This window comes from Mustelus asterias, chromosome 4 (genome assembly GCF_964213995.1).
Source record: "Mustelus asterias chromosome 4, sMusAst1.hap1.1, whole genome shotgun sequence".
Classification (NCBI taxonomy): Eukaryota; Metazoa; Chordata; class Chondrichthyes; order Carcharhiniformes; family Triakidae; genus Mustelus; species Mustelus asterias.
Window position 1 is genome coordinate 3790171 of NC_135804.1, and position 112426 is coordinate 3902596.

Here is a 112426-nt window from a genome sequence, read left to right on the forward strand (position 1 = left end):
AATTTTCTTTGTTTTTTATATTCGTTCATGGGATGTGGGTGTTGCTGGCTTGGTGAGCATTTATTGCCCATCCCTAATTGCTCTTCAGCTGAGGGCATTTAAAGGTTAAGCATCATTGCTGTCGGTCTGGAGTCACATGTAGGCCAGACCAAGTAAGGATAGCAGATTTCCTTCCATAAAGGACATTAGTGAACCAGATGAGTTTTTACAACAATTGACAATAGTTTCAGTCATCAGTAGACATTTAATTCCAGATTTTTATTGAATTCAAATTTCACCGTCAGCTGTGGTGGGATTCGAACCCGGGTCCCCAGAACATTACCCTGGGTCTCCGGATTACTAGTCCAGATTGTCAAGTCTCCATTGGTACAGAGTCCAGTTGGTCAATAGCCCAGCCTCAGCCCCATCCCCCACAGCCAACTCTCTATCCCAATGACGTCATTGACATCCATCATGGCGTCCTGACCAATCCACTCCTGCCCACACAGCTGCCTGACAAATAAAACAACATTTGGAAATGGAAACAAACATCCCACCTAGAAATCAAACAGAGTAACTCATTAAATAACAACAACAATATTATAATGGCAGCAACTGCAAACTGGCAACGCTGCCGTCATGTCAATGACATCATTGGAGCGTCACGTGACCACCACCTCCATAGGGCTGTCCCCAAAGTTGCCTGAATAACGTGGTCTTTTAAAAAATAATTCTGAATCGGGAAGCGGCAACTTGGTGGGTTTGGGCTATTATAACTATGGTGGTTTCGGAAGCGCTGATTTAAGATCGGGTTTTGCAGTCAGGAGCCGCGGTCACCGTTCCCCCTCCCCGGGGTCCTGCGGCTGCAGGGGCGCGGTGACGTCATTGATCCGGCTCCTGCGTCAGTGCGCGGTGACGTCATTGATCCGGGTGCCGCGTTGGTGCGCGGTGACGTCATTGGTCCGGGTGCCGCGTCGGTGCGCGGTGACGTCATTGATCCGGGTCCTGCGCCGGGCGCGGTGAGGAAGATGGCGCCCGTGGGGGAGAGGAAGGTTCAGGGCGGAGCGGCGGACGGGCAGGAGGCGGTGGAGGAGGATGAGGGACACAATCTGTGGTAGGTTAGCCGGGCCGGCAGCGGGACCTCCACCCCCTTCTCCTGCACATGGAGCTGCTGCCGGGGGCTGTGGCGGTGCGGGCGGGCCCTCTCTCCCGGCTGTGTGGGTGCGCGGGCGGGCCGGTTTGTTTTTATCATGTTTGCACAAACAGCAACTTATGTAAGTTACAGTTATATCCATTGGTGTGATAGAAGTGCCTTTAATCTAATTAAACATCCCCTCACACTTCCCCCTCAGAGCGTTTGCCAAACTGAATAAAACGCTGAGCCACATAGGGAGGTAGTGATTTATTATTGTCACATGTATCGGGATGCAGTGAAAGGTATCGCTTCATACCGTTCATAGAGAAGGAAAGGAGAGGGTGCAGAATGTAGTGTTACAGTCATAGCTAGGGTGTAGAGAAAGATCAACTTCATATAAGGTAGGTCCATTCAAAAATCTGATGGCAACAGGGAAGAAGCTGTTGTTGAGTTGGTTGGTATGATGTTAGGATGTCCCAAAAGCTTGCTCACAACGTTATATTTTAAGAAGTGTCTTAAAGGGGAGAGAAAGAGAAGCTTGGCCATGAAGGCATTTAAGGAGGGGGTTACAGAGTCAGGCCCAAAGTGGGCAGTGGTTGTAATTGGGAATGCTGGTAACCAGAATTCAATTATTTGTTTCCCTCCCCTCCCTTCTCCACTGTCTCTGCAGGACCTCCATCCTGAGTGAAGTCTCCACCCGCTCTCGATCCAAACTACCCACCGGGAAAAATATCCTTGTGTTAGGTAAGCATGAGATTGATGGATTAATGTAAAATTAATAAACACCAAAGCTTTTTGTCTTAAAGTCTGACAATACTTTGTGCAGATAATGCAAATCAGTTGTCTTACCTATTCCTGTATTTGATAGAAATGAATGTTTACAGTTAGCAAGGAAAAATATGAAATAATGGGTGAATGTTTCAGAAAATTATAGATTTTATGTCATGTAAGCATGTCTTTTAATAATTTTTGAAATATAAATGAGTGTTTTTTGTATTGGTCAAATATATTTACTTTTGCTCTTTCTCCAATTTTGTTTATTACTTCTCTCATCCAGTTATTTGCTTCATTGTTGGTAACCACTGATCAATACTGACTTCTCTTCGTAGGTGAGGATGGCTCGGGCAAGACCACACTCATGGCCAAGCTCCAAGGTGCAGAACACAACAAGAAAGGGAGGGGACTGGAATATTTGTACCTAAATATACATGATGAAGACAGAGATGGTTAGTGAGTCATCTGTGAAAACAGCATGGTGACTGTGTGTGTGTGTGTGTGTGTGTGTGTGTGTGTATCAAATGCTTACTGCAATATGTGAGGGGTTGGGTTAGAAATACAGTGCAGCAGAATTTGTTCTGGTATGTCGTGTCTTCTCTACCATGTCTTCATTTGTTTCCCTGTGGGTTTTTTAATTCTAGTTCAGTGCAGTGAGTCTTCTGTGCTGGGAGGTGTTGGGATGATCTGATGGTTACAAGGGATTGTGTTTTGTTTTCTGTAGTTGCAAGTTGTTCCGTTGACAAACTGCAATTAAAATGGTTTTTGTGTGTGTTATAAAATGTGCTTTCTCCAAATTAAGCAGGGTGTGTGCAGGTTAATGTTTTTGGCAGGTGGTTAGGTTTGGGGTGTGCACTAAACATGGATAACCAATGTAAGGCTCACTTTGATGTCTGCTGTTTGTTTTCTGAGAGCTTTTACTTACTACTTTTTGAGGCAATTTGGTTTTGACTCTGCTCCTATACCAAAGGCAAGTGTTTTGTTTGTGTTGCCACTTATTCTGAAGGATGGGATTATTTGCCATTGTTGAGTTGGACAATTTCAGTTTTGTCAGAGCTGTGGAAGGTGAATTGTTCTCACTAAATCTCCCAACAGAATGATGAATCTCTCACTGTCCACTGCACAAAGCCATGCGGCTGAAAAGGTCCAAGGTTTAATTCCTGCTTGGGTTAATTTGAGTAGCCTCAGTGTGTCTAGGTTAGAGAATGTTCCTACTGTTGATTTTCTATTCTTGTATAAAATCTGGTGAGGTCAAGCTTGGCTTTATTTATTCCCAAATCAGTTGTATCCTGACAGTTGATTTAAGAGTCTGGAAACTATTGCTGATTGTGGAACAGGACGCTGGTAAGAATCTGCTTCTTAGAGTGGGCAAGAAAACATTCAGAATATAATATATATGGTTCAGTGGTGTGTTTTAAATGTTTAAAGAAATGTTCGTAAAGTAATGCCATGTCCCTCAATATATTCACATTTGTTCAGATAATGGAGTTAGCGTCACTAATAATTCATGTTAACTTGCTGTGGGAGATGATACACTCGTTGTGGATTTGTTTATTGTCTTTTTCCTGTGCCATTTAAAGTTTTGATTTGATTTATTATTGTCACATGTATTAACATACAGTGAAAAGTATTGTTTCTTGCGCGCTATACAGACAAAGCGTACCGTTCATAGAGAAGGAAACGAGAGAGTGCAGAATGTAGTGTTACAGTCATAGCTAGGGTGTAGAGAAAGATCAGCTTAATGCGAGGTAGGCCCTTTCAAAAGTCTGATGACAGCAGGGAAGAAGCTGTTCTTGAGTCAGTTGGTAGGTGACCTCAGACTTTTGTATCTTTTTCCCGACGGAAGAAGGTGGGAAAGAGAATGTATGGGGTGCGTGGGGTCCTTAATTATGCTGGCTGCTTTGCTGAGGCAGCGGGAAGTGTAGACAGCGTCAATGGATGCGATGCTGGTTTGCATGATGGATTGGGCTACATTCATGACCTTTTGTAGTTTCTTGCGGTCTTGGGCAGAGCAGGAGCCATACCAAGTTCTTTGCAGAATTTTATTTCCGTACAGTTACATTTCAGTTCAGCCTTGATTCCAAAATGACTTTGATATCAAGGAGCTAGAGGGAAACTGGAACAGATTTGAGTTTGGATTCATACAAAAAATTATACATTCTTGTATAAAATCTGGTGAGGTCAAGCTTGGCTTTATTTATTCCCAAATCAGTTGTATCCTGACAGTTGATTTAAGAGTCTGGAAACTATTGCTGATTGTGGAACAGGACGCTGGTGAGTAACAAGCTTAGATAATCAAAAGTTTGAGTGGTTAATATATGGAATGGATCAGATTTGTGTATCCAAGTCCCACTCCGGGAGTTCAGTCAATGATTTAGTTGATTGTGTAGTACTGACGGAGTGCTGCTTTGCAAGATTCTGCCTTCTGGGTGAGATTGAGGAATTGTCCGTTTGTGGTTCAGGTGGACAAGAAAGATTCCAAGTTAGAGAGTAGGGCCAATGTTTCGAGTCAGAGTTTCATCAGAGCTCTGATGAAGCATCATCCTGTCTCAAAACATTGGCTCTATTCTCTCCCCACAGAAGCTATCAGACCTGCTGAGATTTTCCAGCATCTGCAGTATTTTACTTTTATCGTAGGATTCTGAGAGTGGATAGTTTTCCTCCTGGTGTCCTGGGCAATGCTCTGCCACACACCTCCCCATAAAACTGAATTTTGAACCCTGTACCCTCCATCAGAAAGACAGCCTGTGGCTATTTTCCTATGATGTGGAGATGCCGGTGTTGGACTGGGGTAAGCATAGTAAGAAGTCTCTCAACACCAGGTTAAAGTCCAATAGGTTTATTTGGTAGCACAAACTTTCGGAGTGTCACTCCTTCAGGTGATGGACTGGGCTACATCACCCAGTCCATCACCTGAAGAAGGCGTGACACTCCGAAAGCTTGTGCTACCAAATAAACCTATTGGACTTTAACCTGGTGTTGTGAGACTTCTTACTGTGCTATTTTCCTAAATGTTGTACATGTCTATGCTCCTACCTCGAGGCTTTTGCAGCTGAAACTTTCAACCATTCCTTAGTCAGCTGCACTTTGAGCTATTTCAGTGTTGTCCCTCATCCAGCACACTCTGTAACTGGAGTATTGCTGTAAAAAAGAGCTACTTTTTGTCAAAGTCTTGTGCTCATCGGGACATTTGCAAGATTAGAGTGTGAAGGAAATCAACAACTTTATACTGTCTGAGAAGAGAGTGCTGAATGGTAGAAGCGTTGCCATTGGGAATGCATCCGTTGATGGTGACTGACACCTCGTAAATAGGGCCTGCGCCATTTGCTCACCATGCAAGCTTGATGCTGAAATAGGGCACATCAAAGACATCCTGCAGGCAAATGCTACAGTGATCAGATCATTTCATGCTGTATGCTGCAAGCTCATGAAAGTCACTTTCAATATTGAGAAGTGCCCTAATTACCTTGGAAGGGCAAGATATCTCAAAAATATGAATGACAGATGAAGCTCTCCGTTTCACCCTGTTACTGTGTTGTAGCATTCGCCATTAACAGGACACTACCATCAAGCCAAAATATGTTCTGGCAATCACACAAATGAATAATGTGGTGTATGAGTTTCACTGCCAATGTGATGCTGGATATGGACATCTCACCGACGAGTGGATCGCTTCAAACAGCTTTTCCCTTCCGCTGTTCACAGCAGGCAAGGTACACACCATATCCAACCAACCCATGCTTGCAAAACTAAAAACTGTCCAACATTAGATGTGATTCTGCAATTGGACAACATTTCTAAATAATACTCAGTGTGCTAAAAACTATGCTGACAGCCGATTTAAGCTTGTCAGTCAGCCTCGTAGTGTGACGCATGCATGTGCGCTGGAAGCTTCATATATTAATACACAGATCTCTGTTCTTTGCAGACAGAACATGTGCACACATTGCACCCGTTTCTGTTAAACAAAATGTGACAGCCACTCGCTGATTCATTCCTCGGGGCACTGCCTTGACCAATATGAGTCAAGCTGTCTGGTTTAAATTTCAAACAATGCTTGGCAGTTAACTGTCAGTCACCACCAACCGATGCATTCTCCATGGCAATGCCTCTACCAGATTCCACTTTGTCAATCAATCAGCACTCTTCTTCCACAATATAAAATTGTTGATTTACTTTGCATTGTTTTCTTGTAAGTATCCTGATGAGTGTAAGGTGAAAAACCTTAAACAAAAGATGTTTCTTTTTTCAGCAATGGTCATGTTCTGTACGACCAGATGACCATTTACACACTGTAACCATCAGCTCCTCTGACACTCTGCTCCCTCCTAAGTCCTGATTATCTGCTGCATGAGTCCTCACCAATCCAGATTGGTTCCTGATCTCTCTGTATCTCCAATTTAAGATTCTCTTGCGCTTAGATCCCTTCAGCTGTTTGAATCTGTAACGTCCTGCACCCGAATAAATTCCAATCCACCCCATCTTTCTTTTTCTTCTTTCATGGGATGAGGACATCACTGGGAAGGCAGCATTTTGTCCATCCCTAATTGCCTTTGAACTGAATGGTTTGCTAGGCCATTTCAGAGGGCAGTTAAGGGTCAACCACATTGCTGTGGCTCTGGAGTCACATGAAGGCCAGACCGGGTAAGGACGGCAGATTTCCTTCCCTAAAGGACATTAGTGAAGCAGAAGGGTTTTTACAACAATTTATAGTTTCACGGTCGCTATTACCAAGACTAGCTGTTAATTCCAGATATATTAGTTGGACTTAAATTCCAGCAGCTGCTTGGGTTACTGTTCCAGTGATATTCCCATGATGCCACCATCTAAACCCACCATAGCGATCTTCCCACTCTGGTTTGTGCCTCCAGCTGCCTGCTGTCACACTCGCACATTTCCTATCTGAACCCATCCATCTCTTCTCTCTCATCCTCCAGCACCTTCCTTAGCCTACAGTCACTCCTCCTGGTACCTCTTCCTTTGGTTTGGTCTTGTTGCATTTCTGATTGTGCCTCTGAAGCACCTTTGCATCTTTTTCAGTGTTAAAGTTGCAGTTCCTAGTTATTTTAATTCACTTTTTGGCAGGCTAATTGCTACCTTCAAAGCTTTGTATACATCCACCCCCAACTGTGTCTGTTCCTGCACCCCCTTTAAAATTGTACTCTTACTTGATCTGGAACTTGTATTTATCCAGTGTCATACCAGTTCCTCATCCCTCATCCCTAAAGTTCTTTCAAACCTGTTCAAAAGAAAATATTGACATGAGGAATGGATTACAAAAGTAAGAAGGTTATAATACCCTTCATGTACCTCAGCTTGAATATTGTGAACTGTTCGGCGGAGAGCTGTAAGGAGGTTGGAAAAGAGATTTACTTGAATGGTACCAGGTTATTTGAAGAAACTCTAGTAGTGTTCTTCCCCTGAGAGCAGAGAAAGTTGAGGAGAGATTGATAGAGGTGTTAAAAATCTGGAAGAGTTTGAATGGAGTAAATAAGGAAAAATAGTTTTGAGGACCTAGAACATTACAGCGCAGTACAGGCCCTTCGGCCCTCGATGTTGCGCCGACCTGTGAAACCAATCTAAAACCCATCGAACCTACACTATTCCAATATCATCCATATGTTTATCCAACGACCATTTAAATGCCCTTAATGTTGGCGAGTCCACTACTGCTGCAGGCAGGGCATTCCACGCCCTTACTACTCTCTGAGTGAAGAACCTACCTCTGACATCTGTCCTATATCTATCACCCCTCAATTTAAAGCTATGTCCCCTCATGCTAGCTATCACCATCCGAGGAAAAAGGCTCTCACTATCCACCCTATCTAATCCTCTGATCATCTTGTATGCCTCTATTAAGTCAGCTCTTAACCTTCTTCTCTCTAACGAAAACAACCTCAAGTCTCTCAGCCTTTCCTCGTAAGACCTTCCCACCATACCAGGCAACATCCCAGTAAATCTCCTCTGCACCTGTTCCAACGCTTCCACATCCTTCCTATAATGCAGTGACCAGAACTGTACGCAATACTCCAAGTGCGGTCGCACCAGAGTTTTGTACAGCTGCAACATGACCTCCTGGCTCCGAAACTCAATCCCTCTACCAATAAAAGCTAACACACCGTACGCCTTCTTAACAACCCTATCAACCTGGGTGCCAACTTTCAGGGATCTATGCACATGGACACCCAGATCCCTCTGTTCATCCACACTACCAAGTATCGTACCATTAGCCCAGTACTCTGTAATCCTGTTACTCCTTCCAAAGTGAATCACCTCACACTTTTCCGCATTGAACTCCATTTGCCACCTCTCAGCCCAGCACTGCAGCTTATCTATGTCCTTCTGTAACCTGCAACAACCTTCCGCACTGTCCACAACTCCACCGACTTTAGTGTCATCCGCAAATTTACTAACCCATCCTTCTACGCCCTCATCCAGGTCATTTATAAAAATGACAATCAGCAGTGGCCCCAAAACAGATCCTTGCGGTACACCACGAGTAACTGGACTCCAGGATGAACATTTCCCATCAACCACCACCCTCTGTCTTCTTGCAGCTAACCAATTCCTGATCCAAACCGCTAAATCACCCTCAATCCCATGTCTCCGTATCTTCTGCAATAGCTTACCGTGGGGAACCTTATCAAACGCTTTACTGAAATCCATATACACCACATCAACTGCTTTACCCTCATCCACCTCTTTGGTCACCTTCTCAAAGAATTCAATAAGGTTTGTGAGGCACGACCTACCCTTCACAAAACCGTGTTGACTATCCCTAATCAAATTATTCCTTTCTAGATTATTATAAATCCTATCTCTTATAATCCTTTCCAAAACATTGCCCACAACAGAAGTAAGGCTCACCGGTCTATAATTACCAGGGTTGTCTCTACTCCCCTTCTTGAACAAAGGGACAACCATTTGCTATCCTCCAGTCTTCTGGCACTATTCCTGTAGACAATGACGAAATAAAGATCAAAGCCAAAGGCTCTGCAATCTCCTCCCTAGCCTCCCAGAGAATCCTAGGATAAATCCCATCCGGCCCAGGGGACTTATCTATTTTCACATTCCAGAATTGCTAACACCTCCTCCTTATTGACCTCAATCCCGTCTAGTCCAATAGCCTGTATCTCAGTATTTTCCTCGACAACATTGTATTTTTCCTGCGTGAATACTGACGAAAAATATTCATTTAGCGCCTCTCCTATATCTTCAGGCTCCACGCACAACTTCCCACTACTGTCCTTGACTGGCCCTAACCTTACCCTAGTCATTCTTTTATTCCTGACATACCAATAGAAGGCTTTTAGGGTTTTGCTTGATCCTACCTGCCAAAGACTTCTCATGTCCCCTCCTGGCTCTTCTTAACTCTCTCTTTAGGTCCTCCCTGGCTAACTTGTAACTCTCAAGCGCCCTAACTGAGCCTTCACGTCTCATCTTTACATAAGTCTCCTCCTTCCTCTTCACAAGAGATTCAGCTTCTTTAGTAAACCACAGTTCCCTCACTCGACCACTTCCTCCCTGCCTGACAGGTACATAGTTATCAAGGACACCCAGTAGCTGTTCCTTGAACAAGCTCCACATTTCAATTGTGCCCATCCCCTGCAGTTTCTTTCCCCAACCTATGCATCCTAAATCTCGCCTAATCGCATCATAATTTCCTTTCCCCCAGCTATAACTCTTGCCCTTCGGTATATACCTATTCCTTTCCATCGCTAAAGTAAACGTAACCGAATTGTGGTCACTATCACCAAAGTGCTCCCCTATCTCCAAATCTAACACCTGGTCTGGATCATTACCCAGTACCAAATCCAATGTGGCCTCGCCTCTTGTTGGCCTATCTACATACTGTGTCAGGAAACCCTCCTGCACACATTGGACAAAAACTGACCCATCTAAAGTACTCGAACTATAGCTTTTCCAGTCAATATTTGGAAAGTTGAAGTCCCCCATAACAACTACCCTGTTACTTTCGCTCCTATCCAGAATCATCTTTGCAATCCTTTCCTCTACATCTCTGGAACTTTTCGGAGGCCTATAGAAAACTCCCAACAGGGTGACCTCTCCTTTCCTGTTTCTAACCTCAGCCCATACTACCTCAGTAGACGAGTCCTCATCAATCGTCCTTTCTGCCACCGTAATACTGTCCTTGACTAACAATGCCACACCTCCACCTCTTTTACCACCTTCCCTGCACTTACTGAAACATCTAAACCCTGGAACCTGCAACAACCATTCCTGTCCCTGCTCTATCCATGTCTCCGAGATGGCCACAACATCGAAGTCCCAGGTACCAACCCATGCTGCAAGTTCACCCACCTTATTCCGGATGCTCCTGAGATTGAAGTATACACACTTCAAACCACCTTCCTGCCTGCCAGTACACTCCTGCGACACTGAAACCTTATCCATGACCTCGCTACTGTCAACCTCCAGTACGCTGGATCTACATTTCAAGTTCCCATCCCCCTGCTGAATTAGTTTAAACCCTCCCAAAGAGCATTAGCAAATTTCCCCCCCGGGATATTGGTACCCCTCTGGTTCAGGTGTAGACCATCCCGTTTGTAGAGGTCCAACCTACCCCAGAATGAGCCCCACTTGTCCAGGTATCTGAATCCCTCCCTCCTGCACCATCCCAGTAGCTCTCTCCCTATTCCTCTCCTCACTATCACGTGGCACGGGTAACAAACCAGAGATAACAACTCTGTTTGTTCTAGCCCTAAGCTTCCACCCTAACTCCCTGAATTTCTGCCTTACATCCTCATCCCTTTTCCTACCTATGTCTTGGGTGCCTATGTGAACCACGACTTGGGGCTGGTCCCCCTCCCCCTTAAGGATCCCCATTTAGAGCAGATGAACCAAATGGCCTTCTGTACTGTACTCTTCGATGTTCTTATGGAGAATGTTAGAGGCTGATTTACGTGTACAATAGTGGACACCTGGACTTGGACTTTTGAACTGAAAGAGGAAAGGCCCTGCTTTTCATGTTTCTTAACCGGAATATGATTATTGTCCAAGTTGTCAGCTCCTGTGCATAGTTTCAGCATCTTAATGTGGATAATTGTCATTGATTATTTATAATTAATGGTGCCCCGCCCTAACTCCCACCAAGTCGTACTTGCCCACCACCCCTGCCTGTCACTATCCGATATTGGTTTCCAGTCTGACAACTCTTGGATTTTAAAATGTGCATTGTTTTTAAAACGCTCCACGGCCTTGCCTGCCCTCTGCCCCTCCCTGTCTCTGTAATCTCCCCCAGCCCATCAACTTTCCCAGACCCCATGCTTCTCCATTTCTGATTTTCGTTGCTCCACCATTGGCGACCAGATGCTGAGATGCCAGATGCTGTGGAATTGTTACCTTTCCTGCCCCGACATCGATCTTTCTGCCTCTCTACCCTTATCCAGAAAGATGCTCCTCAAAACCTTGCCCTTTGACCAAGCTTTCGGTCTCCTGTTCCAATATCTGCTGATGAGGATCATTGTCAGATTTGGTTTGATAATTGTTCCTGTGAAGCATTTTGGGAAGTTTCACTCATGGGATGTTAGATAAATGGAAGTTTGGTGTGGTATTTGTTAGAATTAACTAAGGGTTTAAAGTGAGAGAGTCTGATCTGGACCGTTACTGAATGAACAGAGCATTTCTCCAGCGAAATGTTGGGAAGACCAAAGCCATTGTCTTTGATTCCTGGCATAAATTCTGTTCCCTTGGCCCATGATTCCAACCCTTTGTCTCTCTACCCTCCTGTCTCCAGTGAACCAGCCTGCTCACAACCTTGATGTCATATTTGCGATGACCTTCTGACCACTTATTTTCTGCTTTCATTAAGGCTGCTTATTTCTATTTCGCCTGACTTTGCCCCTGCCTCGTGTTATTTGCCTCAAATCCTCAGCCATGCTTTGTTACCTCAAGACGTCACTCTTCCCACCAGCCTCCCATGTTCTGTCCTCTGCAAATTTGAGGTAATCCAAAACTTTGCCCATGTCCTAACTTGGTCCAGTTCATAGAAACGTAGAAAATTTAAGGTGTTGGATGGAGGCCATTTGGCCCATCCAGCCAAATTCCAGTTCTTGGTCTGTGGTGCTATAGGCTCCAGTGCTTCAAGTATGAACCAGCTATTTCTTGAGTACAGTTCCGGACCCTAGAACTCCTCTATTCCTTCTGAGACTTTTTGAGGAATTTCTTCAGCCAGAGAGTGGTGAATCTGTGGAACTCTGCTGCACAAGGCTGTGGTGGCCAGGCGATTGAGTGTCTTTAAGACAGAGATAGGTACGTTCTTGATTAATAAGGGGATCAGGGGTTATGGGGAAAAGGCAGAAGAATGGGGATGAGAAAAATATCAGCCATGATTAAATGGCAGAGCAGACTTGATGGACTGAGTGGCTTAATTCTGCACCTATGTCTTATGGTCTTTCAATCTATGTCCGTTGTTTAAGGACCTCTCTGCTAAGGGAAGTATTCACTTCTATTTGGGCCCCTCATAATTTTATGAGCCACTGTTAAATCTCCTCAGTCTTTTATGTTTCATCCCTGCAAAAACCCCACCCATCAAATCTTTCTCAGAGCTAAAATTCTCCAATAGTCTTTCAAAGAAAATGCCTAGAAACTACCCAAACAAATCTCCATCCCTGTATGTGGAATCATACAGCACAGAAGGAGGCCATTTAGCCCATTGTGTCTGTGCTAGCTTTTTGAAAGTGGTATCCAACTTTGGGGTCCACAGGGATGGAAAACATCAATAACGTGCTTTGTGGTGGATATGTTCTCTGTCCTCTGACTAAAGCTAAAGTGCTTTGGGACCTGACACGACACGTAAGGCACTATATAAATGTGATTGTTGAAATGTTGAGTGACTTTCACATGCCCTTCAGGAGAGAAATGAATATTGATAAGATGGGTTCTAATAAATTTGAATCTCCAAACTGGATACTCTTCCTTTCATCTTTCTGTTAATGTGTATAGCTGTTTCTTCAATAACTTTCTTCAATGACAATACACATCTTTTTAGCCTGTCTTGATGCTCTCTCCACTCACGTTGTTTTGTTTCTTAAAGACTTGATTAGTTGTAAGTATTCGCATTCCAACCATTATTCATGTAAATTGAGTTTGTGTCCTTATATGCCCTGTTTGTGAACAGAATTCCCACTCACATGAAGAAGGGGCTTGGAGCTCCAAAAGCTTGTGTGGCTTTTGCTACCAAATAAACCTGTTGGACTTTAACCTGGTGTTGTTAAACTTCTTACTGTGTTTACCCCAGTCCAACGCCGGCATCTCCACATCTTCAATAACTCCCAGGGCACTTTCCCTTTCACACCTTGCACCTCTGCCGCCTTGTCATTTTGTATTTTAAATATTTTCTGTCTGAAGTGAATTGAGTATTTAGGTGCAGTGTTCCAGTAATGTGGTTGGTTTTCCCCCTTATGCAGGAAAGTAAAGCATTTTAAGATTATGAGTAGTAGGGAGGGGGTGTGCAATAATAACCAGGAGTCAAACTGTATCGCTATTCAGCCCTTGTTTAAATTGGTTTCTAGGTAATTTGTAACTTCTCCCAGTTTTTGACTATAACCTCCATGCATAGAGTGACTATGACATGTTACCATGTCCATATGCAAACAAGACTTTCTCTTTTTTAATGTGAACTCCCTATTACTTTTGTGTTTTGACACCAATACACTATGAAATACAGTATCTGTTGACTGTTGTATTAATATCCAATAGTAAGTTGAATATCAGAATTTATTTTAGTATCTTAGTTTGAGGCAAGTGTTGCCAAGATAGCAGGAGAACTTGCTGCGTTCTACCTTAATAGTGACATTCACTCGGTCAGGCAGGTAGGAGCTTTCTTGCCTGAAGGGCAGCATCTCCATCAGGATCAACACTCCCTCGCTACTGTCTCGAGATCTTGATTATACAGATTGTACCATGCCTTCTGTGGTCACAATTTAAATCAAGCTCTCAATAATTGTACTTGTATCTAAAGCTATGGGTACAAGTTTGGCCTTTTGATTGAGGATTTATCTAGTACTGAGGCAGTGGTGATGAAGGCAGCTCTTTTCAAACCAGCAGACCGGAATGTTATAGAATAGAAATCCCTATGGTGCAGAAAGAGGCCATTTGGTCCATCGAGTCTGCACCGACTCTGACGGAGCATCTTACCCAGGCCCTCTCCCCCGCCCTATTCCTGTAACCCCACACATTTAGCATGGCCAATCCACCTAACCTACACATCTTGGGACACTAAAGAGGCAATTTAGCATGGCCAATGCACCTAACCAGCACGTCTTTCGGACTGTGGGAGGAAACTGGAGCACCCGGAGGAAACCCACGCAGACACAAGGAAAATGTGCAGACTCCACACAGACAGTGACCCAAGGCCAAAATTGAACCGGGTCCCTGGTGCTGATGCAGCAGTGCTGACCATTGTGTCACCGAGCCGCTGTGCCACCGTGCTGTGTTAACCTGGAGGAAGCAAGAATTTGGAAATAAGCAATGGCTTTTGAAGGCACTTTGCCAGATTGATGTTGTGGCGATGTCCCGGTGCAGATCATACAATGGTTGGTCATACTCTGGGATAGCTGCTCTCTAGACTCTTGAGACTTTGTTCACAAACGGTGCTTTGCCTGAAGTAAATATCTATAAATCACACTCTCATTTTTTATCTTTTGGACTGTTCAAGAGTTTCACTGTCTCATAATGGGCTCAATGCTGTGATATCAGTTGCTGACATATCAACAGCCGGGTCTGGTTTCTAGACTTCACAACATGGGAGAACTGCACCAAAAATAGTCCATTTTTTTGTAAGGCGCCCACTTCCTGGTGTAGATTGTTGAACCTGTGTGGATCGGATTCTTTCTTATGATGAAAGAAAGAAAGAAAGAAACCCTACAGTACAGAAAGAGGCCATTCGGCCCATCGAGTCTGCACCGACCACAATCCCACCCAGGCCCTACCCCCACATCCCTACATATTTACCCACTAATCCCTCTAACCTACGCATCACTCCCCAGAACGACTGTATTAACAGATGTTGCTATTGAAGTTTGTCAAATTACAAACAATATTCCACTTTAGTAATGAATGATGTGCATCTGGTAGCACATAGACTTAAAAATGAAAGACTAATGGCATTGCCTACATGCTGAATGGCATTGCCTAAATGCTCTCTAGATCCAAACAGCAAATGCTGGAAATAGTTCTCAGTGTAGTAATACCTTGAACCATTTTATTTGTTGTTTATATTTTTGAAGTTTCGTCCTGCTGCACTTGCATCGGGGAAACAGTAGTTTGTTAATTAAGCAGTAGAATTCCTGCCATCTGCCACTATCAACCTGTTGCTGCTTATAGCTTGAAATAGATGAGGGTAGAATATTTTAATTCGCTGGCATTTAGTCATGAAGAGTGTTCTAACTAAATATTCACCTGCTGCCTCCTCTGGTCAAATATTTGGTCCCACATGGCAGTTGCGTGTTTATGAATGGCTTGTAGTGATGCTGGGATGATTTGGTCCACCCACCCTGCATGGTCTTCGGTGTGGGTTGCATGGTGCTGGGTGAGTGCCGAGTGATGGTTTGACGTTGTTTGCAATGGAGAGGTTGGAGAAGTTAGCTGTAACCAGGAGGTTGTTGCAGATTTCTTGCTGACTGACTCACTCTTATACAGATGGCACCTAACTGGCCCCAACTTGTTTGCAGGAGCGTCAGTCTAGAGAAACCAAAATTGGAGAACAAGTATTAAATTAATATTCGGGGATAAGTTTTTCGATCTTCTAAATCTTGATACCTTGAATGTAGGCTAAAATGTCTAAATTTCTCTGGTTTATTTTCTTCTAGCTCATCTCTATTGCTAGAGATTATCTTGTTGCTCTTTGCAGGTTATATGCGATTCCAGAATTTTTACTGGTGCTTTGGGAATTGCATTCTTCCATTTGTCCATGAAAACTGCAATGCAACATCCATGTCGACCTAATTTTATTGGGTCTAAGGCAAACTTCAGATGCTGTGGTGTCATCCAGCTTGTAAACTCAAATCACGTCAAGTATTTGAATGCCAGTAGCTATCAATGCATGATGCCAGCTCCAGTCAATTCCTGCATCGTAATCTGCTTTTAACATTGTGGTGCCCTTGTTATTTTCTGAAACCATAACTTCTTGCCCAGGCATTTTTGTGGTGGTAGGCCTGTTTTATTCAGGTGACTGCTAATGTTTTTTGATTTGATTTATTATTGTCACATGTATTAGTATACAGTGAAAAGTATTGTTTCTTGCGCGCCATACAGACAAAGCATGCCATTCATAGAGAAGGAAAGGAGAGGGTGCAAAATGTAGTGTTACAGTCATAGCTAGGGTGCAGAGAAAGATGAACTAAATATGAGGTAGGTCCATACAAAAGTCTGATGACAGCAGGGAAGGAGCTGTCCTTGAGTTGGTTGGTACGTGTCCTCAGACTTTTGTATTTTTTTCCTGACGGAGGAAGGCAGAAGAGAGTGTGTCCAGGATGCGTGGGGTCCTTGATTATGCTGGCTGCTTTTCTGAGGCAGCGGGAAGTGTAGATAGAGTCAATGGATGGGTTGCTGGTTTGAGTGATGGTCTGGGCTTTGTTCACAGCCCTTGAAGTTTATTGTGGTCTCGGACAGAACAGGAGCCATACCAAGCTGTGATACAACCAGAAAGAATGCTTTCTATGGTGCATCTGTAAAAGTTGATGAGGGTCGTAACAGACATGCCAAATTTTCTTAGTCTCCTGAGAAAGTAGAGGCGTCGATGGTCTTAACTATAGCATCAGCATGGAGGGACCGGGACAGGTTGATGATGACCTGGACACCTAGAAACCTTGAAGCTCTCGACAATTTCTACTTCGTCCCCATTGATGAAGACTAGGGCATGTCCTCCACTACTCTTCCTGAAGTCGATGACAGTCTCCTTCGTTCTGTTGACATTGAGGGAGAGATTATTGTCGTCGCATCAGTTCACCAGATTCTCTACATCTTTCCTGTACTCTGTCTCATCATTGTTTGAGATCCGACCTACTACAGTGGTGTCATCAGCAAATTTGAAAATTGAGCTGGAGGGGAATTTGGCCACACAGTCTGACTGTTTCAAAGGTGCTATATAAATGCTAAATTGATTTGATTTATTATTGTCACGTATTGATATACAGTGAAATGTGTAAACCTATACAACAACTAGCATTTATGTGGCATTTTTGAGACAGTCAGGCAACTCATGGCACTTCATGTGGCACAAAATCTGACATGGAGCCACATCAAGATACTGAAACAGGTGACAAAAGTTCGATCAAAAAGGTAGGTTTTAAGGTTTAGGAATTCGGAGCTTGGAACATGGACAGCTGAAGCTACAGCTACTTGTCATGGGCAAAGGAAATTGGGAACACACACGAGGCCAGAATTGAGAATTTTAGAGAGCTGGAGGAGGTTACAGTGTGTGTTTTGAATGCTTTTTGATTGGGACCATTATGGTTCAGCCAGATGTCTCTATGCATGTACGTATCCGGGGGAAGTTATCAGATTTGCATTACGGCGTGGGAAGCTGGGCTGCCGTTTCCAGTCATCAGCTAGTTCACTTCAGACAGGAGCTGGCATCTATTCAATGCTACAGTATGCAGTGCTTTTTAAAAAAAGTTTATTTATTAGTGTCACAGTAGGCTTACATTAACACTGCAATGAAGTTACTGTGAAAATCCCCTGGTCGCCACACTCTGGCGCCTGTTCGGGTACACTGAGGGAGAATTTAGCATGACCCAATCCACCTAACCAGCACGTCTTTCGGACTGTGGGAGGAAACCGGAGCACCCGGAGGAAACCCACACATACACGGGGAGAACATGCAAACTCTGCACAGATAGTGACCCATGCCTAGAATTGAACCCAGGTCCCTGGCGCTGTGAGGCAACAGTGCTAACCACTGTGCCACCCAATGTACTCTGCCTTCAATGATAATGATCTACCTAATTCAGCCATTTGATGCTAACAATTTTATTTTTTTTTAAATCTCGTCTCTAGATGCTTAACTAGAGTCCAACCCTGGCCAGAGGCATGTGGGATGCATCTATAGAGAAAGATGAGACAGATTCTTAGTGAGAAATCCCAGAGTGAATGAAGTATAAAGTGAGAACAATTTCACATTAAACTATGATTTCAGGATGAGAGAATGTGGGTGTAGATTGGTAAAAGCCAAATTGAGGAATAATATTGAGCAACAGTTTAATTGACACATGCAATGGCCAGTTTCTCAACTCTTATTGAAATGGTCTTGTGGAAGGATAATGAAGGCACAAACCTTGGTGGTAGCTGACAGATGCTTTGATTTGAGTGGGGGTGGGAGAGAGGGGAGAAAACTTTAGATTTCATTACTTTGTGAGTTTGTGTTTGTTGGTGTACACTGATTCTATTTCAGTCTGTGTTTATCTGAGATGAATTTCATCTCTCCAGCATGTAGTCTGTCTGTATTCCAAAACTGCCACTGCAATCTATCAAATTACTCTTCCCACACTTGTGTTATGGTATGCAGCAGGATAGAAATCTTGTCACCAAGCTGGTGAATGATAGGAAGTTGAAACATTCCTTCATGTCTGACTGCTTAGTAACCCTCCAGACTGCAGATGTGGCAACGGGGAAACGCATTAATGTAATGCATAAGCCTCCTCGAGTGTTTGTGTTTATTTCCAGAATTATTGGTAGAAGAAAAAATGTATTTTCCCACTTTTGTACTTTTGACTGCATATTCGAGCGATGCAAGAGCTTTATCGCATGAAGCTTATTGTGTAGCAAGGTTGGTATTTTTGAAGAGCGCAAGGTCGCCAGTATGTTTGCAGATTTATCTCCCAGAAGTAGCTGGTAGATTTTTATATTTTGATTCTTCATTGACTTGTCAGGCTAAATGCTGGTTTCTGTGCTGTACCGACTCTGCAAGACATTTAAATATTGGTGGGCTTTGGAATGCTGGATGGTAGGCTTCTGTCTGTCTTTGTTTGGTGAGGCAGGTGGACGAATGCATTGAAACAAGATTTTACAAATAATAAAATTCTTTCCGCCAAACACCTCCCACCCATCCAATTGTGTAAAATGTTATTTTAATAGGATTGACTTGACTTGAGCTTGTTTTGTACTCATTGTTGGTGCTGCCTAGTGGTGGTGTCATCAAGACTTCCCATAGTAATAGTCCACTATAGTCACATCACCTGATTCTGTTCTGTTTCAGCTTAATGTACAATAGGAGCATAATCATATTAAATTTGACACTGGGCTAGATGAGGTTCCAGGATAGGTGAGCAACAGTTTATTCGAAGAACTAAAGTTTTAAGGAGAGTCAAAGGAAGATAGATGGTGGGGTTTAGGGAGGGCATTCTGGAGGTTAGGCTTTGACAGCTGAAGACATGATTGCTAATGGTGGAGCATTGAAAATCAGGGACTCGCGACCTCCTGGCTAGTAATAAGCCAATTCATTGAAATTAAATTCAGTTCAGTGCTTATTCAAAGTTCCCACTGTTGAGTGATTCCCATCACTGTAAAATGATTACCTGGCACAATTGTGATAGCTTCCACAATGGAACTGATGCTCTCCGCCCAAGCTCGAGTGATGAGTTGACACTTGGGTGCCTATGGCATTGTTATTTTTGTCAAATTCAAAATGCCTCAGAATTGGATCGAATGTAGTTACACCATTAGATGTGATTTTTCAATATTTGTCCAGTGCAGACCTTGTTTTCATATTATTGCCGACTGATGTATTGAAACCTGCTGAGTTCTGCTTGTAAAGGTGAGAATTCAGCAGTTTGAACCTCTGCTTCATTGTGTTAATCTTAGATTTGCTGCACTCAGCAACTCTGAACATTAACAACACAAATTCAAGCATGAAGACTTTAGCAACTCCCATATCCAACCTGTTTTGCCTCCCTCGTTACGGTGCCTCCCTCCTTATCCTTAGGCTACTATATCAGTTGGTAGTTGCTGTTTGTGATGAAATTTGAATAATTGATTTCCTGTGTATATACTTTCCCCTCAAGGCTGGGATGCACTCCACCTGAGAATATAATTTGCATAGCTGTTGGCTGTCCCCTGAGAGTCCATAAGAGTATCCTCCATAGCAAAGCCTTTTCTAAGGCACATATTCTGTCACCCGGTGTTTTCCATCTAGAGTGCCAATTTTCCCCAGTGTCTCTGGGAATTAATCGCCCGACCATCCTGTGAGCAAACCAGTGACTGCATGGCAAGGTAGGGAGCTAGCTCAAGAAGATTAAGGTTTGGCAGGAATAGATTGCATTGTCCCTGGAGTCTGCTCAAGATGGTGGCTTATATTTAACGTTAAACTCCACTTTGCTCTTCCATCCCCATTTCACTTAATTCTCTTAGCTTGGAGTAAGGAGTTTTGAATATGGATGAATTGCCCCCAATGCTATGTGTGTATGGACATCCCTGATTATTGTTTATTCACCATTGCTATCTAATGTGGAAATTTTGGTTGATACACAGGAACTAAAGGAGGTTTTCATTCCCCTTGAGCCTCTTCCAGCATTCAGTTAGATCATAGATCATGGTAGAAATAATGTAGGGAGGAGCTATACGATAAATGGTAGAATACGATAAAGGGTGTAGATACGCAGAGGGACCTGGGTGTGCAAGCCCACAGATCCTTGAAGGTGACGTCACAGGTGGAGAAGGTGGTGAAGAAGGCATATGGCATGTTTGCCTTTAGAGGACGGGGCATAGAGTATAAAAGTTGGGGTCTGATGTTGGAGGTGTATAGAACGTTGGTTCAGCCGCATTTGGAATGCTGCGTCCAGTTCTGGTCACCACACTACCAGAAGGACGTGGAGGCTTTGGAGAGAGTACAGAGGAGGTTTACCAGGATGTTGCCTGGTATGGAGGGGCTTAGTTATGAGGAGAGATTGGGTAAACTGGGGTTGTTCTCCCTGGAAAGACGGAGGATGAGGGGAGACTTAATAGAGGTGTATAAAATTATGAAAGGCATGGATAGGGTGAACAGTGGGAAGCTTTTCCCCAGGTCGGTGGTGACATTCACGAGGGGTCATAGGTTCAAGGTGAAGGGGGGAGGTTTAACACAGATATCAGAAGGACGTATTTTACACAGAGGGTGGTGGGGGCCTGGAATGCGCTGCCAGGCAAGGTGGTGGAGGCGGACACACTGGGAACGTTTAAGACTTACCTAGATAGCGATATGAACGGAGTGGGAATGGAGGGATACAAAAGAATGGTCTAGTTTGGACCAGGGAGCGGCACGGGCTTGGAGGGCCGAAGGGCCTGTTCCTGTGCTGTATTGTTCTTTGTTCTTTGTTCATATCCGATCGGTGTCTTAACTTCATTTAGCCTCATATTTTGATTACCCTAATGTCCTTGCTTAACAAGTATCTATCAATCTCAGTTTAGAATTTTTTATTTGAGCTCTCCTAACTGTACCCCCCAAAAGCCCCCAGCCTCAGCAGCTTTGTGGGAAAGTGTCCAGATTTACAACACTGAAGGAGTACTTCCTGCTATTATCCCTAAATTGCTTGGTTTTGATTTTAAGATTATTAGTGGGGACATGGTGGCACAGTGACAATGTCATTGAACGAACAATGCAAAGGCCCTAGCTAATACTGTGGGGACCCAGGTTCAAATCCCACCATGTCAGCCAGTGGAAAATAAATTTGTTTAATAACATCTGGACTATAAAGCTACTCTCAGTAACGGTGGCCATGAAATTATTATAGATTTGCCATAAAAACCCATCTGATTTGTTATTGTCTTTTAGGGAAGGAAATCTTACCTCTGGTCTCCATGTGACTCCAGATTCACAGCAATGTGGTTGATCCATAACTGCCTCGCAAGCCACTCCGTTCAAGAGCAATTAGGGATGGGTTAAAAAAAGAGCTGGTTATGGTTATGACCCCTTCTGGACTTTCCCAAAAGAGGAATAAAGATCCTCCCCCGTCCTTTCTTCCTTCTTAAAAATCTGTACAATGTTTGTGTAGAAATTATGGTTGATTCATAGGAATGGGACAGTTTGCCATTGAGCCCTTCAAGCCTGTTGCACCACTCATTATTTGCTGGGAACAGTAAGATGGTGGTTATGTTACTGGAGAAGTAATTCAGAGGCATGATGATCTGGAGGCTCAAGCTCAAATTGCACCATGACGACTGAGGAAATAAAGCTGGAATAAAAACCCAGCGTTAATGACTATGTAACTATTGAATTGTTGTAAAAACCCAACTGATTCTCTAATGTCTTTAATGTGTGGTGAAATATTTCTGTGCTGGTGCACCATCATTTCTGCACTAGCAGTCCGCTTTTATTTGCCAGTGTGGTCTAAAGGCTGGGCTTTCTAGGCTGACTAGTGACTGTGTTTAATCCGAGTGAGTGATTAATCCCATGTTTCTCCACAGATCACACACGATGTAATGTATGGATTCTAGACGGTGAGCTGTACCACAAAGGCCTTCTTAAGTTTGCGGTTTCTGGGGACAACTTGAAGAACACACTGGCAGTCTTTGTGGCGGACATGGCCAGGCCTTGGACTATCATGGATTCTTTGCAGAAATGGGCTAGTGTTTTGCGGGAGCACGTTGACAAACTGAAGATCCCACCTGAGGAAATGAGGGAGATGGAGCAGGAATGTGAGTATAGTATCGAATTTTATAATGTGGAATGATGAGAAGTTCTATTCTCTTTTCTCCCTGTGGTTTATTTTGATGAGTTGGATTGTATTGGATGCAGTGGTGAGATATTTGGTATTACTGCTGTCTCCTGTAAGCACGGTATTAAAAAGCCACGTGGCACCGAGTGTTGATTTTAGAACTGTTCTATTGACTTGGTCTTTAACTACTGCCTGTAGTGGAGTTCACCCTTCAGCTTTGCTATCTCACCTGCAGTGATAGGGTTTGTTGGATTCGGTACTTTTGATATTCTGAACTAGAGTCTCAAAAGATCAAAAAGTCTTGTTTTGGATGATGAATTTTTGATTTGGATTTTCTTTGTCATGCTGCACAAAAAGGAGTGAGATTGCCTGAATTGATGAATTGAAGTAATTGTTTTCAATACTAGAATGCCTTGTTCCTACATGTATGATGTCCAGTGGTGCAGCTGGAGTTAGAACTGTCATAGGGTTGGGGTCAGCCTGATAGTTATGGATCTGAACTCAACCCAGAGGTGGTGAGTTCAGATCCTACCATTGCAAGTTCTGAAATTAAATTCCGGAAGAGCTTCTGGGCTCACATTCTCAAGAAATGCAAATAAGAGAGATCATATATTTCATCTCTCCGTGGTAACCTACAATCAACCCTGGTTCTGACCTTGCTTGGCGTTCATAAGGAGCTATAGGAGCAGAAGCTATCCAATAATTCCCCCACCACTCCCCTGCCTGAGATCAACACATTGTGAAAATGGAAATAAGACCTGGGACGCTGCTTTTACCAGCTGAGTCTCTGAGTAACTGTAGTGCATATTAGTTTTATGTTTTGGGGTTGATTGATGCAATGGGCCTTTCCTTTCTGGCATCTGGGCCAGAACCAAATGTCACCTTTGCTGGCTGGCTGTAAAGTTCCCGCATCCTCGTTGTGGGAAACATAACTGCAGCACAAAAAGAAATAACCAGCAGTGTTTTTCCTGCCTTCCTGGCTTCACCCTCGGGTACAATGGTTCCACACTTTGAACTGATGATATCACAGAATGACAATGCGACATGCTGCAGTCACATGGGGAATGGCCTCAGGGGAGTAACCATGAGAACCGAGTCTCCATCATTCTGTTGATGGCCCTCTCCAGATCTGAAATGGGAAGTATTTTCGTTCCCAGTATGAATTGGAAAATCTCTGTTTAACAAGTGAAGTTTGCAGGAGAAGTGAATCTTGCACAGAGAGAGAATCACTGACCCTGTTGTTTCAACAGCTGACTGGGGGAAGTTGAACGGTGCAGCTCCAGCAGTAGATGCTTTTATATTGATGCTGTTTGTGAAGGGTACCACTGCACTCTACTGCTACAAAGTGGTTTTCAAGGTTGATCTGTCTGTTCATCGCTTTTCCCCTCCATGCCCCAAGAATGACCCACGGCTCCTTCCTATTGCCTCTTTAGGAGTTGTTATAGGAGGTGCTGTTAAATGTTATACAGGACTTGGTCATTCTCTTGACATTGTAGGCCTTCACTTAACCACGGCTGAATGAACCAACGGAATGGAGATTCTTGTTGGCCACTAGAGAATGGAGATCAGTGATCTATATCCAGATGCAAATTTAAAACAAAACCTAATTATAAATTACTACTGATAACATTTTATACACTTCAACAGAAACCTAGATTTCTAATTATTCTAGTATGTATTTACATCTGTGTGCGCGCAGATCTATGACTATGCATGACTATGTATGTATGCATGACTATGTATGTATGCATGACTATGTATGTATGCATGACTATGTATGCATGCATGACTATGTATGCATGCATGGCTATGTATGCATGCATGGCTATGTATGCATGCATGGCTATGTATGCATGCATGGCTATGTATGCATGCCTGACTATGTATGCATGCCTGACTATGTATGCATGCCTGACTATGTATGCATGCCTGACTGTATGTATGCATGCCTGACTGTATGTATGCATGCCTGACTGTATGTATGCATGCCTGACTGTATGTATGCATGCCTGACTGTATGTATGCATGCCTGACTGTATGTATGCATGCCTGACTGTATGTATGCATGCATGATCATTGCACTAGTGGCTGGAATTTGAATGAAATCAGCCAAATTACTGAAGGATGGTTAACAGCTTCTTCCTCAGTCGTACAGACACTGTGCTGTTTGTTCCATTCTTTACGTTAGTGTTGGGAAGTTTTGTCTTTGGCTTCATTGGCTATTTTTATTTCGAATGGGCGGTACTTGCAGAAGTCGTCCCCATTTATTCCAGACCATTATGTTTTCCCAGGCCAGTGTTATCCAGTTGAAATCACCAAATAGCCATTGGTGTGGCTGCAGTGAATCCGTTTTAGCCACATGCTCTCATTTTACTAGAAAGCACCTGCCACATTCCAAGTGACTTCACTGTGTACATTTACTTAATCATTGATCATTCAGTAAACAAGGAAATCAAACACTTAAGGATCAAAAATCTCCTCCTTTTCATTTTAACATTTTACCAACAACACCCAAAACATTTGAAGTTCACAAATCTTTGGCATATTGTGTAATGATATAATGAATGCCGATTATTTGTATATTTTTAACTTAATCAGATATGCAGTTATCCACATCTGGATTCCCAAGTAGCCATTACACCATAAATAAGAATAGGAGTAGGCTGTTCGGTCCCTCGAGCTTGTTCTCCATTCAATCGGATCGTGGCTGGCCAGTGTGTGGCACGTGTGGCTTGGGGGGAATGATCGTATTGGACAATATGGTTCCAGGTTGTGCATCTTTTTGTACCCACAATGTATGGGAGGGTGATCTCATACCATAGGCCTCTGACAATGCTCTGCAGTACAAGTTTTTAGGTGTCCAATCACCAACAACCTGTCCTGGTCCCTCCACGCCGACGCTATTGTTAAGAAAGCCCACCAATGCCTCTAATTTCTCAGAAGGCAAAGGAAATTTGGCACGTCAGCTACGAGTCTCACCAACTTTTACAGATGCACCACAGAAGACATTCTTTCTGGTTGTATCACAGCTTGGTATGGCTTCTGCTCTGCCCAAGACCGTAAGAAACTACAAAGGGTCATGAATGAAGCCCAGTCCATCGCTCAAACCAGCCTCCCACCCATTGACACTGTCTACACTTCCCGCTGCCTCGGAAAAGCAGCCATTGAGGACCCCACACACGCTGGACTTACTCTTTTCCACTGTCCTCCATCAGAAAAAGATACAAAAGTCTGAGGTCGCATACCAATTGACTCGAACAGTTTCTCCCCTGTTGCCATCAGACTTTTGAATGGACTTACCTTGCATTAAGTTGATTTTTCTCTACACCCTAGCAATGACTAACACTCCATTCTGCACTCTCTCCTTTCCTTCTCTATGTATGGTATGTTTTGTCTGCGCGCAAGAAACAATACTTTTCACTGTATACTAATACATGTGACAAATCAAATCAAATATGGTACCAGCCCAACCCTTGTGTCAATTATTTGACTTTGCTGACTTCACACAGCACCTACATTTCATTAGTTATAAAGTGCTTTGAAAGTGCCCAATATTATGAAAAGCACTACAGATTATTTTTGTCTTTTCCCTTACGGTCACTCAGTTGAGGTCTGGTGTGTCCCTACAGTGGTGGAGCAACTAGTCACTGGTCTTGCAACCTTTCCTGTGTTTCTGAATATGTGGTGGTGCTTTACTCGTTAGTGATACTAGTCAGTACTTCCAGCTTTGTGTAGCCAGTTGTAGGACTTCTATTTATATGGTATGGTGGCTCTGTCAGATATAATTGAAATTTTAAGTATAGTGTTGTCATGTAGTTAGTTATATGCTTTTTGGCACAACATTGGGATCATGTTTGATTGAGGGAGAAACTTTAGCAACAAGACCAAGAGAACTCCACTGTCTTCAAATAATGCTGTGAAATTGATAAAAGCTACGTGAGCTGTATGAACTGGAGTGTTCGCTATATCTTAGGGATAGAATTTATTGTTAGATGAGATGCTTGTGGTTTTGGCCCACTCGAGATTTAAACACATAATTCAGACTTGCACTCGAAGATTTGAGATGTACCCTACCATACAAGACAATTGAGCTGGATTATGACTGTGCAACCCATATCCACCTGGAAATACTATAGGATCCTGGCAACGTAATAGTTTGAAAATGCAATTTACTTTGGCTGTCTAGTGAGGTTTCTTGCTGCTTTTCCAACTATGGCACATCATTTCTTCACTTGGCTTTTTTTTTTACCATTGCTTTAGTCATTTGGCTAGTTGTTTTAAACTTGAAGCTATTTGAAAAGTTTGCTTGAAATGGGAAGTAGGCAGGCAATAACTTTAAGACTGTATCTCTGGCTTGCCATTCTCTAATCCCACTGAGCACTTCCCACTAGCTGGTTACTCCCATGACACCAAAGCACTCTGGGGAAATGAGCTCATCACTTTGGGGAAATTACTGGAACTCATCCAGAGCTCAACAACAAAAGATCGCGCAGTATTTGATGAAGCGATTAAAGCATTGGTGGGAAAAATCTATGGATGTTGTTTATGTGGACTTGAGAAAGCATTTGATAAAATCTCTCGTAGCAACTGTTAGCTTAAGGAATTGAAGGCAAATTATTGACCTGGTTAGGGAAGTGGCTGAGGGGCAGGAGAGTCAGTAGGGATTATGTGCAGGGATTCTCATTGGCTGGATTTGATTCGTTTGTCCTTCAAGGATTGGTGTTGGGACCTCAACCTTTCACTGTTAATGATTTTTTGATAGTCATTGATCAAAATTTGCCAATAACATTTAGCGTTGTAAGCAGTGTGGAAGGAAGCATAAAATTACTTTGGACCTGAAAAGGATAGAACCAGGGTATATACTTAATGGTGGAAAGCTCGAAACAGTGGAGGTCCAAAATGATTTGTGGAGCTGGGCTTTATAGCTGGAGACGAGAATACAAGAGGGTCGAAGTCATGCTCCAGTTATACGAAACCCTGGTTAGACCACACCTGGAATATTGTGAGCAGCTCTGGGCATCACATCTGAGGAAATATGTTAGCTTTAGAGGGATTGATGTGGAGATGCCGGCATTGGACTGGGGTGGGCACAATAAGAAGTCTCACAACATTAGGTTAAAGTCCAACAGGTTTATTTGGAATCACGAGCTTTCAGAGCGCTGTTCCTTCATCAGGTGAGTGGAGAGGTAGGTTTCACAAGCACAGCATATATAGACAAAGGCACAGTTGCAAGATAATGGTTGGAATGCGAGTCCTGAGGACTCACAACTATCTTGCAACTGTGTTTTTGTCTATATATGCTGTGCTTGTGAAACCTACCTTTCCATTCACCTGATGAAGGAACAGTGCTCTGAAAGCTTGTGATTCCAAATAAACCTATTGGACTTTAACCTGGTGTTGTGAGACTTCTTAGAGGGAGTGAGCATAGCTTTACCAGAATGGTACCTGGACTCCAAGAGTTAAATTGAGGAGAGATTACAGAGACTAGAGTTGTATCCCCTGGAATTTAGTAAGTTAAGTGATGGCTTGATCAAATCTTCTGAGATATTTACGGGAAACAGATAGGGTAGATGGAAAGAAACTGAGCTGGCTGGTTGGGCTTTGAAGTATCGATGCTGGGTGGGGGAGGAGGGGGTCGGGCATAGTCTTAAAAATTAGAGCTAGACAGAAATAAGGAAACGCTTCTTCATGAAAAGGTTGGTAAAATTTTGGAATTCTCTTCCCCACATGGTAATGCTAGGCCAATTGTAAATTTTGATTTGAAATTGATAAATTTTTGTTCCCCAAATGCATTAGTGGATGTGGAGCAAAGGTGTAGGTGTATGGCATTAGGCCACAGATCAACCAAATACAAATTGAATGGCCTCCTCCTGCTCTTAGACTTGTATTTTGTTTTCAGGGTGGCACTAGTAATGAATCCTGTTGAAGAATTGACGAACCAGTGTTTCAGCTTTCATTAGTTCTTTTGTGCTGGCTGCAGGAGGATACTGGTCAGGCAGGCTCGACACCTCTCTCTTTGCACTGTATGTACATACCGCCTCATCTGTCTTACAAGGGTCCCTGTCTGCAGTCTCTGTTCTCTGCACTCATTGAAACATTGGGACTGGGAGTTTGCTCTCTCTTCCTACATTGTTCATCAAAGGTGACTTTTGAATGGGCTTGATAGTCATACTCATTGAAGTAGTCATGCCATGTAAACCCTGCCCATTGGGACCAATGCCAACAGTGACATAGGGGTAGGAATGATCAGATCAACCTTTCAAACTGGTCTTAATGACCATTACACTTTTTAATGACCATTACACTTTTTTGTTTCTCTTATGTTACCTGAAATGATAAATAAATATAACTCAGAAAATTAGGTCCATTAAATTTCTACGTTATCCAGTTTAGAGATGTTAGCCACCTATACTCTTTATTTAAAGCCAAAGTTTCACCATTCTCTTCGATTGCAGCTGATGATTTAACCCTGACTTAAAAATCTATTGATTCAGTCTTGAAACTTCCAATGAATCGCAAGAACACACATTCATTTTGGCGATGGGGAACTGAGAGGCTGAATGCAGATTTCCACTCCACACTAATTCCCAATTCCATTCAATAGCTTGACTTCAATTTCCAGATTATATCCCCTTGTTTTGGATTTGCCACAAGAGGGAAAAACTTCCTCTACCTACCCCATCAAATTCCTTCATCAATTTAACAACTTCTGATCAGGTGGCCCTCAAATTTTGAAATTCAAGTGAATACAAGCTGGTTTATGCAACCCATTCTCATAATTTAACCATTTAAAGGCTAGCGTTCAAGATTAGTGTCTTTCCTGATTTTTGATGCCAGACTGGGTGCCGAACACCTGATGGAGCAGTGGAACAAAAATAATTTGGAGCGTGGACTGTGATAAAAGGACTGGCCCATTCGCCCCTTGAGCGTGTTTCACCATTCAATTAGATCATGGCTGACTTTCATCTTCATGTGCCCAATAGGAAGGATATCAGAGGTAGGTTCTTTACGCAGAGAGTGGTTGGGGTGTGGAATGGACTGCCTGCAGTGATAGTGGAGTCAGACACTTTAGAAACATTTAAGCGGTTATTGGATAGGCACATGGAGCACACCGGGATGATAGGGAGTGGGATAGCTTGATCTTGGTTTCAGATAAAGCTCGGCACAACATCGTGGGCCGAAGGGCCTGTTCTGTGCTGTACTGTTCTATTACCTTGAATACTCTTTCTTACCTCACAAAGTCTGGTTCATCTCAGTTTTGGATTTGTCACTTGGAAGCCCCCAGTCTCAACATGCTGCCTTGCTGTTATGGGCAGTCACTCTCACCTCTCGAGTTCAACTCTTTTATCAGTGTTTGGTTCAAGGCTGTAATGAGTTAAAGAGCTGAGTGGTCCTGCCAGGGGCTGCACAGTGGTTAGTACTGCTGCCTCAGTCAGAGACTGAGGTTTAATTCCAGCTTTGGGTGACTGTGTGGAGTTTGTATGTTCGCCCCGTATCTGCGTGGGTTTCCTCCGGGTGCTCCGGTTTCTTCCTCCAGATGTGTAGGTTAGGTGGATTAGCGTGTTAATTGTGCGGATTACAGGAGTAGGACTGAGTTAGCCCTGAGTCGGATGCACTTTTGAAGAGTGGGTGCAGACTCAATGGGCTACGTGTCCTCCTTCTGCACTGTAAAGGTTCTTTGGTTCTGAGCACCCAAACCGAGAATAGTGAGCAGGCTATTGTTAAACAAGTGCTGCTTGGAAATGCTGTCAATACTTGATTACATGATTACTTTGGTGATTGAGAGTACACTGATGCCAGTGTTTTAGCTGTATTGGGGCAGCTTGGCTAAACAGTTCAGGAGCACAAGTCTTCAGTACAGCTACTATTGTCTATCCTAAAGTTCTGGACTTCCCACTAGAGGAAATAGTTGCTCGCTATCTGTTCTTTGGCTCCTTCCATCATCTTTGACGTCTGTTAACATGGTGGCTTATCCTGGGGAGTTTCTTTTTTGCTGGGTAATGCTGCATAAATAGTGTAGCTTCTGTGGCAGACAAAAATAACAAGGAGACATCCAGTGAGTTTGGTTCTATTATAGGATCACTTCACTGGCAAGCTGTGTGTGAAGCGGACACGGTGCTTTCTGGCTGCCGGGGGCAATTGCTGTCTGCAACTCTGATGACATTCTTTCTGCGTAACTCTTCCCTTGGACAGTGCTGGTCCTGGGAAGTGAAGTGCTGGTGGAAGCGCCATCTGTGCAAGAACTTTACCGTGTTTAGTTCACTTCAGCTGAGCTTGAGACAATCCAGTAAAGAATGTGAGCGTTTGGGCATCATTTAGGACATGTTTTGGTTGTCGGTGATTTGTTGCAGATAGTTGCTCAGGTTTTTCTGAGGGCTGATGCTGCCTTCAGCTTTTGTTCATGACTGTAGAATTTTAATGTGTCCCCTGTCCTGCCACCCAGCTGTTCCTTACGATCATTGTGTTAGATTCTGATTATCATCAGACTGTTTGGTATTTTCAATTCAGTTATGTTACATAGTGTTGTGGTAAAAGTTCTGTTTCCCTCACCCTGGGTGCTTCTTTGTTGGATTTTCTTCTTCCTTTGCTTTGCCAAGAGGACAAACATGTGATCTTTTCTCAACTGCTCCTTTAGCTATTTAAAAATTATATAATTTTGCTAATGTTCCCCTCCAGGAGTGCCAGTTACCCCTGATGTCCAGACCAATCTTCAGATTACTCCAGGCAACTCGCTCTTGTCTTTTGAATATCAAGGGCTTCCCAACCAAGTACATTCAAATGTATGCCTTATATCCAAGCATCACTGGACAGCTTTCCAGATGTCAGGACATGGTTTTGGCCCCGTCAATTCCTTGCATCCCAAATACCCCACATTACAGCTACTGAGGCCAAGTCGGAGCACTCCAGCTGCTGTTCCAGTAGAACCTGGTTTACTTGTCACAGAGAATTGAATCCAGGAAGGTTATGGTCTGCACCTTGGCTGCTACAATCCAGGGAAATTGTCCTTGTGTTTGACCATAATGATAGAAAACAACCTCTGATATTATGTCTTTCTCCCCACTCTCCCGAGGAAGTCTGTCACCTATCATAGAATCCCTATAGTGCAGATGGCAGTTTGGCCCGTTGAATCTGCACCAATTCTCCGACAGAGCATCCCATCTCTGTCCCATTCCTATAACCTCATGCATTTACCCCACTAATCCCCCTAACCTGCACATTCTGGGATACCAAGGGGCAATTTAGCCTAACTTGCACATTTTTGGGTTGTGGGAGGAAACCACCAAGCTATGTTTTGGAGTCTTCCTCTAGATGGCGCTGGGTTGAGACTCTCTTCCTGCCTTGTTCTCAGTGACTGCTACGCTGGCAACTTTTACAGTTCTTGGCAGCAGACGCAAGCTATTGACTAAATCCAGAAAATCATTGGTAACATACACAAGGCTGTGCAGATTTTCCCAAGAATTCTGTGAAAGATTTCACAGAGTCGCGGGGTCAGCACAGTTTCCCAACTCCCTGGGATGATTGTTTTATTTTGGGGGGTAGGTACGCACTCAGACTTACTCCCTGAAAGATGAGCTCATGCAGCGAACACAAAGCTCGCATTCTTGAATGCAGAGTGCTGGCTGCCAATGAGATGACATCATAGGCAGTCCTTGCTACTGAGTGTCTAATCCTCTATGAATAGATTACCATCAGAATGAAAGCTAGAAGCTGATTTACATTTTTCTTTGTCAAAATGAGACGTGCATGTGTAGCGCAGCATGTTCGTGTTGGTCAGTGACACAAAGTGGTGCGAGATATTCTTTTTTTTCTCCTTTGAATTTTTCCTCTGTCTAAAAGCTTTGGCTCCTTGATGGGGGTGGGGATCTGCTATAGTCACCTTCTACTACATCGTTTAAATAATGTGAATCTCGGCATTTTCTTCAGGTGGATTTTCTAATGTGCACCTGAACAAGCGGACAACATTGTTCCTCCAACTGCGACCTCTCCACATCTGCCCTTTGCCCCGTCATCGATGGCTGTGCCTTCAGCCGTCTATGCCTGAAGTTCTGGAATCCCCTTCATAAACCCCTCCACCTCTCGCTCCTTAAGACACAACTCTTTGATAAATTGTCCTTGTATTTCCTCCTTTGACTCAGTTTCTGGTTACATTGTTCTTAACATTCTCCTATGTGATGTAGAAATGCAAGTTTTTCTCTTGCTAACTTCTTTCTCATCTTCCTGTCCTTCCCTCTCTTCCCCCATGATGTGGAAGCTGCTGGACAATGGTCGAGTGAGAACCCATCCCGATTTTCTCTGCCTCCCCCCAGAAGTCCAAGCTGCAAAGGCCCTAGCTCTGTTGTCTATTGTTGGCCTGTTTGAGCTCAGTGCAGTTGGAACAGACCAAGGATTGAATGTGGAATCATAGAATACCTACAGTGCAGAAGAGGCCATTTGCCCCATCGAGTCTACACCGACTCTGTGACAGAGCATCTTGCGTAACCTACACCCGTAACCCACACATTTCCATGGCTACTCCATCTAATCAACACGTGTGGCCAAATTACCCTCCAGTTCGATTTTCAAGTTTGCTGACAGCACCACCATAGTGGGTTGGATCTCAAACAATGACGAGACAGAGGTACAGGAATGAGATAGAGAATCTGGTGAACTGGTGTGCAAACGATAATCTCTCCCTCAACTTCAACAAAATGAAGGAGATTGTCATCGATTTCAGGAAACATAAAGGCGAACATGTCCCTGTCTACATCAATGGGGACGAAATAGAAAGGGTCGAGAGCTTCAAGTCAAGCTAGATAGTCAATATCCTTTCCCAAAGGTAGGGGAGTCTAAAACTAGAGGGCATAGGCTTAAAGTGAGAGGGGCGAGATACAAAAGTGTCCAGAGGGGCAATTTTTTCACACAGAGGGTGGTGAGTGTCTGGAACAAGCTGCCAGAGGTAGTAGTAGAGGCGGGTACAATTTTGTCTTTTAAAAAGCGTTTAGACAATTACATGGGTAAGATGGGTATAGAAGGATATGGGCCAAATGCGGGCAATTGGGACTAGTTTTGGGGTTTTACAAAAAAAAGGCGGCATGGACAAGTTGGGCCGAGTTGTTTCCACGCTGTGAACCTTCTATGACTCAGTGTTTAGGTGTCCAGATCACCAACAACATGTCCTGGTTCTCTCTCTCTCTCTCTCTCTCTCTCTCTCTCTCTCTCTCTCTCTCTCTCTCCCCCCCCTCCCCCCCTCCCCCAATGCAGACACTATAGTTAAAGCCCACCAGTGCCTCTATTTTCTCAGAAGACTAAGGAAATTTGGCATGTCAGCTACGACTCTGACCAACCTTTACAGATGCACCACAGAAAGCATTCTTTCTGGTTATATCACAGCTTGGTATGGCTCCTGCTCTGCCCAAGACCGCAAGGAACTACAAAAGGTGGTGAATGTAGCCCAGTCCATCACGCAAACCAGCCTCCCATCCATTGACTTTGTCTACACTTCCTGCTGCCTTGGCAAAGCAGTCAGCATAATTAAGGACCCCACACACCCCGGACATTCTCTCTTTCATCTTCTTCCATCGGGAAAAAGATACAAAAATCTGAGGTCATGTACCAACCGACTCAAGAACAGCTTCTTCCCTGCTGCTGTCAGACTTTTGAATGGACTTAGCTCGCATTAAGCTGATCTTTTTCTACACCCTAGCAATGACTAACACTACAAACTGCACTCTCTCCTTTCCTTCTCTATGAACGGTATGCTTTGTCTGTATAGCGCGCAAGAGACAATACTTTTCACTGTATGCTAATGTGACAAATCAAATCAAAACTTTAGATGGCACAGGAAAAAGACAATAAACAAATCCACAATGAGTGTATCATCTCCCACAGCAAGTTAACATGAATTAATAAATCAAATCAAATCTTGGGACACTGGGGGAGAATTTAGAATAGGCAATCCACCTAAACTGCACATCTTTGGACTGTGGGAGAAAATTGGAACCCTCGGAGGAAACCCACTCAGACATGGGGAGAACATGCAGTCACATGCAGGGTGGAATTGAACCCGGCTCCTTGGAGCTGCGAGGCAGCAGTGCTAACCACTGTGTCACCGTGCCACCCGTGAACTTGTTGATCAGAAACAGTTTACCAACTGAGCTATTGTCGCAGCAACAACATCCACATGCACCTAGAATAGAGGACTGAACCGACTGACACTGCCATGGCGTGGGCTGGAGGGATCTTGGCTTCTGAGATGCATCTCAGATGTGATAAGGAGCACACAAATATATAAACTTCCATTTAAAAACATCTCACTACATCCTCCTTAACACATTGCTTTAGGCTGTCCAAGCACACACACTGACACACGGCGTGTGCTAGTTTCTTGTATATTTCATGGGGATTGCCGAATGGGATCTGGGGTAATTATGCTACACATCAAAATTGCTTTCAATATTTGTTCCTTCTCTGTCTCAAAACAGCATAAATTCCCGCAGTTGTCCAGTACTTTAAGGATTAAGCAGCCCCAGTGAGTCATTGAGTACTCCCACATCTGAATGGCACCTAGCCAGTTTCCAAGTTACAAAATGGAGCAGATACATCATCAAGTCGTTGAAACTTTAATACTTGCTCCATTTGTCTTGCTGTTGTCACAGAGACTGGATCTTTCAAATGATGTCCTGCCGGGAAAACAGCGTAAACTCCCAGATTTTAGAACCTGTTTTCTATTTATCCTGGCAGGAGTTAAATAAAGCCAGTCACCCAGCTGCCATTTAACAGTTAGGTGACAATAAGCAAGCAACTTAAAATTATTCAGAGGAATAACAAGCCGTTTAATTGATACCAGCCTAGGTTCGGTGCACTTTTGAAAACTACAAACTTCCAGCCAAGACTCTCAGCAGTTCAATGGGTAGTGCGTTGTTGTGAAATTTAATAAAATAATTTTTCATGAAGAGAGTAATTTGCTGGTCTCAGCTCTGCCGTGGCAAAGCTATACTGCCCTCTCATTACAGCGTTTAATGGTCCCTTAAACAATTTCCTGACACCTGCTGGTCCACTGCCCATGTTTTCCATGCCACATTCCAGATAAATGCCTGATATCAGTCTGAGATTTATCAATTTGAACCCATAGCCAATCCTTCTGTTGAGTTCAATTCAGGAGAAACTGCCAAACATTGTGGATTTCCATAGCAGTCCCTCAAGATTGCACTGCAATGCCAACCTAGATGAATTGCTCAAGTCAGTGTGTGGATTTTAACCTGTGGCCTTCTGTGACAGACAGGGTGCCGACTGAGCCAATTTGACTCAAGTTGTGGCTGAAGTAAGTCTCCAGCGATTGTTAGCTGTGTTGCAACTCCCCTTACAGGTTGATATGCCCTTCATATTTTCAACTCCATCTTTCTTCTATATAATATTTCAGTCACACAACAGACCAAGAGTCTGTGAAATGGGAAGTAACAGATATAACTTTAGAGAGATGTGGAGGATGTGACTTAATGTGCTGGAGTAGCAGTTTGGTTTGCGAACATAATGTGTCTGTTTCCTCTGTCTCTTTGGATGAAGAAACCCGCGAACTCCACCCATTGGGAGCTATGAGAGTTACGCAATTACCCAGTTTTAGTTTGAAGAATATTTGAAAAATGCTTGTATTTTCACATCACCACATGGCAATCTGTGAAAGCACTTCATGCAGTGAATTACTTTGGAATAAAGTGACGGCCATCTCGGCAAATGCAGCAAAAAATGAGATGAATGAAGTTAACAAAAACAAATGAAAGAAAATGGAAATTGATGCAAATAAGGAGTGAGAGTTTCCACAGTAACAGCTGTGACAATGCAAGGCTTGTGGGAATGCTGCACTTGGATCCCTGATCAGGGTGCGCACAATGTAAACCGTGCTCATTACTTAGGCATAGGCGTGCAGGACAATTAGAAAAATTTCCAATTTTACCATTTGTTCCACAGCTAGTTGCTAGCCAAGCTATTAAAGTGCAGCTACAGCATTGGCATCTCTCTACCTGATGATGTGGAAAATTGCCCAGCTAAGTCCTGTCCTCAAAAGGACCACAAATCTGACCATCAGTTACACCACTCCATCAATCTACTTTCAATTATAAGCCAAATGATAGGAGGTATCATCAGCAGAGCTATCTTGTTGCAGTTAGTCCTAACTTGCTTATCAATGCTCAGGGTTGGGTTCTGCCAACGCCACTTAGCTCAAGACTCAATGCAGCCTTGATTCAAACAGGGATTTTTTTAAAAGCTGGATTCCAGTGGTGAGCGTGACTACCCTTGACATCAGGATTGCGTTTGACTGAGTGTGCCATCAAGGGGCCCCAGCAAAATGTGAAGTCCATGGGGATCGGAGAAATAACTATCATTTTTTGGACTCCTACAAGGTTGAGTTTTTAAACCCCGCCCCAACAGCACTGTGGGTGTACCTACATCTGCAGCGGTTCGAGAAGGCATCTTACCACCACAGGCAATTGGGGATGGGCAATAAATCTGGCGTGGCCAGTGACACCCACATCCTGTAAATGAATGTAAAGGAAAATTCTACAGTTCTTAATAATCCCTGATAACACGCATTCTGATAATCACTTTGAGATGTGATTTATTTAGGCAATCCCTTTGTTTTGGAATCCTTCGCCAGAAAAATAGTTTATCTATCCTACACTATTCATTCCATCTTGGACAATTCAATTAGATTACACTTTAACTTGAAAATAACTGGTTTTATCTTTGTGACATTTTGCCAGAAGTTGACCTGTTTAGCCTTGGGTATCAGTGTTGTCAATTTGTTCTTTGAAGTTCCATTTCTAACGATATTTCAGATACACTTTGAATAAGGCTCTCTACAACTGAAGCATTATTTCCCTACTTTTGCATACAAATCCCTTTATATAGAAAAACAATATTGTCTTTTTGATTATGTGCACTATCTTTGTGATGTGTTCTTCCACCGATAGCTAAATCTCTGCTCCTGTACAGCTCCTATTTTCTTGGAGTAGCCTTTTGGGTGCAAGTTGTTTTACTGCCAGGTAATGGCGACTGGCTTGCTCTCTGTTGCCATTGTTAAATTCTATATGACACATCCTCTCTCCTCCTCCCACCCATGACTGGCCAAATTGGTATCTGTAAATTTAAACTAATCCAAAACCCATGTCCTATCTTGCGACATCCCACTTTCCTCTCCCCTGTTTTCATTGACCTGTGTTGATTTCCAAGCCCCCAGTGCCTCAATTAAAACTTCCTTCCCTTGTTGTTAAATCCTTCCATTTCTCATCATCCCTTTCTGCAACCATCTTCAGTCTAACAATTGGACTCTCTCCAGTTTTGTCCCTCTGATTCCAGGCTCCCCTCTGACTGCATCATTGACGGCTGTGCCTTCAGTTACATAGAGCCCACAATCTGGGATTCTCTTCCTAAGCATCCCTTCTTCTCCCCCAATTCCCCACTCATCCACTGCTTTCTGCTCTCTTGTTTTCTTTAAAATCCAACTACTGGAGCAGGATTTCGGTCACAACTCCGAATCTCTCTCAAATTTGCTTACACCAAGTACTGTGGGATGTTTGTAACGTGCTAAAGACCCGATATAAATGCTAGACACTTGTTTCCGTCTGTGCACACCTAGGATTTACACAGCTGAAGTTGGTTTAAAATTGGAGTTATGCAACAGTGGAGCTAATTTGTATTTGCAGTACGATATCTATTTGCATAGTTCAAGTCTTTGGGTGGAAGGAGAGAGAGATAATGTGTAATTGATCTTATCTTCTCTCCACCCTGGATAGATGACCATGGATACATTTATCACAGTCAATTTTACTGCATTGTTTGCTTTGAGAGGGCGGTGCACTGCACTGAAAACCCGGATAGCTCGGTCTGCTATGTTTATAGAGTCATAAAGGTTTGCAGCATAGAAACAGGTCCTTTGGCCCAACTTGTCCACGCCGTCCAGTTTTTAACCATTAAGCCAGTCCCAATTGTGCGCGTTTAAACAGTTTGCTGCTGTCTCTTCAGTGCTGCAATTGATGCTTAGACTTCTGCACAAAATAAATGTAATTGTTTTCTGAAAGAATTTCTGTTTAAGCCATGAGATATTCTGTCATTAGCATGGATAGGATTTGATTTCGTTTATGATTGTGACATGTATTGGTCTGCAGTGAAAAGTATTTTTTACCACATGGGAGTTACAGTGGAGGTCCCAGAGGATTGGAGAATAGCCAATGTTGTTCCTTTATTTAAGAAGGGTAGCAAGAATAGTCCAGGTAATTACAGGCCGGTGAGCCTTACATCAGTGGTAGGGAAATTATTGGAGAGGATTCTTCGAGACAGGATTTAATCCCACTTAGAAATAAGTGGAAGTATTAGTGAGAGGCAACATGGTTTTGTGGAGGGGAGGTCGTGCCTCACGAACCTGATCGAGTTTTTCGAGGAAGTGACGAAGATGATTGATGAGGGTAGGGCAGTGGATGTTGTCTACATGGACTTCAGTAAGGCCTTTGACAAGGTCCCTCATGGCAGACTGGTGCAGAAGGTGAAGTCGCATGGGATCAGAGGTGAGCTAGCAAGGTGGATACAAAACTGGCTCGGTCAAAGAAGACAGAGGGTAGCAGTGGAAGGGTGTGTTTCTGAATGGAGGGCTGTGACAAGTGGTGTTCCTCAGGGATCAGTGCTGGGACCTTTGCTGTTTGTAATATATATAAATGATTTGGAAAATGTAACTGGATTGATTAGCAAGTTTGCGGATGACACAAAAGTTGGTGGATTTGCGGATAGCGATGAGGACCATCAGAGGATACAGCAGGATATAGATCAGTCGGAGACTTGGGCGGAGAGATGGCAGATGGAGTTTAATCAGGACAAATGTGAGGTAATGCATTTTGGAAGGTCGAATAGAGATAGGAAATATACAGTAAATGGCAGAACCCTTCAGAGTATTGATAGGCAAAGGGATCTGGGTGTACAGGTACACAGGTGGCTGAAAGTGGCAATGCAGGTGGAGAAGGTAGTCAAGAAGGCATATGGCATGCTTGCCTTCATCGGCCGGGGTATTGAGTTTAAAAATTGGCAAGTCATGTTGCAGCTTCATAGAACCTTAGTTAGGCCGCACTTAGAATATAGTGTTCAATTCTGGTTGCCACACTACTAGAAGGATGCGGAGGCTTTGGAGAGGGTACAGAAAAGATTTACCAGGATGTTGCTTGGTAGGGAGGGCATTAACTATGAGGAGAGGTTGGAGAAACTTGGTTTGTTCTCACTGGAGCGACGGAGGTTGAGGGGAGACCTGATAGAAGTCTACAAGATTATGAGAGGCATGGACAGAGTGGATAGTCAGAAGCTTTTTCCCAGGGTGGAAGAGTCAATTACTAGGGGGCATAGGTTTAAGATGCGAGGGGCGAGGTTTAAAGGAGATGTATGCGGCAGATTTTTTACACAGAGTAGTGGGTGCCTGGAACTTGTTGCCGGGGGAGGTAGTGGAAGTGGATACGGTAGTGACTTTTAAGGGGCGTCTTGACAAGTACATGAATGGGCTGGGAATAGAGGGATATGGTCCCCGGAAGGGTAGGGGGTTTTAGTTCAGTCGGGCAGCATGGTCGGTGCAGGCTTGGAGGGCCGAAGGGCCTGTTCCTGTGCTGTAATTTTCTTTGTTCTTTGTTCTATTGTTTCCTGCGCACTATACAGACAAAGCATACCATTCATAGAGAAGGAAAGAAGAGAGTGCAGAATCTAGTGTTACACTTATTGCTAGGGTGCAGAGAAAGACCAACTTAATATAAGGTAAATCCATTCAAAAGTCTAATGGCAGCAGGGAAGAAGCTGTTCTTTAGTTGGCTGGTATGTGGCCTCAGACTTTTGTATCTTTTTCCTGGATGGAAGAAGGTGGAAGAGAGAATGTCTGGGGTGCGTGGGGTCCTTAATTATGCTGGCTGCTTTGCCGAGGCAGCAGAAAGTGTAGACAAAGTCTACACTTGGCCTATCCAATTTCACTTTCGCCTTTTGATTTGGAGGGCTATTGGGTCTTTTGTCTTCTCCCACAGTCTAATATTGTTGATGGTATTTGGCCAGTGTATCCTCAGGATCCTTCCGAGGCATCTGGTGGTGAAGGTTGGATTTTCATTAGCATTGTTGGTGGTCTTCCATGTTTCGGAGCCATAAAGCAGACCAGACTATATGTTGGAGCTGAAGATCTTTAGCTTTGTGGACTTGGTGATTAATTTAGGGCATTTTATATTATAGGATGTCTTTGGCTTTATTTATAAACTGTGCGTGTGCGCGCGTGCGCGCGTGTGTTGCGCTCTGCACTGGCAGCAGAGACGGACAACATGTCCCCAGGTTGTTGACGTCGAGTGTTATGTTGCACTATACGCAGACAATGTTCCATTCCAGAAAGCTAAGTGGAGCAGGGTCTGCATCTTGAAGAACCAGCAGCAGCCACTGAGAACACAATAACTATTGCAGTGCTATATGAGCAGTTTCTAGAATACCATGTGATTGCTGGATTATTCAGCAGCAGCTGGATGATGCCTCTTTTCAGTGTCTCTGAGGCAGAACATGTTAGATTACTGGGCGTTCAGTGATGGCTGGAGTGCGTCAGCAGGAAATTAACTACTGCTATTCAAGAGTTTGCATTGTATTGTAAAATGTTTAGCAAAGTAGCATTGCTACTTTCAGCATTATGGTGGAGATAGTTTCAAGGTGTTTATCAGTGGCATTGAGTAGTTCAGATTGCAGGAGAGCAGTGCTGGTGTACGATCCCCAGCTTCCCCTTAAAAGTAAACCAACAATCCGTACATAATTTCAGAATTGCCACGGCGCAAAAAGGGGCCATTTGGTCAGTCATGTCTGCACCAGCTCTCTGAGCATTATGACTTTGTTCCATTCTCCTGCCTTTTCCCCGTACCCCTGGACATTTTCTATTCAAGTAATCATCTAATTCTTTCTTGAATGCCTTGATTTACAGCACATTCCCAGAACTCGCTGTGTGAAAAAGCTGTTTCTCACATCACATTTGCTTCTTTGGTAAATCACTTCAAATCTGTGTCCCCCTCATTCTTGATCCTTATACGATCCTTCAACTCTGCCTGGCCTCTCTAATCCCTCCTTTATAACTGAAGTTTTTCATCCCTGGAATCATTCTTGCAAACTTCTGCACTCTCTCCAATGTGTTCAAATCCTTCCTGTCGTGTGGTGTCCAGAACTGTGCATACTATTCCAGCTGAGGTCTAACTAGTGCCTTGTATAACCATCTTGCTCTATGCCCCTGTTAATATAGCCCAGAATAATATATGATTTATTAACTGCTCTCTCCAAGTATCCTGCCACCTTCAATGATCTATGCATATATACACCTAGGTCTCTCTGCCCCTGCACTCTCTAAAGAATTGTACCCTCTTATTTCGTATTGTCTCTCCATGTTTCTCCTACCTTGCACTTCATCTGCCATCTGTCTGTCCACTCCAACTTGTTTACATCCTTTTGAAGTTCTACACTGTTGTCTTCACAATTTACGATACCTCCAAGTTTTGGGTCACCTGCAAACTTTAAAATTGTCCTCTGCACAACAAGATTTTTAAAGTTCTTTCATGGGACATGGATGTCACTGGTTGGGCCAGCATTTATTGCCCATCCCTAGTTGCCCTTGAGAAGATGGTGATGAGCTGCCTTCTTGAAACGATGCAGTCCCTGAGATGTAGGTACATCCACTGCTGTTAGGGAGGGAGTTCCAGAATTTTGATCAAGTGACTGTGAAGGAATAGCCAATATATTTCCAAGTCAGAATGGTGAGTGGCCTGGAGGGGAACTTGTAGGTGGTAGTGTTCCCATGTATCTGCTGTCCTTGTCTTTCTAGATGGAAGTGGTTGTGGGTTTGGAAGGTGCTGTCTAAGGATCTTTGGTAAATTGCAAGAAGATCTAGGTCATTAATATATATTGGGAAAGGCACAGTAAGTAGTCTCACAACACCAGGTTAAAGTCCAACAGGCTTATTTGGTAGCACGAGCTTTCGGAGCGCTGCTCCTTCATCAGGTGAGCGGCGCTCTGAAAGCTCGTGCTACCAAATACACCTGTTGGACTTTAACCTGGTGTTGTGAGACTACTTACTGTGCCTACCCCAGTCCAAGCCGGCAACTCTGCATCATATATTGGGAAAAGCGAGTGTCCCAATATTCACCCCTGGGGAACACCACTACAAACCTCCCTCTAGCCTAAAAATTACCCATCAACATTCCTCTCCCTTTCCTATTATTCAGCCAGTTTTATAGCCATGTTGCTACTGTCTCTCTTATTGCATCAGTAAGAGCTGGTCTCCCGTGTGCCAGTCCAGCCCCAGTGTGAAAATATTCAATTTAGGTACTCTTATCTTTCTTCAGTGGTTCTCGTTTCACTAGTTGTGCTACATTTTTACTGTTGGTTTGTTCTGGCGTCTGTGTGAAATGGAACAGGTGTGGACACTGCTCCAAGCATGTCCAGTTCCCATCTGCTGAGTGTGGGACACTTGATCCTCTGCACAGTTGAGTGTTTGTGTGTGAAAATCAGCAGCCAAATTTGTTTAAATCTGTCTGCTGTGACTAGCTTTACCACATGCCTGTAGATTTCAAATTTCAACCAGTAAACTTGCTGGAGGCTGTGAATTTTGTAAATGGCTCACACAGCAAGATATTACAAAATTCACAGCCTCAAGCAAGACATGAGGTTAGAAAGAATGGGTTTTTCCCAAAAGCCAGTAAATTGTGAAATAGAGTACTGGTGCAAGTAACTAATTATGGTTTAGTTGATGCCTGTTTGCAAAAGAACTGGCTTTTTAGCCATTGCAGATGGATCTGTTTGAGGGAGTTCAGAAGAGAGAAAGGAGATTTTGGATTGGGAGGTGAGGAGAGAAAGCTGCCTTCTGATTTGCAGTGGACTGTGGGAACAGTGGGATTAATTCAGTGTCTTGTGTTGCTCCTAATTCTATGTCACTTTCTTCATCTCTGCTCCTAGTGGTGAAGGAATTCCAGGAGTACGTGGAGCCTGAAGAAGGATCTCAGGGGTCCCCACAGAGGAGAGCCCCGGTACCTGGACAGGAAGACGAGGAGGTGGTTTTGCCGCTGGGCGAGAATGTACTAACGCACAATTTGGGCATTCCAGTACTGGTCGTCTGCACAAAGGTAGGATTGTCATTCTGTGAGATGTGGCATTGCAAAAAATCAAGCTGTGGATGTCCAGTTTATAGAATGAATTGGGTTGAAATTTGTCAATGTTTTTTAGCAGGTATCTGCTCCATGAAAGCTGGTCTCCAGTAAAATCACTGGTTAATACAGGAGTCATTGCTAATTATCTATTTTAAGGGTGTGGTTGATAAATTCATGTTTAAAGCAGCAAAATCCCTGGTTTATATTTGGTTAGTCAATCTTTGGACAAGCAGTGGGTACGGTACAATTGGGCTCAGGCTCACTGGACCTCTACTGGAGAGAGAAAGAGTGCATGTGTGAGTGTGTGCGTGTGCGCCCGTCTTGTTTAGCCCCTCTGTTGTTTATATTCACACATGAGCAATGATCAGCTTGAGTGAGATGCTAGCTGTTTGCCATTGTTCATGAAGCACTATCCTAGCGAGCGTCTGTGTCTCAAGGGGAGAAGGTACCATTTCATTTGGCAATGGTTATAGTGCCTTAAAGTTGGTGTTCCTCTCCTGGGAGGAAAGGGTGCAAGCAGCAGTCATCTCCTAAATGTTGTATAGTAAAGGGATGAGAAAGAGCATTGCTGTTGAATATTGAAAGGTTATTAAGTCTGCCCTTAAATTCCATTATGCCCAAGTTCTGTCTCAAGTTGTGCATTGTTCTTCATTGCCACGCATAATCCAAGAATTTCCTATCTAACAACGTTGTTGGGGCGCATCACCATGTGGACTGCAGCAGTTCAGTAAGACCCATCATCATTAATTTTGGGCAATTGGAAATGGCAATAGTGAGACCACATCTTCAGGGAGGCATGAATGCATTCAAGAAGTGTTTGATTGAATTTAAGAATGAGTGTGGGAGTGGTGCATCATGATTGTAGCGTCCTTTAGGAATGTGTCTTGGAGCAGTGTTGTGATTGGTTTTAGGAATGCGTGCATGTGTTGGAGTGGTGTTTCTTGTTAACGAATAGTTGGTTGCTTGGTTTGAAGGTGCTCTGCAGTTTTCCTGGAATTGGGGTCACAATACAAAATACACAGAGCTGGAAAATGTACGGGGCAATGTTTTCAAAATCCCAAGCAAATGCTCAGTGTCTTCTGCTCTTGAACCTCTCTCTTGAATTGGTCATCACTGTCCTTAGGTAGCCTGTCCTGAATATTATTTGTTGCTTGTGTCAAACTTTCCTTTGGCTCAGATTTTCTCTCTCTCTCTCTCTCTCTCTCTTCCCCCCCCCCCCCCCCCCCCCCCCCTCTGAGTTAAGTCACGTCATAGAAGACCCCCCCCCCTCTGAGTTAAGTCACGTCATAGAATATTAATCAGGAGAGAAACCCCTAACTTCAGTTCTTTATTCCCAGTCCTAATCCGGGGCACTGATCAATTGCCCCAGCTGAGGCTAGCTTGACCCAAACCCAAGTCCTACCTGATCTGTACCTCTGTTTCACACCTGACCTTTTATTTCATTCATTCAATGAACCACAGTGAGAGTAAGAGGAGCTGGTGATTAGTGATGAGCTGAAAGAAGTAATTCAATCGAGGCTGCTGATGTTTCAGAGATACTCCATCCAGCATTGCTGCTGCTCGCCGTGTCATCACAACAGCTTGATTCAATTACTTGCATTTAGCTCACTGTTGGATGTCATAAACCTCTGCTATATTTAAACGGCTGGCGTGGCCTTACAGCTGAGTCACAGCCTGCATCTCATTCACTGAATCAGGCCATGATCGTGCTTCGCAAAAATCTGTTTTTAAAGGGGCATTGCAGAGGATGTGATTCCCCCCCCCCCACCCCCTTCAATTTTAGTATTCCTTAATTTTTATTGGCTTCAGGAAGTATGACCTCACATTTCATCAAGGCTTTGAATGGGTATAGTATAATGTATATGTAGGTAACTCCATTGCAGTGTTAATGTAAACCTACTTGTGACACTAATAAATAAATTTTAACTTTAAACGTTATATATTGTATAGGTTTGCATTAGTGAAGTCATTGTACTGCAGTTACATAGGAGAGGCTGGCTGGAGCAGAGCATCTTTTCCTGCCTGTTATTATTTGTCTTCAGCTGAATAAGCAGATCTTGAGGTCACTGTAATTCACATTTGCATATTATATTTTGCTGTGCAGTTCTTGTTCGAGGGAAATATTCAGGTTTGTCGGTCTGATTGCCTGCACTGAGAAATGGGAGTTTGAGGCAGCTCCTTTGGTTTTAAATTCCAGATCTTCCAGTATTATTAATTTTTTGCGTAACAATGTTAACTAGGGGAACCAGTGTATTTAACTGTGGTTGGTGCTGTGAATTATTTAACTGGATGCAGAGCGTTGACTGGCATTTCACTTGTACATTATAAATAGACACAAACTAAAACAGGTATTTTTATCCAGTTTATTTGCCAAGTGCCAGTCTGTATCTTGTTTTCATGCTCCTGCTTTCAGCCAGAGTTGTTCATTATTCTGCCATGAACACTCACTCTGGGCCAATGTTTTGTTTCATTACTGCTAAATTTACCTCTTGTCTTTTGTTCCATCGTATCTTTATTATTTTATCTGTCCACCCTCTACCCTATCTCAGACCTACCCTTTATTCCTCCTCCTCCCTCACTCCTCTTACCTCCCCCCTCCCCTCCCCATGTGCGCACACACACACACACACACACACTTAGACGTCAACAGCATAAAAGCCACAGTAACTCGTATCTCCCTTCAGTTACAAAGAAGTCCTATTCTGCTTGAAAAGTTAACTGGGTGGCACGGTAGCACAGTGGTTAGCACTGCTGCTTCACAGCGCCAGGGACCCGGGTTCAATTCCCGGCTTGGGTCACTGTCTGTGCGGAGTCTGCACATTCTCCCTGTGTCTGTGTGTGTTTCCTCTGGGTGCTCCAGTTTCCTCCCACAGTCAGAAGGGCATGCTGGTTAGGGTGCATTGACCTGAACAGGTGCCTGAGTGTGGCGACTAGGGGGTGCAACTTCATTGCAACTTCATTGCAGCATTAATGTAAGCCTACTTGTGACTAATAAATTTTCTTTAACTTAACTTTTTCTCTCTCCACACATGCTGCCAGACCTGCTGAGTATTTCCAGCACTTTCTGCTTTTATTTCAGATTTCTAGTACCCGCAGTATTTTGCTTTGATTTTTGTCTCCTGTCACTGAAACTGTGGCGGTTGAGTTTGGCGTGTATGCTTGTGATGCATAAATATAAATAAATGATTGAAAGTGTGTAAAGGATTGGCTTCACTTTTCGCTGTCATCAGCCGCCTGTTTGGAATATCATAGGCGTTACTTCCCTCTCATCAATAGCAGCATTTTCCAGCAGGAACTCCTGAAGCAGTAATCAGGAGTCTGAATCACTGATTTTCCACCCTCCAGTTGTGCCCCCCCACCCTTAACCCTAAGGTACAGAGACTGTTCATAGCGCCTTGTGTGGCGCTGCAGCTGCAATCCTATTACAAAGTGATGCTGGAACCTTCCAAGTATCTGCACTCAGGCCTGTGAAAAGATTGGCAGTGTGGTTGCAGTCAGTGGGCATGCGTGCAGACACAGCCCAATCCCTGCTATTGTTATATTCCCAAGAGTTAGTGTAAAAGTGACATCTTCTGGCTAGAATCAGCTACTGCAAAGAATGTTGCATTGAAATGGGGCACAGTAAGAGGAGAGTCATGGGGTTGGGGGGGAGGGGGGGTGGAAACAGTGGTCCTAATCCCCCCTGATTGCCCTATTTCCAATACCCTTTATTCCTCTTCCAACCGTGCCAACCCTGTTTTGAAATGCTAACATGGTCTCTCTTTCCACTGCCCTCTGCTATTCCAATCTCAGCACCCTCGGTGTTTAAAAAAGGTTCCCATGTGTGTGCGGTCTTGCTCGCGCGCGCACTCTCGCATTTAGTTATCATACCTGTCCCTTGTACTTCAATCATTGGAAATAACCTAAATATTGGGATGACTGAAGCCACTGTTTTCATCAACGTGCCATCAATTGCATAACCCTCATCCACCCTCTCCACTACATCATAGGGCTTTATCAGTTAGTCACATATGATTTGCCTTCAACAAACTGGATAGAATAGTTATAGTGGTTATGTTTGCTGCACCAGTAATCTAAAATCTTGAACTAATAATCCACAAATCCAAATCCCATCATGGCAGTAAAGGACTGAATTAGTTGACTCATAAAGATCCAGAAGTTTAAATTTGCTGTCACCTTTCTGCCCCTAATTTCAGCGTAAGGCAATATTGCAGCTCCATGTTTAACTGAGATCACTGTGCCCTCATCAATGCTCTTTCTGTTTGTAGCACAATCACTTTCCTTATTTAGATGTCTTCTATCTTTTCCCCACAATATTTTAGACAATAGTCCCGAGGTAGTAATGCCTGAAATGTTGTGAATGTTGTGTCTCAGGTTTTATTTTTCACCATATTCCATCTATATCCAATTTAAAAAGCTTTCCCTCTAACTATGTTTCTGCCGTCTGGCTAAGTTTTTGCCCTTGTTGTCCTGAAAGTACCCAGTCTTGCTGGGATGTCATTTAATGGAGTGTTGCCATTATGGTTGATGGACGAGAAATCCAAATCTTGAACTAACAGTTCCGAACCCACTATGGCACTTCAAGACTTTTAATTTAGTTGAATAAAAAAAGTTATAGAATTTTTAAATATGCTGGTATGCATAAACTGATCATGAGGTTAGGTGCATTGGCCATGCTAAATTCTCCCTCAGTGTACCCAAACTGGCGCTGGAGTGTGGCGACGAGGGGATTTTCACAGTAACTTCATTGCAGTGTTAATGTACGCCTACTTGTGATGCTAATAAATAAATAAAAATCAACTTTAAAAACCCAACTGCTTCAATGATGTTCTTATGGAAATAAATCCTTCCTTATCCTCCCTGGGGCCCAATGATAACTTCCGTCCCAGGCCACCCTGGTCAATTATTAACTGCCCTTTGAAGTGGTCTGGTAGGAACTCAGTTGTATCAAACCAACAAGTCGCAATTGAAGGACAAAGAACCAAACTATCATCTTGGAGTGACTACAAATGGGCAATAAATGCCAACATTTATGAGTAAAAATTAAAGCTGAGATTGGGAGTTTTATCTATCTTTAATCTCTAGGGCCTTAGTTTTAATATCTTCCAGATGATGGGATATAAATTTCTACGTTAACTGTATACATCCTCTGTGCGATGAGTTCAAATTGGTTATATGTTGTAGAGAGAACTCCAGGCACTGTACTTTGGGGCTTTGACCTTGTCTGAAAGTCTGCTGATTTCTTGTTTCTTTCTCCGTACTGTACGTGTCAGAAACCTCTCGGGAGTTCTGAGGTATATGAAATGGCTGTATTTCTATATTGTGGTTACTAGCTTCTGTTGCAGTTTATTTGTGCTGCTCGGTTGCTAAACATGTTCCTCTCTCTTTCCTCTGCAGTGTGATGCAGTCAGTGTACTAGAAAAGGAGCATGATTACCGAGACGAGCACTTTGATTTCATACAGTCACACATCCGCAGGTTCTGCTTACAGTGTATCCTTCAGCAAATGAGTGTCACCAGAATGCAATTGTTGACACCCCCTCTTGTCTCATCCAGAAGAGGCTGTCTGTGTTTGTTATCTTCTCTCATCAGTTAGATATGGAAATTGGAAAGGACAGATGGGAAGAGACCAGTTCATTTAATCGTTGCTTGTCGGACCTTTCTGTGTAAAATTGGCTGTTGTGTTTGCCTGCAAAAATGGGCAGCAACTTATGGCTGTGATGGGGTTTGCAACATACTAAGGATGTTCAAGGTGCTAGATTATTAATGAATTTGTATTTATTCTCGGAATGTGGACATTGCTGACTGGACCAGCATTTATTGACTATCCTTCATTGCCCTTGAGCAGATGTCTTGCTAGGCCAGTTCAGAGGGCATTTAAGCGTTAGCCACATTGCTGTGGATCTGGAGTCACGTGTTGGCCAGACTGGGTAAGAATGACAGGTATCATAGAATCCCTACAGTGTAGAAGGAGGCCATTTGGCCCATCGAGTCTGCAACGACCATAATCCCACCCAGGTTCTATTCCCGCAACCCCACATTTACCTTGCTGATCCCCTGACACAGGTGTCAATTTAGCATGGCCACTCAACCTAACCTGCACATCTTTGGAGTGTGGGAGGAAACCGGAGCACCCGGAGGAAACCCCCACAGACACGGGGAGAATGTGCAAACTCCACACAGAGAGTGACCTGGGGCCGGAATTGAACCCGGGCCCCTGGCATTGTCAGGCAGCAGTGCTAACCACCGTGCTGCCCCAGAGTAACTTCATTGCAGTGTTAATGTAAACCTACTTGTGCCACTAATAAATAAACTTTAAAAAGTTTAAAAATATTTTCACGGTTTATCCCTTTGCCATTGCCCTTTGTCTTTCTTCTAAAGGCCATGAAGAAAATGTGTTTTTGCAGTTTTTAGATTATTTCAGTGACCAATTGTGGTTTTATACAAAGCTGTCTAATCTTCATGAGGCGAGATTTCCTGGTATGTTCAGGCATTTTAGCCTGTTGAATAGCTGATTTAGCAGAAGAAAGCTCCAGGTTCAGGCCCCAACCTGTCGAGTCAGCAGACCACAAACAGGACATTGAAGAGGAGGCTGTGTTCGGAAGGAAAAATTAAAGTGGTGTTACCACACCTGATTACTACCCAATCACACAGCTCCATGATGACCACTGCCAAGGTTCGCTCTTGAAGAATCAATTAATGGTAATTTGGGGAGAGGTACCAGTTGGCAGCCTGCACTATATGTGAAATTATGAATTAGGAGCAGGAGTAAGCCACTCGGCCCCTCAAACCTGACAAGATCATGGCTGATTGTAACCACTCCTGTCTCCACCCGATAACGCTTCTCCCCCTTGTGAATCAAAAATCTATTTAGTTCTGCCTTAAAGTTGTTCTAACGTTCTGTTTCCACTGCCCTTTGAGGAAGAGTTCCAGAGACTGACGACCTACAAAGAGAAAAAAAATTCTTCTAATCTCTTCTAATCCAGTCTTAAAGGAGTGACCCCTTATTTTTAAACTGACCCCCTAGTTCTAGATTCTCCCACAAGAGGAAACACCCAGCCTGCCAATACCCCTCAGGATCTTAATTGATCAAGTCGCCTCTTACTCTTCCAAACTCAACTTGATGCAAAGCTAATCTCTCCAACCCTTCCTGAAAAGGCAGCCCGTGCCTTTGGAAATGAGGGAGAGGGGGAGGAAGAGAATGAAACCAGTTTGAAAATAACTAGAGGGGGAAGAGCATTAAAACACCCAGATGTCAGTTTGAAACATGAGTAGAGTGTTGAGTTGTGGCGACTGTGTTAGTTTAAGTGTAACCAGAAGCACAGGCATGCCATTCTAAGCTAGCCCTGAGCACGGGACACCCAGGTTTAATTGAGTCAGTGGTTCTTGCATATTGCCTCAAAGAACTAAGGCAGTATCATCACTTGTTGCACCTCTCAGCATGTTTTAATCCTCAAACTCTTGATGGTTTGATTTTTTAATGTCTGGCTGGGCAATGGTTAAGCTGCAGATTAGAAATAAATTAAAATCGTTGTCACCTTGGCCTTAAATGTGTGTGTGCTGATTCAGAACCAGGGAAAATGGTTTTTGCTGTCTCTCCTTGCCAAGCCTGCATCAAACAATCGCCAGTCAAATGGTTTCCTTAACCAGCCTTTCAGATGGTGCTGCCTTGATCTACACGTCAATAAAAGAAGAGAAGAATGTTGATCTCTTGTATAAATATCTTGTCCACAAAATGTATGATTTCCAGTTTACTACACCTGCCTTAGTGGTGGAGAAAGATGCGGTTTTTATGTAAGTACCTGCCCTAAAGTATGTGTTAGAATTATGCCAATATAGCACTGACAGTACACTTGCAGCGTGTCTCTGAGTAACATGCCAATGACTTGATGCTGGCTGAGTCTGAGCTGAAACCTGAAGCTGACAGCACTTTCCAATCTGCTGCATTGTCAGCCATGGCTCAGTGCGCAGCACTCTGGCCTCTGAGTCAGAAGGTTGTATGTTAAAGTTCCCCTCCAGGACTTGACCATGCTCCAATGTAATACTGACAGAGTGCTGCACTGTCGTATTTCCTATGAGATGTGAAACCTAGGCCCTGCTTACCCCCTCAAGTGGGTATAAAAGACTGTAAGAGATAAATAGATCATTGCTTCTAAGGAAAGTGGGATGGCTATTCCCAATGTCATGGCCAATGTTTATCTCTCAATCAGCATCACCAAAACACTGTCTCGCCATTTATCACAAAACGATTTGTGGGATAAAAGCAAATTACTGCAGATGCTAGAATCTGAAACAAAAACACAAAATGCTGGAGAATCTGCCAGCATCTGTGAAGAGAGAATAGAGCCAAAGCTTCGAGTCTGGATGACCCGTCGTCAGATCTGACTAAGGGTCATTCAGACTTGAAACGACGGCTCTATTCTCTCTCCACTAATTGTGGGAGCTTATTAATGTGCAAATTGCCAGTCAACAGTGAGTGCTCTTCAAAAGCACTTCGTTGGCTGTAAAGTCTGAAAGACGTGCTGGTTAGGTGCGTTGGCCATGCTAAACTCTCCCTCAGTGTACCCGAACAGGTGCTGGAGTGTGGTGACTCGGGGATTTTCACAGTAACTTCATTGCAGTGTTAATCTAAGCCTACTTGTGACACTAATAAATAAACTTAAACTTAGCGCTTTGAGTCCTATGGTTGTCGAACGAACTATATAGATGCAAGTCTCTTCTTTTCCCCCAGCAAGCCAAACAATGGAACTCTCACCATCTAATGATTAGATTTTGCAGCCTTGAGCACTTGTTTTGTGCATTTTTAAAAAGAAGAGAAAATCCCAGTCTAACCTGTTTCCTACCCTACCTTTGATTTGATGGTTGAGGAGAAATTATATCATGCAAATTTGGAGCCAGGCTTATTAACAGGAGAGTGATCGATTCTATACTGCCTGCAGATTTCTGGTGTTGCTCATTGTGAACCGCAGGTTATGCTAAACTGCGATGGATAGTGCATGTTGTATACAAGTCTTTTCAACATAGGTCTAGATATGGTGTGATATGTCCCTCCTTTTAAAATAGCACATTCTCTGATTTCCCGTGAGTGATATTTATAATTTATTTTTCAATGCATTTGCTGTGGTATTTTACTGTTGTTTCTGTCCGTTTTTCAGTCCTGCAGGATGGGATAAAGATAAGAAAATTGCTATTTTACATGAGAACTTTGCGACAGTGAAACAAGACGACACTTATGAAGACATAATCGTCAAGCCCCTGGTCAAAAAGGTAATATTGTTGATAGAGTTCCACTAGTGCTCACCTTGCTCGGTTAAAACTGGCTCGTCTTCTCCTCCTGAGACCAAGGCTGGTGACCCCCACCAGCACTCAGCTCTGACACCCACCCAGCTCGCAACCGAGCAGCAGCCCACTGATTCTCCTTATTTGGACCCACGCGCAGAGAGGAATGTTTAGTTGGTAAGGGGCTGAGAGTTCTATTGCTGCCCATGCCCCAGCTTAAGGATTGTGAGGTAGAGCGGTGAGAGGGGTGTGCGATTGGGAACACAGTTATTCGAGGTTACTGGACAATCACTTGGAAATTCATAAAGTGCCCAGGAGATTAATAGTTTGAATTCCTAGTGGATTGACAACTGATTTGCAATTATTGAGCTCCTACATGAGTGATCTCTCCGGAGTTAGTGACACCCAGGCAAGCACGCTTTTTAGACACCACATTTAAATTAGTGTGTTCCGTCCTGGGCATTGTGGATATATTGATCTTGGAGTGGGTGCACTGCAGATTCACCAGAATGATAGAGGCTAAAAGAGTTAAATTATCAGGAAGGCTTGCATTCCCTTGAACGATTAAGGAGTGATCTCATTCTTCAGGATGATTAAAAGATTTGATTGGATAGATCGATAAATAGAAACTATTTCCTCTATTTGGTGGGGAGTCCAGAACAAGGGAGCGGAAACTTCAAAGTAGAGCGAGGCTGTTCCGGGATGATGCCAAGCAGCATTTCTTTATAGAAATGGTAATGGAAATGTGAACACTCTTCCTCTAAAAAGCTGTTGATGCTGGGTGCTCATTGAAAATTTCAAACTGGGATTAGTAGGGTTTTTTTGTTAGACGAGGCTATTCAGGATAATGGAACCGATAAATTTAGGATACAAATCAGCCATCTTCTGATGGAATATTGGGACAGGTTCAAGGGGTTGAATAGCCTCCTTCCTGCCTTCACTTTCTTTGAGCCTCTAGTGGAGCAAAAGCTGACCATTTGAGAGAAGAACGAGGGGAATGTTGCTGCTCTCTCGGGTTTTATCATTTCTCAAATATTCATTTTAAATCACGTCTTTTTCCAGCCTGTCCACGATAAAGAAGTGGCTGCAGAGGACGAGCAAGTTTTCCTGATGAAGCAACAGGTAAGATTGCAGTACTTAAGAACAACCAACATCTTGTGAATTGGGAATGTTCTCCCAGTGCACATGGAATTGTGATCCAGGACACGCACCAATATATAGATTAGGAGCAGGAGGAGGCCATTCGGTCCTTTGAGCCTGCCCCGTCATTTGATAAGATCATGGCTGACCTGCCTGTGACCTCAACTCTACTTTCCTGCCTACCCCTTAAACCTTTTGACTCCCTTATCAGTCAAGGATCTATCTCATTCAGCCTCAATAATATTCACCAACACTGTTCTCACCGTTTCTGGGGAAGAGAATTCCACAGACCATTGACCTTCTGAGCGAAAAGCGTTTCTCCTCGTATGTTGTAAATGGGAGATCCCTTATTTTAAGCTGTATTCCTTAGTTGAGGAGATGGTGGGTAGTGGTAATGTCACTGGACTAGTAATCCAGATACTTGGGTTAGCACTGTGGGGACATGGGCCCAAATCCCACCGTGAAAGTTGGTGGAACTTAAATTCAATGAATAAATCTGGGATATAAAGCTAGTTTTAGTGATGGTGACCATAAAATAACCATGAGTTGTTATAAAAACTCATCTGGTTTGCTAATGTCCTTTAGGAAAGGAAATCTGCTGTCTTTACCTGGCTTACTTGTGACTCCAGTAATGCGGTTGACTCTTAACTGCCCCTCTGAAGTGACCGAGCGAGACGCTTAATTCAAGGGCAGTTAGGGATGGGCAACAAGCGCTGAGCCCCACATTCCATGGAACATTTTTTTAAGAAGGCTCTTGTCTCCCACAGGGGGCAACATCCTTTCAGTATCTGCCTTATCCGGTCCCCTGGGGATCATTGTTTCAATCAGGTCAACTTTCATTCTTCTAAACTCGAATGGATACATGCCCATCCTTTCCTCATGAGATCGGGGAAGGTGGGTGTTGTGGTATTGTCACTAGACTAAAAATCCAGAAACCAAGGTAATGCTCTGGGATCCAGATGGTGAGATTTGAATTAAAAGTCTAATGATAACAGTGAAACCATTGTCGAAAAAACCCATCTGGTTCACTAATGTCCTTTAGGAAAGGGAATCTGTTGTCCTTACTTGGTCTGGTCTACATGTGACTCCAGATCCACAGCAATGTGGCTCTTAAATGCCCTCTGAAATAGCCTTGCAAGGGCAATTGGGGATGGGCAATAAATGTTATGCTAATAAATGTTGTAAGATTTCCCCAGCCTGAATCCCAGGAATCAGTTCACTGAACCTTCCCTGTATTATTTCAAATGCTAGTGGAGTTTGCACATTCTCCTCGTGTCTGCATGGGTTTCCACCGGGTGCTCCGGTTTCCTCCCACAGTCCAAAAAAGTGCGGGTTAGGTTGATTGACCGTGCTAGATTGCCCCTTATTGTCCCGGGATGTGTAGGTTAGAGGGATTAGTGGGTAAAATAGGTTGGGATATGGGGGTAGGGCCTGGGTGGGATTGTGGTCGGTGCAGACACGATGGGCCGAATGGCCTCTTTCTGTACTGTAGGGTTTCTATGATTCTATAATGTCCTTTCTCAAGAAAGTAACTACACAGTACTCTAGATGTGGTCTCACAAATGCCCTACACAGTGATGTCTTTTATATTGGATACTTTTATAGTCCATTCTCTTGTAAAAAATGCCCAAGTGCCATTTCCCTTCCTAATCACTATTTGCCTCTCGATCTTCTGTGATTCATGTATCAAGTGGACTTTGTTGCCCTCCAGTGGTGACATGGCAGAATTCTACCTTCCTGGGTATCTCTCACTCTACATTTTTAAATAACTGCATTTTAAGTGTTTTTTTTAAAACAGCAGCTGTTTTAATTTGGCGTTGAGGCGGACCGGCGTTCATGTTTCGAAGAGCCACTATAGACATGACAGGCTGGTCTTTGAACTTTGGGGGTTTCAAAAAATCATCTGTCTGTGTCCTCACACCTGTTCACCCTGTGCTCTCTGACCTACATCGGTTCCCAGTTAAGCAAGGTTTTAAAAAAATTCTCATACTCGGGTTCGAATCCCTCCTGGGCCTTGCTCCCTCACCCCCCCCCCCCCAATCTCTCTGGAATTTCCTCCCTAAACTGCCCCATCCCTCCACCTCCTTTAATATCCTTTATTAAAAGGATAAACCTGTCTCTTCGATCAACCCTTTAGTCATGTGCCCTAATAATCTGCTTGTTGAGATCGATGTCAAATATTGTTTCATAATTCTCCTACGAAGCACCTTGGGACACTTGTATTAAAGATGCTGAATAATTCAGTGATTGTTGCACTAAGTTTGAATGAACTAGCTGTATGCATTTACAGTGCGAATTTCTGACACCCCAGACAGACAGCCCCCGGTAGCTTCCATTTATTTATTTGGCACAGTGGTTAGCACTGCTGCTTCACAGCGCTCGGGGCCCAGGTTCGATTCCCTGACTTGTACGGAGTTTGCACATTCTCTCCGTGTCTACGTGAGTTTCCTATGGGTGCTCCGGTTTCCTCCCATAGTCCGAAAGACATGCTGGTTAGGTGGATTGGTGCCCGAACAGGCGCCGGAGTGGGGCAACTAGGGGGATTTTCACAGTAACTTCATTACTGTGTTAATGTAATCCTACCTGTGATGATAATAAAAATAAACTTTAAAAGTAGAATAGATTAACACTGCAATGAAGTTGTTGTGAAAATCCGTAGTTCGTTCCTTCCAATGGAATGTTCTGTGATAAGGAAGGCTGATTTGTGTACAGCAGGAAGATGGTTCACAGGCACTAAAGCCACAGCCAGTTTCTGCTCCGTTTTAGTGTTACCATTTTTGGAAAGCTCTGTCAAACCACTACAAAGAGCAGTTTCATTTTTTTAAAAAGTCCACCTCCCTACACCTTAGAATAGCTTGAGAATGGGCAAATGTCAGACTTGTCAGTGACACCCACATTCCAAAAATTCGTTTACCAAGAAAAAAAATCCTAATTGCAGAGCCTACAATTTCAAGGCAATACTGGAGTTTGTTTTTTATGGGGTGGAGGGACTGGGGGCCGTGAGGTCAGATGGAGGGTAAAGTTTGAATTCCTCCTATAGCCTGAATTAGACTCTCCTTTCCCTTAACTGTCTCAGGTTTAAGTTAAACTTTATTTATTAGTATCACAAGTAGGTTTACATTCACACTGCAATGAAGTTACTGTGAAAATCCCCTAGTCGCCACACTCCGGCGCCTATTCGGGTACACTGAGGGAGAATTTAGTATGGCCAATGCATCTAACCCGCACATTTTTCAGATTGTGGGATGAAACCGGAGCATCCGGAGGAAACCCATGCAGACACGGGGAGAACATGCAAACTCCACACACACAGTGACCCAAGCCAGAAATCGAATCCGGGTCCCTGGCGCTGTGAGGCATCAGTGTTATTCACTGTGCCATCAAGCCTCCCTGAGTACTAATGTTGCAGGGGCTGGAAGAGAATGCTTGTAGGAATTTGCCCACAGCACTCCACATCTGGAGTCCTGAACCACTGGAAGCTGCTGAGACCCCAGCTATGTGCGACTCTGCCTCCACTCCCACAACCACAGCTTGCACTTAGATAGTTCCCTTAATGTCGTGAAGAGTCCCAGTGTTCTAGAGCTCTGGAAGCCTGTTGTAAGTTGATGTGTCCGAGCACTGCATCTCAATGCATTGCCTGAAATTATTCTGCAAACGGAAGAGAGGCAAGCAGAGGAGTCCAAGTAGAGTAACACTACCTGTAGATGCTTTGCTAACAGCAGGAGGGTGGCTGAATGGTATGATGGGTTAATGTTTGTTTATGCACATTTAGGACCCTTATTCTAATCTTGCCTTTAAAGTCCAATGTGAACTGGGTATTTTTAAAAAAAAATTCTTGGGCTATGTTTTGTTGCCCCTGAGAAGGTGGCAGTCTACAGTCTGTGTGGTATTGTGAGGCTTGCTAGGCCACTTCAGAGGGCAATTAAGAGTCAGCCACATTGGAGTGGGGCTGGAGTCACACAGCAGACAACAGGTTTCCTTCCTCTGAGTTCCAGCCCTGGCTCACTTGGTAGCACTCTTCTCTCTAATTCACAAGATTCTGTGTTCAAGTTCCAAACCAGGGCTTGAGCACAAAAATCAAGGCTGACTCTCCGCTGCACCAGTGCTGCTTGTTGGAGCTACTCTCCTTTTGACTCGGACCTTAAACTGAGGCTCCATCTTACCTGCTTGGGCAGAAGTAAAAGATCCCGTGCCACTTTTTCAAAGAACAAGGGAGTTCCCCCCGGTGTCCTATATTTAATTCTCAACCAACATCACAGAAAGAGAGGATCTGGATTTATTACATTGCACGTTAGCCGATGCGTTCTTGTAACAGTGACTGCACTTCAACAGTACTTCATTGGTTGTAAAGCATGTGGAGATGTTTGGAGTCATTAAGGGCACTATATAAATGCAATTCTTTCTTTTCTACTAGAGGACATCAGTTGGGTTTTTACGATAATCCAACAGCTTCATGATCACTTTCACTGAAGTTATATTCTCAAACTGCCCAGGGTGGGATTTGAACTCTCGTTCTCTGGATTATCAATCTTGGCTGTGAATACTGGTCCAGTAACTTAACTACTACACCAACATACTCCACTTCTATGGCTTTGAACTTTTACAGTACTCCATGTCACCAGTAAGAGTAGAATGATGAATCATTTTCTGCCCTTTGTTTCCACCCCATCCCAAACCTGAAAAATGAGATTGCACAGAGAATTGGCCATCATAATGCACCCCAAACTTTAGCCTTTGTAGCAGCACAAAACTGATCGATGAGTTGGCAAAAGCTGTAGGAAGGTTTCCAGTTTCTCTCTCTGCTGAGACAGTATCTCCCTTTTCAGATGTACTCTAACACTACCCTTTCTCTTGCAGTCTCTTCTTGCCAAACAGCCTGCCACTCCTTCAAGACCTGCCGTAAGTCCGAACAAATGAGAGCTTGAACTGTCTGAAACAAAAAACGTGTTTATTTTTCAAAAACCAAAAAGACTTTATGTTCCTCTGGACTGCCCAGTTATCCCAATGAGAAAAGAGACCCTTCTGTGCTGAGGTGGTGCGCCTAAAGGTGCCTGTACATGTGTGCTGCTTGATAATTTGGTTTTGGGAAGCCAATATCTGTGCGTTCCCTACCTCGCCAGCAGACTAACAGGCCCTAGTGCAAGCAGAAGACTCAGATTTAGCAATGTAAGAGGGAGCTGTCTCTCAGACTCCTGCACTCAAACAGGTGCAATACAAAAGCAGGTTCAGCTGTTCCTCCTTTGTGTCTCTTGCGTTGAAGAACTGCCAGTTGTATAGGCAGCCCGAGAATGGATGGAGCTCGTGAATTGATGCTTGGGTGCATTGCTCACATACAGAGTGTGGAGATGCCGGCGTTGGACTGGGGTAAGCACAGTAAGAAGTTTCACAACACCAGGTTAAAGTCTAACAGGTTGGACTTTAACCTGGTGTTGTGAGACTTCTTACTGCACGTACAGAGTGGCAGCGTGACAATTGACTTTGCTACAGCAAGACTTTACAATGTCACTCGGATGAACTGTGTGCAAGGAGGGGAGCTGGGATTGTGAGTCTTCCCCACGTTTATCCTGCAGGCCAGCTAGTGTTTCCGTGGGGCAATAATGTGCAGTTCGCATAATGAAATTATTCTTTCTAGACTTTCCTTCATGCTTTTTGAGGGGTTGTAAGGGAGATGGAGGTGGGGAACATGATGCTGAAGGAGGCCATTCAGCCCATTGTTTCTGTGCTGACTTTGCGAGAACAATCCAATCTGGCTATTCTATTCTTTCCTCTTGGCTCTGCATCAAAAACTTATCCAGGTTTCCCTTAAATGATGCAGTCTCAACCCCTCCCTGTGTCAAATCATTGCATTCTCCAAGGTGAGGAGCAGGAGGTTTAGGGGGGATGTGAGGGGAAAGTCTTTTTTACTCTGAGGGTGGTGACGGTCTGGAATGCCCTGCCTGGGAGGGTGGTGGAGGTGGGATGCCGCCCACCCTTTTATAAAGTATTTAGATGAGCACTTGGCACATCATAACATTCAAGGCTGTGGGCCAACTGCTGATAAATGGGATTAGGTGGGAGTTCAGTTTCTCGCATGCCGGTGCAGACTCGATGGACTGAAGGGCCTCTTCTGCACTGTATGATTCTGTGATCCTTTATCATTGCTGTCTTGGGCACAGTTTTAAATTGGTGATTCTCAGCTGTGATACCCCATCCGGAATAAATAGGCTTTCCTTGTTCATGACACTGAAACACTTTGCAGTTTTAAATGCCCCCGGAATCTCTTCATTTGCTCAGCTCCCATATAAACGATTACAATTCCTTGCCTTTCAAAAGAAAGATAAACTTGCATTTATATCTTCAGATCTTCGCAAAGCAATTTACAACCAATGAACCTTTGAACCAACAAAGAACATTATTGCTTTAATGTCAGAAATATAGCAACCAATCAGGTCCCTGGTACCATGGTGTTTGTGACTGTCCCAATAAATCTGAGGCCTGGATTAATGATCAGAGACAGAGTTCAAATCCCACTGTAGCAGCTGGGAACTTTAATTACATATCACTGAATAAATATGGAATAAACTGCTAGCATCAGGAATGGTAACCACGAAAGTATCAGATTGTCTGAGAATTCGTCTAGTTCATTTCAGAGGAGGAAATCTGTAGTTCTTGCCTAGTCTGGTCTGTATTTTTTTTTGTTATTTGTTCATGGGATGTGAGCATTGCTGGCAGGTCAGCTTTCATTGCTCATCCCTAATTGCCCTTGAGAAGGTGGTGCTGGGCTGCTGCCTTGAACCTGCTGCAGTCCCTGAGGTGTAGGTACACCCATGGTGCTGTTAGGGAGGGAGTTCCAGGATTTTGATCCAATGACAGTGAAGGAATGATATATTTCCAAGCCAGGATGGCTCCAGACCCACTGAAAGGTGGTTGACTCGAAATCGCCCTCTGAAATGGTCCAGCAGGCCACTTGGTTGTATTGAAGAAGATGGCTCACCACCATCTTCTCAAGAATAATGCTGGATAGACAATAAATGCTGGCCTGACCAGCAATGTTGACACCCTGAAAATTAATTTTAAAAAATTGTGAATGTCAAAATCCTACAGACACCTGAGATAATGACCTGACAGTTTGTTTCGGTGCTGTTAGTTGAGTGATAAACATTGGCCACAGGGCATTGGGGTGAACTCACCGACACTTCTTTGTCCGCCTGAGAGAATAGATGTCTCATCCGTAAGGTGGCATTTCTGGCAGTGCTGCACTCCCTCAGTACTGCACCGGCACAAGCCACTTAATAGGATGAAATGTGAATAAATTGAACTCTGCGCTACTCTCTTTTAGCACAAGATTAAATTGTTGATCGAATAGGAAACTGGCAGATAAACTCAGCAGGAAATAACCTGGCAAAGAGTTCGCATTCATTGCTTGTGATATTCTGTAGCTAAGCAAAATGGAAAAGCCACAATGTGTAATAGGCTGCCTGTAAGGATGACAAAAGCAGATTCAATAATACATTTCAAAACAAATTGTGTATATATTTGAAAAGGAAAGATGTTCAAGATTATGGAAAAGCCGTGGGGATAACTAATTGGATATCTCTTTCAAAGAGCCAGAACAGTATGACTGGTTTAATGGCCCTCTATGCTGTATGATTCTATTGTAATCCGGCAGTCAGGAAAACCTGAGCTGGAAGATCATCTTTCCGGGTTAGGTAAAGTCAGTTCTAGATTTGGTCAGTTTACGGTGGCCCAGTGGTTAGCACTGCTGCCTCACAGCGCCAGGGACCTGGGTTCGATTCCCGGCTTGGGTCACTGTCTGTGTGGAGTTTGCACGTTCTCCCCGTGTCTGCATGGGTTTCCTCTGGGTGCTAAGTTTCCTTTCACAGTCCAAAGATGTGCGGGTTAGGTGCATTGGCCGTGTTAAAATTGCCCCTTAGTGTCAAGGACTAGTGAGGGTAAATGCATGAGGTTATGGGGATAGGACCTGGGTGGAATTGTGGTCGGTGCAGACTCCTTCTGCACTGCAGGGATTCTATGATCTCAAGAGAAAGGATCTGCTTACTTTTTAAGGCTGAATCCAAGTGCTAGATGTGGGGGAGGTATTGTCATATTCCAGCAGTGTAGTCTTGCTCATGTTATACTTTTTCCTTGTATATTAATGTGCTTAAAGTCAAACCTGGGTAACCTGTTTTACTGTGATTTCTCTAAGGATTCTCCAAGGCAACCAGGTGGCTCCCCCCGGACCCCAAGACAACCAGGTGGGACAAACATGGTGACTGCAGTCCCACCCATGACATCAGGAACTCCAAAAGGTGAGCGCTGTAAGCCACAGGTAATGTTGTAGCTGTTGGTCAGCGTGCAGGGGGGTTAATGCATTCATTTATTTAATGAATTAAATATATGGATCACAGACTGAACGAAAGGAAAGAACTGCGTTTATATAGTGCCTTTCCTGCCTTCTATATTTACCAAAGTGCTTTACCACCAAAGGGCAGCATGGTAGCACAGTGGTTACCCGGGTTCGGTTCCCGGCTTGGGTCACTGTCTGTGTGGAGTGACTGTGGCAACTAGGGGAATTTCACAGTAACTTCATTGCAGTGTTAATGTAAGCCTACTTGTGACTAATAGATAAACTTTAATAAATGAACTTTAGAAGTCCTTACAATGCAATCAGTATTGTAAATTGGTGACCTGTTTACATGCAGCAAGATCCCACAATTGGCATCCCAGGAGGAAATGATACAAGATGTAGGACAGTTAAAGAAAAGAAAGCTACAGAACAGTTGGTTGCTCTGAGTGAGTGTATTATAGCTAAGTTTGCCCACTGTGCAAAGGTAAGAAAGCACGTTGAGAGGAGGACACAGTCTGCAAAGGGATATTGAAAGGTTCAGCAAGTGGCAAAAATTTAGCAGATGGAATACAATGTGGAAAATTGAGAGATTTCCCACTTTGGGAAGGATAGAAAAATAGAATATTATTTAAATGGAGAGAGAGTGCAGAATGCGGCAGTACAGAGGGACCTGGATCTCCTGGTGCATGATTCTCACAACATTAGCATGTAGGTGCAGTAATTAGGAAGATATTTGGAATATTGGTCTTTATTGCAAAGGGGAGAGAATATAAAAGTAGAGAAGTTTTGTTACAACTGTATAAGGAATTGGTGAGACCAAAGCTGGGGAACTGTGTTCCGGTTTGGCCTCCTTATTTAAGGAAGGGTATACCTGAATTGGAAGCACTGGGGCTGGTGCCTCCTTTATTGTTCTGGCCTTGTCTTCCATGGGGTGTAATCCTTGTGCATCTTCGTGATACCCCAGGTAGGCTACCTCAGTTGCTTGAAAAATACATTTCTCCTCCTTGAGGCAAATTCCAGTCTCTTGAAATCTTTTTAGCACCACCTCTTGTCTAGCTAGGTGCTCGGCTTCTGTCGATCCAGGTATCAAGACATCGTCCAGGTGCACTACAGCTCATGGCAGTCCTTGCAATAGACTCCATTGTCCTCTGAAAAATAGCACATGCCGATGACCCACCAAAGTGTAGATGCGTGTACTATAACAAACCTTTGTGTGTGTTTATCGCGACATAACCTCGGAAAGCATAGTCTAGTTGCTGATTTGTCAGACTTGTATCCAGCTTTGTATAAGACTGACCTCCGGCCAGCTTTGCATGCAAGTCTTCAATCTTCGGCATTGGATACTTGTCTAACTTGGCAGATTAACTCTTAATTTGTAGTCTCCAGAGATACAGGTGGTCTTCTCCGACTGTCTGTCGAGGGCTGTGGATGCCACATAATACCTAATTCTTCCAAGCTCCTCAATTCTCTGTCCAACTTTTCTCAACAAGGCATCTGGTACTGGTCTTACTCGTAAAAGAAACAAGGATTTGCCTCTGGATCTACACAGATCTTCACCTGGAGGCCCTTGATTTTACCTAACTTGTCACAAAAAAACATTCTCATACTTCTCTAACTCAGCAATCTCCCTTCCCGCAAGATCTCCATCCAGTTTAAGTTGATTACCTTGAGCCAATCATGTCCCAAAAGACTTGACCCTTGGCCTGACACTTTAATTACTGGGAGCTGAGCAGACTACAGCAGATAGCTTCCATGTACGGGGGTACCTGCGCACGGCTTGCAGGGGTACCTGCGCACGGCTTGCAGGGGTACCTGCGCACGGCTTGCAGGGGTACCTGCGCACGGCTTGCAGGGGTACCTGCTATCATTTCTAATATTCTTAACTTGGCTGAGATTTCTTTCTCTCTACATTCCCGACTTGTGGACTCTATTTTACACTGCACTGTTATCGTGGTAATTCTGTGCGACCACTGTTCTATCCAATTTGTGTAACTTCAAAAAGAAAAATGGTAGTTTGCCTTCGGTTTATATCTTAGCCACTGGTTCTGGGGAATTTAAAACTGAAATAGGAAGAACCAGTGAGACATTAAATGAAATATTCGGAGTTGTGAAGAGTACAGGTAAATTTAACCCCAATATAAAAGCAAATTACTGCAGATGCTGGAATCTGAAACCAAAAGAGGAAATGCTGGAAAATCTCAGCAGGTCTGGCAGCATCTGTAAGGAGAGAAAAGAGCTGACGTTCGTCAAAGCTTTGAAAAAGGGTCATCTGGACTCGAAACGCCAGCTCATTTTGCTCCTTACAGATGCTGCCAGACCCGCTGAGATTTTCCAGTATTTTCTCTTTTGGTTTAACCCCAATATGTTTGACAAATCTATAAACTTAAGGGCAGTGGGAGCAGTCTGGGTGGGTGGGTGAGTGAGTGATGCAGACCTCAGCTTGGAAGAAGGAATTGGATTGGTGGTTCAGGTTTAGCTACTTCTGACTAAGCATGTGGGAGAGTCTGTCCCTGTGAGTGGAAAAGATGAATGCCCAGTCAGAAAGGATTGAGGGTCGAGCACTCCAGTTTTAACTTTGTGGCCACTTACATGGTCTCCCTCAGTTAGTAAAACGGAATCACTTGAATTTATTTTGGGAATACGACACTGCTGTTTATTGACCTGGTTGAACTTGAGCCTGGATGGAGCCCTCCTCCCAGGGCACTTTGGGGATGGATTACAGCTGCAATACAGCACGCAGTGAGCACTTAGCTGTGATTAAGTAACTTGTGACAGACAGTGCAATTCGCCTACTTTTAATCGGATTTCACTTCAGTGGGAAGATGGATCTTTGTCATTAAAACTTGATTACACAATGTAAACTTGCCTATGTGAGACTCTGAATTCATCAGTAATTATCACACAATCTCTGTGAGCTACTGTAGAATTTAAAATCAATGAAGGGAATGGATAAGATAGAAGCAGAGAGGTTGTTTCCACTGGCGGGTGAAACTTGAACTAGGGGGCACAGCCTCAAAATAAGGGGGAGCAGATTTAGGACTGAGTTGAGGAGGAACTTCTTCACACAAAGGGTTGTGAATCTGTGGAATTCCCTGCTCAGTGAAACATTTGAGGCTACCTCATTGTTTTTAAGGCAAGGATAGATAGATTTTTGAACAGTAAAGGAATTCAGGGTTATGGTGAGCAGGCGGGCAAGTGGAGCTGAGTCCACGAAAAGATCAGCTATGATCTTATTGAATGGCGGAGCAGGCTCGAGGGACCAGATGGCCTATCCCTGCTCCTGGTTCTTATGTTCTTATGACTCGAGCCTGCGGGTAGGAAGACGAGCACTAGAGGGCCCTCTTTTCTGGTTCAAATGTAGTAAAGTTGGTTTGTAACAAGAGGAGCCTTTTAATCTTCCAGAATAACAACCAAACACCAGTGATGATTGTCCAATTGCCGCTTGGCTGGTGAAATGCCCGACCCGACACTGCTCAGCATTTCTTCGGGAACCTCCTGAGCCCGACTTTCCCAGAAACATGGGGCACACCATCCCTTGGGAACTCTGTTGAAATGAAGATGGGCTCCCCTATCTTTTTCTCCCTCTCCCTCTGCACCCCCCCGCCCCCCCTCCCACAGGACCTAGCTGTGTATGGCACGTTTACAGATACAGTTTGAATATCAAGTGAATAGGTGGGTGAGATGGGTAGGGTGACAGGTGAGCGGGTTAGATAATCTGGTCAAGTCGGGGGAGTAGCCAGGAGGTCAGTGTGTGTAATTTAGAGGGTCAGTTATGTCAGACTAGGTTTTCATCAGTCTAACGTTTCCTGGATAAGTTAAGTCACATGGAGCGATCCAAAGTCTCTGGCTCTTGCTCAGAGTCGCAATGTTTGTGGTGAATCCCAGGGAGCAACGGAATTGCCCATTGGAAGTTGAAGCATTGCAGGCAGTTGCCATGGAGGTAGACATGTCAGAATATCCACAGGGTCCCAGTGTACATCTTTGGCGTAATTCCGGTCTCCAATAACCCGTAGACCTGAAGATTTGAACACCCTATCACCAGCTCATCCCTGCTCTTGATTTCTACTTGAACTGGCAGGCGAGGTCTAATGCTCATCCAAAAGTAGAACACTCTATGTAAAGCACTGGAATATCAGCCAAGTTTAAACATTAAAGCTGCAGTTTAAGTTTCCAATTCACAATATGAAGCAAGAGTGCCACTGACTGAATTAAGCTGACATTCAAACCTTAGCAATTCTGAACTATCAAAGAACAGTAAAGCACAGGAACATTCTGCCCTTACTTGGTCCATATCCTACTATTCCCTCTCTATTCATGTTCCCATCCAGATGCCTCTTAAATGTTGGTAATATCAACTTCAAGTTTCCCCAGCCATCACCCATGATTTCACTCTTAATTAATGTCCAATGCCTTCAGTTTATAATTTGCATCCTTGTGTTCAATCCCTCCCTAACCTCTCCCCTTCCTGCACCCATAACCACTTACAGCATTGCAACTGCCCAAGCTCTCTGTGTTCCTCCAGCTCTGGCCTTTTCTTAGAAACCCTACAGCACAGAAAGAGGCCATTCGGCCCATCGAGTCTGCACCGACCACAATCCCACCCAGGCCCTACCCCCATATCCCTACATATTTTACCCACTAATCCCTCTAACCTACGCATCCCAGGACACTAAGGGACAATTTTAGCATGGCCAATCAATCTAACCCGCACATCTTTGGACTGTGGGAGGAAACCAGAGCACCCAGAGGAAACCCACGCAGACACGAGGAGAATGTGCAAACGCCACACAGACAGTGACCCAAGCCGGGAATCGAACCCAGGTCCCTGGAGCTGTGAAGCAGCAGTGCTAACCACTGTGCTACCGTGCTGCCCCTTTTGTACGTACCCGGTTTCTTTTGCCCTACAATTGTCGGCCATGCCTTCAGCTGTCTTGACCTTGAGCTCTAAAATTCCCTCCCTAAACCTTTCCACCTCAACTTCCCTCGCCTCCTTCAAGACTCTTATTGAAAGCTTATCCCATAACCAAGCTTTTTATAATCTCTCCGAATATGTCAATGTTTGGCTCAGTGTCAGTTTTCTATGGAGCAACCTGGGTGGTTCATATCCTGATTAAAAACCGGTTATCTGGCCATGTTGCTGTTTGTGGGGGCTTGCTGTGTTCAAATAGGCCACTGCGTTTTCTATGTTACAATAATGGCTTCTTGGTTCAATCCCAGCTGATGCTACTGGACAAGTCAGATCCCAGAGTGAAACCTGGTTTGAAAGATCCTAACTGTTTTTTAGAAGCTGTGGCACTAAGTTACTGAACAAATTCACAGGAGTCTGCTTTCGCATTTTTAACAAGAATAAAATATTCATTAAACAGGAAAAATGATCCATATTGCAGCAGACAAAAACGTTTGAAAGATCTCAATAGAAACAAAAGAAAATGATTCAAATATACATGATTCCTTCAATCCGGCTATATCTTTACAGACACATACACATTCAGAAAGATGAAACAATTTGCCGTGGCTGCAAACCTCTGTCCTCGTTCATGGCTGGGATTCTCCAGTGCTACTGAAAGTGAATGGAGTTTTGGCTGGAATGCCAAATTCTCCGTTCTCACTCTCACTTTCAGCTGGGCAGGCACGGACGAGGTTAGAGAATCCTGCCTTATATCTCTCATATTCTAACGTTTAGGGTAAATATGTGGTACATGTGAACCAACTGGCGACTGTGGTTGGATACACCACACTCCAACGTAATGATAGATGTGACCAAGACAGATTTTGTGGATTTCTCATGAGGGTCTCCAATCTCCACATTTGCTTTGGAATTCTCTCCAAACGTTGATCCCACTCGGACAGCTTCAACAAGAGGCCACCTCCTGGATTTCTGTCTCTCTTTTTGAGATTTCTTTCCTCTTGATCTCCGCATCCACTTGAGCTTCATGTTCCGAGATCGTTTTCAGATTTTTGGCTGTGCCAAGCAGAACACCACTGCTCCAAAAGGGCATCTTTGCCCTTATGGCCTACAGCATGGAGACACTAACCTTCAACTCTTGGATCTTCTGGGTTTCTCTCAAGCCCATTTTGTTTCGTCTGCACCCACAACTTTCTTTAACTTGGGGCATTTCTCTCAGCTCATTGCCCCTGCCCGAGATTGTCCCGTTCCCTGGTTTGGTAATTCTCCCTGCTCCCCCTCCTCGTGTCCTGCTTCCTGGGATACCTTATCTTGAGTGGCGCACCTGTACAAGTCATTGAGCTTAACACCATGGAAGCAGGCCCATTGCCCAACTTGTCCATGCCGCCCAGTTTTCACCACTGAGCTAGTTTCAATTAACTGCATTTGGCCCATATCCCTCTATACCCACCTCACCCATGCAACTGTCTAAATGCTTTTTAAAAGACAAAATTGTACCCACCTCTACTACTGCCTCAGGCAGCTTGTTCCAGGCACCACCTTGAGAGTGAAAAATTGCCCCTCTGGACCCTTTTGTATCTTTCCCCTCTCACCTTAAACTTTTCCTTCGGGAAAAGATGCTATCTGCCTTATCTATGTCCTTCATTATTTTATAGACCTCTATAAAATCACCCCTAAGCCTCCTATGCTCCAGGGAAAAAAGCCCCAGTCTATCCAGCCTCTCCTAAAAACTAAAACCATCAAACTCTGTGGCATCGTAGTAAATCTTTTCTGCACTATTTCTAGTTTAATAATATCTTTAGTCACCTGATCCCCAGGTTTACGCCGTTTCATGTAGGGCCACTGTCTGGTCTAAAGGCGGTAAAATCGATGAACTAACTGCACATGAGCAGCAGATTGGTGCATGCGCAGAAGTCCTGAGGCCTGCCCGGGGCCTGCAGTTCCTGAACTCCCACGTCCCTATTTCGATCAGTATTTTTGGGTTTTCTAACCACCTCAAGGTACTGACTTGGTAGTAAACAGTCTGGGACGTCCTGAGGTTGTTTAATGTACGATGCAAGCTCTTGCCTTATGGCAGAGTCTGGAATACAATAGAATCCTGCTGTTCGCTGGGGGGGTTACGTTCGTGCAAGAGCTTGCAAATGACGAATATACTTTACAACAGGAGTCACTTAGGTTCCAGCAATCCTAAATGTTAAATGTATCAAAGGCAATGAAAACTGTTATTAATAAATCTCTAAAGAGAAATTTCCTGGAGAAAGTGTCTAATTAAACAAGAAAAATGTCAAATTTAGTGAAGTAGAGAGTGGACAGGGGCTGTGATTGGGAATTAAATAGCAACAAGAAACACCCCATACAAATAACGACAGGCGCTGTACACACAGTGCACACTTTCTATTGCAGGAAATACATCATGGACAGTTTTTTATTTTCTGGCATTTTCTAAAGATTGGTTCTATTTTTTTACTTTTACAACCACTGATAAGTGAAGAGTTGGACCTGTAATGGGTGAACCGGTGTACAAAGACTTGGCACTAATTTGTGAAAGAGAAGGTCACGAACAGTGGGTCTTTACTGTGTGCTTATCTTCTGCAAGATTCAATTTCCATGAAACTTCTGAATAGCTTTGTCTTGGAATAATGAGGCATTTTTTTTTGTATGTACATCTGAGCCGCAGTCGCACTTCCTTCTGATCTTGTCACTAAAACGGGGAGATTATTCTAATCCTTTCCTGTGACATGGTGCCATATTATTTTTTTCACGTTCTACACAGGAAGTAGGCGCCGCTAACTAGGCCAGTGTCGGTTTCCCATCCCTCATTGTCCTTGTGATGGTGATGATAAGCTACCATCTTGAATGAGGAATGATAAAGGCAAGAAGCCACTTGTGGGAATGGTGTGCAGGCTCCCTAGCAGTAATCACACAGTAGGATGGGCTATCAAAGAAGAAAGAGTGGAAGCTTGTTGGAAAGGTAAAAGCAAATCCATGTGTTTCCCAACTGGAAACCATGTATGAACAGGGATATCCATTGCTTGCTGAAGTTCAGGTCTGAGGCGATCAAGTTGCGTGACCCTGACCTATACAAGAAATCCAGCTACAATCTACGGAGAACCAAAAGACAGTACCAGATCAAGCTAGAATCCCATGCTAGCCACACGGACTCACACCAACTATGGCAAGATCTGCGAGACAAAACAGGCTGCAAGGTGAAGGCCAGCATCAATGTACCGCTCCGTAATGAGCTCTATGCATTCTATGCCAGTTTTGAACAAGAAGTCAACGAGAGCATTCCTCCGCCCTGGAAGCCTTGGCCAAACTGGTATTGTAGACATCAGATCAGCCGCCTTGAAACTTAACCCATGGAAAGCGACTGGCCCAGATTGGGTACTCGGACGAGTACTCAGTTCATGTGCGGACCGGCTGGCGGCAGTATCCGCAGACAAATTTAATCTCTCCCTACACCAATCTGAGGTCCCTACCTGCTTCAAAAAGATGACCATCATCCCTGTATTGGGTGGCATGGTGGCACAGTGGGTTAGCACTGCTGCCTCACAGTGCCAGGGACCCAGGTTCGACTCCCGGCTTGGGTCACTGTCTGTGTGGAGTTTGCGCGTTCTCCCTGTGTCTGTGTGGGTTTCCTCAGGTGCTCCGGTTTCCTCCCACAGTCCAAAGATGTGTGGGTTAGATGGATTGGCCATGCTGAAATGCCCCTTAGTGTCAGTGGGACTAACTAGGGTAAATGTATGGGAGTTATGGGGATAGGACCTCGGTGGGATTGTGGTTGATGCAGACTCGATGGGCTGAATGGCCTCCTTCTGCACTTCCCTGATTCTGAGATTCTATGATTCTGTACCAAAGAAAAGTCAGGCAGCGTGCCTAAATGACTATCAGCCGATGACTCTGACATCCATCATTATGAAGTGCTTCGAAAGGTTAGTAATGGCATGGATCAATTCCAGCCCCGCCGGACTACCTGGATCCAGAACAGTTTGCCTCCCGCCGCAACAGGTCCACAGCAGATGCCATCTCCCTGGCCCGACATTCAACCCTGGAACACTTGGATAACACATATTTGTGTCAGACTTCTATTTATTGAATACAGCTCAGCCTTCAACATTATTCTATGAAACTCGTCTCCAAACTCCATGGCTTGGGCCTCGGCTCCTCCCTCTGCGATTGGATCCTGAACTTCCGAACCCACAGACTGCAATCAGCAAGGATAGGCAACAACACTTCCTCCACGATTATCCTCAACACTGGTGCTCCGCAAAGCTATGTCCTCAGCCCATTATACTTTTTATTCACTGAAGTCTGGGAGACCAAATTCCCCTCCAACTCCATTTTCAAGTTTGCTGATGACATCACCGTAGTGGGCCGGATCTCAAACAATGACGAGACGGAGTGCAGGAATGAGATACAGAATCTGGTCAACTGGTGCGGCAACAATAATTTCTCCCTCAATGTCAACAAAATGAAGGAGATAGCCATCGACTTCAGGAAGCGTAGTGGAGGACATGCCCCGTCTACATCACGGGGATGAAGTGAAAATGATCAAGAGCTTCAGGCTTTTAGGTGCCCAGGTCACTAACAACTTGACGCTATAGTTAAGAAAACCCACCAACACCTCGACTTTCTCAGAAGGCTAAGGAAATTCGGCATGTCCACTGCGACTCACCGAATTTTACAGATGCAGCATGGGAACATCCAGAAATGATGCATCACAGCTTGGTTTGGCTCCTGCTCTGAGCAAGACCACTAGAAACTACAAAGGGTTGTGAACAAAGCCCAGTCCATCATGCAAACCAGCCTCCCATCCATTGACTCTGTCTACACTTCCCGCTGCCTCGGCAAAGCAGCCAACATAATCAAGGACCCCACACATCCTGGACATACTTTTTTCACCTTCCATCAGGAAAAAGATGCAAAAGCCTGAGGACACGTACCAACCAACTCAAGAACAGCTTCCCTGCTACCATCAAGACCTTTGATTGGACTTACCTTATATTATGTTGATCTTTCTCTGCACTCTAGTTATGACCGTAACACTACATTCTACATCCTCCTTTCCTTCTCCCCTATGTACTCTATGTATGGTATACTTTGTATAGCGCACAAAAAGGGCATTTTTCACTGCATACCAATACATGTGATAAATCAAATTGATTATCATGGGTTATTTTAATCTACATATAGACTGGAATAATCAGATGGGCAAAAGTAGCAGAGATGATAAATTCATAGAAGGTTTTCACGATAGTTTCTTGGATCATTTCTTGGCTTCTAGAAAAAGTGAGCAGGCATGGGATCCAAGGGGCTGCTGTCCTGTGGATCCAGAACTGGCTTGCCCAAAGGAGGCAGAGAGTGGGTATAGATGGGTCTTTTTCTAAATGGAGGTCAGTCACCGGTGCTGTGCCCCAGAGATCTGTTCTGGGACGCTTGCTGTTTGTCATTTTCATAAATGACCTGGATGAGGAAGTGGAGGGATGGGTTGGTAAGTTTGCTGATGACACGAAGGTTGGTGGGGTTGTGGATAGTCTGGAGGGATGTCAGAAGTTACAGAGGGACATAGATAGGATGCAAGACTGGGCGGAGAAGTGGCAGATGGACTTCAACCCAGATAAATGCGTAGTGGTCCATTTTGGCAGGTCAAATGGGATGAAGGAGTACAATATAAAGGGAAAGAGTCTTAGTACTGTAGAGGATCAGAAGGATCTTGGGGTCCGGGTCCATAGGACTCTGAAATCGGCCCCGCAGGTGGAGGAGGTGGTTAAGAAGCCGTATGGTGTGCTGGCCTTTATCAATCGAGGGATTGAGTTTAGGAGTCCGGGGATAATGATGCAGCTATATAAGACCCTCGTCAGACCCCACTTGGAGTACTGTGCTCAGTTCTGGTCGCCTCATTACAGGAAGGATGTGGAAAAGATTGAAAGGGTGCAGAGGAGATTTACAAGGATGTTGCCTGGATTGAGTGGCATGCCTTATGAGGATAGGCTGAGGGAGCTTGGTCTTTTCTCCTTGGAGAGACGTAGGATGAGAGGAGACCTAATAGAGGTGTATAAGATGTTGAGAGGCATAGATCGGGTGGACTCTCATAGAGGCTTTTTCCCAGGGTGGAAATGTCTGCTACGAGAGGACACAGGTTTAAGGTGCTGGGGGGTAGGTACAGGGGAGATGTTAGGGGAAGTTTTTCACACAGAGGGTGGTGGGCGAGTGGAATCGGCTGCCGTCAGTGGTGGTGGAGGCAAACTCAATAGGGTCTTTTAAGAGATTCCTGGATGAGTACATGGGACCTAATAGGATGGAGGGTTATAGGTAGGCCTAAAAGGTAGGGATATGTTCGGCACAACTTATGGGGCCGAAGGGCCTGTTTTGTGCTGTAGTTTTTCTATGTTTCTATCATATTCAGGAGCCAACCAGCGATTGGACTTGACTAAACCAGGTATTGTGCAATGAGATAGCTGTAAATCGGGAGTTAGAAGGGAGGGAGGAACTCAAATTGCAATCATCAGGGAAGTGCGACTTATCCAGGTAGTCGTGTTCCCATATATTTGTTGTCCTTGTCCTTCGAGGTGGTAGAGATCATGAATTTGGAAGGTTCTATTGAAAGCGCCTTGGTGAGTTCTTGCAGTGCATCTTGTAGATGGTACACGATGCCACCACTGTGGCAGTGGTGGAGGGAGTGAATGTTTAAGGTGGCGGATGGGGTGCCAATCAAACAGGCTGGATGGTGTCGAGCTTCTTGAGTGTTGTTGGAGCTGCACTCATCCAGGCAAGTGGAGAGTATTCCGTCACAGGCTTCGGGGAATCAAGAGGTAAATTAGTCACCGTGGAATTCCCAGTCACTGACCTGCCCTTGACATTTATGTGGCATGATTCGTTTCGGCCCAAGCATGAATATTGTTCAGGCCTTGATGCGTGAACTGCTTCAGTATCTGCCGAGTTGCAAGTGATGCTCAACATTGGGGCCTTATAATGGAGGGAAGATCATTGGTGAAGCAGCTGAAGATGGATAGACCGAGGGGGAAATCCTGCAGCTCTCTGGGTCTGAGATGATTGAGCTCCAACAACCATTACCATCTTATTTTGTGCTCGGTATGACTTCAACCAGTGGGAAGTTTTCCCTCTGATTTGCATTGACTTTGGTTTTGCCAAAGCAATAAAGGCTCTTGGGTACCACATTCAGTCAAATGCTACCTTGGTGTCAAAGGCAGTTATCTAATCTAACAGTGACTGTGTATTCGATCCTTTACCTTTTCCAATTTACTGCTTTTCCCCAGAGGGGTAGCGACTCAGCATTTCCCAGCCTTGTACTATATTTGTGGTCACATTTTCTGCGTTATAGCAGCAGCTACTCTTAAATTCGTAATTGGTTGTAAGGTTTGTTGGGATGTCCTGCGGGTGTGCAAGATGTGATATAAAATACAAGTTGTTATCCCCCGTTCTCCTCTGGCTGTCTTGTGAGCAATTTTAATGGTGTCCCACCAGGTTTTGGTTTTAGGCAGTGCCAGTATTGAAATCTATTTTTATTTCAGGCTTCTGGCACAGTTCTCTTTATTTCAGTGTATATAAAGCGATGGAGGTTGATTCAGTGAGGGGTGAGGTTCGTTTAATAGAAAGCAGGGATGCTGAAACTGGCATCTGACGGAATGTGAAACAAGATGATGATGAAATGGTGATTTACTATTCGCAGAGGATTTATTTTGTAGCTTGAAGGCACTCGTGGAGTTTGTGACAACTGAATGGAAAGTGTAAACATAACTTGTGCCTGTGTTTCAGTTCCCTGCAGCTTGAAATCATTTGTGGAAACTGATTTTCAAGGCCATTTAAAAACTCCTGCAATTATTCATGACTGAACAGACTGAGCAAGGTTCAATTGGCCAGTCTCCTCCAAGATCGCTGATCACTGAGGGTGGCGCCGGGAATACTGCACTCAGCATCTGAAGAAGAGGCCCCTCCCCACCGCCCCCCCTCACTCCGCCCCCCCCCCGCTCGCTCCGCTCCCCGCATTTTTAGCAGGAGGGCGATTGGTAAAGTGGTAAACAGGTTCAAGTTTTGCTCCCTAATTTATTGCACTAAGGCAGATTGTAGCTACCTAAATTGGATGGCACAGTGGTTAGCACTGCTACCTCACAGCGCCAGGGACCAGGGTTCGATTCCCGGCTTGGGTGACTGTCTGTGTGGAGTCTGCATGTTCTCCCCGTGTCTGCCTGGGTTTGCTCCGGGTGCTCCGGTTTCCGCCCACAGTCCAGAGATGTGTGAATTACGTTGATTGGCCATGATAAATTGCCTCTTAGCATCAAGGGACTAGGTAGGGTAAATGTATGGGTTTATGGGGATAGGGCCTGGGTGGGATTGTGGTCAGTGCAGACTCGATGGGCCAAATGGCCTCATTCTGCACTGTAGGATTCGATGAAATTAATGCTGATTGGAGTGATATTTACATTGACGCAACTGCTTGGGGAGGAAACAACACAAGCCCTGTCCCGGGTGTTTTCGAACCACCAGTCTTTCAGTTAATAGCCGAACCCACTGACCAATTGCGCCACAGAAACAAAGCAAATTAATATTTGCATTTGATTCCTATCTGTCCCAGTTATTATTACGCTGAATCCAGAGCTTTAGATTTGCCAGCAACGCTACTAGAGGAAACAATACCTGATTAGAGACAACATACAACAGGAGGAGGCCAATCAGCCCCTCAAAACATTCAATTCGATCATGGTTAATCTATAGTTTATCTACCCTGCCAAACAACAATCTGTCCGTTTCATCCCTGAAGTGTTTGTGACTCTTCAGCCTCGACGGCTTTGTTTTTGGTTATGGGTGGAAAGATTTGCACTCCCCTTTGTGTGAGGTAATGTTTCCTGACATCAGCCCGAGTGGCCTGTCTCTAATTTTAAGATTGTGTCCTAGTCTTGGACTCTTCCATTTGAGAAATAGTTTCTCCTGCTGCACTCTCAAATCCTTTAATCATCTTAACCACCTCAATTCGGTAGCCCTTAATCTTCTATGTGCTGGGGAATACAAGCCTAGCCTTTGTGACCTGTTCTCCTGATTCAGCCATTTCAGCCTGATATTCTGTTGAATTGGTGTCAAATTCCCTCTAAAGCTAATTTATCCTTTGAGGTGTGGTACACAGATTGAACCCAGTACTCCAAATGAACTGAACCAGAGCAGTGCATTACTGCAGCATAATTTTCACCTCTTTGTATTCCAACCCCCTAAAGGTAAAGACTATTTATTATTGGCCCTTTCAATTATTTATTTGACCCGTCCACTTGCAGATATCGATACATTGAACCCCGTTAATTTGATATATTGCTGCTAGGGTGTGTACATTGCACTCTCAGCCAAGAATGAAGAATGTTTCTCCACACACCTCTCTTCCCTCTCCCCGTTCATCATAAGTGTGTTGATCAGTCCTCATTTTGTCTATTCAAAAGCACAGGTGAAGAATCAGTCATGATAATGAATGGCGAAGCAAGCTCAAAGGGCTGAATGGCCCATCCTACTCCTATTTTCTATGTTTCTATATTTGAGTCAAATATCACTGATGCATATAAAGGGTTGTTGGATAAACATACAGGGGAGACAATAATAGAAGGATATGTTGATAGGGGAATTAAGGTTTGTGTGGAGCATAAACATCAGCACAGAGCATTTGGGCCAAATGACCTGTTTCTGGACCATAAATTCTTGAGCAGATTCTTTGGCATTCCAGGGCTGGTCATTGAGGGCATTCTTTAGTCAGTTTGATTATGTTTCAGTCTACTTGCTGGCAGGAACTGAATAGTGAAACTGAGCTGTGTACACGACAGCTGCTTTGTGCATTTCAGTCTCATTGTTTTTCCGTGACTGAGAGCAAAGTGAAGGATACTGGAAGTTCCAGCTCTCGTTGCTCGCAGTTAGCTTGTTTTGCTTAAAGGTGATTGTGTTTTTTTATTTATTTCTTGTTTGCTAGTTTGTGGCATGAGTGGAAAATCTGTATTACGTTTGGGAAGGATCCTTGCCAAGAAAGATCCCTTGAGCAGGAAAGACTTGTTGAAGGCTAGCCAATAAGATCGGGTTCATGCTTTGTGGAGCTGGGCGATTTCTGTTTTTCAGTACACAATCATTCTGTGTTTTAAAAAAAAACACACAACTGGTGTTCCCTTCAAATCAAGCAATTTGCTTGATTGCTACCCCTTCCACAAATGTTCAATCCCTCCAACACTGATGAATATTGGCTGCCATGTGTACCATCTACAAGATGCACAGTGGCACTGCTACAGCGCCAGGGACCCGGGTTCAACTCTGACCTCGGGTGACTGTGTCGAGTTTGCACGTTCTCCCCGTGTTTGCGTGGGTTTCCTCCGGGTTCTCCGGTTTCCTCCCACATTCCAAAGATGTGCGGATTAGGTGGATTGGCTATGCTAAATTGCCCTTTAGTGTCAGGGGGATTAGCAGGGTAAATATGTGGGGTTATGGGGATAGGGCCTGGGTGAGACTATGGTCAGTGCAGACTCGATGGGTCAAATGGCCACCTTCTGCACTGTAGGGATTCCATCCTATAACATGCCTCCATCAGCATTTGAAATATCATGCTTTCTTTCTCAACCTCTTTTGGAGCTTCAGCAATGATTATAAGATCTCACTGTCCTCTAATTCTCTGTCCCCTCTCCCCCTCCAACAAACCCACCAAGCACCAGAAGCTGCTTAACATGGAAGAGGACAGGGGAACCCAGCCACACTAAAAGGGCAAATTTAAATTTGCAAGACCCACAGTAATGTGGTCAAATCTTTACTGTTCTCTGAAATGGCCTAGCCAGCCATTGGTATTGAAGAAGGGGGTTCACCATCATGCTCACTGCTGTCATTTCCCAAAATTCCTTGGATTCGGGTAAGGTGGCATTAGATTGGGAACGAGCAAATGTATCTCCTTTATTCCAAAAGAAAGGGAAACAGAAAGCAAGAAACTACAGGTCAGTTGGCTTAACATCAGTCATTGGGAAAATGTTAGCTGTTATTAAAGATGCTCAGGCAGAGTCAACATAGATTTATGAAAAGGAAATCATAATTTATTTATTGGAGTTCTTTGAAGGAGTCACGTGCTGTGTATAAAAGAGGAACCGGTGGATGTACTGTACTTGGATTTCCAGAAGGCATTTGGTGAGGTGTCACATCAAAAGCTAGTGTGGAAAATGAAAGTTCATGGTGTAGGGGGGAACATATTGATGTCGATAGAAGCTTACTAGCTAACAGGAAATAGAGGGTGGTCGTAAGTGGGTCTTTCTGGTTTGTGAATGTAACGGATCATGTGCCACAGGGATTGGTGTTGGGCCCTCAACATTGTATAAAATTTGCTGATAGGAAAGCAAGTTGTGAAGAGGGCATAAAGAGGCTACAAGGAGACGTAGATTAAGTAAATTGGCAAAGATCTGGCAAATAGAGTATAATGTGGGAAAATATGATATTAATTTTGGCAAGTAAAATAAAAAATCATATCTCAGTGGTGAGGGATTGCTGAGCTCAGACTCAAAGATCTGGATGTTCTAGTGCATGAATCACAAAGGGTTATTATGCAGGAGCAGCAAGTAAGTAGGAATGTTATCATTTATTGTGGGGGAATTGAGTGCAACAGTAGGGAGGTTATGCTGCAGGACACTGGTGAGACCACGTCTTGAGCACTGTTTACAGTATTGGTCTCCTTATCTAAGGAAGAATGTAAATGCATTTGAAGCAGTTCAGAGAAGTTTTGCTCGACTAATACCTAGAATGGGCAGGTAGCTTTGAGGAAAGGTTGGACAGGCCAGGCCTGAATCCATTGGAGTTTAGAAGAGTAAGAAGCGACTTGATTGAAGCATGCAAGATCCTGAAGGGTCTTTACAGGGTGGATGTGGAAAGGATGTTTCTTCTTGTGGGTGAATCGCGAACTTAGGGGGTCACTGTTTAAAAATAAGGAGTCGCCGATTTAAGATGGGGATGAGGACATTTTTTTGAGCGTTGTGAAACTTTGGAATTCTCTTCCTCAAAAGGTATTTGAGGCAGAGTCTTTGAATATCTTGAAGGCAGAGATGGATAGATTCCTGATAAGCAAGGTGGTGAAAAATTATTGGAGGTGGGAAGAAGTATGAAGTTGAGGTTAAAAGTAGATCAGTCCTGATCTTACTGAATGACGGAGCAGGCTCAGAGGCCCAAGTGACCTCCTCCTAACTTGTGTGTTTATATGGTCGTTGCCAGTGATGCTCACACTCAGTCAATGGGTTAATAAAAACCCTAAGAGTGATCAGCACGTGACTTTCTGACCAGAGAGTGGAGGCACAAACCCAGTAATCATTTCAGAAAATGTTGGATCCTGATAGGAAAAGTTATTGTCTCTCCCCTGAAGGATGTGCCCAGGTAGACAAATAGCATTCCTCATGGTAGTTATTTATTCATGAGATGTGTGTCACTGGCCAGGCCAGCATTTGTTGCTCAACCCTGATTCTCTTCAAGGCAGTGGTAAGCCACCTGGTGTCGGTACGTCAAAAGTTTCGATAGGGAGAGTGTTTCAGGGTGTTGACCTCACAACATGCTTATGATGCAGCCTATTGCTTCACTTTCAGCTGGTTTGAGGTGCATACCAATGTGTTAATTTCCTCATGTCTCCTTCCTGTTACCTCCTTTTCCACTTCCACCGAGCGAGTAGGGAGATGGTTGTAGAAATGTATTCAAAGAATGCCCCTTGTTCACCTGTACATGAGGTCCAAATTCCCTTGAAAGCATCTAGGCTGAATTATTCTGTCCTTTCTGATTTCAGGTCCTGCTGCTGCAAATGAAGGAGTGCTGGCAAACTTCTTTAACAGTTTATTGAGTAAAAAGACAGGGTCTCCTGGGAGCCCTGGAGCTGGAGGAGTACCAAATGCAGCCAAGAAGTCAGGTAAGACCTTGCCACCAGTCATGTCCATCTGGAGGTGGCTCATTCAGTTGTTATCACTGAGATTTGGGTAAAGCATCGTGTGGGAGTGCTGGTGAAGGAGATTTTCATGGAAAGCATTCGTCGGTACTTCTCAAAGTGGGGGCAGCTTTGAGCAGTGAATTCAGGGTATCTTGATGGCTGACGTGAGTCTTGGAGGGCAGAAAGATCCCACATTCAATTCTTGGTTTGTGATGAATTAACTGTTCACCATCAGAGCAGTGACAATTAGCTGCAATGTTCCCATTTTATAGGAAGGATAATCGTAGAATATTTATGGCACAGAAGGAAGCCATTCAGTCCATTCTGTTCATGCTGGCCTTCTCCAAGAGCAACTCACCTCGTCCCGCACCCCTGCTATTTCCCCATAACTCTGCAAATCTTTTCTCTTCAGATAATTATCATGTTCTGTTTTGAATGTCTCCACCAAACCCTCAGTTAGTGCATTCCAGATTCTATCCACTCAACTGTATAAGAAAAAATCATATTTCCTCATGTCGGCATTGCTCTTGTCTGGGGTCTGCTGCTCCTGATGCACATTCTCAGCAGGAATTGTTCTGCATGCATATATGGATGCTGGGTGGACACCGGAGTAATTATTTGTCCTACATGAGCAGCCAGCTATCGCATCAAAACACATAAGTAATGATTACTTGCGTAAGCACTGGAGATTAACTGACTGGATCTGTGAAACTGTTTTTGTATCAGGTATTCAGCAGAGCGGAAATGGGTGTTATAATCCAGAAAACCAGGTGGTGAAGGATAGAACTGGAGCCAGTCCTTACACTCCTTTGTAAAACCTTATGTGCAGTGATCTGCTTTACAAACATGCACTTCCCTTTGGAGTTTTGTGAGCAGTTTTGGGCCCCGTATCTAAGGAAGGATGTGCTGGCCTTAGAAAGGGTCCAGAGGAGGTTCACAAGAATGATCCCTGGAATGAAGAGCTTGTTGTATGAGGAATGGTTGAGGACTCTGGGTCTGTACTCGTTAGAGTTTAGAAGGATGAGGGGGGATCTTATTGAAACTTGCAGGATACTGAGAGGCCTGGATAGAGTGGACTTGAAGAGGATGTTTCCACGAGTAGGAAAAACTAGAACCAGAGGGCACAACCTCAGGCTAAAAGGACGATCCTTTAAAACAGAGATGAGGAGGAATTTCTTCAGCCAGAGAGTGGTGAATCTGTGGAACTCTTTGCCGCAGAAGGCTGTGGAGGCCAGGTCATTGAGTGTCTTTAAGATAGAGATAGATAGGTTCTTGAAGGGGATCAGGGGTTATGGGGAAAAGGGAGGAGAATGGGGATGAGAAAAATATCAGCCATGATTGAATGGCGGAGCAGACTCAATGGGCCGAGTGGCCTAATTCTGTTCCTATGTCTTATGGTCTCACTCCACAACCCAGAGTTACAGTCTGTTCCTTTTTATAAGGGTATAAGTGAATTCCCAGTTAATGCCCACCACCGGCATATAGCTAAATACAATTCTACAATGGATCGGGTAAAGTGACATCGACTGGGACTTGGTGATTTCCATTTGTGGATTCTGAGAAGCTTGGGAAAAGCAAATCCCGCTGCAATTGGAGATAACCTTCCTCACTGTCCACCATGCCACCAATCTTGGTGTCATCTGCAAACTTACTAACCACGCCCCCTATATTCTCATCCAAATCATTAATACAAATGACAAATAACAGTGGACCCAGCACTTTGGGGGTTATGTGGTTGCCAAAATTGTATTTTGTGTGTGGATGGGGAAAATCAGACAATTCAGTCATTGGGAACTCTGCACTAAGCAGTTTGCAAGATCTTTGTATTAATCAGGTCATGACCAGCCAGACAATTTCCTTTGGAGTTGGTTGGAAATTCCTGAAATTCTTTGGAGCGGAAAGACTAGATCTTCAGGCAGTTTGACAAATATGATGTATTCACTGAGCAACTAACCATAGGGTGGTCAAGAGGCAGTATCCTGACACTTTATACCTCTACCTGCCAAGTAGTGTTCACACTTGGTTTATTAAACTTTCCCTGGTGACGAACTAAATAAAGAAAATAAAGTAAGTTTTGCATTCGTTCAGCAGCTTTCATGGACTCGAACACAAAAACAAAGCAACTGCACAGAGCCCGGCAAGCTAACCTGCAGTCTGCTGACCTGTACAATGCAGGATTAGAACATACTGTCCCTGCCAAGATGAAGATCTTGGGTTCAGGTTTGCACTGCAGAGATTCGAGCACAAAAGCAGAGGTTGACTCTCCAGCATATTAAGCTAAAAGCAAAACACTGTGGATGCTGGAGATCTTGAAATAAAAACAAAATGCTGGAAAAACTCAGCAGGTCTGGCAGCAAATGTGAAGAGAGAAAAGGGAAGTTCACATCTCGAGTCCAATAGAAGAGTCATCTCGTGAAGAATCCCTTTGGGATATTGTGAGGTTGTGAAAAGCACTGGAGAAATAGTCTATTTTCTCTTTGGCTTTAAATTGATGCAGACAGCAGTATGTTTCCATATCTGTGCTGTAACTGTGGCTGAGAGAGATGTGCTGTGGCTCATGATTGCAGGAGGTTTTGATGCTGATATGAAATCCTGAGTGGTACTGACAAAACCAAGCAAACACTTATTGAAGGATTAACTCCATTGCCTTGTTCGCGCTCCCCCTCGCGTTCCCCCTCCCTAACTCTTTTTATTCCCCTTTCCCCAGCCCCCATATCCTCCCTGGTGGACATGGAATGTCCTGGAATGTTTAAATTCTATGACAACTTATGTCCACCAGAGTGGATGTGGGGGGGTTGGGGAGAGGGGAATAAAGAGTGTGTGTGTGTGATATAAGTTGTCTCTTGAATCCATCATGTCTGGTTTGGATGGTTTTGCCGGGTAACGCCTGAAGAGCAATACCTGAAAGGATGGTGGAAGCAGAGTTAATAGTGATCTTCCAATGGGAAATGGGTGATTACTTATAAAGGGGAAAATAAAATCACCAGGTGAGTGGGACTAACTGGATCTTTCAAAGATCCAGTTACAATGGGCCAAATGGCATCTTTTTACGACACGATTTTATACAGACTAGAAGAAAACTGAGGAAATGTAAAATAAATGTGACAGTGTGCAGTCTTTAGCTGTTTCTCACAACCTTTTTGATTGTGATTTTTAAAAAATTGACTTTCTCTTGATTTCTAGGACAAAAGCCGGTTTTAACAGATGTTCAAGCAGAGTTGGACAGGATGTCTCGAAAACCGGATTCCGTAGTCACAACAAACAACTCTTCCCCAACAGAGAACGAAGCCTAAAAGCTGCAAGACACACTGTATAATATAATATTTAAAGATAAAGACCAAATTAGACAATTGTATCAATCGAGAGGGCCAGCAGTTGTCTAATGCGGCAGCCGCTATCAGTTTCTGTTCAGGGGTGGGGGGGGAACATGAAGGCATTAACTCAATTTTAAAATGGCTTGTGGCAGGATAAGTGTGCATTCCAGAAATGTAAATACATCCCTGTGTCGGATGACACCGTAATCAAAAAAAAAAATGTTTTATCAGAAAGGCTGAGGAGGATTAAAATCTCACTCAGTACACTAGCGAAGGAGGTGTGTGTTACTGGGGTTTGAGAGCTTGCTTGGAAGGAGGAGAGGGGAGGAACAGTTGGGGTCAGAAATTGGACTAGGTTGCTTGGCGAGTTACAATTCTGAGCGGGGGGTGGGGTGCGGTTATGAAGAGATCTAAGATTTATCAACTGAGATTAACAGCAAACGCTGCACTCTTATTCCCTTTACCCATTGACCGCTTGTACGAGATGGTGAGCGATGCCAGTGAGGCAGTCAGGTAGTGTCAGTCAATTAGTAATTTGCAGAGTTGACTATTGGATGGAAGGATGAGGCTGGTGCGGGAAATGGAACCGCTAACAGTGGCGGGGCGTGATGTGTGGGAGGAGGAGGAGAGGTTCAGGAAAGAAGAGGAGGGGACATGACAGAGAGTGGGGGGTGGGGGAACGGGTTCAGACTCTGGCTGTTCTGTAAATAACCCAAGTGTAGAAGTATAGCAGTGTGGAACCGTTTTTACCTTAGGGAACAGTTTGAATGAATCAGGAATTGAGGGTGGGCATGGAAGCAACTCTTAAAATCATGAATTCATCAAAGACCAAGTTGTGTCTTTGAACTTAAAGACTTTTAGGATGTTTAGAGGGTACTTTGAATTATTAGTTGTTGTTCAGGATATAGAGAAGAAGGAGAAACCTGCTGGATACAAGTGCCTGACACACCACCATGCAGGTGTTGTAGTAAGCGCTCAACTCAAACATGCACTATAGCACAAGCGGACAGTCGCTTCATGGCATTTTATTTTTTAACTTAATTTAAACATTTTATCCAGTGATGGAACGTTTTTAGTGTTAATTTTTCTGATAGCTCCTGCCTTCCTTGAACTGTGGTGAGTTAGGCCATCTTGAAACAAGAATGGATTAGAAAGGAAAAAAAAAATGTTTTTTCCCCCTTGCCCCAACCCTCCCACTAAAAGATATATTTGAGGAAAACATCATTCCATTGTCTAGCTGCAGTTAATGAAATGGCACATTATTTCTGAGTGTAAACACTACGCGATGTAAAGTACCTTATTGCATTGTATTCTCAAGGGGATAACCACAGAATGGAATTGTGCGGACTTCTACTTTCTGTTGTACAAACTGTCCTAACTTGTGCTGAAATGGGAGGTCTGGATAATCAGCATTTTCCCTATAACATTGCATATATATTATTAAAAGCAGTAATATATTTACCACTGAAAGCTGGGCATAATTAGCTTTGAGTATTTTCCAATAGCAAGGCTGTTTGTATAATTTTTTTTATTTTTATTCTTTTCAAAGCTCTTATCTGTAATATGTATGTATGGAGGTAACCAGGAATGATCCACTCCTGTTCCCGGTATCCTTGCACCAAGAAAGGAAAGGGGAATGTTTCCAGGTTTGTCTAGAGGATTTACCTGATATCTATAATCAAAGTTGGTGTAGCTTTGGAGAAACTGCACATTTAGTCCACTGTTTTATTTTGTTTTTTAGATTAAATTGCTGGAACCAAACTTTAAACTGCTTTGATGATAACAGAACAAAATGTTAATCCATATAACTGTTGTATAGAGGATGCTGAATGATTGTTACACTAACCTTGAGAAACCAAATTAATGCTTAGTAAGACTTTTTTCTGACTTTGTCTCTTCCCTATCCATCCTGTCTTACCCAATCCTTTTCTTTCTTCCATGATTGCATGTTGTCTCTTCCCCCAACCACAGAACCATCATTTTCCCTTTTCACTTCTCTCTAGCACCTGCTTCTTTGTCCCTTTCTGCCCTGTAGCTTTTTCAGTCCGGACATCTGTTCATGTTCTGTCTTCTGCTTTTATCTCCTTTTTCTGTTTTTCTTCTCCCCCATTCCTCCTCTCCACCTTCCTCCTTCCCTGTTTCTTCGATGTGTTTGCGAATCGCCATCTTGCCCCGTCTCCTTTTTCAGTCAGTGTAGTTCATCCTATTTCTGTTCTGTCCTCCCGGCCTCCCTTCAATCCGTGCCTCTCTCCCTTTTCACTCCTCTCTCCCCCTCTATGTTGGTCAGAGTTGCAGTTCCGACCAGAAGATGCTGTAATCGGAAAGATTTGGCTTGATCTTGTTCACATTCTTTTTAGAAATGAAATTAAATATTTATGCTGCTTAATTTAAAGTTTGCACTTGAAATATTTTGTGGGAAGAAAATAACAAATTGGCATTTTTGAATCAAGTTTTAAATGAGAATTATTTAACAAATGGATGTTAATGTTCACCTTTTAAAGAAGGCGGATGTTTAATAGAGGGAGAGAGATAGGGGAGATATATATATGTATAAATAAAGTTCTCTGTTAACCATATTAGGTTAAGATTTTTTGTACTGTGTTGGACTGAAATTGTACCATTGAGAGGAGCGTTCTGATTTAGTTCACGTGTATGGCTTTAACCTGATACATTCATGTGGAATCTTGCTTTTTCTCTAGTGCTGACAAAGACAAAAATGTGTGTCTCCACGTGCCGGCTTCAATAAATGTGAATCCAGACTCCGTTGTCTGCCCTTGTATCATGTTTAGAGTTGTTTTAGTGGTTTGGAAGGACTTTCTTCTGGATACACTGACTGCCAGAATATGGGATCCAGTCCGTGGGCCATGCTGGTTTTAGGCTCCATGCATCCGATGGCCCTGATTCGTTGCTCGTTAGGGGTGGAGGGGGGGTTAAGAACAAAAATAGTGCCTGCTGTCATGCTCTCCATGGTTGGCTAGGCAGCCAGTATTCACTGTCCAGACCCATGCAGGAAGAATGGGAGCTTGGGATTTGATATCAGAGAATAAGTTGCTCTCTCAGAAGTGTACCTCAGGGGTCATAAACTGCTGTAGGTATGAACGATCATTACTTTCACTTAGAGTTCTCCCTCTTGGAACCAAAGAACAAAGAAAAGTACATGATGTGGAGATGCCTGTGTTGGACTGGGGTTGGCACAGTAAGAAGTCTCACAACACCAGGTTCAAGTCCAATAGGTTTATTTGAAGGGGCAGCGCTCCGAAAGCTCATGATTCCAAATAAACCTGTTGGACTTTAACCTGGTGTTGTGAGACGTCTTAAAGAAAAGTACAGCACAGGAACAGGTCCTTCGGCCCTTCAAGCCTGTCCCGATCATGATATCTTAACTAAAAAATATTTTCTGCCTTTACTCAGTCCGTATCCCTTTATTCCCTCTCTATTCATGGACCCATCCAGATGCCTCTTAACTGTTGCTAATATGTCTGCTTCCACCACCTCCTCTGGCAGCACGTTTCTCTCTGCCTGAAAAACTTGCCCCACACATCTCCCTTAAACTTTCCCCCTCTCACCTTGAACCTGTGCCCCCTTGTAATTGACACTTTTACCCCAGGAAAAAGCCTCAGACTATCCACCCTGACTATGCCTCTTGTAATTTTGTAGACCTCTATCAGGTCTCCCCTCAGCCTCTGTCTCTCCAGTGAAAGCCCTCAAACACAAATCTGTTGCAAGGAACTGTCACCATTTTATTTACTTGTGATTTTCTTTCAGAAGTGCTGATGGCATCACTGGGAGCCAGAAGCTTTGAGTCTGCTAGTGCTGAGAGTGGGTCAAGCTTCTCTCCACCCCTGTCTCCATCATTGTTCTTTCCATCCAACTGTTTATAACTGTACCTCTCCGAGCACATTACAAGCATCACTCTAATGGCTCAGCAAATTTATTCATTGAGGGGAAAGTAATTTTCGTTCAAATAAATCAAGTTTTAATATTCTCAGAACATCCCAAAATGCTGAAGAGCCAATAAGTTAATAGACAAGCAGTCACTTTTGAGGAATCGGAATCTAGCTGGAGACTGACAGGAACAACTGTAATGGCACAATGGGTGACCTTCAAGGAAAAGATGCCTTGGTTACAGGCTAGGTAAATTCCACCAGTGAAAGGGCAGGGAGCCTAAAACAAGGCTTCTGGGATAAGGAGAGACAATGAAGAAACCACAAAAGGAGGGTGTAATGTCAGGGGAATTCTTAAGTGAGTTCCAGGTCAAATAGGTAAAGAGGAAAATAATATTGGCAAAGAATATTAGAAGAGAATGGCAGTAAACATAAAAGGAACCCCAAAAATCTTCTCCCTGCATATAAATACTAAGTTGGTACTAAGAGGTAGAGTGGGACTTATTTGGGACAAAGGGTGATATATGCTTAAAGGGCAAAGCTCGAGTACTTAAGTACTTTATATCGGTGTTTACTAAAGAAGAAGAATCTGACAAGTGGAGATAATGGAGACAATAGACAGTATGAAAATTGAAAGGGAGGAGATACTGTAGGGCTGGCTATATCGGTAAGATGAGTAATCTGATCTGGATGGATTGAAGAAGAAAGTGGGAGTAGAGGCAGTGAAAGGGACTGCCTTAATTTTCCTTGGGTGTGGGGGAAGTACCAGAGGATTGGACAGTCGCAAGTGTGACACTTTTATTCAAGAAAGAATGAAAAAATTTTTGCATCTACTGGCCAGTTAGTTTAACATTGGTGATGGGTAAGGATTTGGAATCCACATTCGGGGAAAAAATCAACAGGCAGTTGGGGAGGTTTGGCTTAATTAAGGAGAGTCAGCACAGATTTGTAAAAGGCAGATTGTCTTCGACTAAGTGAATTTTTTGCTGAAGGAAGTAACAGAAGATTGATGAAGGGCATGTAGTGGTTATTGTTAATATGGATTTTAAGAAGGTGTTTATCAAGGTGCCACATAAAAGGTTGATTAACAATATTGAGGCTCATGGAATAGGATGGCAGTGTCCAATTGGATTTAAAAAGAAATTGGCTTGAGGACTAAAAGATGGAAGATGGTTGTTTATTGGACTGGAGGGTGATGGACTGTCATAGTTTACTCCAAGGGTCAGTGCTCGGACCACTTTTGTTTGCTATCTATAAATAACTTGGACCTTGGAGTACAGAATAAAATGTCAATACCAACCACTGATACCAAACTGAGAGGAAATGAATTGCCAGCAACAGGAGATAGGTGAGCAGAATGGGCAGACAAGTTAGGAACATACGAATTAACAGCAGGAGTAGGCCACTTGGCCCTTTGAGCCTGCTCTGCAATTCAATAAGATCATGACTGATCTTGTAACCTCAACCCCACATTCCCACCAACCCCTAATGACCTTTCACCCCCTTGTTAATCAAGAATCTATCCAGCTCTGCCTCCGCCATCTGAAAGAGTATTCCAGGGATTCATGATCCTCTTAGAAAATATTTCTTCTCCTCTTGTCTTAAATGAGTGTCCCCTTATTTTTAAACAGTGACCCCCTAGTTTTAGATTGTCTGACAAGGGGACATGCTCTCTACATGTTGCAAATGGAATTTAACAGGTATTTGAGGGAATGAATTTTGGCCAAAGGCAATATGCAAACAATTCTAAACCGTTTGCAGGGGTGCATGTGCTGCATTGATCTTTGAAGGTGGCAGAACACGTTGAGAGAGTGATTAGCAAAGCATATGGGATCTTGGGCTTCATAAATAGAGGTATTGAGCACAAAAGCAGGGAGGTTATGCTAAGCCTTTATAAAGCTTTGGTTAACCTCCAACTGGAGCATTGCATCTTGTTCTGGTCACCATGTTTTATGAAAGTTGTGAAGGTCCTTGTAAAGATTTAGAGGAGATTTCTTCGAGTGGTTCCAGGGATTTGGGGGGGGGATTAGTTACGAGGTTGGGTTGGAGAAGCTGGGGTTCTCCTTGCAGCAAAGGAGACTTGATACAGGATAGGTTTAGATTTAAAAAAACCTTCCCCCGCCCCCTTATCTTGAACTTGTGCCCCCTTGTAATTGTCATTTCTGCCCTGGGAAAAGACTTTCAACTGTTCACCCTATCTATGCCTCTCATAATTTTATAAACTTCTATCAGGTCGCTCCCCCTCAGCCTCCATCTTTCCATGATGTGGAGTTGCCAGCGTTAGATGAAGGAGCAGCGCTCCGAAAGCTCGTTCTACCAAATAAACCTGTTGGACTTTAACCTGGTGTTGTGAGACTACTTACTGTGTTCATCTTTCCAGTTTATTCAATCTTTCCTCATAGCTAATACCCTCCATACCAGGCATCACCCTGGTAAACCTTTTCTGGGCACGAGAGGAAGAAACTTGGGCGGCACGGTAGCACAGTGGTTAGCACTGCTGCTTCACAGCTCCAGGGACCTGGGCTCAATTCCCGGCTTGGGTCACTGTCTGTGTGGAGTCTGCACATTCTCCTCGTGTCTGCGTGGGTTTCCTCCCACAGCTCAATGATGTGCGGGTTAGGTCGATTGGCCATGCTAAAATTGCCCCTTAGTGTCCTGAGATGCATAGGTTAGAGGGATTAGTGGATAAATGTGTAGGGATATGGGGGTAGGGCCTGGGTGGGATTGTGGTCGGTGCAGACTCGATGGGCCAAATGGCCTCTTTCTGCACTGTCGGGTTTCTGTGATTCTATGAAACTTCTTCCCAGTGCCTCGGCCAATTTTCATCCCTTGAGCAGTATCAGAAATACATCTCCTGTATCACATGGCTGTTTGTGGGATCTCACTGTGCAAACATTAGCTGCTGCATTTCCTGTTTACAACAGCCGTCACATTTCATTGGCTGGAATGGGCTCTAGGATGTCCAATGGTTGTGAAAGATGCTGTATAAATGCAAGTCTCTCTTCCGAGTGTGTATATTTAATAATTTTCTGATGTCACACCCTCTCCACTTGCAACTTAAAGGCAGTTAGTTGTGACGGGGGGAAAAACTGTTCTGGAACATGAGGTCCTTGGACCAATATATCTGCATGTTCTTAACTGACCTTCCCAAGATCAACATTTCCGTTCTAACCTCAGGCCTAAATAGCAGCTAACCTTTGAATGAACTCAGTTAAGGTTTACTTAACAGCAATTATCATTTGTAGGCTTACAACGACACACCCAACACTTTACATTTTCATGTAGTGCAGTGCTTGTGTGCATGTACAGTACACTCTCTGCCTTGTGTGAGGAGCCTCTTGGAGAAATTTGTTGTATATAAAAACAATACACCTAACACCCATTTTCTCCACAGCTGTCTCAATGCAATTTTCACTCTTTTATAAAAGAAAATTGATTTGATTTATTATTGTCACATGTAATAACATACAGTAAAAAGTATTGTTTCTCGCGTGCTGTACAGACAAAACATACCATTCATAGAGAAGGAAACGAGAGAGTGCAGAATGTGGTGTTACAGTCATAGGGCGGCACGATGGCACAGTGGTTAGCACTGCTGCTTCACAGCTCCAGGGTCCCGGGTTCGATTCCCGGCTCGGGTCACTGTCTGTGTGGAGTTTGCACATTAAGACCATAAGACATAGGAGCGGAAGTAAGGCCATTCGGCCCATCGAGTCCACTCCACCATTCAATCATGGTTGATTTCAACTCCATTTACCCGCTCTCTCCCCATAGCCCTTAATTCCTCGAGAAATCAAGAATTTATCAATTTCTGTCTTGAAGACGCTCAACGTCTCGGCCTCCACAGCCCTCTGTGGCAATGAATTCCACAGACCCACCACTCTCTGGCTGAAGAAATTTCTCCTCATCTCTGTTCTAAAGTGACTCCCTTTTATTCTAAGGCTGTGCCCCCGCGTCCTAGTCTCCCCTGTTAATGGAAACAACTTCCCTACGTCCATCCTATCTAAGCCGTTCATTATCTTGTAAGTTTCTATCAGATCTCCCCTCAACCTCCTAAACTCCAATGAATATAATCCCACGATCCTCAGACGTTCATCGTATGTCAGGCCTACCATTCCTGGGATCATCCGTGTGAATCTCCGCTGGACCCGCTCCAGTGCCAGTATGTCCTTCCTGAGGTGTGGGGCCCAAAATTGCTCACAGTACTCCAAATGGGGCCTAACCAGTGCTTTATAAAGCCTCAGAAGTACATCCCTGCTTTTGTATTCCAAGCCTCTTGAGATAAATGACAACATTACATTTGCTTTCTTAATTACGGACTCAACCTGCAAGTTTACCTTTAGAGAATCCTGGACTAGGACTCCCAAGTCCCTTTGCACTTTAGCATTATGAATTTTGTCACCGTTTAGAAAATAGTCCATGCCTCTATTCTTTTTTCCAAAGTGTACGACCTCGCACTTGCCCACGTTGAATTTCATCAGCCACTTCTTGGACCACTCTCCTAAACTGTCTAAATCTTTCTGCAGCCTCCCCACCTCCTCAATACTACCTGCCCCTCCACCTATCTTTGTATCATCGGCAAACTTGGCCAGAATGCTCCCAGTCCCGTCATCTAGATCGTTAATATATAAAGAGAACAGCTGTGGCCCCAACACTGAACCCTGCGGGACACCACTTGTCACCGGTTGCCATTCTGAGAAAGAACCTTTTATCCCAACTCTCTGCCTTCTGTCTGACAGCCAATCGTCAATCCATGTTAGTACCTTGCCTCGAATACCATGGGCCCTTATTTTACTCAGCAGTCTCCCGTGAGGCACCTTGTCAAAGGCCTTTTGGAAGTCAAGATAGATAACATCCATTGGCTCTCCTTGGTCTAACCTATTTGTTATCTCTTCAAAGAACTCTAACAGGTTTGTCAGGCACGACCTCCCCTTACTAAATCCATGCTGACTTGTCTTAATCCGACCCTGCACTTCCAAGAATTTAGAAATCTCATCCTTAACGATGGATTCTAGAATTTTGCCAACAACTGAGGTTAGGCTAATTGGCCTATAATTTTCCATCTTTTTTCTTGTTCCCTTCTTGAACAGTGGGGTTACAACAGCGATTTTCCAATCCTCTGGGACTTTCCCTGACTCCAGTGACTTTTGAAAGATCATAACTAACGCCTCCACTATTTCTTCAGCTATCTCCTTTAGAACTCTAGGATGTAGCCCATCTGGGCCCGGAGATTTATCAATTTTCAGACCTTTTAGTTTCTCTAGCACTTTCTCCTCGTGTCTGCGTGGGTTTCCTCCGGGTGCTCCGGTTTCCTCCCACAGTCCAAAGATGTGCAGGTTAGGTTGATTGGCCAGGTTAAAAATTGCCCCTTAGTGTCCTGAGATGCGTAGGTTAGAGGGATTAGCGGGTAAATATGTGGGGGTAGGGCCTGGGTGGGATTGTGGTCGGTGTAGACTCGATGGGCCGAATGGCCTCCTTCTGCACTGTAGGGATTCTATGATTCATAGTTAGGGTGTAGAGAAAGATCAACTTAATGCAAGATGAGTCCATTCAAAGCGGCAGGGAAGAAGCTGTTCTTGAGTCGGTTGGTATGTGACCACAGACTTTTGTATCTTTTTCCCGACGGAAGAAGGTGGAAGAGACAATGTCCAGGGTGCGTGGGGTCCTTAATTCTGCTGGCTGCTTTGCCGAGGCAGCGGGAAGTGTAGACAGAGTCAATGAATGGGAGGCTGGTTTGCATGATGGATTGGGCTACATTCAGGACCTTTTGTAATTCCTTGCGGTCTTGGGCAGAGCAGGAGCTATACCAAGCTGTGATGCAACCAGAAAGAATGCTTTTTATGGTGCATTTGTAAAAGTTGGTGAGAGTCTTGGCTGACATACCAAATTTCCTCAGTCTTCTGAGAAAGTAGAGGCAATTTTGGGCTTTCTTAACTAGTGTTGGCATGGGGGGGACCAGGACAAGTTGGTGATCTGGGCACCTAAAAACTTGAAGCTCTCGACCCTTTCTGCTTCATCTCCGTTGATGTAGGCAGGGGCATGTTCTCCTTTATGCTTCCTGAAGTTGATGACCATCTTTTTCATTTTTTTGACATTGAGGGAGAGATTATTGTTGCCGAACGGCAGTTCACCAGATTTTCTATCTCATTCCTGTACTCTGTTCCGTCATTGTTTGAGATCCGACCCACTATGGTAATGTCGTCAGCAAACTTGAAAATCGAATTGGAGGGGAATTTGGCCGCACAGACATAGGTGTATAAGGAGTATAGCAGGGGACTGAGAACATAGCCTTGTGGGGTGCCGGTGTTGAGGAAGTTGCTATTTAATAGCCATTTAAAGGGAATAATACCAGCAACACACAAATACCTGAACACAGAAGAATGAATGTTTCCAAATTCTCAGGTGGATGTGGAATATATGATATTTTGAAGGTAAGGAAGTTCTCCTTGAATTCTGGTCCAATATTTATCCCTCAACTGATGTCACTAAAATGGATTACCTGGTCATCATATTACTGTATGCAGGAACTTGCTCTGTGAAAATTAGCTGTTGGACAGAGAGAAACTATTTCTTCTGGTGGGGGAAATCCAGAACAAGTAGAAAGAACTTTGAATAGAGAGGCAGACCTTTCAGGGAAGGTCAAAGGGTAGTGGAAATTTGGAATTCCCTGTGAAAAGCTTGATACTGGGAGTCGATTAAAAACTGCGATTGATGAGATTTTTGTCAGGCAAGGATGATAAAGATTACGGAACCAAGACAGGTCGATGGAGTTCAGAAACAAATATCCCATGCTCCTGTTCGTGCTTTAAGGCAAAGCTGACCTTGCTCACCATCTGCGATATTTGGCAGAGCTCCAATAGGTACGTATGCGATTGGTAAGGTCGCTCTGTGTTTGAAATGTTCTGCAAACAAGACAGGATACCAGAGACTACTGATTGAGTTTTGGACAAGTTGCTGGCCTGGGATATAGTCCTCTTGCATTTTCTCTCCTCTTCTGATGTGCGCTTGCTTTCAAAGGAGACCACGCTTTTTTTATTTGGTTTTGCCAGCTGCAGCGATCCTGGGCGAGCTTCTTCCAGGACCCGGAGGTCAACACTGAAACCTCTGAGTGAAGCGTTCAGTGTCCTTGGGGAGCTTCTTCTGACTGCCTTGAGAGCTCTCCATTGAAGATTCACTCTGGGTGTCAAGCACTCTGGCTACATGAGCAGCCCAACTCAGTTGTGACTACCTCAGTCTGGTGTGGATGCTGGGCAGTGCCAACGCAGGTGCGCACCTCGTTGTCCGGAGTTTTTCTCGCCACCTGATCTTCAGAAACCTCCGAAAGCATCTGAAGTGAAGGTGATTGAGCTCCTTGGCATGAAGCTGGTGCACATCATTAGATCCATGACCTAATTCACTGTTAGAACACGTTCAAGCAGCTGAATGGCTTCCTCCTTCTGTTCCTCAATCTGTTTACGAATAGACTTTGGGGCCTTAGAGAGACACAGCTTCAATTTAACAGCAGAGTAATATTTATTATCTGGTGCAACATTCCAGTATTTGCTGATCAGTATAGTCATCTAGTTTACACTGAGCACCACCACAGGAGTTCTGTTGGAATTGTGTCAATATTTTTCATCCAGCGTATGTCATTCACTCTTGGCCTGGGGTCCAGAGCAGTTAGGAGGGGGTGCTGACCAGTCTGAAGATGCTGCCAATTGTGGCTCAGTGGGTAGTGCCATGTGTTTGTAATGATATAAAGAACACCGATTGTTCATAACGGATTATGTAAACATGTTAGTTGTTCATTTATTGACACTAGGCACATGAGAACGTTTGTGGAGACAAAAATCCTGAACACATCAGAGCTGAGTTTGTGAACTCTGCTGAAAGCAGAACTCAAACAGGATCATGAAACATTTCCTTTCCAGTGAATGGCATGGTGCTATCCCATAAAGACATATTAGAACAGATAGTATCTTGCCACAGAAGGCTGCAGGTTCAAGTCTGATTGCGGAGACTTGAGGACACTCGAGTACAGTATTGAGGGAGTGCTGCACTGTTGCAGGTGACGTCTTTTCTGAGACTGTCTGCCCTCTTGGTTATAGTTCCCAAGTACTATTTGAAGAAGAGTATGGCAGTTCTTCCCCAGTGTGCTGGTCAAAATATATATCTCTGCCAAAATTGGTGAAACAAATTATTTGGTCAATGTGACATTGCTTTTTGTGGGAACTTGCTGGACACACATTGGCCGGCATGTTCCTGACATTGTAACAGTGACTGCACCTCACAGGACCTTCATTGGCTTTGAAGTGTTTTGGGTTGTCCTGAGTTGAAAGTCGCTATATAAATGCATAAACAGTCATAATCTCACATGAGGTGCAAATGTACACTATGTTTTGGGGTTCTTTTCCAAAACCTTGTCATTTACAAGCTGCTTTCCTGACCAAAGGACAGTCCTCTGTAGTTTTTAACCAACTACAATTTCCTACATTCGATTGAGAGCATTGGCTTTACTCAAAGGTGTGGAGATGCCGGTGTTGGACTGGGGTAAGCACAGTAAGAAGTCTCACAACACCAGGTTAAAGTCCAACAGGTTTATTTGGTAGCAAATACCATAAGCTTTCGGAGCACTGCTCCTTCGTCAGATGGAGTGGATATCCACTCCATCTGACGAAGGAGCAGTGCTCCGAAAGCTTATGGTATTTGCTACCAAATAAACCTGTTGGACTTTAACCTGGTGTTGTGAGACTTCTTACTGTATTTACTCAAAGGGACAGGCAACGTCACATCATCTACCAGACCCTGGACTGTCCCTGAACAACGGCCTGAGATATCTGCTGATTTTGTAAGTATTGTAAATAGTTTTGTTCTAAACAAAATATACAGACTTTTCACTTTATACACCAACACACAGAGTAGAAAAAGCGAGTACAAAAAGTAAGAATGTTATGCTCAACTTTAACAAATCATTGGTTAGACCCCAGCTGGAGATTTTTAGGAATCACACATTAGGGACTTCAGTTCCATGGAAAGACTGGAGAACAGGGATTATTCTCCTTGAAATAGATAACCCTTGATTGCCTCTTTAATTTTAAGAAGGGTCTTGATAAACAAGAGGCAACTGTTCCTACCGACAGGAGGGTCGGTAACTTAGCGGGCAAAGATTTAAGAGAATTATGTAAAGGACCAGAGGGTGGTTAATTTTATTTTACACTATATAATCCAGAAAAGATTGTGCTTCCTTGATTAAATCGTAACTTTGCACAGAGAATTTTATATGTCTTCGAAAAGGAAAGATGTGCAGGGCTATGGGGTAAGTGCGGATGAAGGGTTAATTGGATATTTGTTTTGAAAGGGCTAGTTTAGGCATGAGGTTGAATCGCCTCCTGCGCTTTGATATTCCAACTTCTGTTCCGGGCAGGAGAGGGTTTGATTTAAACAGTCCTGATTTCTTCCCTCACCCCCCATCTGTAAACAGGAAGGTATTTTGATTTCTTTACGAATGATGGCGTATTTCCCAACCCCTCAGTTTTGGTGAAATCCAATTTCTATCAATCCCACAGCAAAATAATGTCAGGACGAACTCGGGGTTAGTTTATTTAAATACATTCAAGTGCAGGAGGAGGATAGCAAAGTTGCCTCCTTTTCACTTGTACAATAAAAGAGAGGGATAGAGAAAGAGATTTACAGGACAAAGACCACAGAGAAAAGAATTATTGTTTCACGTGAGTCCAAAATTAAAGTTTAAATGTGTATTACTTCGTAGAGGTCAGAAATCTGAACTGGATAATTAACTTTTCCAGTAGCGATAACTTCCACAACGAGATAGGCACACGGAGATGAAGGCAATGGGACAGAAGTTACAGTTGAAACAGTGTGGATGGGGCCAGGTAATCAAACCTGGGCTGTTGCTAGGAGGATGGAAAAATGCCAGACCAAGGTTTCCGTGTACCACCTGGGTCAACCAGCTGAGGGAGAGGGGGCATGTCACATGATTCCCACCTGTCCACTTTGGCTGTTACAAAGAGGGTGTATGCCTTTGTCTGGGTCACTGAGATTGTTGATATTCCAACCATTAAGTCTTAACAGGAAGTTGTGGGGTCTTTTGTCCTAGCAGACAAGTCAGCTGTGGTTGGCTAGGCCTGGCTTATGAAATGTAGTTGACCTTTGTATAGTTCCCTTTAAATTTGGCCTCTGTAGCCCATCGGATATCATTAGGGCCTTTTCAGAGATAATGAGTCATCAGTTTCTGCTAACTGCATATTCGCTTCTTTTGTTCAAGGTTATAGACATACACGGCTTCAGCCATTTTAAACAGGGTCTTTGTCCCGTTATTAAAATTTTAGAAACTAGCCATGAGGATATATGTTTTATTCATTCATGGGATGTGGACGTCGCTGGCTAGACCAGCATTTATTGCCCATTAAAAGAGCATTTAAGGGAGCATTGCTGTGGGTCTGGAGTCACATGTAGGCCAGACTAGGTAAGGATGGCAGATTTCCTTCCCTAAAGGACATGAGTGAAACCAGATGGGTTTTTCCAGCAATGGTCTCATGGTCATCATTGGAAATAATTCCAGATTTTTACTGAATTCAAATTTCACCATCTGCCATGGTGGGATTCGAATCCGGGTCCCCAGAGCATTTCCCCGGTCTCTGGATTACTAGTCCAGCGATAATACCACTACGCCATCACCTCCCCCTAAATATATATTAAAAATATAGAGTATGAAGTCTTAGCCCCCTGGCAAATCATTTACCAACATTCTCTGCCAGTCAATGAATTGATTCAATTGAAACACCTATAATTTGAATTTCTTGTTTACCCAGATGTGAGTTTTTCTTTCCGAAATGCCTGCTGTGCTAAATGGAAAAAGCATCCTCTCCATTATCACAGCTAATTACCTTTTCCTGCCCCCTGTGGTTTCAATAATTAGAGGTAGTCTGCAACTTCACTTGGATCCAGTGTTGCACTAAGGATGGCAAATGATCATATACAGGGCAAGACCTCTTCACTGCTTCTCATTGAAAGTGATCAGAATACACGACACTGAATACTTGATGTTTGCTGCAATGGTACAATAACATCTTGCAATTTACACAGACCCTTTACATAAAATAATGCTCCAAAGAACTATTTTTAAAAAATGACATGAAGCCACCTGGAGGGAAATTAGGACAAGTGATAAAAGGTTTCCTTAAAGAGGCGGGTTTTTGAAAATGTCTTAAAGGAGAGAGTGGAGAGTGGGGGGGGGGAGGCGAGAGCATTCGAAAGGGAATTCCAGAGGTTAGGATCTTCTGCAAGGCATATTTTCCAATGGGGGAATGATGAAAATCATGGATATGCAAAAGGCCATGTTGGAATCATAGAATCCCTACAGTGCAGAAGAAGGCCATTTGGCCCATCAAGTCTGCACTGACCACAATCCCACCCAGGCCCGATTCCTGTAACCCCACATATTTATCCTGTAATCCCCTGACACAAGGGGCAATTTAGCATAGCCAATCACCATAACCTGCACATCTTTGGACTGTGGGAGGAAACCTGAGCACCCGGAGGAAACCCACACAGACATGGGGGAACGTGTAGACTCCGCACAGACAGTGACCCGAGGCCAGAATTGAACCCGGGTCCATGGCACTGTGAAGCTAACCACTGTGCCACCATGTCACCTCTGCAAGGAATGCAGTGATCTCCATTGGGCTGGAGGAAGTTACAGAGATGGGGCGGGCGGGTTGGGGGGGGAGGCAAGGGAAGATGAGAATTTTAAAATAAGTTCATATTTGTGGAACAAATACCCAAAGTAATTTTTAAAATTCATTTGTGGGATATGGGCATCGCTGGCATTTATTGCCCATCCCTAGATGCCCTAGAGAAGGTGGTGATGAGGTGCTTTCTTGGCCCATTGCAATCCCTGAGTTTTAGGTACAGCCTCAGTGCAGTTAGGGAGGGAATTCCAGGATTTTGACCCAGTGACAGTGAAGGAACGCTGATATATTTCCAAGATCTTAGATCAAAACCAGGAACTTAATATTCAGGGAAGTTTGACCATTCGGAAAGATGGGAAGAAAGGAAAAGGTGGTGGGGTAGCACTGTTAATTAGATGAAATGAGGTCAGTTGTAAGAGACAATCTAGGCTCAGATGATGGAGAATCAATTTGGGTGAAGATAATGAACTGCAAGGGAAAGAGGACATTGGGAGGATTGGTGTATAAACCCCTGAACAGTAGCCATGCTGTAGGAATGGGCATAAATCAACAAATAAAAGGAGAATGTAAAAGAATAGAGCAATAATTAGGGTGACTTTAATCTTCTTGTTGATTGGGTTAATCAAGTTGGAAAGGGTAGCTACGACAACAAATTCATAATATTCCTTGGGGATAGTTTCCCAGTGCAGTGTGTCATGGAAACCAGGAAAATGCTATCTTGCATCTGGTAATGTGTAATGAGGCAGGTTTAATAAATGACAGAGTGAAAGATCCCTTAGGAAGTAGTGATCATAACATGATAGAATTTAATATTCAGTTTGAGAGTGAGAAACTTGGGTGAGAAGCAACTGTGTTTAAGTTAAATAAAGAGAATTATAATGAGAATAGAGTTAGCTAAAGTGGACTGGGTGGATAGATTAGCAGAAAAGGCGGGAAGCAAGCAGTGGCAGGCATTTATGGAGGTAATTCATAACTCTCAGTAAACATTGAAGTAGGCAATTTTCCAAAAGCCATATTGGCACCATTCATAACGTGCCTACAATGCAGAGGGGAACACCCGGATGGATATTCGTTCAAACCCGCTCTGCACAGCTGAGAGACCTTTAAATTTCAAAGCCGACGAAAGATCCTTATTCTGCCCAGCAACAGCGCGAAGCTGCATTTTAAACCGGCCTTTGGCCAAGGAAGATGGGGATATCTGCGAGTCAAGACCGAGAGTGGGCTATATGGCATAACCAGACTATCAATAAAATATTACAGGAATAAAATGGCCAAGGCAGGCAAAGAAACTTAACAAACTAGGGTAAAAGGAATAAAAGATTAGATTAAATCTCCCTACACACAGCAGGACAAAATGACATTAACACCTAATCTCGCAAGCAGGGAACACAGACACAAAACAATGAGGTCAATTCAGATAAGGGGACACATAGAGGGGATAATGGGAAACACATTAAAACACCGGGGCAAGAACAGGTAGTCCCATTAACACAAACACACACCATACAAATGCAAATTGACAAGCCTCCCAGAGAACTTCCTGACCCGACAGACCACTTTATACATATTGTAAAAATGCATAATCAAATGTTCCCGCTCGAATTTGGATCCCTATAAAGATCCAGAGCTGATGTGAAAGGATTGAGATCAACGTGGCCAAGCCACTGTTTCGGAGCTGGTTACGCTGTTCTCCCTGGGTTCCCAGTAATTGTACAATAAAGAAAAACACTTTGAACGTTGCCTTGCGACTCGACTTCTTTGAATGCACTGGTACAAGGGATTTTTCCCTACAACAACATATAGCACAGTAAGGAGGAAAGATTCTAAGAGAGGGATGAAACGACCGTGGCTAATCAAGGAAGTTAAGGAGACTATTAAGTTGAAAGAAAAAGCATATAAGGAGGCTAAAGTCAGTGATAGCCCTGAAGACTGGGATAAATTCAAAATCCAGCAAAGGAGGATTAAGAAGATAATAAAGAGAGAGGAAATACCAGTGAAGAATATAAAAACTGAAAACGGCTTCTTTAAATATATAAAAAGAGAGAGAGTTCAGTGTGAATGTAGGCCCCTTAGAAAATGAATCTGGGGAGATAGTTATGGGGAACAAGGAAATGGCAGAGGAGTTAAACAAGTATTTTGCATCGGTCTTTACAGTGGAAGATATGTTGAACGTCCCATTAATACTAAAGAATACAGGGAGGAATTAAGTATCATCACCATCACTAGATAGTGGATAGTCAGAAGCCTTTTCCCAGGATGGAAGTGTCAATTATTGGGGGCCAGAGGTTTAAGGTGCGAGGGGTAAGGTTTAAAGGAGATGTACGGGGCAAGTTTTCTATTCAGAGGGCGGTGGGTGCCTGGAACCCGCTGCTGGAGGAGGTAGTGGAAGCAGGTACGATCGTGACTTTTAAGGGGTGTCTCAACAAATACATAAATAGGATGGGAACAGAGGGATATGGTCCCTGGAAAGGTAAGGGGTTTTAGTTCAGTCGGGCAGCATGGTCGGTGCAGGCTTGGAGGGCCGAAGGTCTTGTTCCTGTGCTGCAATTTTCTTTGTTCTAGAGAAGTAGTATTAGACAAACTAATGGGGCTGAAGGCTGATAAGTCCCCTGGCCCTGATGGCTTGCAACCTAGGACCCTGGAAGAAGTAGCTCCAGAGATAGTGGATGCATTAGTTGTAATTTTCCAAAACTCCTTGGATTCTGGAGAATTACCGGAGATTGGAAAACTGCCAATGTGACACCCCTATTCAAAAAGGGAAGGAGGCAAAGAGCAGGTAACTATAGGCTGATTAGCCTAACATCTTTTGTTGGAAAAATGTTGCGATCAGTTATTAAGGAAATAATAGCACATTTGGAAAGTCAGTCTAATCAAGCAGAGTCAGCATGGCTTCATGAAAGGGAAATCGTCTCTAAGGAACCATGGTGAGTTCCTGCAGTGCATTTTGTAGATGGTACACATTGCTGCCACTGTTCATCAGTGATGGAAGTATTGAATTTTTGTGGAAGGGGTAGTAATCAAGTGGGCTGCTTTGTTCTGAATAATCATAGAATCATACCATGCAAAAGAGACCCTTTGGCCCATGGAGTCTGCGCTGCCACGCGAGAAACACTTGACCTCCCACCTAATCCCATTTACCAGCACGTGGCCCATAGACTTGAATGTTATGTCATGCCAAGTTTTGTTGGAGCTGCACAGATGCAAGTGGATGTTTGTGGATGTGGTGCCAATCAAGCGGACTACTTTGTCCTGGATGGTGTCAAGCTTCTTAAGTGTTGTTGGAGCTGCACCTGTCCAGGCAAGTGCACCCATCACACTCCTGACTTGTGCCTTATAGATGCTGGACAGGCTTTGGGGAGTCAGGAGATGAGTTACTCACTGCAGTACTCCTAGCCTCTGACCTGCTCTTGTAGCCACTATGTTTATGTGTTGAGTTGAGTTTCTGGTCAATGGTAACACCAAGAATGTTGACAGTGGGAGATTCAGTGATGGTTACATCATTGAATATCAAGGGGCAGTGGTTCCATCAGCAATTCCTCTGCTGCTGCTTCTGGATTCAGTGGGAGGACCGATGAATAAGTGCTAGTGTCCTTGAAGCTGTCTCTATGAGCGTCCAGGCAACATTGCAAAATCAGCTTTGCATTATGTCCAAATGGCCAAAATTGTCTTCCCACCAGATCCAGTTTTCCCAACATTCTGGGAGAAGACAGCTGCCTGGATCCTAAGCTCTGGAGTCCCCCCTCGAAACCTCTCTGTTCTTTAAGATGTCCTTTCAAAGGTCACTGACCAGGCTGTTAGTCACTTGTCCTAATATCTCCTTGCGTGTCACAGTATCCATGTTTGTCTGATTATGTTCCAGTGAAAAGCCTTTGGGATTTTATGTTAACTGTGTTGTATAAATTGATGTTATTACAATGATTGCATTCACCCAAAACTGTTGCATTGAGTTAGCCATTGGATGAATGCACCAATTTCACACTGTTTTTGGTTTATTGGTGGTAGGACTGACTCTTATTCCTCAGTGCTTCCTCTGTCTATTGATGTGACGTATTATTAGTTTAATTGCTCTGTATTGTCTATCGTAATGCATAGGTACAAGTTGGCCAGTGGAGTTTAGTGTGTCCATTACAAATTGTCATAAGAGAATCATCTGTGATGGCTTTTGTTTCTAAACCTGCGCCATTACCTCTGGTGCCGTCCAAGGATCTTATCTGAGATTCAGCACTATCTGAGCAGAAATTTCCTCCATCGAAATACCAGGAAGATTGGAGCTATTGTCTTCAGTACTTGCCACAAACTCTGTTCCCTGGCTACCAACTCTATCTCTCGCCCTGGCAAACTTCTGAGGCTGAACCTGACTGTTTGGAGTCTTAATGTTGTATCTGATCCTGAGATGAGCTTCCAACCTCATAGCCACACCATCACTAATACCCCCCCCAGTCCCCCTCCCCACATCCACACCATCACTAACACCCCCCAGCCCCTCTCCCCACATCCACACCATCACTAACACCCCTCTCCCCCCACCCCCCAAATCCATGCCATCACTAACCCCCACCCCTACACCATCACTGACACACGCTAATCCCCCCCTTCCCCTCCCCGCCACACCCCCAAATCTCATTTCTATCTTCATAGCATTGGCACACATTTGAAATAAAGGCTAAAAGGAGTAGACATGATGTGAGGAAAAGATTTTTCATCCAGAGGGTTTCTGGAGGCTGGAACGAGCTGCCTGAGAGGGAGGTGGAGGCAGGTTCAATCGAGTTATTCAAAAGGGAACTGGATCTGAAAAAAAAAGCAAGATTACGGGGCCGAGGCAGAGTTGTGGGACTAGGTAGAATGCCATTTCAGTGGGCCAGTGCAGACTCGGTGGACCAAATGGCCCCCTTCTGCACTGTAAACGATTCTGTGATACTTCACCCCTGCCTCAGCTCATTTGCCTCATCCATGCCTTCGTGGATTCTAGACTTGAGTGTTCCAATGCTCTCTGGCTGCGATGTTCTACCTTTCATGGAGTGAGGACATTCAAAGCTCTGCTGCCCATATTCTAGGTCATACCAAGTTGTGTTCATCCATTATGGTTGTCCTCACTGACCTACACTGGCTCTCAGTTAAACCTTGATCTTAAAGTCCCCATCCTTTTTTCAGTTTCTCCATGCTCTCGCCCACTCTATCTTTGTAACATCCTCCAGCCCTGGAACCCTTCAAGATCTCTGCATTCCTTTAACTCTGACCTCATCAGCATCTCCAAGTTTGGTCACACCACCATTGGAAGTCGTGGCTTCAGTTGCCTGGACCCCAAACTCTGGAATTCCCTCTATGTTTCTCTGTCTCTCTGCCTCGCTTCCCTCCTTTCAGACACTCCTTAAAACCTAAACTTTTAAGCTTTTGGTCATCTGTCCCAATATCTCTCTCTGTGGCTCATTATTTAATTTTGTTTTATGATCCTGCAAAGTGCCTTGGCTGTTTTATTACATTAATGATGCTACATAGATACAAGTTGTTCTCTGTAACTGCCACATTGAATTAAATGCACTGAAATGATTCATCCTCTTGAGTTTATTTTGCTCACTTTCTCATTTTTCTGATCGACAGTGTGGAGCAACTATAATTTTACCTTCAGACTAACCCAGATAGTTGTATCAGGTGTAGAGGAGGATATAGAGGTTCAGGTGTAGTATATTGTTGTGATGCCCCCTTTGTATTTGTGAACTGGGCATCGAGTTGTTGCATGTTCCACGCTCTGTCCTGGGCTACCCCAATCCCACATTGCATTTGCCATGGCTTGTGTAGATGTAGTTTAGCAATGCCCGTTAGCTTTGCAGAAGTTCTGAGCCAGGGATCTTCTGCGTTGGATCTTTCACAAAGTGTCTGTCACTTCTTCTGAACTCCATTTTGCTTTCCCGGGCTTCACCAACTTTCAAGTTATGCTGAAAATTCGAATCTCAGATTGCTGGTAGGCTGGTAAAAAAGGTTGGATCTCATGGGATAAAGGGGGAGGTGGCTAGATGGGTGGAGAACTGGCTTGGTCACAGAAGACAGAGGGTGGTGGTGGAAGGGTCTTTTTCCGGCTGGAGGCCTGTGACTAGTGGTGTTCCGCAGGGCTCTGTATTGGGACCTCTGCTGTTTGTGATTTATATAAACGATCTGGAAGAAGGTGTAACTGGGGTGATCAGCAAGTTTGCGGACGACACAAAATTGGCAGGACTTGCAGATAGTGAGGAGCATTGTCAGAGGCTACAGAAGGATATAGATAGGCTGGAAATTTGGGCAAAGAAATGGCAGATGGAGTTCAATCCTGATAAATGCGAAGTGATGCATTTTGGTAGAAATAATGTAGGGAGGAGCTATACGATAAATGGCAGAACCATAAAGGGTGTAGATACGCAGAGGGACCTGGGTGTGCAAGTCCACAGATCCTTGAAGGTGACGTCACAGGTGGAGAAGGTGGTGAAGAAGGCATATGGCATGCTTGCCTTTATAGGACGGGGCATAGAGTATAAAAGTTGGGGTCTGATGTTGCAGATGTATAGAACGTTGGTTCGGCCGCATTTGGAATACTGCGTCCAGTTCTGGTTGCCACAACTACCAGAAGGACGTGGAGGCTTTGGAGAGAGTACAGAGGAGGTTTACCAGGATGTTGCCTGGTATGGAGGGGCTTAGTTATGAGGAGAGATTGGGTAAACTGGGGTTGTTCTCCCTGGAAAGACGGAGGATGAGGGGAGACTTAATAGAGGTGTATAAAATTATGAAAGGCATAGATAGGGTGAATGGTGGGAAGCTTTTCCCCAGGTCGGTGGTGACGTTCACGTGGGGTCATAGGTTCAAGGTGAAGGGGTAACACAGATTTAAGTTTAACACAGATATCAGAAGGACATGTTTTACACAGAGGGTGATGGGGGCCTGGAATGCGCTGCCAGGCAAGGTGGTGGAGGCGGACACTGGGAACATTTAAGACTTATCTAGATAGCCATATGAACGGAGTGGGAATGGAGGGATACAAAAGAATGGTCTAGTTTGGATCAGGGAGCGGCATGGGCTTGGAGGGCCGAAGGGCCTGTTCCTGTGCTGTATTGTTCTTTGTTTGTTCTTTGCTGACTGATTTTCGTTTGCTCTGTTGTTGCAATTATCCAGCTTTAACATTATCCTCCAATCGGAAAGTTGTTTATTTTTTATTCATTAAATGCACTGACTCTAGGCTGTTGTTAACGCTGCAGTCAGTGTACTGATCCCTGGCTGGCCCACAGTGTGGCCCACCTGTCTGTCAGCCTCAGAGCACATGGCAGCAACGTGAGACCAAACACAAAGTACAATGAGAAATTGCAGAAAACAGATCCCAGCTGCACCTTTCACATGGATGAGGAGGAATAAAAAGCAGCAACCCAGATTCTGGGTGACAGAGAGAATTACAAACTCAGATTATGGACAGAAGGAGACAGCGATTAGAGAGAGTGATGATAGAGAGAGAGAGACAGTGAATAGGTTATTTGGTTGCATAGTAGTTATGTCACGAGGTGAGTAATCCAAAGGCCAGGATTATTGATCCTGAGACACGAGCCTAACTTCCATTACGGCAGCTGAGGAATTTTAGCGGGTTAAACAAATCTGCAATAAACAATTAGTGTCAGTAATGGACGTTGAAACTACCAGATTGTCAACTGGTTCATTAATATCATTTAGGAAAGGAAATCTGCTGTCCTTAGTTGGTCTGGCCTACCTGTGACTCCAGAGCCACAGCAATGTGGGTGACTATTGATCGTCTGAATTGGTCTCTCAAGCCACTCATTTGTACTAAACATATGGAAAAATGAGAAAGAATTACGTCTGGATGAATCATCTGGCACCAGAAATGACAATGGCCAACCTTGCTAGGTCAACCATACTCCTCACTAACATCTGGGCACTTGTTCCAAAATTGGGAGAGCTGTTCAGCAGACATAGTCATACGGAATCATACCTAACTGCCAATGTCCCAGACACGACCATCACTGTTCCTGGGTATGTCCTGATCCAACGTCCTAGACCCAGCAGAGGTGGCGGGCAGCACAGTGCTCACAGTTGGGAGGGGGTTGTCCTGGGGATCCTCAACATTGACTCCAGAGTCCAGATGGAGTCTCTCAGCATCAAGTCAAACAAGGGAAAGGAAACCTCCTGCTTGTTATCACCTCCCACCCCTCCTCAGCTGATGAACCAGTATTCTTCCATGTTGAATATCAATTGAAAGGGTCACTGAGGGCAGCAAAGGCACAGATTGCATTGTGGGCAGAGAACCAACACAAGGGGAAAAACCTGACCCTGTGGAGGCCAACTCACTGAAAATATTCAAGATATTCAATGAAATATTCAAGGGTTGAATTTGGTAGCTTCAGGTTTTTAGGTGTCCAGATCACCAACAACCTGTCCTGGTGCCCCCATGCTGACACTATAGTTAAGAAACAGTAAGTAGTCTCACAACATCGGGTTAAAGTCCAACAGGTTTATTTGGTAGCACGAGCTTTCGGAGTGCCGCTCCTTCATCAGATGCCTCACCTGTTGGACTTTAACCTGGTGTTGTGAGACTACTTACTGTGCTTATCCCAATCTAACGCCGGCAACTGCACATCATAGTTAAGAAAGCCCACCAACGCCTCTACTTTCTCAGAAGACTAAGGAAATTTGGCATGTCAGCTATGACTCTCACCAACTTTTACAGATGCACCATAGAAAGCATTCTTTCTGGTTGTATCACAGCTTGGTATGGCTCCTGCTCTGCCCAAGGCAGCAAGAAACTACGAAAGGTTGTGAATGTAGCCCAATCCATCACGCAAACCAGCTTCCCATCCATTGACTTTGTCTACACTTCCTGCTGCCTCGGCAAAGCAGCCAGCATAATTAAGGACCCCATGCACCCTGGACATTCTCTCTTCCACCTTCTTCCATCGGGAAAAAGATACACAAGTGTGAAGTCACGTACCAACCGACTCAAGAACAGCTTCTTCCCTGCTGCTGTCAGACTTTTGAATGGACTTACCTCGCATTAAGTTGATCTTTCTCTACACCCTAACTATGACTGTAACACTACATTCTGCACTCTCTCCTTCTCTATGAATGGTATCTGGGAGATGGGAGATCTAATAGAGGTATACAAGATTATGAAGGGTATAGATAGGGTGAACAGTGGGAAGCTTTTCCCCAGGTCGGAAGTGACGATCACGAGGGGTCACGGGCTCAAGCTGAGAGGGGCGAGGTATAACTCAGACATCAGAGGGACGTTTTTTACACAGAGGGTGGTGGGGGCCTGGAATGCGCTGCCAAGTAGGGTGGTGAAGGCAGGCACGCTGACATAGTTTAAGACTTACCTGGATAGTCACATGAGCAGCCTGGGAATGGAGGGATACAAACGATTGGTCTAGTTTGACCAAGGAGCGGCACAGGCTTGGAGGGCCGAAGGGCCTGTTTCCTGTGCTGTACTGTTCTTTGTTCTTTGTATGCTTTGTATAGCGCACAAGAAACAATACTTTTCACTGTATGCTAATACATGTGACAATAATAAATCAAATCAAGAAAGAGGTTGGTCATTTTTTTAAATTTTAATGGCATCAAGGCGTATGAGGAGAAAGCAGGAATATTAAGTAGTCTCACAACACCAGGTTAAAGTCCAACAGGTTTATTTGGTAGCACGAGCTTTTGAAGCGCTTGCTCCGAAAGCTCGTGCTACCAAATAAACCTGTTGGACTTTAACCTGGTGTTGTGAGACTTCTTACGGTGCCCACCCCAGTCCAACGCCAGCAACTCTACATCAAAGCATTGAGATAAAGGATCAGCCATGAACATACTGAATGACGGAGCAGGCTCGAATGGCCTATTCTCCTAGTTTCTATCCTGAGCAATCTCCCCATTGTAAATGCATCTGTTGATAGTATTGGTAAGAGTGACCACCTCATGTGTTTGTGGAGAGAAAGTCCCATCTTCACACTGAGGATACCCTCCATCATACTGAATAGACTCAGAATGGACTGAGCAGCTCAAAACTGGGCATTGATGAAGTGCTGTAGACCATCAGCAGCAGCAGCAAAATTGTTTACAGCCATCAGACCATAGGAACGCTGTTCCATTACAGATTTACCTAAAATGTCTGCTCCCAGACCACTCTGGGCAAATCATAGCTGATCTTATTAAAATGAGCCTTGCCCCAGTTTGATTTCTGGCCCAACCTTGTTCTTTTTCATAACAATCTTGAATCTAATGGAGAATTAAGACCTAGGAGCAGAATTAGGCCACTCGGCCCATCGAGTCTGCTCCACCATTCAATCATGGCTGATATTTTTGTCACCCCCATTCTCCTGCCTTTTCCCCATAACCCCTGATCCCTTTATTAATCAAGAACCTAGTTATCTCTGACTTAAAGACACTCAATGACCCGGCCTCCACAGCCTTCTGCGGCAAAGAGGTCCACAGATTCACCACTCTCTGGCTGAAGAAATTCCTCCTCATCTCTGTTTTAAAGGATCATCCCTTTAGCCTGAGGTTGTGCCCTCTGGTTCTAGTTTTTCCTACTAGTGGAAACATCCTCTCCACGTCCAATCTATCCAGGCCTCACACTATCCTGTAAGTTTCAATAAGATCCCCCCGTTCATCCTTCTAAACTCCAACGAGTACAGACCCAGATTCCTCATACGACAAGCTCTTCATTCCAGGGATCATTCTTGTGAACCACAATTTATAACCTTGTATAACTCCTCAGAAAATGAAGCAGTCCATGTTCCTGTGCATCAAACCCCAGGCAATATCCAGACTTGGGCTGCTAAGTAACAAGTGACATTCTCACCACACAATTGCCAGGAAATGACCAAAATTCAAAAGGAGAGAATCTAACCATCACCCCTTGACATTTAATGGCATTATCATCACTGAATCTGCCCCCTGCAATCTCCTGGGCATTACCATTGAGCAGAAACTGAACTGGACTAGCCATATAAATACTGCGGCTACAGGAGCAGGTCAGAGGCTGGAAATCCTGCAGCGACTAACTCACCTCCTCACTCCCCAGAGTCAGTATACAATCTACAAGGCGAGTCAGGAATATGATGGAATACTTTCTACTTGCCTGGATAAGTGCAGCTCCAACAACATTCTAGAAGGTCAACACATTCCCGATCAAAGCAGCCAGCTTGAGAGGCACCCCATCCAGCACTTTAAACATTCACTTCCTCCACCACCGACGCACAGTGGCAGTCGTGTATACCATCTACAAGATACAGCAGCAATCACCAAGACTCCTTTGACAGAACCTTCCAAACTCTTGACCTCTACCACCTAGAAGGATAAGAGCAGCAGATAGAATCATAGAATCCCTACAGTGCAGAAAGAGGCCATTTGGCCCATCGAGCCTGAACCGACAACAATCCCACCCACGCTCTATCTCCGTAACCCCATGTATTTACCCTGCTAATCCCCCTAACACTAAGGGACAATTTAGCATGGCCAATCCACCTAACCTGCACATCTTTGGGAACATGGGAATACCACCACCTGGAGGTTCCCCTCCAAACAATTCACCATCCTGACTTGGAAATATATCACCATTCCTTCACTGTCGCTGGGTCAAAATCCTGGAACTCCCTCCCTTACAGCACTGTGGGTGTACCTACACTTCAGGGACTGCAGCGGTTCAAGAAGGCAGCTCACCACCACCTTCTCAAGGGCAATTAGGAATGGGCAATAAATGCTGGTCTAGCCACCGAAACACTCAGCCTGTGAATGAATGAAAAAAAAGAACAGACAAATCAGACTGGAAATAAGAGGTGGAGAGCGACAGAGCAGAATTAGGTCCAGAGGGAGAGAGAGAAAACAACTGGGAATAGAGACAGGAGAATTGGGAATAGAGACAGGAGAATTGGGAATAGAGACAGGAGAATTGGTGTCTGGCCCTTGTGAAAATGGTGCTCTGGGTGAGCTTGTACTCTGATGCTTTTTCTTTGAGTTTGAGTGTGTGGAACAATTAATGAAAAGAAACATCACTTTTAAATGTCAAAATTTCTTTCCTCAGTTCAAAACTCAACCAAACTGACAACAGGTTAACATTTTCTAGGCAAATTTCACCTACGCCTGACAGTAAACTGAATGACTCACTGTCAATTGCTACATATTTGAATATTCCCTTCTCTTGAGAAACATTCAGTAAAAGTTTTAAACACTCAGCTTCTATTATTTATTTTAGATTATTTGGGTTATTTAGAAGCAGCCTGAACTCTTACAAATATAAGAAATAGGAACAGGAGTAGACCATTCGGCCCCTCGAGCCTACTCCGCCATTCAATAAGGTTATGGCCAATCTGTCTGTGTTTCACATTCCACATCCCCGTCTACCTCCCATAACCTTTGATTCCTTTGCCTGACTGGAATCCCCCAAAGGTAGGGGAGTCTAAAACTAGAGGGCATAGGTTTACGGTGAGAGAGGGGAGAGATACAAAAGGGTCCAGAGGGACAATTTTTTCACACAGAGGGTGGTATCTGCAACAAGATGCCAGAGGTAGTAGAGGTGGGTACAATTTTGTCTTTTAAAAAGCATTTAAACGGTTACATGGGTAAGATGGGTATAGAGGGATATGGGCCAAATGCGGGCAATTGGGACTAGCTTAGTGGTAAGGAACTGGGTGGCATGGACAAGTTGGGCCAAAGGGCCTGTTTCCATGCTGTAAACATCTATGACACTATCTCTGTCTTAAAAATATTCAATGACCCCGCCTCCATTGCCTTCTGAGACAGAGAAGTCCAAAGTCACGCAACATTTCTCCTCATCTCTGTCCTAAAAGGGTAGCCGCTAATTTTAAAACGATGCCCCTTAGTTCTGGACTCACCCAATACCGTTCAAGATCTTATAGACTTCAATTTGCTAAACTCCAGTGGAAACAGGCCCAGATGGTCCAACCTTTCCTCATAAAACAACCCACTCATTCCAGGTATCAATCCAATAATCCTCCTCTGAACCACCTCCAATACATTTACATCCTTCCTTAAATAGGGAGACCTGAACTCAGCAGATACCCAGCACAGCCGTGCTAACTGCTGGTCCACTTGGTGATCTTGGTACCTCTCCTCCCACACACTCTCCCCTCAGCGAGATAGACCACTCTCCTCTGGATGTGTGAGCGCTGCTCCGTCTCCTCTTCCAACCGTTGCTCATTCATTTACAATCCGCATTCCCGAAGCGAATGCTGATTAATCTGCCAATATCTGCCAGTCAGACTGGGAGCGTATGGTTGGAGATTCCTATTGAAGGGTTAGAGTGTGGGAAGT

General features: G+C 44.0%; 1 protein-coding gene across 2 annotated transcripts; it reads left to right on the plus strand.

Moving 5' to 3' along the window:
• Positions 1 to 961: 961 nt before the first annotated feature.
• Positions 962 to 86330, plus strand: dync1li2 (dynein, cytoplasmic 1, light intermediate chain 2). 2 transcript variants are annotated; one of them, XM_078210526.1, is made up of 13 exons: positions 962 to 1093; positions 1785 to 1858; positions 2224 to 2340; positions 22289 to 22519; positions 43501 to 43667; positions 49089 to 49182; positions 51349 to 51484; positions 52846 to 52957; positions 54032 to 54091; positions 58967 to 59008; positions 62295 to 62397; positions 80120 to 80239; positions 83441 to 86330. In XM_078210526.1, the coding sequence occupies exons 1-13, from the start codon at positions 1008 to 1010 to the stop codon at positions 83548 to 83550; spliced, it is 1452 nt and encodes a 483-aa protein (XP_078066652.1). In that variant the 5' UTR covers positions 962 to 1007; the 3' UTR covers positions 83551 to 86330. The 2 variants fall into 2 exon arrangements, with proteins under 2 accessions (XP_078066652.1, XP_078066653.1); XM_078210527.1 differs by lacking the exon at positions 58967 to 59008.
• Positions 86331 to 112426: the final 26096 nt, after the last annotated feature.

Bases quoted from the DNA above. Each gene is read 5' to 3' on its own strand.
- dync1li2 (XM_078210526.1), top strand. From the start codon at position 1,008: ATGGCGCCCGTGGGGGAGAGGAAGGTTCAGGGCGGAGCGGCGGACGGG. The intron at 1,094-1,784 runs GTAGGTTAGCCG...CTGTCTCTGCAG, and splicing joins GATGAGGGACACAATCTGTG to GACCTCCATCCTGAGTGAAG. The intron at 22,520-43,500 runs GTGAGTATAGTA...CTCTGCTCCTAG, and splicing joins GAGGGAGATGGAGCAGGAAT to TGGTGAAGGAATTCCAGGAG.